Source organism: Dermacentor andersoni, chromosome 2 (assembly GCF_023375885.2).
Source record: "Dermacentor andersoni chromosome 2, qqDerAnde1_hic_scaffold, whole genome shotgun sequence".
In the NCBI taxonomy this organism is placed as follows: domain Eukaryota; kingdom Metazoa; phylum Arthropoda; class Arachnida; order Ixodida; family Ixodidae; genus Dermacentor; species Dermacentor andersoni.
In genome coordinates, this window is record NC_092815.1 from 85,940,617 (window position 1) to 86,071,220 (window position 130,604).

General features: G+C 47.4%; 3 protein-coding genes across 4 annotated transcripts in view; 1 reads left to right on the top strand and 2 right to left on the bottom strand.

The window, feature by feature from the left end:
- Positions 1 to 5,074, top strand: part of LOC126541700 (inter-alpha-trypsin inhibitor-like) — a 5,863-nt gene extending 789 nt beyond the window's left edge. Inside the window, exons 2-4 of one of the 2 annotated variants that reach the window (XM_055076861.2) lie at positions 1 to 3; positions 3,343 to 3,372; positions 4,838 to 5,074. The exon at positions 1 to 3 is cut by the window's left edge and continues 177 nt beyond it. In XM_055076861.2, the coding sequence (XP_054932836.1) occupies positions 1 to 3; positions 3,343 to 3,372; positions 4,838 to 5,067 (263 nt within the window). In that variant the 3' untranslated portion in view covers positions 5,068 to 5,074. The remainder of the gene's footprint in view (positions 4 to 3,342; positions 3,373 to 4,837) is intronic. The other variant, XM_050188588.3, reaches the window with a different exon arrangement.
- Positions 5,075 to 8,511: 3,437 nt separating this feature from the next.
- Positions 8,512 to 17,473, bottom strand: LOC126541982 (uncharacterized). Its single transcript, XM_050188950.3, has 2 exons — positions 17,470 to 17,473; positions 8,512 to 11,597 (listed from the first exon to the last, which is right to left on the bottom strand). The coding sequence occupies exons 1-2, from the start codon at positions 17,471 to 17,473 to the stop codon at positions 8,617 to 8,619; spliced, it is 2,985 nt and encodes a 994-aa protein (XP_050044907.2). The 3' UTR covers positions 8,512 to 8,616.
- Positions 17,474 to 22,135: 4,662 nt separating this feature from the next.
- Positions 22,136 to 118,964, bottom strand: LOC126541696 (venom factor-like). The gene is made up of 39 exons (XM_050188583.3): positions 118,791 to 118,964; positions 117,369 to 117,526; positions 110,584 to 110,784; positions 107,188 to 107,258; positions 103,419 to 103,550; positions 103,261 to 103,303; positions 96,812 to 96,896; positions 96,500 to 96,605; positions 90,427 to 90,675; positions 86,127 to 86,288; positions 84,492 to 84,620; positions 84,037 to 84,105; positions 83,100 to 83,297; positions 81,578 to 81,733; positions 73,914 to 74,037; positions 73,337 to 73,381; positions 72,804 to 72,983; positions 71,742 to 71,868; positions 71,284 to 71,512; positions 69,747 to 69,959; positions 66,162 to 66,264; positions 62,463 to 62,567; positions 61,897 to 62,085; positions 59,806 to 59,881; positions 55,614 to 55,770; positions 53,815 to 53,892; positions 49,195 to 49,369; positions 46,370 to 46,536; positions 43,562 to 43,720; positions 42,791 to 42,901; positions 41,820 to 41,877; positions 32,699 to 32,744; positions 31,746 to 31,833; positions 30,744 to 30,918; positions 30,260 to 30,361; positions 25,047 to 25,163; positions 24,363 to 24,446; positions 23,367 to 23,517; positions 22,136 to 22,435 (listed from the first exon to the last, which is right to left on the bottom strand). Exons 1-39 carry the CDS (start codon positions 118,859 to 118,861, stop codon positions 22,213 to 22,215), a joined length of 5,112 nt encoding a protein of 1,703 aa, XP_050044540.1. The 5' UTR covers positions 118,862 to 118,964; the 3' UTR covers positions 22,136 to 22,212.
- Positions 118,965 to 130,604: the final 11,640 nt, after the last annotated feature.

The following is a 130,604-nucleotide window of genomic DNA, read 5'->3' on the forward strand; positions in this document are numbered from 1 at the left end:
AGCGTGAGTACCTCATTATGGCGACCGGGTGCTGCTCCTTACTGGCGCTGCCCTGCTCTGCTGATTCTGATGAAAGGGCATTTGAAGCCAACCGGGAGGTCTGATGCGAATTGGATGCACTGATGTTCCATACTGTGTGCCGGAGAAATCTATACGTGCAGCCCAGGGGCGGGGGGGATTATAGGGCTTATAGGGCTTATAGATACGTAGATTTATTGGAGACTTATACGTATATTTAAATATCTTGTTGCGAGGTTTGTGTATACGTGCAGTGAACTTTCTTTCCAGTGACACTTTTATGCCCTTTATCAAGATGTATCTTCTCATTTGTATATTCTATTGTATCTTCGTATTTCTAGCATACGAGGGCGAGCCAAATGAAAGGGAGCCTACCCAGCCCACGCAATAATGGTTCGCTTAATTATCTGCGAGGCATGCACGTAGCACACAGGCATCTCTCATGTACAAAAGGGGCACGCAGGTGTGATGATAAAGGTTCTTTGATGCTCTCGTAGACTGGGTTGAATATGGCTGCGTGACATAATAGACACTCCAAATGTTGAACAGCATGGTGTCATGATATTTCTGATAGCTGAAGGTGTTTCCCAAAAGGTGTTTCCCGTATGGCTGCTGTGTACGTTGAACATTGCATTTCATTGGCCACTGTGAAGGGTTAGAGCAAACGGTTCAAAGAAGGACGAAGACGATACAAGACCGGGCCAAAGCCACCATGCAATCACCCTTAACACAATTGCAAACGCTGATGAGCTGATAGACACGAACGGAGGATAATCATCGATGAATTGGCAGCGCGTGTGAACATCAGTCACGGTGTGGCTCACACCATAATTCATGAACATATCGGTTATCGGCTCTCGTGTGCGCAATGGATGACCAAGATTTTTGACCACCGCCAGAAGACGGGGAGGTTCGGCGCTGCCTTGACTCATCTAAACCGGTATCGTGATGAGGGTGACGACTTTTTGTCTGCAATTGTGACCCGGGACGAATCATGGTGCCACTACTACGAGCCTGAAACACGACGGAAAAGCTCACAGTGGAAACATTTGAATTCATCCCCCCCCCACCCCTAAAGAAAGCAAAGGCCATCATTTCCGCCGGAAAGGTGTTGTTGACTTGTCTTTTTCGATTGTCAGGAGCCATCACTGATCGAATTTGCTAAACCTGGAGAGACTATCAATCGGTTACGAAAGTATACTGCGAAACGCCGGATTGGCTGCGTGTCGCAATCAAGAACAAACGACGTGGAAAATTGAGGAGTGGGGTCTTCTTAATCCACGACAATGCCCGTCCCCAAGTCACTGATGTGGCTAATAAAAAACTGGCAATGTTCAAGTGGGAAACGTTGAAACATCCGCCATACAGCCCACACCTGTCGCATTGCATCTGAAAAAAAAAAAAAAAAAAAAAAAAGCTCACAGCAGCCAGATTCGTGTCGGACGATGATTTGAAACAGTCAGTTACAGTCTTTTTGAAGCAGCAACCGAAGGAGTTTTACGATACGGGAGTCACGCGACTCGTTAGTCAGTGAGACAAATGTGTAAATGCTCGTGGAGACTACTTTTAAATAAAGTACCCAGTTTGTCATATATTCGCATTGGACTTTCATTTGACTCGCGCTCGCATATTTTGCATTACTCTTGCTTTTTATATGCACTCCCTGTTGCGACTACAATTTCGGTGCAATTACAATACACGACGGTTGACAGCGGCTCCTGCGCAATACATTGTAACAAAGGACAGCGTCATTGAGATTTTCCCCTTGTCACTGCATATGTACAGAAATGTAAACAAAGTTCTTGAATGACAAAGTATCATTAAAATATTTGTCCTCCACTTGTTCATTTCGGTACCTTTACATTTTTCATATCAACGGCATGCGCTACTTTGCTGGTTTCAAACTGATATATTTCTTAAGTTCGTGTGCTATTTTGTTTAGTTACTAAATAGACAAAACATGGAAGAATTGATATAAGTTATTTCGGGCGCAGTCTTTGGGACATACAAGTACATTCTTTTATGAAAAAATACATATTTGACTTGTCTTTACAGTGCGTAGCGTACAAGAATTCGTTTGCAGCGTCTTCGGCAGCGGCAAGGCAGTTGTTATGAATGTATTTGATCCGTCGACAAATTCTAGAAGGAGGAGGCAGAGCTGCAGTGTAAGGGCTACACTATGCTCTCGCTCTCCGGAGGGCTACACTATGGAACACCACTGTATATTTTATCGCCTGTTTGCGGAGGACGGATATAAGAATTTCTGGTGGTGAATGAACATGACTTAATTCATTATTGCTAGGCTTGAATTCTGGAAATGCCGTATGTGCTCTATAGGAAATATTTTTTATTTCTTAAGTTTACTTATTCACAGTAGTTCTAGCATCATTTAGAAACCATATCACGTGGACATGTATTTGTTTGAAATGAAACCAATGCTTGGAAAAAGAAATACAAAAAGTCTCGGTGCACATAAATGTGTAAGAAAATCAATGCGTTCGCTCTGTGATCATAATGGTGCTAAGAACACAATAACAAGTTTGTTGGTTTTTCAAAACAAATGAGTATAAATAACTTTGTAAGTAGCTATAGTTGAATATCTCGATTTGTCTCTTCATATCCTATTCATATCCACTTGGACCAGCGGAACTGCTACGGCACTGCAAATATAGGGGTAAGAATTAGTTCGTAAAAAAATAAAGTTAGGCGATATCATTATCCAAACGTGTTTCAAGAAAAGCGACTAAAGCGATCGTCTATTTAGAAAAACGCCAGCTCTCCCAAAATCCATAAGGTGCAGTGAGTTTCATGAAAAATAATTATAGATGGGTGTTAAAAACATGGCAGCCGTGACGTTCTTCCGGCTTCTGCAATGAATGCCGGCGCATGCAGCCCGTAATAGCATAGCCTTCGAGGCATGTTTCTGTTTCTCCGAGGAAGCGATCGCAGAGGGCTGGATTTGGACACCACCTATTGTAATCCCCGTGGGAGTAGCGTGAAGCTATAATTTGAAGTATACCTTTGTAGTTTCATGCTGCCCTCAGTTGGGTGACAGTTATTCCTATTTTTTTTATTGAGCTCGAAGTTTACAATAGCAGGCGCTCAAAGGTAATCCGGAGTGGGATCCTTCGGCTACGCCGTCTCTCATAACCTAATTTAGATTTGGCACGTGAATCATCTCGGCAACCTAGGCTGCTGTTTGGTGCCAACGAGTCAGATTGCACTTTTGATGATAATTATGCAAGCTTTTATTCGCTGGCCAAAGTTAATTTTCAGTCATTTGCATTTCAAAGCATCCCTCTTTCTCGACCTCTCTTTTTCCAGACTCGGGAATACCTCTGCCAAGACCTAAAGGCAAGTGCAGTCCGCACACCCTGGCTATTATAGAAATCAGTAGCTAGTGCACTGCGACAGGAATAGCAACCTCAAGTGAACACGTCACAGTTAATATGCAAAATACCACATTGCTGACTGATTTGCTGCTCGAATGGCATGTGCAAATGCTGGATGTTTTCATATTCAGAAATCTCGCCATTGATGTATATAAAATTAAGCTGTTCATTGGTCGAAAGGCATTGTACTTTAAATATTTTCTTTTGTTCAGTTCGTAATGCAAAAGCTCAATAAGTTCAACTTAAAAACACAGCGTAAGGTATCGATATACTTCACCACATAAGAGACGCGCATTGAGGCGAAGGGTGGCATAAACCATTTAGACGGTTGTGCAGGCAGGTGCCGCCACCTCTTGGTGCTTTCTTGTACCAAGTTCTGGTACGGTTTTGACTGATCGTCCCTCTGTACAGTTCGAAGCGCCATGTCAACAGTCGGCACGTTTGCAGTTTCTTGCATTCACTATCACTTGCTGTCAGTGGAGAGAGGCAGCGGTTTCGACCCTCGAACCAAATAAAGTTGCATGCAAACAGTAGGAGGGGGTGAACTCGGGGGTGCGTTGCGCCAGCAGCATGCAAGCAGTTCTACGGATGGATACTCCCTGCAGGCGACTTCGCATGCATAAGGTTTATCGTGCATGTGGGCAGTTGGAGGATGCGGTATATAGTGGCAGATTGTTAAAGCTATGCTAAAATATTATTGCGGCAATTACGGGGCTTTCAGTCACATCTTTGAGGCAGTATAACTTAATGATGAACAACAGAGAATAGTTAAATCTTGCGTTCTACTGCGGAATCCTACTCTCTGATATGCCAAAACCAATCAGCTTATTCTTATTGAATACTTGAACGTTCAATACAGAAACGATCGTAATGAGCCTTTCCGTGTTGTTGAGAAATAGCGTTATTTATTATTTTTTGCAGAAGTCGTGTTCTTGCTGAAAGTGGCTTTTTGGTGTTTTTTTTGCAAAAGTAGGGATTCAACGATTGGTTTTAAAGACCCAAAGCTATGAGAGTCTCCATTGGGGAGAGGGCTCGGGATTATAGCACGAGCTCATGGTAAAGTGCCTTGATATTGTTGGAACGTGGGAGTGTTTACATTCCGCAACCTTCCGATCGCTGCCGCCACGGCCGATTACAGAAGTCGGGCGACGTCGTGCTCAAACAACGGTGCACTACAGCTGCTAAAACAACACGGCGGGGGAATCAAGTGTTGTCTTGCGCGATTTAATTTTCGTGCGACAGCCATTATTATTGTACAAAGCGCGCTTCCGAGCAGCCTTACGACACGGACGCCGGCACACGAGGGCAATCAATCAATCAATCAATCAATCAATCAATCAATCAATCAATCAATCAATCAATCAATCAATCAATCAATCAATCAATCAATCAATCAATCAATCAATCAATCAATCAATCACACGCAGACGGGCCTGGCCGGCGCAACGCCATCTGCTATCGGCGCCCTCGACGAGGTAATTGCAAGGCCATCCACCGGCGCTGGTTCTTCAACTACCGCACCCTCATGTGCGACCGCTTCCTCTGGGGAGGCTGCGATACCAACGGCAACAACTTCCACACCCGGCGTGACTGCCGCGTGGCCTGTTCACTCGATTCTCCGCTCACTGAAAACGACAGATTAAACAGTGGCGTATAGACTGCCAGTGCGGGGTTTTTTCAAGTTGATCAAATGAAACAAATGACACATACGCAACTCGCACCTATGAACAAACTAATGGGCTAATGAAGCTGTAATCGAGGCTCCATCATGGGTTCGCCTCGATGTTCCCGCTGGTTGAGTCCAATAGTGTGACTTGCTCATTTAATAACGCACTGGACAGCGTTAGGCCTACTGACAAAAAGGCTGACATTAAAGTGCAGATTTACGGAAATTATAATTTAGAACAATGCAGAGAAATAGAAAAATAAATGTTAATCAAGGCAGCTATATCGCGCAAACAGAATCTGTACTTATAGTGTTCAATACTTTCGGCAAGATCTGCCTTGAAACGTGTTCATCTTAAAAGCAACACAAGTGGGAACTTTCATATTTGTGTTCGAAGATCAGGAAGTGCATACATTAAACTACATTTATATTCATGCAGAAAAATATAGTAACAAATGGAGGAATTAAGTAATCACGTCAGGGTAATAGTTCCTGCCCTTACATACTTTAGAAACCTTATTTCAAGACTGCCAAAAATTGCTAGAAATGGAGCACTCAAGTTAAAAATGCAGTCTTTTAGAAAACGGATTCCACGCGCAGCTCGTGACGTGCCCGAGGTTACGCGTTTAAGCTTTCTCGCTCTAATTGTTTCAACACACTAAGTTATCTATTAAGTTAGTGCAGTTACGTGGCTACTGAAAATGGAAAGTTTGTAGCCATACCGACTATAAGTGACCTCATATCAGTTTTCAAATCGCGCGAGAGGTCCTTCTATTCCCCGCAGCCCAGAAAGTTTTTCAATTTCTCGCTGCAAAACTGCAACTGAGCGCTTGAGAAGCGCAGGCAGCGTGAGCTATCGACGTCTTATCACGTCTCTCTCTCTGCGCCACGCAAGCACAACCACCTTCCTTATTTCGACGTGCTGATTACCACTCGTAGCGTGCGCTTTCCTCGCCACTTCGTCGATGTGCCAAAACGAAGATTAAAGCACACTATATCTGTTTGGCCGCGCTTGTCTAGAGCTTTGCTTGGTGGCGCATGGTTTCGGAGCGTTTCTTTGTTTGGATGGAAATGAACTCTTTTGTTCTCTTTCTTCTTTTGTCTTCCCTTGTGCCTGGCTCTCTTGATAAAACGATGATCGCACCCTTTATCACCGTTTAAGTTAACATCTAGCTTGCTATGACAGGTGATGGCCATGATTCTGGAGTGTCGCCATTGGAATGAAGCCATGGGTGTGCCTCGAGCTGTAATCGCCACGTCGAAAGAGCGAAGATGGTTCAGCTTGAGGGGAGCAGACCGTGAGATGTCGTAAGACGTAAACGGCTGACATTTCTTGTACACGAGGTTTCCTGCGTTCCTCAAGCAATCCCTTCAGCAGTTTTTTAGCAGACAAGTGAGAAAGCTCGTTCTGCTGGGGCTAGGGGAAAGACAGCTGGCGGGGATTGAAAACTGGTATCAGGTCACCTCGTGAGTAGCTAGAAACTTTGTGTTGTCGTAGCCGCGCAGCTGTTCTCTCTCTCTCTCTCTCTCTCTCTCTCTCTCTATATATATATATATATATATATATATATATATATATATATATATATATATATATTGTATTAGTGCGTTTAATCATTTAGCAAGAACAATTAAAACTGTAGTGGGTAATATGCATGTGGCACTGTGCGGACTGCCACCGCTGCGGCGCGAGACACGAGCGCGGGTTGTTGATGCGAAGCGCTAGGACTCGTGATCTAGAGCTACCTGCGATCCCTCGAACGAGCTACAATAAACCCCATTTCATTTGGTGGAGGTGCGGGGTAACCTCGAAAACTGGAACTCCGAAGCCGGACGCTACCGACTGCTGCGACCATGCCTGACGAAACCACCCAGGAAGATGCACCACAGCCTCCGACGATCATCGTTTCCGGTGCATTGCGCCAGCGTGATCCTGCCATCTTTAGCGGCACCGATGATCATGACGTGGAGGATTGGTTGTCATCTTACGAAAGGGTGAGCCAGCATAACAAGTGGGACGACATCACGAAGTTGCACAATGTGCTGTTTTACTTAACCGGCGTCGCGAACCTCTGGTTCCGAAACCACGAACACGATTTCACAACGTGGAGCAGATTCAAGACAAGTTTCACAGAAGTGTTCGGGCGCCCCGCTGTGCGCAAGCTTCGCGCAGAACAACGCTTACGGGGGCGCGCGCAACATCACGGTGAAACGTTCACAAGTTACATCGAAGATGTCATTGACCTGTGTAAGCGCGTGAATCCGTCAATGGCGGAACAGGACAAGATAAAACACATTATGAAAGGCATTGATGAGGACGCATTTCAAATGTTGCTAGCGAAGGATCCGCGTACCGTGGCCGAAGTTATCAACTTGTGCCAAAGTTTTGACGAGCTACGGAAACAACGCATCTTAGCTCGGCGCCCACCGCCTACGGAAGATTCATTAGCAGCATTGGTTATTGGCGACAACCACACAACTTTGCTGACGCAAATAAAAGAATTTGTGCGCGAGGAGGTCGCGCGACAGCTCTCGATTTTGCCGACCACGGAGAAGCCTTCTCAATATTTGGCTCCAGCGATCCGACAGGTAATTCAAGAGCAAGTGACCGAAGCTCTTCCACCTCCGTGTCAGCCGGCTCCTGTGGCCGCGCCTCTGACGCATGCTGAAGCCGCTGCACGGGCGCCTCGTCTGCCGGGATTCTCACCTCCGCCTTCAGCGCCTCTCCAGCCGGTGTTCTCTCATCCGCCCTCGCCTCGCCAGCAGGTCGCTGCCTTTTTCAGCGCACAGCAGCAAGGTACAAATCCTTGGCGCACTCCTGACAACCGCCCAATATGCTATGCCTGCGGTACACCGGGACATGTAGCGCGCTTCTGCCGCCGGCGCTTGCCGGCCTTCGTGGGCACCGCGCGACCACCCAGCTCCGGCTTCCGACCTTTCCGTATGCCTTCACGACCACCACCGGAAGTCTACGCTGCTGATGACATACCAGCACCGCAGTCACAGCTCTACAATACTCGTCGCTCACCTTCCCCTCGTCGGCGCTCACTCTCACCCATGCGTCGTAGGCCCAGTGCCAGTACTACTGAGGCGGAAAACTGATTTCCGCAGTTCCTGAGGCACGAACTGCGTCATCGTCGGAACATCAAAGTCCTCGTTTTTCCCCCGCTAACGTTATTGAAGTGTCTGTTGATGGCATCAAATGTCTTGCGCTCGTCGATACAGGTGCTGCTGTATCTGTGATTAGCGAGAAACTTTGCCGTGAATTACGGAAAGTGACCATGATGCCTTCGGTATTATTGCTTAGAACAGCCAGTGCACAACAAGTTCAGCCAGTCGCTATGTGCACTGCCAGGGTGTTGATTCGAGACATTTTGTATTCGATTGATTTCTTTGTGCTAACTTGTTGCTCCCACGATGTGATTCTCGGTGAGTGAGTGAGGAAACTTTGTTGTGAACGCCTGCAGAACGGTTAGCCTTCCCCTGTTAGGGAGGCGTTACCGTGACGCGGCCATGACGTCTTCACGGCGTGTGGCGCCTCTACTTCGGCCGCGGCCGCACTATTCCCTTTGGTCGACCGCGCCTGCCCCTCTGTTGGGGTGGCAGCCTCCCTCCGGTTTCGCTCGGTCGTTGCCTTTCGAGGGCCGCCGAGATCTGCTGGACGGCCTGGGTTTGGACATCTTGGTCATAGCATCTCGTTGCGGCCTCGAGCCGCGGCGGAATCGTTGTTATTGTTGCAGCTTCATGCGGATTCTTGGCACAGTCCCAAAGGATGTGAGCTGCAGTGGCTCTTTCCTTTCGGCGCACACAACACAGATCACTTTCATAAACACTTGGACACACGTGCCTCATCAGCACCGGGGTGAATAATGACCCCGTTTGAAGTTGTCGATATAAAACCGCCTCCTTACGGTTCAAGCCCGGATGAGGTGGCGGCATAGTCCTTCGCTCTAGTCGGTACCATTTCACAATTTCGTTATAGGAAGTCATTTTGTCCTTGGTTTCCCACCACCACGACGGGTCGGCTGTAGTAGCAGCGGCACGGTTGGTTAGTCCTCGCGCCGCCGCGTTCACCGTCTCGTTGTGGTTAGCGTTGCCGCGATCCGACACATCACTGCCCATGTGGGCCGGAAACCACTTTATCACCACACACCGACTTTCACTCGCGAGATCGACCACACGCAACACACGCGCGGCTTCACCACACACCCTTGCTCTGGCGTAATTTTTCACTGCCGTCCTAGAATCACAGAGCACAGTCGTGCACTCGGGGTCGGCGATGGCCAAAGCAATGGCCACCTCCTCGGCTTGATGCGCGCCTCGAGTCCGCACACTCGCAGCTGTTCTCGTTGCACCGGTCGATGCCCCGACGACTGCAGCGGCGAATGCCTTTCTGTCATGTGGATACTCTGCCGCGTCCACAAACACGGCACCCCTGTCTTTGGCATGGAGATCGATGAGCGCCTTGGCCCTCGCCGCCCGCCGCTCTTTGTGGAACTCAGGGTTCATATTCCTTGGCACCGGACATACCCGTAGCCTTCTCTTAATTGCGTCCGGTACAGGCACCTCTGTATTTTCGGGTCCCATTTCCTTTGGTCCCAGGCCTAGGTCACGCAGCACTTGTCTGCCCGTTCTTGTTTCTGATAGCCGCGCGAGCTGAGCGGTCCTCTGCGCCTCGGCGATTTCCTCCAGGGTGTTATGTACTCCCAAGGCCAGGAACTTGTCGGTGCTTGTGCAGTCGAGAAGTCCGAGTGCAGCTTTGTACGCTTTGCGTATGAGCGCATTGATCTTATTTCGTTCGCACTGCCTCCAGTTGTGAAAAGCAGCAACGTATGTAATGTGGCTTATAGCGAAGGATTCCACTAACCGGGTGAGGCTTTCTTCCTTCATGCCTGCTGTTCTGTGCGACACCCTCTTAATGAGGCGGATGGCCGTGGTGACTTTGGCCGCCAGACGGTTGACCGTCTCGCCGTTGACTCGTTTGCGCTCAATCAGCATCCCCAGCACTCGGATCTTCTCGACAACCGGGATCATGTGACCACCACTCGTCCTGATCTTTATTGTGTCTTGCTCTCTCGCAGGTTCGTTGCCTTTCGTCTTCCTAGCTGTCCTTTTCGGAGGAATCACCAACAGCTCAGACTTGCTTGGGGAGCAGACGAGCCCAGACCCGTCCAGCTGCTCCTCGATAGCGTCAACCGCCTCTTGCAATGTATCCTCGATGTGTCCGTCGCTTCCTCCTGGGACCCAGAGCGTTATGTCGTCGGCATAGATGGTGTGTCGGACCCGCGCCACTCGTGAGAGGCGCTCGGCCACCCCTATCATTACAAGGTTGAAAAGCAATGGCGAGATGACTGAGCCCTGGGGGGTCCCGACACTGCCGAGCTTCTTCTTTTGGAGCCGCAGGTCACCGGCGATGATTTCGGTAGTCCGCTCCGTCAAAAAATCCTTGATGTACGCATAAGTTCTCTTGCCCATGTTTAGCCGTGACACCTGGGCGAGAATCGCTGAGTGTCTCACTTTGTCAAAAGCACTCAGCAGGTCCCAACCCAAGATGGCTCGCTTGTCTTTCGTGTTGGTAGTGTCATCGAGGATTTCATTTTTCAGTTGTATCATGGCGTCCTGAGTTCCGAGCTTGTTTCGGAACCCGATGACGGTGTTTGGGTAGAGCCCCGAATCTTCCAGATACCTCTGCCACCTGTTCATGAGTACATGCTCCAACGCTTTGCCCACACAGGACGTAAGCGAGATCGGCCGGAGGTTCTCAATGTTGGGTGGCTTGCCCGGCTTGGGAATCAAGATGGTCTTGGCTGCTTTCCACTGCCGGGGTAATGATCCGGCTCGCCAGCAAGTGTTGAAGTATGCCGTGAGGTTCTCGATGGCCGCTTCGTTAAGATTTTTTAGCGCTCTGTTCGTAACGCGGTCGGGACCAGCGGCGGAGTTGCTGTTGAGATCGTGCAGGGCAACCCTTACTTCCCATACTTCAATGTCTCGATCTAGCCACTCGTTTGCTTCGCCTAGGTAGTCCGGGTGCGTCTCTGTGGGAGTGACCGGGAGGTACTTGTCGTCGAGGCGTTTCTCCACTTCGTCTTCCCCGTGCTCGGTCAGCGCCCTGTGGATGATCTTGGCCAAGTTATGGTGCTGGTGAGACTTGGTCGTGGTCGCATCCAAAAGATGCCTCAGCATGCTCCACGTCTTGCCGCAGTGCATCTGGCCGTCCGCTGCGTTACAAACCTCATTCCATTGCTGTGTGCATAGCACTCGGCTGTGGGACTCGATCTCGCGGTTGAGTTCGGCGACCTTCTTGCGTAGCTTTCTGTTTGTCCTCTGCGTCTTCCACCTTGACAGGATGGACTGCTTGGCTTCGATGAGGTGGGCGAGGCGGCTGTAGACCCTGTGGACACGCTCGTCCGTCTCGATTTCCTTGGTGGCCTTTTCTACCTTGTTTACAATCTCGGCGGACCACTGCTCAATGTCCGTAATTTCGGTTTGCTCCTCGGGTAACAATCCTCGGTTGGGATTTTCTGTCGCGCCATCACGCGGTCATTGACTGTGCACGTGCTGAGGTTCAGTTCTCCGTTCTGTGCGATCTGCCATCTCACGACTTTCAAGTTCATGATGTTACCAGGATCTGTGTAGCTTCAGATACTGACCTTCCCCCTCACAGCGCGGTATTTGTCCCTCTTTCATGCGCATCGCTTGCCGAAGCGACGGTCATGTTTTCACCCGCTGCCGTCTTCATTCGCCGCCAGCCTATATTGTTGCCTTTCGCCCTCCTCACGGTTCACCATGGGGCTGCAGAAATACTGATTTCTAACCCAAATTCGTACACTTTGGCTTTGCACTGTGGCGAGACTATTGGTACCATCCAGACTGTGGACGCTGACGTTATTGTGCAGTTCCCTGTTCCCGACGACGTGGATACTGCCAACGTAACAGCACTGGCACCCCATGTGCCATCTAACCGAGTACCACCGGATGTTTTTTGTCGCTCTATTGCCGATGACCTCGAGCCGACACAACGTCAGCGGCTTATTACTCTTTTAAATGATTTTCACGCCTCTTTTGACTGCAACCAAGCATCATTAGGCCGCACGAGTACCGTCTCTCACCACATTGATACGGGACACCACGCACCATTACGCCAGCGTCCGTACCGCGTGTCATCCACCGAGCGTCGTGTCATCGCCGAGCAAGTTGAAGACATGCTTGAACGTGGTGTTATCAAGCCATCCTGCAGCCCTTGGTCATCTCCTGTAGTACTCATTAAGAAAAAAGATGGCTCGATTCGTTTCTGTGTGGACTATCGTCGCCTCAACAAGATTACACGAAAAGATGTCTATCCTCTACCGCGCATAGATGACGCCCTGGATTGTCTTCATGGTGCCGAATTCTTTTCTTCTTTGGACTTGCGATCGGGCTATTGGCAAGTGCCAGTGGATGAATCCGACCGCTCGAAGACAGCTTTTATTACGCCTGATGGCCTGTATGAGTTTACTGTAATGCCATTCGGCCTCTGCAATGCACCCGCGACATTCGAAAGGATGATGGACAATCTTCTACGAGGCCTCAAATGGAAGACGTGCTTGTGTTATTTAGACGACGTGGTAGTTTTCTCCCCTGATTTCACCACTCACCTCTCTCGTCTACGCGAAGTCCTTACTTGCCTTACCACCGCCGGCCTTCAACTTAACTTGAAAAAGTGCCGCTTCGGAGCCCGCCAGCTGACCATACTTGGCCATGTCGTGTCCAAAGACGGCGTCCTTCCCGACCCTGACAAACTTCGTGCTGTCGCAGAATTTCCGCGGCCGACTACAGTGAAAGAGCTCCGCAGTTTCGTCGGTCTTTGCTCTTATTTTCGCCGCTTTGTGCGCAATTTTGCCTGCATCATCGCTCCCCTGACGAAGCTCCTGGCTGGCTCTGGTGACCTTCGTGACTGGACTCCGGCATGTGACCAAGCCTTCACCACTTTGCGTCGTCGGCTTACCTCACCGCCTGTTCTACGCCACTACGACCCGAGTGCACCCACTGAAGTTCATACCGACGCCAGCGGCGTTGGTCTTGGGGCCGTCCTTGCACAACGGAAGCCTGGCTTTCCAGAATATGTGGTTGCATATGCGAGTCGTGCTCTCACGAAGGCAGAATCCAATTATTCTGTCACGGAAAAAGAATGTTTAGCTATAGTTTGGGCCTTAAACAAATTTCGCCCTTACTTGTATGGCCGTCCGTTCGACGTTGTGACAGACCACCACGCGCTCTGCTGGCTTGCGTCACTGAAAGACCCGTCGGGGCGTCTTGGACGTTGGGCTCTTCGGATCCAAGAATTTGACATTCGCGTCATTTATCGATCCGGGCGCCAACATTCTGATGCAGATGCGCTCTCCCGTGCGCCCATGCGATCCGACGAAAGGCCACCTTCATCCATAGAGTGCCCGGTTGCTACGCTTGCTGTTACTGACATGCCGTCTGAACAGAGAAAAGATCCGTGGATTCTGTCTCTCATTGACATTCTTAGCAGTCCTTCAACGTCTACATGCCCTCGAGCCATTCGTCGCCAAGCCACCCACTTCGTGCTACGGGACGCCATCTTGTACCGCCGAAACTACCAGCCCGACGGTCGCAAATGGCTGCTAGTCCTCCCTCGCCATTTGCGTTCCGACGTATGCACGTATTTCCATGCAGACCCACAACAAGCTCATGCTGGCGTCCTGAAAACCTACGAGCGGCTCCGCCAGCGGTACTACTGGCGCGGCATGTATTCTTATGTCCGCAAATACATTCGGTCATGTGCAGCCTGTCAGCGACGCAAGACATCTTCTCATCCGACAGGCCCTCTGCAACCTTTACCGTGTCCTGCACGTCCTTTTGATCGGGTTGGCATCGACCTTTATGGGCCTCTTCCGTGCAGTGCTGCCGGAAATCGTTGGATAATTGTCGCAGTAGACCACCTGACAAGATATGCTGAAACTGCTGCACTTGCTTCGGCTGCTGCTCGCGACGTCGCCGCATTCATCTTACGGCATTTCGTCTTACGGCACGGCGCACCGCGAGAACTACTCAGTGACCGAGGCCGTGTCTTCTTGTCCGAAGTTATTAATGAGCTACTCGCCGCGTGCCGCACTATTCACCGCACCACTACGGCGTATCACCCACAAACTAACGGTCTAACGGAACGATTCAACCGCACCCTTGGGGACATGCTCACCATGTATGTTGCGTCGGATCATTCAAATTGGGACGATGTCCTCCCTTTTGTGACGTACGCATACAATACCGCCGTTCAGGCTACCACAGGCTTCTCACCATTTTTCCTTCTTTATGGGCGTGAACCATCCACTACCCTCGACACCGTACTACCATATCACCCGGATGCCTCTGAATTCACCCCTCTTTCCGAAGTTGCTCGCCATGCTGAAGAGTGCCGCCAACTGGCTCGCTCGTTCACGTCGGATACCCAAGGAATCCACAAAGATCGCCACGACAACGATCAGCCCACACAGTCCTTCGCCGTGGACTCTCACGTCTGGCTTCGGCTGCCCTTCCAAGCTCCAGGCCTTAGCCCAAAGCTTGCTCCGAAATATCAAGGTCCGTACCGGGTCGTCGCGTGTACTTCGCCTGTAAATTATGTGGTCGAACCGGTGACACCATCTTCGGACAAACGCCGCCGTGGCCGCGAGACTGTTCACGTCAGCCGCCTGAAGCCGTACCACGACCCCCTTATCGTATCATCGCCTTAGGTCGCCAGGATGGCTCCTCTTCGCCCCGGGGGTAGTTGTAGTGGGTAATATGCATGTGGCACTGTGCGGACTGCCACCGCTGCGGCGCGAGACACGAGCGCGGGTTGTTGATGCGAAGCGCTAGGACTCGTGATCTAGAGCTACCTGCGATCCCTCGAACGAGCTACAATAAACCCCATTTCAAAACAAATATCCCGTTTCCCGAAGGCCTCCGATTGGCGTAGTCTGGTTTCGAAAGAAAGGCATTTTCGTCTTGAGTGCTCTATTTTTAGGTATTTTGGGCAGTCTTCTCAAGAACACCCGGTATATTGATTATCGCAGAATACGAGATTGTTCAAATCTGCAAGTGATGAATAAATGACTTAAGACTCAATAAATGACAGCCGTAAGGCCACACTTTTATGTTTTAAATCTATAGCACATTCTTTGACTCATTGCTTTTATTTTTCAGATATTAAGGGTCTCTAAAGTTCAGATTAATATTAGAAACGTGGTTACTACGTATTACTGCTTTTAGGGCTCAATACATCTTCGTTTATCATCATGCACCATATTGAAGCTTTCAGGTCTCGAAGCACCGCTGCTATATTCCAAACACTGTTAATGATAAAAAAAAATGAGGATGAAGTACGTTAATGTGGCTAACACTGGTCGACGTTTTGACGAGTAGACGTTATGTTCAACAAACATAGGTCCACCGATAGAAACAGCGGCCCAGCTGACCGCCAGACCATTGATATTACGGCGAGCTTGGTCGAGAAACTTGGATGTTTAATCCCTGTTTATTCACAGTGTGTTTTCACCTATCGACTCCTACATCATGACTAGGGATTTTTATAAATACTAATGGCGACCTTTCACGTAAACGTGGCGGTGCTGTCCTCGCGCGCCACCGTAATTAATGCTGGTCAGACACTAATGGCAGATGATGGGAAGCAAACTGGCCAGCAAAACTTTGGATACCACGCACCGACACCAGCAAAAATAAACCTAGCAGTTCCGCCCGAACGCTGAAGCATTGCCAGCGATGGTATAACCAAGGCTTAGCACGGCGCTTGGACTCTTCAGACGGTGTTCTACTCGCAGTCGGGTGCGACGTGCTGCAGCGTGACGCAGCACGCAACGAAACTCCCGCTGGGCCACGACCACGTGGCCGCGACCGAGGGCTTCGGAGCGCGCGTCTCAGACGTGCGCTTCAGAAGGAATAGCGCTCTGGCAGCTGCCAGGCGTCTCACAACGCTAGCGTGATGTGCGCCGCCAGGGGCGTTGCAGGCGTCGCACCTATACTTACGTTAAATAAACCTATACTTACGTCATGTATACTTGCAATGATATCTCCAAGTGCGAGTAAGAAGATGAGCGGTTTTGCTGACGGACTAACTTTTGTGACAATGAAGCTAAAGTTACGGAGGCGAAGCACACGTGACAGCGTTCCTGAAAATTGTCCCCCAGTGTCTTTCGCTTTCGTTTTAGCTTGGGAGTAGAAAGCATAAGCATCTTGACAGCGCTTAGATTAAAACAAGACGTGAAATACACCACTAAGGGTTAAATACAGATGACAGTTTTTTTTTTCGCTTTGCTTTCTTTCGTCCTGGCAGATGCAAGACCGTCGCGAGCGAAAGCTACGTCGATTCAACGTCTGCTTCAAGAAACACAAACAGAAAGCGCTGCCAAACTGCGAGACCACTTGATGCAGTAAGGCATGTGTGCAGAAGCTCGGCCCCCGTAGCCTTTGCTTCAGTGCCACAGTAAGTTGTCCGTGAGCAACAGCAATAGGAACAAGTTCCGTGGCCTTCACTGCATCCACGGCGATGCAATAGTTTTTCTTTTATGCTGTTTCGTAGCGTGGGCCACGCATAATGGTATAATGCGCAAGCGAGCAGCAGCCCATCTCTACCGCCATCGCTCTCTTTCTCTTCCTTCTTTTTATTCCCTTCTCCCTTCCCCAGTGCAGGGTAGCCAGCCGGACTTTGGACTGATTAACACCTCATGCCTTTCTTTTATCCCTCTCTCTCCAGCAGCAGCAAAGAAAGCTTTGCTTTAAAACAGGTTCCGGCAGAACCCATCTGACGATTGAATGCCGGTGTTAATGCGATTAGCATTGAAGCAATGTAGTGACACACCGCATTGCCATATTGCTCACTTTTTTGTAGCCGACTTTTCAATTTTGTGTTACCGACGTTTCATTCACATCTCTGTAGCTCAGCGCTCCTCGCTTACCGCACGTTCTGGCCCCGTTCTGTTCTTTCTTTTCCCACACTCGACCGTTTCCGTGTGTACGGTCTGAACAATTCCTTGGAATTGTGATAGACAGATATCTCTCTTGGTCACCTCAGGTAACAACAAAAAAAAAAAACAAACTACGTGCGAGGACTGCTGGAGCATCGCAAATTTTCAAACTCGTGGAGGGAACACGATGGAGCTGCAACTGCCGCTCAATGGTACTACTTGAAAAAGCCTATATTGAAGGCACACTGCGCTATTGCCTACCGGTTCTTCCGAGATTATCCTCAGCCAACAAGAGGACTCTGAAAGCCGCGCGGATCAACTGCCTGCGGATGTGCTTGGGCTTCACGAAGGGCTCTTCAACTTTGGGAACAGTAGCGGAAGCAGGGTGTCTACCGCTAGATGTCGTCGCTTCCCAAGAAGCAATGCGTACCCATGTTCGGCATGTGCTCCAAGGGAAGAAGCACTTCATGTACCGCGTCCATCTAACCGACAGTAAGTCTAGCTTTGGCCAAGCTGTGCAAATCCTGCACCTTCCTCAGATTATTCAGCCACAGAAATTACGGCCTCCGACATTTCTTGCCTGGACACTTTCGCCTCTAGATATAAACCAATATGTACCCGGTGTAAATGGGACAAAGAGTCGCATGCCACAAGCCGCGCTGCTACAGACCACTCTTCTCTACTTAGCCGAGAAATATACTCAGCACACCCACATCTACACTGATGCCTCAACAACTCTGGAGTCTTCCCCCTTTAGCCTTTATGTGTCCTCAAGACAAATGGTTTCTCATCGGCTGCAGCGAAGGCCATGCTCAACGGCAGCAGAGCTTCACGGCATCGAAGAAGCGGTGCTCTATATACTGCGTCGAGCGCCTGACCAATGGGGGATTTTCACTGACTCTAAAGGAGCAGTGTAAACATTGTGCAGTCTGTTAAAAAAAATCACCAGCCCGTTTCTTTCGACATCGCGTACTTAGATCACTTGGCCATTGCATCAGGCCTCTGTATCACATTTCAGTGGATAGCGGCTCATTGTGGTATTCTGGCCAACGAAAAAGCAGATGAAGCAAAGGTCTTCAAGACCAAAACTATAAGGGGATTTATGTCACTAGATCTGATGCTTCCCAACTAGCTAAAAGATTTGCTTCTGAAGAAAAGGGTCGGCTCTGGAGCTTACCGACCCACCATTACCCTTTCCTTTACTCACTCAACCCACGTATCAGATCCAGACTCCCATCCAGCATTCTTCGCCATCTGGAAGCTCTATATCATCGCCTTCGCCTGAACACCGCCTATGCAAATGGCTGACGGTACCATTTCGGTCAAGTGACAAGTCCACACTGCAACAACTGTGGCTCAGTTCAAACCGTGGAGCATATCCTGTTTGAGTGTCGAGCGTATGCCGACGAGCGTGCGTTCTATGAACATCGCATGCATTTACTTACACAGGGACCTTTATCATTTGACTGTTTCTTAGGCCCTTTAGCCTGACTCACGTAACTGAGGCTTGCGATGAACTTTTTATTTACAGAGTTAGAAAACATTGGTCAACTCGATAAACTGTTTCTACTCTGTCACCCTCATGCACCTGTCACGTGGCGAATTCTGCACTCTAAGAAAAATCCCGGGGAAAACGGGAGTAACTGCGCCGTTAGTCCTAAAAAGGGCGCTTTCGTCCCTCAAGGGACTAACTGCATGAATGTGCGTGCCGTGTGCAAATTTCGGAGAGTAAGTGTTTAGTCCCTGGTCGGAAAGAGAGCAATGGGAGGACGAACGGCAACAGTTACTCCCCAGGCACTTCGCTGTTTTCGTCCGTGTCATGGAGCGATGCGGCGAAAACGGTATTGTCTATAAATCGTGAATGGCCCGAAGTTCCTGCATTGTCTATTGAACTACATGCAAAGCAGCACCTTGCCTCTTCTTGAGAAAATTACGTGAAACTTAAAATTGGAATGTGAAGAGCCATGCCCTTCGTGCGCACCCCATAATTGAGCGATACACATTAAACGCGCAAGTCATTGATAGACGGCTATAATGACTATAGTACCTAAGTTCCTTCCGTTCCAAGGAGGTTGCGAACTGAAGCGATGTGTAGCTCAAACGGCACACGCTAAGCAAAAGAGAAATTAGCCCTCTCTGTTGTCTTCGGTGGCCCGTTTGAGCTCGCTACACGTATACATGGCGTAGTGCCTCAGTTTAAATCACGCTAAGAATACTCGAGCTGATTTCTTTTCGCAGTCGCTTATGGTTGCAAGTACACTCAACGTTAGACTCTCATTGCATAGCTTGCACAAAATACGGAGTCTCTTTTACATTGCCGCACTTGCGTTACCATGCTTAACCTTGTCTAAATGTCAGGTTAGAGTACCTGACTTGAGGGGGAGGAGAGGTGAGTTCGAATCCTTTCTCGGGCACTTTTTTTACAGCTCATTATTTTTTTTATTAGGGTATAAATGCCTAATTTCATTAATTCCGCCTTTGCGGAGCATCGGAACGAATTACCGTTACGCCCTTGAGGAGCATCGGGTAAGGGCAACTGTTAGTCCCCGAAGGAGTAAGCGCATGGGGAGTAACAGTTCATCCCATGTCAGTTCGTCCCCAAAAGGACTAATGGTTGTGGCAAATCAGTTAGTCCCCAAAAGGACTAACCTCCCTACCCCTTTTAGTCCTTTTTGGCACCTCATTGTAGGACGGTGCATACACTGATGGACTCTACCATTGCACGTCGTTGCCCACGAGTTAGAAAACTCAGTGCCCAATATTTTTAACTTATTCCTTTTTTTGCACCTCTCTCTTTGTGTCTTTCTCTCCCCAATATCCTTCGCCACGCAGAGTATATAGCATGTCAGCGATGTCTATGCGCCGGCTAAAATCTGTGCCTTTCATCAAAGGGTTCTCTCTCTGTCTCCGCACACTCGGCTGCTTTTGATGCCGACTTCTTCACTTCTTGACTCTTGTTCTGCTTGCCTGTTGCCCTAAAGCAACTATATCAAAAGTAATTAGTGATATTTTGATAATTAGTCAATTATGCACAATTTTTAATGTGATTACCGTTCTTAGGAAACCACACATTTTCAGGTATCTATCTATGCAAGTCCACGCCTGTCCTTAACCGTTTTCCCGGCCAGTGACCCAAGTTGTCTACTAGCCTGGACCGCTATAGTGCGTGCCCATGGTTGTCATGCCGTCGCTGTCTTTCCATTGACGTTACTCCAGCGCCGTCGTCCGACTCTCCTCATGCATGCCGTGAGCATCGCGCCGTCGTCGTCATACAGTAGTCGTCATCGAAATGTCGTCAAGCCATCGTCGTCCCGCTGTCCTCGTGCATGGTCATCAGTGAAAAAAAGCTGTTGTTGTCAGGTGGTGGTCTTCATATCACTTTCGTCAACGTCATTCCTTCTTAGTCATTCTATCGTAATCTTGTTTTTGTTAATGAATCGGGTTTATTCCGCCGTTGTCACCTCATCGGGTCGTCATAATGCCGTCGGGCTCGTTCCATCGTCGTCGCGTTGTCGCCGTCACTTCGTCGCCGTCCCGCCTTCGTTTGTCATGCACTCGTTGCCATCTCATTGTCTTCGTGCCGTCGTTTTCACGCTGTCAACGTTGTACTATCGTCATGATTTCAGAATCGTCATTGAATACCCGTCATGCCGTTGCAGTCATAACACCTTCGTCGTTCTATCGTCGGCATTCGTCGTCATGCCGTCATGATCATGGGCGACTCTCATGAGTGAGTGTCAGTAAAGTATAGCCGATTCCGGAGACATTAATGTCGCATTAGCCTAAGCAGCGGGAATCTCAGAACGACCACTAGATTCTAAATAAAGGCGTTTTCAACAACACGGCATGTCGCTACATTGCTTGAATGCTCGCATTAACGTCGAGAGTAATTGTGAGATGGGTTCCGTAGGAATTCTTTTTGTGCATGTGCACCTCTTCGAGGAATCCAGATTAAAGGAAACATAACCGCGTCATCCAACTAAACCCAGCTTATCGTTGTAACTGAGAGTAGCGGGGCGAATACGCTCATACACGCAAGAAAACTTGGTTGCTGGCGCACATTTTAACCGGAAATTTCAATTTGAGATCAATTCTTCTAAGCCCGTCCTGCCATCAGCGACCGCAATTTGGCGTGGCCCTTGTCACGTCAAGAAGTACAGGGCCACCTCTCTGTAATCTGCTTCAGAAGATTATGTAACCGCCTGCACACGTTCCTAGAGGATGCATGCCCACATGCTTGAACGCATTCGGTGTGCATCTATAGGGCTGAGTGTCTCGATGCACATGCGAAAACGCAACCACGCAGGTGCCGCAGATTGACCACACCAGCTTCCAGAGTGCTGTGCGGTTCAACTGTGATATAAAAAATTTCAAATAGAAATTTTCTAACACACCGAATGCGTTCAACCATAAGAAGCCAACAAACACTGACACCAAGGACAACATAGGGAAAATTACTTGTGCTTAATAAATGAAATAAAGAAATGATAAATTAATGGAAAGTGAATGAAAAAGCAACTTGTCGCAGGTGGGGAACGATCCCACAGCATGCGAAGGTTGTGGGATCGTTCCCCACCTGCGGCAAGTTGCTTTTTCATCCACTTTCATTTCCATTGATTTATCGTTTCTTTACTCCATTTATTAAGCACAAGTAATTCACCCTATGTTGTCCTTGGTGTCAGTGTTCGTTGGCTTCTTATGATATGACTAATAAAAATCGGGCCCCTCGATTAACCCCCTTTCTTCTTGAGTGCGTTCAAGTATATTTAGCTTGCTATGGGACTCGCACGATTTAACATGCAGTGAAATACTCCAGTAGAAAACGTCATGTCCCCTTTAAGGGTGAGACTTGTGCTACCTGTAACATGCACTTTTGAAAAACTATGTTAGCTTTAAAACAAAACACATTCTAAATGGCCGCTATATGTTCTTAATGTATTGATGAACATTTGTCTTATATGCGGCACCGTTAAGCTACACACACAGCGGGTAATGCTGACGCTCGGCTTAGTGGCTTAATTGTTCCCGAATAAGGTCAGCAAGATCCTGAGAAGATGCATGTGGGCTTTGTCGAAATACAAGAAGTCGAATTTGAATAAAGTGTTACTAGTGTTTATTCTCCTTTGACTGCACCCAACAGGTCAAAGAAAAGTAGTGCTAAACCAGTAAGTGTTCAGGTGAAGCAGCGCGTCGTCTCGTTGGAGAATTCGTTCTTGAACCAGAGGACAAGCTTATCCCAGTCGCACGGCTCGTTTGCCGGATTTTGACCCGTCTTTCTACCGCGTCGCTTTCCTGACTTATTAGTGTTCTTCGCCCTTCCGCGCGCTCCCACTATCTTGTTCTCCTTCGAGGGCATTTCGATCACAATGGTGTCGCTGTCCATCAGGTACTCGTATCTTTAAAGGAAGAGAGAAAGAAAGAGCGAAGTGAGAAATGAAAAATAATGAAAGCGCTTTCTAGGGTAAATAAAATATCTTTAGTAGAGGACAAAAAAAGGACGCATAATCACAGAGACCTCAGCTATAACTTCCCTAAATCCTAAACCTGACGCAACAACAGCGAGTCCGTGGTATTAAGTGACCTTTTATTGCTTTACAACGACTATGCCAATGTTAGCCTAATTCTCACATATAGTTGCAACCTTTTGAAGCAGATAAAAGGTTCTTTGAATTATGTGAAAATGACTTCAAGTGCACCCTTCAGTTACCATCGGGGTCGTTTCAGTTTGCTCCAAAATTTACTAAAAGGAAAGAGCAAGTGTGGTGCGGTAAATGAATAATGATGACTTCAAGGAAGACATTTGAGAGGTTTGGGGATTTCTCAGATTATTCAACGTACAAAGAAATAGCGCAGCAGCAGTTGAAATACTTCCTTCTGAATTTATAACAACTGTTTACGGCTAAGAAATACCTATAAATCTTAGGTAGATCTCTTTAGGTGTGTCTGCCTGGCCACTCTTGCAACAGAGGTGCTGGGTTAAGGTTGTACTCGATGTTCTTTGCTAGCTGGGAAGCGCGAAAAGATCTGCCGTTGAAAGGCCGGTCATATCAGAGTACTTTAAATGGAAGCGTTGTCGAAAGAACTGTGCAACAACAACACTGAAGACAGTGTCAAAATACCAGATATTCAAGTTTACAAACTAAGCAAACAAATCCTAGAGGGAAAGAAATCGAAAACAAAGAGGGTACGTAGGCACTCGAGGCGCAAGCACGTAAGTCACGCTAACTACATAAACCCAAAGACTGCTGAGGGGTAAATGCATACAAAACCCCAGAAGTGTCCAGCATGTACAGACACAATGGGCACTAATCAGTAGTGAACACTCACTGTTCATCGCCGAAGAGATCCTCCACCTTATACTTGGCGTCCATGCCCATGATGATATACTCGCTACCTTCCTTTATCTGGAACGACTCACAGTGGTCGCGAGCCTTGATCACACGTGTATAGTTGGCGAGGTCTTCCTCTGTCTCGATGCCTGCGATCACCGCAGAAGGGACAGGAGTATTAATGCACACTAAAACAAGATGTTCAGTTAATTGCACATTTCGTACGTCACATTTCTGAAGTCGCAGATGAATCACTCACTGCGACACCGCAGGTTTACTGAGCCAGAAATAGGACAATAAAATTTGAACAATGGTGGCGACGCCACCTTTAAATTCCAGAAGTAGCTCAATGTGACATCACGATTCGTATAAAACTATTGGTTGTTGTTGGTTAGGCATTAATTCTCAGGGGGTGAGCGGTGCTGCAACCGGTAAAAAAGAAAAAGAAAACGCGGCAGCTGCTGTAGGCTCGCGATGCAGAAAAAAACTTGGTTTGGTTCTTCAGTTTACGACAATATCATCCAGTGCTTCGAGGTAGGGGACGTACAGAGAGGGACGTTCTTCCCTCAATTGGTTTTGGCTCGCAATTGTCCCTTTGTAACGTGGCAAGTACAAGGAATGCACTTCTGATGCAAGCCGTATAATCAGCAGTACATCCGCCCGGTGTCGAGGCATTTTACGCTGAGCGATCATCGCCTTGAGATTCTATATGAAATGGGCTGTATTATTTTTCTCATAGATAATGAAATCGCAATAAATGTGGCCTCCAGAATATTGATCATTCTAGTACCGAATTATGCAATTTTCAGCGGCGATTGCAGAATAGCTATGGCGTGGTTTAGATGAGGCGCAGAGATGAAGAAGCTACGCCGTAGGTGAGCCAGGACTGCGTCTCGTATACATGATTTAGAGTACGCACAGTTGAATAAACAAATAATGCCTACCGACGTATTCATATAGGTTAGTGAAGAGGTGCGTCATTTTTCTAGCTTACCCGGTTTGAGCACTTTCGTGATGAAGAACCGAACCTCGAGAAAACCGTCTTTGTATGTTTTGGTCTGCGCTGTGCCGAGCCACGCTGAAAAAAAGAATCACAACTAGCGTAAGAACTTTTCATTTTGTCTTACATATGCAAAACCTCCGTTCCTTTCTGCGCTAGAAATTGCTGCATCAAACCAACGAGCATTCCCATCATCCCTAAAGTCAATTATGTCAATAAAGCACGGGACAGCAACCTCCGAGCAGTCCAGCGGAATATAATTGCAAAGGCGCTTCATGAGTCAAAAGAATATGAAAATTTCGTTTCATCTGCACGGAAGGCAAAGCATCGATAAAAAGTTCGCTATCGTAACCTTTTTCAGAGCCCTATGGCATATCAGCTATATTACAGATTTTCACCGATGTGGCGCCTGTCATGCTTTGGCGGATATGGCGCCTGTCTTCAAACTCACTGATGGCCTCCGTTGCCAGGATAGTGCAGACATTTGCCACATCTGTATGCCCTCATGCACGAGCAGCGCTGTATTGTGTAAAGCGCAATAGTAAGCAGGTATAGGAGTTATGGTTTGACAAGTGTAAGGCAAGCGGACAGTATCTGTAATCAAAGGCATGAAGAATACATAAACTATCGTTGGTTGAAGGGGAAATTGAGGAGAGGAACGTTTCAAATTATGCGCACCGAAATCTACTTCGTCGCACGCGTGTTCTCTCAGGGCTTCTCGGCACTCAGCTGTCATGACAACTTCGTTCCCGTTTTTTGTGAACATCTCCCGCAAGTTCTCGGGTGGGCAACCGCCTGTGGGAAAAAAAAAAAATATGCCCGTCACTCAGTGAAGGACTTAAGGCATCATGTAGCTTATCTTTTTTTGCTAAAATCGAAAAAACGCTCCATAGAAGATCACTTTATTCTAGCTTAAGTAAAGAACACATTAAAGAATATTAATTAAAACAAAGCATCACAGATAGTAAATGCTTGACTTCACTTTTGCCTTATCTCGTGCTTAACTATTACCAGCCGAAAGAACAAGCGCAAAACGATTGAGCAGTCGACGACTATGGCACGCAGCTGGGCACTGTCAGGAAATCTACAACGCATGTGGAGCAAAAGCCTTCTGAGAGATGTTATTGCAAATACAGACGCAAGCCATTGAACTGTTTGCTATTTGTAATTTCAACGACTGGCAAGCGCTTCAGCGGCGGGAAAGTCGCAGAAAAGTGATGTACGTTCACTCAGGAAACGCAGAAAGATCGTAAGGTCAATGACCATATCGTCATCAAGAAATATTTCTGGGTGCATGCATATAAGAAAAGTGCACCCGCTGCAGTGGCTTTGCAGCTATGGGCTTTCGCTTGTGAGCACGAGGCCACGGGTTCGATTTCCATGCTGGGGCTGATGCACTTATATATGGGGTTACGTGCACGTTTCGTAGCCCCACGTTGTCAAAATGAATCCAAAGCCTTCCACGACGGCATCTCTCATAGCGCAGTGTGCAGCTTTAAGATGTCGTAACTCATCGGATCGATTCCATATAACTTAGTAAAACGCGGTCGTTGGCTATCGAAGCCATCTTGTCTGCATGCGCGAACTGGTCTTGGCACGACATGGTAATACATTTACTGGCAGTCTACCTTTTGTGACCCCGCTCGAGAAACCAGATTTCATATCTTTCTATTCCCTCTTTCCCCTCTCCCAGAGTAGGGTAGCCAACCAGACGCATTTCTGGTTAACATTCCGGCCTTCTCTCTTTATTTCCTCATCCTCCGTCTCCTCCCATACATACTTCGGCAATATGGAGGCGTATTGTTTGTTGTGAGATGCGGACGAGCGCGTTCGTGCCGTTACGCCGAGGGACACCGACGTTCAACGCTGGTAGAAGGTAGTCGCATGAAAATAGCGTTGATTCATACAAACACGCCCGTTTTCGAAAGTCGCGAGCACTAGGGTGCTTGCTGCACGTGTCCTGAATATCTGCGCTATATATATATATATATATATATATATATATATATATATATATATATATATATATATATATATATATATATTACAACGGGGGTGTTCGCCTAGCAGCACTAGTTCTAGGTTGTAGCGGCAGGCTTAAGCAGGTGGGCGCTATATCGAAACGGGAAAGCAAAACACTTCTCATCGTCTTCGTCTCTTTCACCAGCACCATGCCCACTGCCCAGAGCCTTCAGTACAATCACTGCCCACCTAAAGAGTAGCCATCCTGGCGACCTAAGGACAGGAGAACACAGGGGGATCATGGCACTGCTTGAGCCGGGAGGCGGGGACAATTTCCTGGCCGTGACGACACTGGTCGGAAGGCGCTTCCACTGGCTCGATGAGGTAGTTGACCGCGGATGTTTGTTTCAGTACCCGATAAGGACCGTAGTACTTAGAGAGCAGCTTGGAGGAAAGGCCTGAAGAAGTAGAGGGCACCCACAATCAGATCAGCGAGCCAGGAGCAAAGTACTTAGCCGTAGTGGATGAATCGCGGCAATGTTTTTGGCGCCACGTACTGGTCCTACGATGTGAACGAACGAGCGACGTGGCGACATTCTTCGGCGTAAGCAGCAGCTCTAGAAACAGTCGTCCACACCGAAGCATCTGGCCGGCAAGGTAGAATCGTGTCCATGGTTCATGAAGGTTCGTGTCCGTAAAGAAGAAAGAAAGCGGAGAACCCAGTGGTGCTTTGCGTGGCGGTATTGTAAGCGTAGGTGACGAAAGGCAGAATGCGATCCCAGATCGAGTGGTCAGATGAAACACACATAGCCAATATGTCGCCAAGGGTGCGGTTGAAACGTTCTGCAATACCATTAGCTTGAGGATGATATGCCGTAGTAGCGCGGTGAATGATGCGACACTCCTTTAGCAATGCTGAAATGACGTCTGAGAGGAAAACGCGACTGCGGTCGCTCAGTAATGCTCGAGGTGCTCCATGGCGTAAAATCAGGTTTTGAAGGATAAAACTGGCGACGTCTTTTGCTGTAGCAGATGCTAGGGCTGAAGTTTCAGCGTACAGCTTGAGGTGGTCAATAGCAACAATAACCCAGCGGTTGCCGCTTGCAGTGTTGGGAAGCAGGCCGTATAGGTCAATGCCTACGCGGTCGAATGCGTGCGCGGGGCATGGTAAAGGTTGCAAGGAGCCGGTGGCATGTTGAGGTGGCGTTTTGCGTCGTTGGCATTTGTGGCATGACTGGACATACTGGCGAACGAAACGGTACATACCGCGCCAGTAGTACCGAAGCTGGAGGCGAGAGTATGTCTTTAATACACCAGCGTGGCCGCGTTGTGGGTCGTCGTGGAACGTGGCGCAGATGTCGGAGCGGAGGTGTTGGGGTATAACAAGCAACCACTTGAGCCGCTCGAATTGTAGTTGCGGCGGTACAGCAGGTTTTCGCGAACGATGAAGTGCGCGGCTTGGCGACGGAGCGTCCGAGAGATAGGCGCTGGCGACTGGCTTGACAGGAAGTCAGTAAGCAAAGAGATCCATAGGTCTTTGCGCTGCTCTGAAGGCATGTCGGAAATGTTGAGGGCGAAGGCTCCGCACGTGGAAATAGACGAGTGGACAGGACCAGAAGGCAGGGTTGACCGGAATAGAGCGTCTGCGTCTGAATGTTTTCGGTCTGAGCGATAAACAACGTGGATGTCGTACTCTTGTAGGCGCAGTGTCCAACGGGCGAGCCGAGCAGTTGGATCCTTTAGTGAAGATAACCAGCATCGGGCATGATGGTCGGTCACGATGTCAAATGGACGACATAAGGGCGAAATTTTCCGATAGCCCAAATGATGGCCAGACATTCCTTCTCAGTAACCGAGTAGTTCGCCTCTGCTTTGGTAAGGGTGCGGCTGGCATACGCGACGACGTACTCTTCGAAGCCATCCTTGCGTTGTGGAAGAACAGCGCCGAGCCCGACACCACTAGCGTCCGTATGGATCTCAGTTGGAGCAGAGGGATCGAAGTGTCGCAGTACTGGAGGAGAGGCGAGAACGCGTCGCAGTTCTTGGAATGCGCCGTCGCACGCCGGGGACCACGCAGATAGGTCAGAACTGCCGGTGAGAAGCTGCATCAAGGGGGCGATGATAGAGGCAAAGTTACGGATGGGTAAGGTAAGGATGAAGGAAGTAAGGAACGACAATCGGACGCGAAGGTGGCGGCGGCACATGGAAGGTGCCGGAGGCCCGGTAGGCATCAGGAGCCGGAGGAGCGTAAGGCCGGGCGACAACGTCAGCGTAAGCTAGCGGTCCATTTGCACTTTGTGGAGGAGGGGCAGATGGCAGCGCCGCGGCAGCTTGCGTCTGAATGACATGACGAAGCAAAAGAACCAAGGTTGCCGACGGCTCGGGTGTGCTATTCGCCAGAGTGAGTTGGCGTGCGACTTCCTGACGGATGAACTGCTTTATCTCCAGCATTAAAGCAGGGATGTCGACAGCGTCGCGGCCGAAATACAACGGAAATAGATCCGCGGTGTCCTGCTGAGCAGCGCGTGTTGATGCACGCTGCTTGCGCAGCTCGTCGTACTGCTGACAAAGTTGCATGACCTCGGCGATCGTCTGGGGACTGTTCGCGACGAGCATCTGGAAGGCATGGTCATCGAGGCCTTTCATGACGTGCTTGATCTTGTCAGCTTCGTTCATAGATGAGTTGACGCACTTGCAGAGCGAGAACACGTCTTCAATATAACTGATGAAGGTCTCCTGGCGTTGAGCAGCTCGACCACGCAAGCGTTGCTCAGCGCGAAGCCGGCGAACAGCGGGACGGCCGAAGACCTCAGCCAAAGTTGTCGTGAAAGCCGACCAGGTGGTAAAATCGGCTTCATGATTGCAGAACCATAGGTTTGCCACGTTAGTCAAGTAAAAGATGATATTTGTGAGCTTGGCGCGCTCGTCCCACTTATAGGGGCTTACACGGTCATATTCGGCGAGCGAGTCTTCCACGTCGTGGTCGTCTATGCCGCTAAATATAGCCGGATCGCGCTGCCTGAATGCGCCAGAGCAGACGATGGCCGGGGGCACGGAAGCAGCAGCCTGGGACGGTCCCGGTTCATCCATTGCAATAGCTGGTGGTAGCGGTAGGCTTAAACAGGTCGGCGCTATATCGAAACGGGGAAGCAAAACACTTCTTGTCGTCTTCGTCTCTTTCACCAGCACCATGCCCATTGCCCAGTGCCTTCAGCACTATATATATATATATATATATATATATATATATATATATATATATATATATATATAATAGATATCTATTGCGAGAAAAAACGACGTGTTTGGCGAAATTTGTCCAACCGGAAACGCTTTTTGATCATTAACGCGCCAGTCTCTGCAGAACAGTCTGTATAAACATGCAACGCTTGGCGGTGCTTTTTGTGAGCTGTTAAACGTGTGTTACTCTTGCTGACTCCGTGCTCAGCCGCGTCACCCTAGGTCTATGGCCAAAACCGCCTATTTAGGCGTTCCGGTGAATACACCTCTACTGGAAGTGGTTGCTGATATCCGGCAGCTTACAGAACATCGTGGCCCGTATTCACAAAAATGCTTTTAGGGCTTGAATTGTTCTCGTAAGCGCAAATTTCAGCTAATCCTGAAGCTGTGGGTATTATTAGCGGAGCTGGCCGGCCAGCGGCAAACAGCGCTGACGAACGAAAAGCTTTGTGAATACGGCCCCGTATTTCTTTGCTTTATAATCACACGAAGCACATAAATTTGATCAAAGTGCTTACTCTCACAGCATCAGACTGTATTGCTGCAAGTTAGACATACAACTCTCTATCCGAATGCAAAGGAGTTGTTCTACCTACGCAATCCCTCCAAAACCGGCACGTACGTCAATATATACAATCTCTGCGAGGAGTCATACCCATACGTATGCGGCAAAGGGACGAGTGTCTCACCTTCCAAGCACATGCACACATCAGAGTGGCCCGGATCCTTGCACTCCATCTTCAGCAAAGGGCTTGAACGGTTCGGTGCGTAGAACTTGGTGCACGATATATCTAGAAAGTAAATTGCATGTGAAGGAAGTCTGAACGAGCCGCTTTAAAAATAAGGCGAAAAAGTTTGATCAACCTCACAATAATGCTCAAAATGAAGATCGCTGTGGATGCGTTGCAACGGCCTTTCAGAACATCGATATCGAAGGACTGAAAGCGATGACCTGTCTGCCCAGATATTTTGGTGCCAGAGCGAGGTGTTGCGTTCGCGTAAACATTCATTCGCAGAGCCATAGAAAGCACGTAATTTTTGCTGCAGAGACGCCAGCACGCTTCACTTTGCACAGACCACCAGTATACATATTTTAGGAACAACCATCCGCCGTTTCTATATAAGTGAATCGCTATGAAGGCTGTTCCAGGTGCATCGATACGCGCAGCTTACCGGGATTGTAGTATGCGTAGGCCTTAACGGAGCTCGACTGCAGCTTGCCCACGGTGAATTCTTGATCTAGACCGAACTCGACGCACACATCCTTGTCTGCCGGAATGGTTGGGAGGTAAAACACCACGCTCCTCTGGCTCAACTCATAGTGGTCCACAATTTTTTTGTTCACGAGCTGACAAAAAAAAAAAAAAAAGGACATTGAGCGGCTCAGGGTGCAGTTCACATAGTTTCACGGTAGATAATTCACTGATACCAAAATCAACGTTGCAACGTTCATTCACCGTCATCTAAATCCCAGTACATAAGCGCTTTACACTCTATCCCTATCAGAATGCGACAGCCCCACAGCTGATGATCGAACCCACGACCTCTTCCTTGCTAAGCAGCAGTGCTTCATAGCAACTCTGTCACTGAAGTAATCAATTATTAACATTCAACGAGCATACTGTTTGCATGGATTGGTCCATTTGCATCAACAACATATTTCGCGTACAGGAACAAGATAGATTCTTTAAGAATTTGTCGTCTATCGAAATTACGGTTTCATATACGTGCACCGTCCGATCTAGGTTAGTCTACGAAACAGTACGCACCATGGCTATTTCCTTTCGTTTTCTGCATGATGTGTTGTATCCGAGTGGTAAACTTTATCCTAGAACCACCGAACCCTCTCCCCTCCCCACCACTGCGTCATCCGTTGCAGCCTCAGTAAGGCTTCGATACATAAAACCACATCAACTAAATAAATTAGGGCAGCACAAAAACAAACAAACAAACAAACAAACAAACAATAAACACAAGTCATAAGTACGTTTCAGCTCTGTCGACGGCGAAGCCAAGTAAGATAGATTAGCTTTCAAATATTTTCATGGCATTTGAACGATTAGAGCGTGAATCTTCTTTCTTAGAAGAACTGCGTGGTAGAGAAAACTAAAGAAATGGCGCACATTCCCATCTTCACTTTACTAGGTGGTAGTCACATGGCAAGGCAATTCTTACCTCTTGCAAGTCGGCTGCAACAGGCTTAAAGCCTGACATTAGTCCAACGTCTAGTATGGCCATGCCTCTCACATCTTCCTCCAGGGACCTTCGAAGAGAAGAGGTAACCTGTGTATTGCATCTGATGATAGAAGCACTCTATGAAGGTTTTAGTATAAGAAAGCACATTTGGGGTAGCAGTTTCAAGAAATACAACTTTATAAGTCTTGCGGACATCAGAGTGACTGCAATGGCCGGGACACGTGCTGAGTTGGATGAAGACTACATCGGTTCAAGCAATAAGACTGAACACTACGGGAATGCGCAGCACGGCCAAGTAAAAACAAAATCGAACTTTTACAAACAGTAAAAAAGATAACGTGCGATAAGAGCGACCTAGTGAGAAAATGGGACACGAATTTCGTGATTGAAGCTGGTATGGGGACGACTGCAATGCTCTGCTATAGTTGCCGCTAACAAGAAGAAAGTTTTTAAAAAGTTTCTTGACGTATTGTAATCGCTAGCTCAACAGTTTCTTTGTTGCGTCTAATTACTCATGTGATGTTACTTTGGCGTACAACAGCAGTACTTATGCGATCCAAAACAAGGATTTGCGCAAAATTTACGGCTTCTATCCGTCGTACACTTGGGGATGACTTCTTCTTTGTGTTTTTTTTTTTTTTGCTACTTGAATGCACAACTCCTATTACACTAACAATTAAACCAGGTTACCAAGACATTGCAGAAGAAAGCCCGTGTTTTTACCATAAAAATAGTTTTTGCTTTTCAAGAGAAGCTTTCTCGAAAAATCGCAGACAGAAATAAAGGATTTCCTTTGTTTCAGAGTAACTAATGCGCGATACTGACACTAGAAGGCTAACGTCCGGTCTGGTGGCTGCATTTTGGTTTCATGCGCCCATTTAATTCTCCGGAGTCAGAAATGACCTCTTTCTACCAGATGTTCCCAACCTTACCTCGCACAAACTTTCATTGCGTACGTCTCCTTGAAGCCCTTGCCATCTGCACACAAATACAACAAGAACGAAGTAGGCATCAGAAACTGCAAGGTTTTGTCTTTGAATGAGTGCTCGGGTTCTTTCATAAGGTGTATACTTCCCTTTTACGGTGCAGAATTTGTGAGGGGCCCCTTGTAGGGCCGTTAGGGGTTTTACGCAAATGCCAGCAGCACAAACATAATACAGTCTACTGTAATTTTAGTGCTTGAAGTTATATGCGGGGTCTGGCGGAATGATGCAGTTTGCTTTGCTCCCGAGTACGAAGTTGTATCGAATCCTAACAAACTTCTTAGGAACATAAGCACAGTGTGCTTAGGTCGACCAGGAAAATTATGTAGTGAAGAGAATAAGGCTTATTGTATTGTGGTGCAATCCTGGCCGTGGGCGGTGGTCGCAATTAATAGAGGCAGGCTTCGAAACCCCTATTTTACATTAATGAGATGAACACAAAGGTTAAAAGAAATTTTGGGGTTTTATGTGCCAAAACCACTCTCTGATTATGAGGCACGCCGTAGTGGAGGACTCCGGAAATTGCGACCACCTAGGGTTCTTTAACGTGCACCTAAATCTAAGTACACGGGTGTTTTCGCATTTCGCCCCCATCGAAATGCGGCCGCTATGGCCGGGATTCGATCCCGCGACCTCGTGCACACTAAAGTGTTCGGTGGTAGGCCATCATCGGACGTGTTGGGATCGCCTGGTTCACGCTAAGTTTCGTGTAAAGTATGCACAAACTAGCTTACCTAGAAGTTCTAATGGCGTGAACCTTTCGTTCACTTATTAGGTTTATGTCGGTGTTAAAGAAGCGGTAGGAAGCCAAAATTAATCACGAGTCTTCCACAGCAGTTTTCTTTCAATCCTACTAACATTTGAAACGTTAAACCCCACAGATTGTCCTTAAAATAGTTGCTGCATATGTAAGAGCTAGTAGATACTAAGTTAAATGTTGCTGCTGCTTTGAACTCGATGTGCTAGCCTCCCCGGCGACGCATTACATCAAGATATTTGTGGGCTAGCCATAAAAACGTCTAAGTGAGCTGATTGTAGACTGGATACTGGGTATAGAGAGACTGTCGTGCGAGTGTAGAAGATGTGAAACTGTTAAAAGATTTTGGATTTCATGTGCACATTTGAACTATTGATGAATGATAAACTCCGCGGGCACGTGATTCCTGATACTAATAAAGCCGTACATAGCAAGACGGACATTTACTGGTTTACCTTCCTGCCTTTTCTTTATTTCTCTCTTTCTTCCCTTCTCTATCTGTTGGCAAAACAACTATAAACCGCTAAAACCCATTCTTTTTTGATTTCAGGGAACTCTAACGCACCACAATTGCGATAAAAGGGGACATTGTGAATTCATGCCTTCATTTTGTGATTAAAAGGCATGTACACAATTTTACAGATTTTCTCTCTTTTATTGTCCCATGTAGATTGGTTGTAAGCGGCATGTTTCTGGGAACATAATATATCAGCGGTGTCTCAAAATTGAGTGAGGACCGAAATTTAAACTCCAAAATCGTCTTGGACCTCCTGTCTGAACGTAGCACCTGTCTGCAATGTTACCAAATGTGCGCAAGCTTTCACACTACCGGAAAAAATATTACCAGAAAACTAAATGGAAAATGCAAAGGTGACGTTTACCGTACAAATTAGCTTGTTAAGAAATCTCAACAGTCCAAAGACGTGCGGGTTGTAAGAGTTGGGGTCGGGCATGAATTAAGCGGTAGTTGACGCATGCCGTCGTCCGACTCATCCACGCTAAGGACGTTGTTGAAGAGAGGGACTTGTCCTCATCGGGAACGAGGAATACGGGATTTATTTACAATATTTACATGAAGGGTGGAGAACGTTACATTTCAGCATTCTAGCATGACTGAAAAAGAAAGCACACCGAACAGCAGGAAACGGCTGCTTAACAACCCGCTGTCCTCCCTAGATTCAAAGGTGAGAGAAAACTGCCGTTCAACCTTCGTCCAATGGGAGCGTCCAAAGTCATCGTAGTCAACCCGCCTTTGAGGGAGAGGGATCACACATTCACTTCCGCACTTTGGTTTCACTGAACACACCGAAGTGAGAGGGTTCTCGTAGACTGGGGTTGATACGCTTGACCCAAGCAGGCGCCTCTTGATCACAGAGCTGACCCCGCAGCTAGCCGCCGCGTCTGTCCATTGACTTTGACGATTTCTGGGGCCCAGCACCGCAAAACACCCTTTTGCAGGAGTTCCCTTGCTCCAAGCAAACCGTGAAGGCGACTGCGAATCAACTAACAATACTCGGTCCGCCGAACGTGGCTAGACATGCCGGCGCTGTTGGGCTGTCGAGGAGGCGCATTGTTGTCTTTACAAAGCGAGTCGTCGCAGCGGGCCGGGAAGGGTTCGACGGTCGCTTCTCCGAAGATCGCTACTCACGCAGGTCGATTGAAACAACTGCAGCGGGCGGTGGAAGGTTTGCAGTTCGGTACCCCTGCAGGCCGATCGTAACAGGGTACGTTTACCTTGGCATTCTATGGTGCATTTGTAGATTGTACGTCAGGTCGCCCGCTTTAAAGTAAGCGTATTGTACAGAGCTCTATATTGTCACGTGGTAGTGACGTATAGACAACACAGTAGCAATACTGTGAAAGCCGAAAATAACTTTTATTGCGCAAATCTGTGCCCACAAAACAGGCTACACTTTAAGAACGGCGACAGCGGCGAACACTGTTGGCGATCGTCAAAATCTGATCAGCGGGTAAAGCGCGTCGGCTTTTATCCATCAGTCGTCGAATGTTCCAGAGTAATCGCTATGACCCGCGTATCTTCCACAAAGTTCTATATTATTCGCGTGGTGCATACATGCAATCAGATTACGCACGGTTACGTCACAGACAGCGGATGGAACCATCGATAACATTCCAGAAACTTCCGATACATGCAGGCGCGTCTTGCGCTGTGCGATAACATTTGTTCGGCGGTGAAACGTGGTTGCCCGATAAATATAAACAAGTACACGTGTCCATACCCCCCCCCCCCCCCCCCCCCGTCTTAAAAGCATCGACGCGATGCTGCAAACAAACGAAAGTAATAAACAAAAACACCCGTAGCAAAGAAACAACAAAATAAGGAAGTTTGTCAGCGTGCGTAAAAGGGCTTCAGACGCACCACGTGGATCACTTCAGATCGTGCGCGGCGCCGCTGTGAATGCGAAATGCCGTCTGGCACGACCTCATAGACCAATGCGCCAATACGTCGGATTATCTTGTAGGGTCCGAAATAGCGTCGCAATAGTTTCTCACTGAGACCTCGTCGGCATGTCGGGGTCCAAACCCAAACACGGTCGCCGGGCTGGTACTCGACGTAGCGCCGTCGGAGCATGTAGTGTCGGCTGTTGGTACGCTGCTAGTTCATGATCCGTAGGCGGGCGAGCTGTCGGGCTTCTCCGGCGCGCTGGAGATAGGTGGCGATGTCAAGATTCTCTTCGTCGGTGACGTGCGGAAGCATGGCGTCGAGAGTCGTCGTCGGTTTCCTGCCATAAACCAGCTTGAACGGCGTGATCTGTGTTGTTTCTTGCACCGCCGTGTTGTAAGCAAATGTTACGTACGGCAGGACCGCGTCCCACGTCTTGTGCTCGACGTCGATGTACATTGCTAGCATGTCGGCGAGGGTCTTGTTCAGGCGCTCCGTGAGACCATTCGTCGGCGGGTCGTAGGCAGTTGTCCTCCTGTGGCTTGTCTGGCTGTATTGCAGACTGGCTTGGGTGAGCTCTGCTGTAAAGGCCGTTCCTCTATCGGTGATGGGAACTTCTGGGGCACCATGTGGCAGCAGGATGTTCTCGACGAAACATTTCGCCATTTCGGCTGCGCTGCCTTTCGGTAGAGCTTTAGTTTCAGCGAAGCGGGTGAGATAGTCCGTCGCCACGACGATCCATTTATTTCCGGATGTTGACGTCGGAAACGGTCCCAACAAATCCATCCTGATCTGCTGAAATGGTCGGCAAGGAGGTTCGATTGGCTGTAGCAATCCTGCTGGCCTTGGCGGTGTCTTGCGTCGCCGACAGTCCCGGCAAGTCTTGACGTAGTGGGCGACGTCGGCGGTCAGACGCGGCCAGTAATACCGTTCCTGTATCCTCGATAGCGTCCGGGAGAATCCGAGGCGCCCAGCGGTCGGATCGTCATGTAGGGCGTGCCGTACTTTTGGACGCAGCGCTGAGGGAACAATATGAAGGTAGTTGGCGCGGACTGGTGAGAAGTTTTTCACAAGCAGTTTGTTTTGTAGCGTGAACGAAGACAATCCGCGCTTAAATGCCCTAGGGACAACGTGAGTGTTCCCTTCCAAATACTCGACAATGCCTTTTAGCTCTGAGTCTGCTGGTTGCTGTTTAGTGAAGTCCTCGCGCTTATTATTCCAATGAAGGCGTCGTCGTCCTCGTAGTCGTGATCGATGGGGGCGCGTGATAGACTGTCGGAATCAGAGTGTTTTCGTCCGGACTTGTAGATTGCAGTGATGTCATATTCTTGCAGTCTGAGGCTCCACTGAGTCAGTCGTCCTGAAGGGTCCTTTAAGTTAGCTAGCCAACACAACGCGTGATGATCGCTGACGACTTTGAATGGCCTGCCATATGGGTAAAGGCGGAATTTTCTGTAGCTCAAATGATGGCGAGGCATTCCTTTTCTGTCGTAGAATAATTGCCTGCCGCTTTTGACAGCGACCGGCTAGCATAAGATATCACCCGTTCAAGTTCGTCTTCTGGACTAGGACGGCACCGAGGCCTAGGCTACTGGTGTCAGTGTGGATTCCGGTATCGGCGTCCTGGTCTAATTGCGGAAGTACCGGCGGCGCCTGCATGCGTCGTTTGAGTTCTAGAAATGCGTCGGTCTGCGCCATTTCCCCCTTGAACTCGACATCACATTTGGTTAGGTCTGTTAGCAGCTCAGCGATGCGTGAAAAGTCCTTGACAAAGCACCTGTAGTAGGCACACATGCCAAGGAATCTACGCACTGCCTTCTTGTCGATGGGCTGCGGCAACTTTGCGATGGCAGCTATCTTCTGCGTGTCGGGGCGTACTGCAGATTTGATGATGACGTGGCCTAGGAACAGAAGCTCATTGTAAGCGAAGCGGCGCTTTTCCGGCTTCAGAGAGCCCTAATACAGTCGCAAGCCGTCTAAGGTGATCGTCAAATTTCCGGCGAAGACAACGAGGTCGACCAAATAAAGAAAACACGTCTACCACTTCAACCCTGCTAACACCTTGTCCATGACGCGCTGAAACGTTGCAGGCGCCGGGCGCAGTCCGAATGGCATGACCTTGAACTCTCGTAGATGCCGTCTGGCGTTATGAAGGCGGTCTTTTGGCGAGATCTTTGGTCGACTTATATTTGCCAGTATAGGCAGACTCATCGACGAGAAGTATTTAGCGTTGCACAGCCGATCCAATGCGTCGTCTATCCGTGGAAAGGGGTATACGTCCTTCTTCGTGATCTTGTTCAGTTGACGATAATCGACGCAGAAACGTAGGGTCCTGTCCTTTTCTTCACCAGGACTACAAGAGATGCCCATGGGTTTTTCGACGGCTAGATGATGTCGTCGCGCAGCATTTTGTCGACTTGTTGCCTAATGGCTTCACGTTCTCGCGTCGAAACTCGGTAAGGGCTCTGGCGGAGTGGTCGAGCGCACTCTTCGGTTATTATGCGATGCTTTGCGACTGGTGTTTGTCGAATCCTCGATGACTTCGAAAAGCAGTCTTTGTATCGTCGAAGACTTATGAGCTGTTGCTGCTTACTCATGGGGAGACTTGAAATTATATCGAAGTCTGGTTCGGGAACTATGGTCGTCGGGGTAGATGCGGCAGAATCCGAGAGGAGAAAGACATTGCTAGTTTCTACAATTTCCTCGACGTACGCGAATGTCGTGCCCTCGCTGATGTGCTTGAACTCTTGCCTGAAGTTGGTTAGCATCACTTCCCCTTTCCCTCCTTGGAGTCGAGCGATCCCTCTTGCGAAGCAAATTTCACGGTCGAGCAATGGATGTTGGTCGCCCTGGATGACGCCTTCCACGTCAGCGGGTGTTTCGGTGCCGACAGAAATAACAATGCTGGAGCGAGGCGGGATGCTCACTTGATCTTCGAGCAAACTCAAGGCGTGAGGACTACGAGAGCTCTCCGATGGTATCGCTTGACCTTCTGACAGCGTTATCGACATCGACTTCAGGTCGATGCTTGCGCCGTGTTGGTTCAGGAAGTCCATGCCGAGAATGACGTCTCATGAACACTGCCGGAGGCTAACGAAGGTGGCAGGGTAAGTCCGGTAATGAACGGTAATTCTTACTGTGCAGATTCCAGGCGGCGTTATTAGGTGTCCTCCAGCTGTCCGAATTTGAGGGCCTTCCCATACAGTCTTAACTTTCTTCAATTTGGCGGCGATCGGTACACTTATGACGGAGTAATCGGCTAATGTGTCTACTAAGGCGGTGAGTGCGTGGCTATCGAGAAGCACGTCGAGTTCGTTGGTTCTTTGTCTTGCGTTACAGTTAGGTCTTGGCGTAGGATCACGGCTGCGTCGCGCTGACCTGTGGCTGGTACATGGCGTCGTCAGGTAGTCTTTTATCAGCGTATTCTTTGCTTCGAGACTTCGTCGGGACGGCGGTGTGTCGTTGTTATGTCGTCGAGGTAGTCTCTTCGGCGTCTTCGACGGCGGCGGAGGATCTTCGTCAGTTCGACGAACAGCAAGCGCACCTCCATCGGTTGCTGGTTTTAGTTTTCCGGATATGGGCTGACGGACCGGCCCCAGTTGGTGCGGCGACAGGTAGCGGCCTGGTGACGGCGAACGGGACGGTCGTCGAGATTGGTTTGGATTGGAGCCAACTTTATTTATGCCTGCAGTTGGGCGCTCGCGCGCCACGACGAGGGCCTACGTCATCTACGAGAGTTCCACTGAGTGGCGGCTAGGTAATCGGCGATGTCACGTGGCGCTTTCCAAGCTGTGGACGCGACGCATAGACGGCAAACCCTCTCAGTCCCAAGTCGCGGTATGGGCAACGGCGGTATACATGGCCGGCTTCTCCGCACTGATAGCGAGCGGGTGGTGTTCGGGGGCTCGCCGAATGTCCGTCTTCCTCGCGTATGTGCGCTGGGCGACGGGTTGGCGAGGTGGCGGCGGCGGCGGTGGACGACGGAATTGCGGCGTTACAGGGCACTGGCGTGGTCACAGAGGGGTACCTCGACGGCGTGCGACGGTGGCGTAGGTTATCGCTTCCGGCTGGGGCTGCGGTAATTGTGGTTGCACCTCAAAACTCCAAGCGATCGCTGAACCTCTTCTTTCACGATGTCGGCGATCGAGGCCACTTGAAGCTGCGATGGAGGCAAGAGCTTGCGCAGTTCTACGCGTACAATGGCCCTGATGGTCTCTTGAAGATCGTCGGAACCCAGTCTTTGGATGGCGCACTGCGGCGTGAACCCTTGTCGGTCATACTGCCGAGTGCGCATTTCCAGAGTTTTCTAGATCGTCGATGCCTCTGTACAAAACTCGGCTACGGTCTTGGGCGGGTTGCGAATCAGTCCGGCGAAAAGTTCTTGCTTGACGCCCCGCATCAGGAAGCGGACTTTTTTCTCCTCCGACATTTCCGGGCCATCTCCTCCGTGAAGATCGCTATGGTCTCATTGGGAAGCTGTACTCGAGTTTCTGGTCTCTTTACGCACGGCGCTTGTGAATGTTTGCATGAAGCCGCTTCGGAACAGGTCCCACGTCGTTATGGTGGCTTCTCAATTCTCGAACCACGTCCTTGCGGCGTCTTCCAATGTGAAATAGACATGTCGCAGCTTGTCGTCGCTGTTCCGGCTGTTAAATGTAGCGGCCCTTTCATACGCCTCCAGCCAGCTTTCCGGGACCTCGAATGTGGAACCGCGTAACGTCGGTGACTCCCTGGGCTGCTGCAGAACTCTTAAGGACGCTGCGGCTGCCATTGGGGCTGTCTTGGCCGCGATCTTCTTAGTCGTTTCTTGTAGAAGTCCGTGTTCCGGAGGCAGCTGCTGTAGTCGGCGGCTTGCTCGATGTTCCGAGATGACTTTGGTGTTGTCTCTGCGGTCCGGGCTTGGATCCCAGCTTGTTGGGGGCGTCCGGTACATGAACGTAAAGCGCCTCCACCAGATGTCACGTGGTAGTGACGTATAAAGAAGACAGTAGCAATACTGTGAAAGACGAAACTAACTTTTATTGGGCGAACCTGTGCCCACAAAAACAGGCGACACTTAAAGAACCGCGACAGCGGCGAACACAGTCGGCGATCGTCAAAATCTGATCAGCGGGTCAAAAGCGTCGGCTTTTATACATCAGTCGTCGAATGTTCAAGAGTAATCACTGGGACCCGCGTGCCCCCCACAAAGTTCTACATCATTCGCGTCGCGCATAGAGGCAATCAGATTACACAAGGTTCTTTGACCGACAGCGGATAGCACCATCGATAACATTCCAGAAACTTCCGATACATGCAGACGCGTCTTGCGCTGTGCGATAACATTTGTTAGGCGGTGAAACGTGATCGCACGATAACGATAAACAAGTACACGTGTCAGTATTGTATCTTGATGGTGTTTGTTGCCCAGGGAGCGTTCTGAAGTCTGGATGAAGCAACACGCGCCAAGTTAGTGTCAAATTAAGGGTTCAGTTACATTTGCTCGAAAAAGAGAGAATTTCAATCTGTGGGACAAACGTAGCTGATTAAAAAAAATAGTGAAAATGGACAATGAAAGGCTCTTGGCATACGGCGCCTGTTCCTTCAAATATTCTTACGTAAAGGAACGACAAGTTCTTCGTGGCATGTGTTACCAAGATATGTTTGCAAACAAGTCTTAAATTGTAAACTTCAAATTGCGAAATTGTGCACAAGGTTCATGCGCACCATTTATTTAAGCAGTTCTTGTATTCTTTGTCTGCGGCCCTATATTGAACAACACTAAAAATGCTTTGAAACTGCATGTGCCTGTAGGAAGGCTCGAAGCCGAAAGACATATTACCGGGGAGCTAGTGCACACAGTGGCAAGGACATCACGTGGTTATCCCCGTGCAGGAATGTGACCAAAATAAATATCTTCATAAACTCACCTTTCAACGCTTCTTTAATAGACACTTTGTTTTGCCGGAAGTCGATGTCTAGCTTGAACTGGAATTAAAGTGAAATAAAGATTTAAAGAAATTCAGATGATTGCCTCTAAACGCAACAGCTGTTGATTCAACGAAGCGCGCCGTATGTTCACGCCGCGATAAGGGCGCCTGTACTGCACGGTTCGTTCAACGCCTCCAAATCGCGAAATGAATGGGAATGCGAAGTACTGATCGCACGGTGACGATAGTGTACCTTTGTAGGAAATTTTAACAACACACTCTGATGATATTGCGGTTTCTTACGGTAGACAGACATCAAGACGCACGTTCACGTTTGCGTACCACATTTTGATGAGGTGTCGTACTCTGGCGGACAAATAACGAGTTATGCAAACTCTCAACCCCATGCAAACTTTCAACCCCGGCCTCCGAGATTTGCGCGCGCCGGCTGGTTTAACCAGCGCGCAAATCAAGGAGGCCGTGACTAAACCAGAGACTACAGTAGTGCTACAGGTGGCAAGCAGTCCCTACACCTCGAAACAGGTCCTGTGGCATTGGCTTGTCTACAGGGCGGACAAACCTGAGACTTAATTACAGATTTTTTATAAAGATGCCATACATGGGCGCGCAGCGGGGAGAGCTTGTCGTCGTGCTCAATTGCTGACAAAGACACGAAACTCTAATGGATTATAAACACGACGTTGATGTATGTACATGCGGCTGCAAAGTTTCGTACAAGTGAAAAAGAACTTTCTGGACCATAAGCTGAGCAAGTGAACGTGAATCACCACACGACGCGAACGTCTCACGAACAGTATACATTCGTGCCCTTAGAGCGTTAACTTTGATCACTGCCTAAAGTAAGCAGTTGCGGCACGTCACACTTTCCGGGCACAAAATCGGCCACTATAATGCTGTGCCGTATCACCTTAGCGGAAGAGGTGCTATAAAAATAAAAGAAACTAATGTACCTTGCACAAGAATTCGGCACCGACAGGCTCGTCGTGGCTTGTAACAAAGTACATGGTCGCCGTTCCAGACCCTTTAACGTTCAGGAAAATCTTGTCTTCGAATTGCGGGATCTGCGCAACGAGAGTGAACGATGTGTTTGGAGAAAATAATGCGAGAAATGCCAAAGTTGTGAATGTCATAGATAAATTGATGAGCGGCAGCACTGCAGGAAAGTGAGTCCGTTTTATTTCATCTAAGCATGCGCCTTTAGTGCACCGATGAGCCCCTGAGCATGATGATGAGCAGGAGCCCCCTTAGGACTATACTCGCAGTACGCGAGCGTCTGTTAATCTGCGCACGATATCAATGACAGGAGAGGAAAGGAAACATCTGGTGTTACAGTAAGCCGACAATAAATCATAATGCGGTTTATCGCTCACATTTAGAGGTGTGCTTTTAGGGCAGACGTACTTTAAAGCAAGCAATATTTCGAACGAGACGTGATGTGGGAATTAACTTCACTATCGTAGCAACAGAAAAACAAATTAAGCATGACTTCCCCTCAATAGTATACCCATACAATATTACGATTCCTCGAAAGCTTCAATGGTTAACTGAACATCACCCCCAGAAAATGCTGTAATATACACGCTTAACAGCTGTCACAGACAACGCACGCGGTTCTCAAATATAGATACCCCACGTTAGTTCAGAATGCCGTATTTGCTCTTGCATTGAGATTGCGCAGTAAAGCAATTCGCAGTGTGTCAAAAAACTGATGCCTCGCATACCTCTATCCTGTTGCGCACTTGGGCGTTGTCTCGCTTGATGCGCACGGTGCGGTTAAACGCCTTGTCACCGCTGAGCGTCACCTCGCAGGTCAAGTCGATGCCTGCGTTCCGGGCGTAGATGGCGTACTTGGACAGCGCTTGCAGCGCCACTACAGTGTCCTGCAAGTATCGCATAAGCGAAACAGCGTGAATCCACTGTCCGGCAGAACAACAGGCGCCGAATTCACATAACGTTTCGTTCGTAAGGGCTCTTTGCCATTGACAAGCTGCTTGCGCTCACAATATGCCTGAGCTCACGATATGCTGACGTGCGGCCTTGCGAACAGGTCTAGCCTAATATATTTCTCTTGCGGGAATAAAGGCCCAGATGTGACACGTTGTCTTTTACATTTATTGTCGTTACTGAGGGGTCTTGGTCTAGCATAGATGTAAAAACATTGTGGCAAAGTCATCATCAGCATCATCATCAGCCTGGCTAGGCCCACTGCAGGGCAAAGGTCTCTCCCATACTTCTCTAACTACCCCGGTCATGTACTAATTGTGGCCATGTTGTCCCTGCTAACTTCTTAATCTCATCCGCTATACATTGACATTGTACAAGTGATAAAAAGAAAGTCCAGTGATCGCGGCCAGTGTTTACGCCTTACTACAACTATATCGATGCTAATATTCACGCTAGAAGTTTAGAACTGTCAGAACAAATTGAAGGTATGCATGTTTCGCTGGAACTGAGAACCGCAGCTTCACTACGCGGGACCCTCCTGGACGGCTGTGATCATTTCTGCCAAAGTCCCTCTGTGCTAAAGAAAGAACGAGAGAGGTAGAAACCAAGGAGAAGGAAGGCAGGGACGAGACGAGTCGACCGTCTAGCTTGCTTCTCTACACAGAATGTAGAGGAAAAAAGGAATCGAAAGAGGAAAAGTGGGAGAGAGTGGGCATTGCGCGCACACAGTATAGGACGCACGGCCTCACTACAAATGGTCACTCGTGCTGGTGCACCTCGAGAACTGCACTGGTGCGCGAAGAACGTTTGTGTTTTTGCTATAGCGATGGTTGGGAGGAAACTATAAACCACTGAGCGCGTGTCGTGCACCTGTCCTCTATACGAGGTCGGGCGTCTCTCTCCGGAGGGCGTTATACCATTTTCCAGAAAGGGAAACGACTATAATATAGGGAGGATAACCGGGCTCAGCTTACCAAAGCTACCCTACACCGGAAAAGGATAAAAAGGGAACGAGAAGGAAGATTACAAGTAAAGGCCTTAGTTAGGTCATCTTACGAGCTGTTTCGTTTGGAACATAAGCAGTCTTGCTTCGTCACCGACTTCTAGCAACGAGTGCATGTGCGACTAGTATTGGCGGCGAGGAGTTACGGAGTCGCCATCTATCGGAAGCGCCTCGCTGGCGTAGTATGAGGGATCACGCGGCGCGCTCCTCATAGGTTTTGCTGTCAGCGCTCAATGAAAACACCACGCGCGAGCTCTCCCGGACATTTCTGTAAGTACTTTCGAAACGAGAGAAGTTTTTTATTGTCTAAATAATAATCTTGGGCAAACTGAAAGCACAGAATCGTTTACAGACGCTATCTCTTTACCGAATGCGTACAGTGAACGCCACTGCGCGCGGTCGCCGCGATGGAGTCTCCCGAACCGGCTTCTTGCGGGAAAGGTAGGTAAACGCTGAGAGCAAACTATGTGAAATATGCTCTTATAGTATTTGTATAACTAAATGGAGCGTAATAGAATGAAGCCTCAATGCAGCGATCGCACAGATTCGCAGCGACCGACTGCGCGTCTGCATGCTTGTCCGCGCACTGTTTCGCTTTCGCCGCGTGCGCGTTTTCGCACCGTGCCGTGAGCTTTAGGCGGCAGAATATGAGCATTTTACAGTATACAAGCAACCATTGTTGCGTCGGCGCTATCAGAGCTGTTAAAAAATAATTTCATTGTAGAGACTTCGACGCCTACGGGGCTGTGATGTGCCGTCGCGACGATTCAATCTTTTTTTCTTCTAAACTCTTTGACGTTTCAATATTATTTCTCGAGTTGCGCCGCACTGTATGTTTATCGGTGTTCTCAGCGTGGGATTTCCCGCTGCTTCTTATTTGTAATCCAGTGTGTTAATTCATAACACAAACATGACCATATGCCATGCTTTTTTTAATGTGCTTCTTACCGCTCCCTTTCCACTCCACTAAACTTGCCAGTATCTATAGCATCGACAAGTTCATAGACCAAACTGTCATGACATTAGTCGGGCAGCTGACTCGGGCGAGCGTCTCAGTGCGCGTTTTCCGAACAACGCAGACCCGGCGCCGTAGCAGAAATCTTCCTCGCGTGTGTGCTTTCTGCATACCCGAGTTGTAGCCGATGACTGTTTGCCGGTTTTATGTTTCGCGAGCCAAGCTTCACGCAGCTTCTTGTCCTGCGGCTACGTGTGAATAAGGCTGACACCGGGCTCCGTTGCGTACGTCCGGCACTGCGGCACCGAACAGTAGCCTACCATGTTGCGCGCCTTCAAACGAAGCCACTACCTATTGTAGTACTTTGAAGCGTTGTAAAGGATACACTCGAAGCGGGAAAATCTCGCCACTAAACGAGGACCGCAGCGTACGAGGGAATTTAAACTCTCGTTTTCAGCTCGCTTAGGCGCTCCCGAAGCAGCCGACGCGGCCGCTATGTCCACGTGATCCCTAATAGCACGTCACGGCGACGGTGGCGCCAGCTTTTCCAGTGGTGGAGCTCGAGGCCAATATGGGCGTTGAATCGAGCAGCACAATATTGAATTCAGTAGCTCGTGTAGTGCTTACCTGACTGGTGCTAAGCGACCCGCTGGGGTTCATGCGTAGGTTGAGCCATTGCACAAGGGCGGTGACGGTGTCTCTGCTCTCACCAACCTTGAGGAGCGCCATGAGTGCGTACGACGTGGCCTGCACCGACAAGGGATCGCTGCCAGCGGACACGTACTGACCACCGCCTGCGCATGTTCAGTGAACAGGAAGTGGACGTTTAGCACACATTCTCGGTGTAGTGATTGAACGGCGTAGCATCAAAACACGGAATAGTAAAGCACCATTAGCCATGCATAGAGAAAAAGAAACCAGCCTACACAAGGCGTTGCTAAAAGCCGATTCATCGAAGGAATGCAGAACCTATATGCTTAAAAATGCAGTACAGCCATTCCTGCAATTGCTTTGCATATGCATTCGAGAACCGCGTTTCCGTGGATGACTAAATATATAGGGGTGTACTGATATTGAAAACTTTCGAAGGATGAATTGAACATTGTAGCTGCTCACACACACACACACACACACGTGTGTGTGTGTGTGTGAGCAGCTAGTACTACACGAAGGCGCCAAGAGCTCCTTAATACCGTGTGTAAAAAAATAATAATATGAAAACGGGATGCACAATGCGGTGCTAAATATGGAATTATTGTAGGGATGGTAGAACCTGTATTTAAAGGGGCCGCCATGAACCGCCCCTCAGGCTTGGTGAAACAACGTAGTCCACGGGTAGCGCACGCTGCTGTGAACATCTCGGCCAAGTTTTGCTGTCGTATACGCGGTGCGTGGAGCTCGCAAGTGGATCACGAAGTCAGCTTTCTCTCAAACGCTCTCTTTCAGCAGAAGACCCTGTCCTCACCATCTTCTAGACGCATTATTTCATCATCGGACGCACTATTCCGTCCTTCCCTGTGGCTGATAGCCGACATCAAGCTGCGGTCGGCTACGTGGCGTAGTTACTGCGGTCGCCGCGGGGTGCCGCCACGAGTCCACTGGCTAAGCGCGTTGCGGCTCGCTGAGGTCAACCGCGTTTGGCCAACACCACCTAGATAGCACAAGGCCTGTTCACTCCTATCCATGACGTCATGCTACCTGGCCCGACTGCCATAGAATCTAATGGGGATGCTCCCGAGTAAGCAACAGTGACTTTGACGTCGCCCCTTTCGTCACGCCAGCCTTGGCAATGAAAATTTTGGGCCAAGTAGCATGACGTCATGGAGCGTAGTGAACAGGCCTTGTGCTATCTAGGTGGTGTTGGTTTGGCTCATGTTTAGGGCGTCGTGGGCACCGAAGGCGGAAGTCGTGGCGTCTCCAGAATGAAATTTGAACTGCGCGCCGCGGTGACACTGAGACGGCGGAGCATTGTGGGCATGCCCCACTGCGCTGGAGAATTCGCAGTGGGGGGCAATGAAGCAGGAACGGGAGCACAGCGGAGGCCGTGTTTGACTGCCGATTACTCAGCTTCTGCTCAATGCATTGGAGTATTTTTTTGCGGCAAAGTATTTTTGAAACAGGCTATTTTCACCTCAAATGCCTTTCTCCACTTCGATAAGAAGTGGCTCAGGGCCACTTAAAGAGGCATTGTAGCCATCCCCGTATATACTCTGCATTTGCATCCGAGAACAACAGTTCCGTTGATGACTACATAATAGGGTCTCCGACTTAGTCTCCGAATCGAAAAGTCACTATTCGCAACTATAGTTTTCGAGTATTTCAGAATAATCAACTGTGCTTAATCATACATAAGATAACAGCAAAGGTGGAATAAGCTTAATCTCTTAGGGATACAGTAAGCATGAATCATCAGAAATTACGCCGTGGAGCAGACTGCGTCGCTCAGGGAGTCAGCCTTTACAAGTGAACCACGATCATTCATGTTCTCCGAAGAGCCGTGGCTATGAGAACAACGCGTATGTTACGATTGCTCCATTAGTATCTAATAAGCGAGGCTTCAGAACGTGAAACGTAATGTCAGAGACTTATTAATGTTACGAATACTAGGATGTGACATTGTTTTGTAATAATAGGGAAAACTGCTGGTTATTATTCAAGAACTATATATATATATATATATATATATATATATATATATATATATATATTCAATCCGTTTTGATTCGCTTCCAACACAAGTCGGTACGTGCTCAATTGGCTCTAAAATTTACTATTCCCTTAACCCTACTGTATAGTGCGTTATATGGATGCTTGAATTACTATGTATTCATTACAGAGTTCAGTGCATAAATGAAGATATTGGTTTTAACTAGCACGGCAGTAATCATGGTAGTTATCATGGCAGTGAACCATCTGGCTCAGCTATGGATATCTACAGTATATCAGGTTGGATTCGTGAGCTCAGCAATTGAATTTGTCTTCGAAGTAACTGTAGTACCACCTTTACGTTTGCAGACCATGCAATTTTCACCTCTGCGGACTCGTATTTTTTTTAAACGCCGCGGGATTAACTCGAACGCTTTGTCTCTAGAACAGTGCCTCTCGGTAAACAGTCACGAATCATCCGATGCGCATGTGCACCTGCATTTCTGCTGGTAGATCGCTCATGCAAACCCGCATTCTTAGTAGAGTTGCCAATATTTTCGCAATAAGAGCCAAAGATGGTCTCGCAAGCAGAAGTATATGAAGCTGGTGTTCCGACAGACTTTAAAAGAGTGGCGCTATAACAGAACCGTCATAAGTCAAGCCTTGTTCAAAATTGCTGCGATGGTTTTGGATGTAGGGATCTTGAAAGGTTTCCTCCCTCTATGCTTTCTTTAATTTACATGAGGTTGGGACCGCAAAATATCGTGACAGCAGTCTGCCCAGGGTGTTTATGTAGAGGTTCTTACGTTGGCCTGGTTGCAGAATGCTGCGAAGCTTGCGGATGGCGTTGTTCTTGGCGGGGCTGTCACCGAGAGAGAGAGCGTAGGCTGCCAGAGATGTTTCGTAAGCCGGCTGGTCCCGCTCCAGTTCTTTCCCAATGAAAGCGGTAGCTTTCTCATAGGACTCTTTTAGCCCTGGCACCTGTAGAGGCACGGTTCATTTCGATGTGAGCACTGGTTACATGATGGCATCTGCACAACAACTCACTGCCCGCAATGGCTCAAAGCTCACGTGGCTCAAGAAGACAAGTGCTTGTGTTCAGAAAATTGTTCCACTGAAAATGGCACTGAACAGACATCATTGTATTTAGTGAGAACTTGTGGAAGGTTAGCAGCCGTGGCGTACCAAGTATTTCTAGAATGGGGGGCAAACCGCAGATGATCTGACCACCCCCCCTCTCTCTCTCTGTATATATATATATATATATATATATATATAAATATATATATATATATATATATATATATTCAGAAAGCATAATTTTTGTTCAATAAGCGAAATATAGCCTGGAACTGCTTCTGTTAGTTGCGAGAGATAAATGGAAATTTAGATCATTTTTTGGGCCCTCGTGGTTCACCATGTGTGAATGACAAATTGGTTTCTATCTGTTAAAAAAAATATGCTGACAGAAGCATTCCCAGGCTATTTCACTTATTGAACAAAAGTTATGCTTTCTGTATATATTCAATGAACATTAAGCGTTCAGTAAATTGAACATCCTGTTTTCTTAAAGAGCGCCCATTTCACTTCTGAGTGATATCTATCGGCGCACACGATTGCTTTAATGAAGGCATTGCCGTCATTGACGGGACATTTGAAGTACAGCGTTTCGGTAATACTCGCGAAAGGTTATTCATTCCCTTGTTGTAATGCTTGTGCCCTGTAATTAACCTAGTGCATGCCATTGGAGCGGGTGTTTCAGTATATTTAATGAAGAAACCTAGCATGACTGACTGTACAGTAAACGAATATTTAATTACTATATAATTATGATGGGCCCCCATAATATACACAGGCACATTTTCCCACATTGACTTGCTTTCGAAGTGGAGTCTTCAGCTCCTTGGGATAAAATCATGTAAATTTTACACATTTATCGACAGTCGATCGTAATTCGTGACTCAAGGTATTGTACGAAAATGCATGAAAAAAAACGAGGGTTTAGTAATTATCCGCGACACTTGCATTTAAAGTAGGAATGTGAAAGTTTCGCAACGCATTGCGCTTCAATTCTTTCTGGTTTGAAGGAAAATCACGTCCATATCTCGTGCGTTGTTTTAGGAATCTGGAAAACATCTAGATTAGCGGCAGTATGACACCGTGGAACGCGTTAATGAGTTAGTTTCTACAAAGGCTGTAATGAACCTACACAGAATGAACAAATATCGCTCGTCGCTTCGAACATTATTTCGTATGTCGAATAAATATGAACACCGCGCCCCGTGTATCTTACCGAGAATACCGGAAGAAAACAGCCTAACGCCGTGTATAACGAAAAAAAATAAAGGGATAAAACTACCATTCAGTTACTGTTTTAACAATACATAAGCAATACATAAGCTTGCACAGCGCAAATTTTCAGTACAGGTCACTAAAATTGGCCCTCATTTCTTTTAAATTACGAAATATCTGCTGTTTGCTCCTGCCGGGAAACAAGTATTAGCTCTTGTTTAGAAACAGCCTAAAGAGGAAGTCGTGCGTCACAAGTGACACATGTCTTTAGAACGAGAAGAGAGCGGGTTAAGAGTGAGGCCAGATTTTTTTTAATCATATCATGAGAAGCCAACAAACAGACACCAAGGAAAACATGGGAATGAAAGTGGATGAAAAAAAAAGAACTTGCCCCCCAGGTGGGGAACGATTACATGTCTTCGCATTCCGCGTGCGATGCTCTGGATGAACGTGGGATTGTTCCCCACCTGCGGCAAGTTGTTCTTTTTATGACCTGTCTTTGCCATTAATTTATCATTTTTGTTTCCATTGGTAAGCACAAGTAATTTCCCCTATGTTTTCCTCGGTGTCTTTTTTTGTTGACTTCTCATGACATGTCTTTAGAAAAGCCGGTGTTTTATCGGTATTGATATGGCTCTGCGAGTTCGACCAAAGTCATTTTCACGAGCACATCCATGCTAAAGTCGTGATTACGCAATGAAATTCGACGGTGATACTTGTAAGAGGTTTGATAAGATTGCTGATGATGATAAGATACTGAGACTGCAACGCTGCAGCGGACAGGGATTGAATAGTTCCAGCATTCGATAATACAACGATTTCAGGCCGTAAGGCACACCTGCCGTTCGGCGTGGCTGATTGTAAAACTTTACCCGGCCTTCCCCCTCACCCGCAGATTAAATGTAACAGCTGATTGTGTTTTAGAATACGGATATAGCGGTGCCAAAAAACTGGGCACGATGCAAGTTGCGCAAGCTGACAGTTTCTTAGGGCGGGAACTGCCCAGTGCCACGCGCTGTCCGCAACGCGAGCGTGCACGGCGAATCGCGCGCGTCGTCCGCGACAGGGCGTCCCGAGAAGGCGCGAGAGACAATCGTCGTTGTCCGAGCAGGGATATGCGTAGTAAGAAAAAAAAAGCATTAGTTATGTGGTCACTCTACTAAGAAAGAAAATTTTGCTTCAGCTGTAGTTTTAGTGGACTTTCCAGCGTGCAGCGGAAAGTACCACAGCCCACTTTCAAAAGTGAGTGTGTGCGTGGGGGGGGGGGGGGGGGGGGAATTACTTGCTTTGACTGCCCGAGCTTTTGACAGTGGGGGGCAAGTGCCCGCCCCCACTGTCAATCATCGTCACCCATCCGAGCGCTTTCATTCCCCTTCCCTCTTGCCCAGTGCAGAGTAACAGACTAGAGCGCACTCAGGTCGACCTCTCCGTCTTTCCCGTCAATAAATTCCATCTTCGGCAGGGAAGACGAGGTGATGTAATAACAATAACTCAAGTTTAATACATAATTACGGGTTAGCGGTGCGCTCCAAGTCAAAAAAAAAAAAATACAGAAACGTTCGGCATGCGTGATCCTGCACGTAAGGGCAGGATATGTCTCCACGTAGCGTCTCACTGCCCTTACTTTACCCGGCACCAACCGGGCAACCCTATTCTCTCTTGCTGTCATGTTGGACATGTTGGGTCAACCCACACAGAGGAACACGGGGAGAAATCGCTCTTCGGCGCAGAATAGTTCAACGTAGGTCACGTAGGGTCAACCCACATAAAACACGGAGAGAAACCGCTGTTTGGTGTAGAAAACCACTCTTTGGCGTAGAAAGGTTGAGCGTAGGCCAAATGAGAATAGCATATGTACTGGTGCATAATCCCGTCGCATACATCCGACGGACAAGTCTTTTCATGTTGACGAGCGTGATGATTAGGTGCTTTGTGTTTCAGGCATTTGGCATCCGTTCCATTCATTGCCGCACAAAGTGACCCGTAACACCCCATACCCAGCGAATTCATAAGCGTGGCCTCCGAAGTGATACAGTCTCAGAGGCCAGGTGGCCGAAACAACCATAAAGCTTGCATATAGTGTAATCGCAGCTTGAGCGCATAGAACGTGCTCGCAAAGCACAGTTTACATCGCGCACTTGCACTTCGTGCCCCTTAACCGTTGTATTTAAGCTAGCTCATTGCCAACGAAATTTCAAGCGGAATTCCCACACGGAGATAAGCAATATCGTGGTCGTGCCATGTCACTGTTCATGCAGAAAGCACCCACCGATATCCTCAAAGCTCGTGAGACCGTCTACTAATTAAAGCCAGACGTGTGTCTAGGACACAGCGCATGCACACCGTCTACTAATCCTGCACGTCATAAAGCAAACGCTAGAGCTTGGAAACAGAAGGGATCAACATATATGTCAACGCTAAGAAGCGAAGCTCCGATTGGTACCGTGGTGAAATAGCCACGTGCAATATGGTATGCTTCCTCACACACCAGTTTCACTCACCTGAAATGCGAAACCCATCTGTTTACTACTCATATGGCAATGCGCGTGACAGATTTCGCGAAACACATCAAGAAAAGCAAGCCTGTGCATCTGATCGCTGTGCTTCTTTCTTAAAAAAACACAAACTAATTCTGCAGCAACTAGGCCGCTCGTGAAAAACTTGCGTGATTTCACACAAAGCACCGATGTAACGGGTTCAATAGTGAGCGCACAATATTTGCCGTCCGGAACGCGCGAAGTGCGCAAAAGCACACGGCATCTTTCACAAGATGGTGTCAAACGCTGCGCGCATCTTTTTAAGACAGACGTCGTCTGCTAGCTGCTTGCGCTTGTACGAGCAAAAATCTGCTGACAGCTGCGAGAGTCCGCGTACAATCCATCAGGGTCCGTGAAAAACGAACGCAATTCTGGCAGCTCTCGGATTGGTGGGCCAAGCTTCCGAAGCTGTTCAAGAAAACCGAATGCGGGACAGGAGTCCCAAGCAGTCTGGGTGTGTCAGGGACTGATAATCGAAGAGGCACACTGTGGGTAAGTGACCGAATTGGCAAAGTCAACCCTTCTCTGACGCCCTCGTAGCTTTAGCGACAAAAAACAAACAAACCGAGTAGGTGTAAGGATCAGTTTTGAACTCACCTTAATGCCATCTTTGGCACATTCTTGAAGGGTAAGCAGAGTATACGCCGTAAGTGGAAGTGGTCCAGTCACGCCGCCCTGAGAAAGAGGAGGGAAGATGTGATTTATGAAAAGAGTTGTCGCTCGAATACAAGACCGGACATTTGAACCCAAACGACGGAGCTCACTCTGACTAGACGTGCGGATGCGATATAGCAGGGAGAATTTAGTTGTGCGAATCGCCTTGTGGCAGTTCTTGTCAATGTGTCGTGCACTTTTGAAGGAGTGTAAGTGAAAGGTGCGCTCACTGCCTTCGCGTTTCGGCGAAAATTCAGTCCGCTATGAACCGGGCCATCCGCTGACAGAAGGGACAACCGTATAGAAGAAGGGGTTTAACAAATATTAGAAATTTAGGAAAATGAACAAGATGTTGAGTATCTTGCGCTATTCATTTAGGAGGTTTGTGTCTGTGAAGTTAGGATATACCAATGAGCCGGCATTATAGTGACAGATATTATGTCGCGATTTATTGTTTCATTACTTAGAACAGACGTGCGCTCACTGGCGCTATGCGGTTAGGCAACCTTCAGTGCTACATAGACCGGTTAGCCGCTGCAGGCGCCCAGCGCGCAAGTAAGGATGGCTCGTTCAACAAACTCTACGAAACTGACTATTACGAAAATTTGCTATAAGCTTCCTTAATGTGGCATACACTGCAGTACAGCCCATAAACTGAAGTTGGCGTGCTCCTGTCCCGCGCAAGCAACTCTTTATCACGTCGTTCGCTGCGTGCGGCGTTAAAGCTTTGCGCTTTCTCTGCCTAGCATTGGTCGCAAGTAGCGTGTCGAAAATTGGGCGCAGAAACGAGCAAAGATGTAAGCAGTGGACGCAACAGAAACTCTCGGTGTTGACGTATATATGAGTTCGAAATCAACCTTAAGTTGACAGCGCTCGTGTTGTACAAGGTTTTCGTTTAAATGCTTGAGCATTTCTATGCTTACCTGACGGAAAAACCGTCTCTCCGTCCGTCGATCGCTTTTAACATAGTGCCCGAAGCAGCGAGCGAATTTACTACGACCTGCCTCTCACTTCAAAGCTAAGTAAGCGGCGAGGACACATGGCGCGCGAACCTGTGGGCAGTCGGCCCTCTGTTCGGGCATGGCGCATCGCTTTCAAGACACGGGCCGCACCACCGCGCCGGACGTAGCCATTGCCGTAGCAAGGTTGAACACGGTTCGTAATTGTTTAGAGTAACTAATAAATGTTGCACGCATTTCCTAATGTCGCTGCATCTCCCTCGTCATTCCATCCCACGTCCATATCGGCAGCGGGATGTATCTATAACACGAGTGAACGTTGCTTCCAACTCACCCCCTGCTGCGTCGTCTCGTGCAGGTCTCAATTAACAGCTCGGCGTTGCAGCCGCGCTTCCCCGTTTGACGGTTCCTTCGCGGTCGTTCTCGCCGTTATACGAAGCACATCAGCATACTGCCACGAAGCGCCACGCCCAGTACTACGAAATGCTTACAATATATATGCTAAAGAATACGCAGACGCATGTAGAAAAGCAACAACAAACATTTAATTACGTCGTCGGAATCGGGGGTCCGGTTTTCATCTTGATAAGGCTGGACCCCGGCCGTAACGTCGAAATTAAATGTTTGTTATTGCTTTTCTACGCTCGCCTTCATGTTCCTTCAAATCATTATACACCGGATCAGAAGCCACGCCAAACCACGGCGTCGGGTTTAGACAAAGAAATGTTTGCTTTAACACTGGCGAATAAATGTCTGAGGGTTAAACGATGAGACCCCACTGACCAGTAGGTCGCCGTGGATTAATTTCGAAATGTCGTGGAACCGTCCGTCTTGTTGCTGTTGGGTTAGTATGTAGTGGAGGCCGCTGGTGAGGACGTTCTCGTCGATGAGGACGGACTTGCGCGCTTCGCACAGACTTCGCACCACGAAGGCTGTAAGCCTGCGTTGCAGAAGGGAAAATTAGTTTCCGGCTTAGATGTCGCAAAATAATGTTAGAACGGGGGGGAAAAAAGCTTCAGAACCGCGTTTTGCCGGCGCGATTCTTTGGATAAGAACTGCGTATATGGGCCAGAGCTATGAGCTATGAGCCAGGTATCGAGCTATGAGCCCGATATCTCATGGCCCATACGACTCGCCAAGCGCTCTGGAGCGCTCTGACTAGGAAATTATTTGAGCGCTTAGAAAATATTTGCCTGGTTTTTGTTTGTTTAACATTGAATTTTGTAGTGTCAGAGGCTTTAACTGCTTAAAACGCAATAAATATAATAAGAAGTGAAGAACAGCAAAGCAAAGAACAAACAAAAACAACAAAAGGAATTGATCTACGAGGAGAAAATGAGCTTTGAATCGTTACGGACCTAATTAGAGATTTGTCACTTGTTAACAAACCTCTAAAGCATGGATTACGTAGCCCACGTTTACCCTAGCATATGTATATATATATATGGAGAGAGAGAGAGAGAGAGAGATAGATAGATAGATAGAGAGAGAGAGAGAGAGAGAGAGAGAGAGGGAGAGAGAGAGAGAGAGAGAGAGAGAGAGAGAGAGAGAGAGAGAGAGAGAGAGAGAGAGAGAGAGAGAGAGAGAGAGAGAGAGAGAGAGAGAGAGAGAGAGAGAGAGAGAGAGAGAGAGAGAGAGAGAGAGAGAGAGAGAGAGATTTATTACGAAGGAAAAGCTGAGAGGTCGGTCTGAATCACTGTGTTCTAGCCTGCTACTCAGCGCTTAGGTAAGAGGGAAAGTGAATAAAATAGAGAAAAAGTGAAGATGACAATAATATGAAAAAAAAAGGCGTGAATAGAAAATAACGACTAACCAGAAACCACTTATTACAATCTTATAACCGGGTCGGCGTCCTCTCAAAAAGCTCACAATGTCCTGGTTAAAGCGAAAAGCTTAATGCACCCTTTCCAAATAGCTCCCGCCACGTCATCTCTTAAAAGCCAGCACAGGAAACGAATACAGGAATAACAGTGGTAGTACAGGTGTAGGAGTGGCGATTATTTTTGGACAGTAGCTACAGATATAGAAAAATGCCGGATATTTTTAACGTTGAAGCTATATTGTGTAAAGCTTACTACGAAACGATGAGTTATGTCATCGGGGCTATTTACCGGTCACCCACCGCTTCCATTGCTGTTCTTTATGAATTAAATAACTTTGTTGAGGTACATGTAAAGCCAGGAGATCAGTTTGATTGGGCCAGAGATTTTAGTTAGATACATATTAATTGGCCCTTTTTCGCTTTGAACCACCCTAACGACAGGATCGGTGAAAAAAGAATCGATATCGGATTTTCTTTTGGCTTATTTCAAGTTGTCAATAAGTTCACCAGAATTCAGGGAAACTCTTGTTCAATACTAGATATTTTTTTTGTAAGCGGGGCACTTGCTGCTCTGGCTAGCTGGGATGTTTTCGCCGGAATATCTGATCATCAGGCTGCGATGATAACCCCCTCTGATGTTGTTTTAAACAAAAATTCCAAGAGGGTTTCTTTCCCCAACTTTTCACATGCAGATGATACTTTATTATTGGACTTGCTTTTATTTGAATGTGATTCTTTAGTAGTACTGCTGATATTCATTGTTTATGGAATGGTATTAAGGACCTCATAAATGAGTGCATTGAACGATTTGTTCCACGGATTGTAAAAAGATCGAAAGGAAATAACCCCTGGATATCTTGGGACACGTTGCAGTTGCAAAGACGACTAAAACGGTTGGAAAATAAAGAACGCAGTTCTAATGACGTTCTTTCATCTCAAGAACTTTCATCTCAATGAGTTCTTTCATCTCTAGCCAAGACAAATGTTTTGGCTGACAGGGAACGCTATTTCGGCGAGCAGCTTCCCAACTTCATATCGTCATCTCCTGAGAGGGTCTGGAGTCTGATTTCGCCACTGCGACCAGTGATGTTATTTAAATTAAAGGTGTAGAAACTAGTGACTGTTTTTCTATTTCTAATGCTTTCAATTCTCATTTTAAATCTGTTTTCACTAAGGTAACGCAGTCCTCGACCGTTTTTTTGTGTCGTGTCCACCTATATCTGACATTATGATTAGTGAGTAGTTTTTTTTTAAATTACTTCTGCCACTTGATGTAAAAAAAAAATCTGCTGGACCGGATGGAATGCCGAATGAGTTCTCAAACGTTATACAGAGTAGGTTGCAAAGTATCTGACAATTCTATTCTCTAAATGTTTGAGTGAGAGAAGAGTTCCAGATGATTGGATAAGTGCCAGAGTCAAGCCCCTTCATAAGAGTAGAAGCACATATTGCGTTTCTAATTATCGCCCAATTTCCTTAATTGCAACTTCATGTGAAATTCTTGAACATATAACACATAAGCATATTTCGGAATTTTTGGATAAGTACAATATCTCGTCAAGTTATCAACATGACTTCAGGAAAGGGTTCTTGCACTCAGTAACTACCGTACATGATTTCGCTCAAGCTATAAATTCCGGAAAACAGACTGATGCAATTTTTATGGATTTTGCTGAAGCTTTTGATAAAGTCTCTCACAATAAACTACACCTTAAATTAGATATAATGTTTAAAAACTCTCAGCTTGTAAATAGGATTTTTGCTTATCTCTCAAATCGAAAACAGTATGTCTCCTTTAATGATCAATGTTCTAACACAGTACCAGTTGACTGTGGTGTCCATCACGGCTCTGTGCTGAGTCCCCTTTTGTTTCTTTATTTATAAATAATATAAAGCAAGACACACCTGTAAAAGTTAAGTTACATGCAGATGATTGCATCCTTTACTCGGAAATCGCAAGCCAGCAAGGTCAAACACTCTTGAACGAGGCACTTTAATGGTTTATTCGTTGTTGTGATGAATGGCAAATGTCTGTTAATTTTGAAGAGACAGCTTTCATGAAAATTTCCCATAAACGTAATCCTCTTCATTTCACATATTCAGCATGTAGTGTCTTTCTGTTAGAAGTGGATCACTACAAGTATCGTAGTCTTCGGATTTCACCTGACCTTAGCTGGACGAAACGCATAAACGCCGTAATTAGCTCCTCAAACTATGAACTATTTTATCTAAGCCGAGCTCTCGAACTTTTTCTGCTCCCGCTGTTTGAATTATTGCGTTTAAGGCAATTTTTCAACCAAGTTTAGATTACGCATCTACAATTTGGTACCCGTACACTCAGAAACACGTTCACCAAATTGAAGAAATGCAAAAGAGAGCGGTAAGATTTATTTATGGCAGCTTTGGGCGAATTCCGATCACATGTTTGTTAGAAAATGCCAATCTTCCAATGCTAACGCAATGAAATCGTGTTTCGAGATTGAAATATTTCTTTCAGTTAGTTAAGGGCAGAAATATCGCATATAATTTCTTTTTCTACTGGATAGGCCACAAGGCAGAGACACGCCTTGAACATAACTACTTTCCACACGAAATAACACCTTTGAGTATTCGTATTTTCCTAGGACAATAACTGAATGGAATAAACTTCCTGATGAATTCGTTTCACAAAAATCCTTAAACCTTTTTCCTGTACACCTACAGCAATGACTTGTCTCGCATGGCGCTCTAAGCTTATTCTGTGCTCTTGTGATTTGTTCCGATATAACATTGTGTTTATATTGCCAAATTATGTACTTCCTTTCCGTGTACTTCGTTTATTGTTACGGTTGTTTGCCCATTTGCAAAACCCTACAAATGTAGCTCCACTCTGTTAAAACCCCAAATCGGGGTTGCAGTATTGATAAATATATAAAAATTAAATCAATTTTTATTCTTGTGCTTAAAATAGAGTTACCAACGGACCGTCCGCCTCCTCGCCCGCCTCACGAAGGCTACTCTTGGACACGCGGCATATTAATTGGGATCCCGTGACCACGGCGCTGGTATAAAAAAGTTGTGGCTTTTAAATTCATTTGCACGCGCATTCTTTACCTATGTTCTCAATGGAGGGAGGGGTGTCGCATGTCGGTGGTAGTTAAAGCACGTACTCACCACAGACTGGATGTGTAAGTATTCCAGACCGAGAACGATCCATCCAATTTTCGGAAAGTGAGCATGCGTTGATACCCTAGTGTAGAAATAGCGATTAATTCATTTCAGTGGAGATAGGCACAGGTAAAGTATTATCTTTTTTTACGCGTGCTGTGATCGCAAGAGCTGCAAATATTATAGGCGCGACACTTTGTTTCCAAACATGTACTTACCAGGTTATTGATAGCAGTGGTACACAATTTACGAGGTATTCCTGCGTTAAAGATGTACTCGCCGGCGCCTAGGGACCATCCCGTTCTCTCTCCCTATGGCGCCGCGACTTGAATACTGGACTGCGCACGCGGACCTGTGCTTTGATCCTGAGGAGCCAAGTGGCTTTGTGCAGAGTAACTGTCGCCTGAAAGTCTCCTACTGTATTCTTACGCTTGTGGCACTGCTCTTCAATAACGTAAGGCAAGCAGGCGAGTGCGTGATGTGCGATGTCCGTAGCACTGCAGTGTGACAGTAGCCGTCGTTGTCTGCGTGGATGCCCGCTAGACAATGCGTGCCAGGTTTAGCATGCGTAAGCAATGATCTTGAACTCGCCGGCGGCTGCATTTATGCTGGCTGGTCGGAGTAGAAAGCATAAAAGCATGACTTTATTATCACTGACCAGGCGCGTACCCAGGATTTCTTTTCGAAAGGGGGGGGGGGGGGGGGGGGGGGGGAGGGTGCCCAGCTTAAGGCAAACTTTTCTGTGCAAATGAAGGGGGGGTAGCTTTACTAGTACAAATGTGAATGCCCACCGTTCGCCATAAAGACGTGTAAACCCGCAAATGAGAAATAAGGTGTATGTCACATGCATACGCCTGTGAGATACACCTCTCCTTTGCTTGACAAACAAGGAACCAGATCAAATGTACTAGCGAAGGAAAGAAGCGCAGGAAGAACACTTCCAAGAAGAGGTAAACAAGCGAAAGTGTAAAATAAAGAGTTGTAGTAGCAATTTTTTAAGGAGATATGGTAGAGTTATAGAGAAATATATATTTGCGGAACCATCACAGTTCTTTCGGATCCCTCGTTTACTGCTCTACCAGGTGCCAGAACCGACAGGTATTGTTATTTGAGAAGTTGCGTAACGATGCGTGGTCTCCAACCACGTAGAACGCAGGACACTGCGGTTCTAGGCGGACTGCGCCTACTGCAGAAGGTTAGAAAAACATCCACATTAGCACAGCAGAGAAGTGGCAACGCCAGGAGGCTCGAATGATAACTTTAGAAGAGTCATTCAAAACACACGGAAATATTCTCCACTTCCGGCGGCGTTTTCTCTACTTCCTTTTTGAATAAAAAGATATTGATCGATGAATATTTTCACAAACAGCGGTTAAATTTGCTAATTTTCGCTTTTCCCTCCTGTTTGGCTGTTGCCTTGGCTCTCTCCCTTAGTATATCGCTTAATTTCTCAATTCCTTGCGACTCTTGTTTCCAGTGACCAAATTTGCCCGAAAAGTCCCGTAAAATTAGAGAAAAGCCGGATGACGTAACGTGTGAGAGTCATATTTCTTATAGGTTTAACGGTTGTCGTAGGGTTTGATGATGGACGCTGTTTCCGCATTATTTTATTTTCCACCCTATCTAACCCCTATCCCGGGTATATGGTTCCGAGGATCTGCCAGCGTCGCGGCGAGCCGTCATGCGAGGAAATAATGAAGCAAAAGGAAAAGTTTAACGCAACTGGCGTTGTCTCCGCCCGCAACTCGTTCCCCGAGCATACAGACCAGCTGACTACGAATTGAATCCTTATCCTGGTCCCTGGATCAGTCGAAACGAAGGAGGCTGCACTAACAAAGCAACAGCGATGCGCGTGACCGTTGAATAGACGGTGATAACTGAACCCACTTCGAGTTAATTGTGCGGTCACCGAATCGGTGAGAAAACTGGCCTTCACACCCCAGGAGATGCCGATAACTACCGCCATTCAAAAGGAGTGAAAAATGCAGCAAGATATTGACCGCCGAATAGCTGTTAAGTCTCGACATTGATTTGGCGGCGCTTTAGGAATGTGTGTGAGGAGTGGTGGCGCGTGTGGACAAGCCAATTGATACGTACCGCTTCGAATGAAGCCAAGCGCCCTGTCTTCGTCCTGGGAAGAAATGAGATCTGCGGTCTTCAGATATTCGTAGGCGTACAGCGTTGGTGCCAATGTGATCATGGTCTGCTCACCGCACCCTGACGGCATCCGAAGTAGACTTTCCGGGCTCTTGACTGACGCCTCTAGCGCGACACCCATGTCGTCGCCTGCAACATGAATCGCGGCAAACAAAATGAGCCTCAAGTAACAAGCACAATACAGCGCGGGAGCCGCTAAACTGGGAGTGGAAAGGAATGAAGACTAAAGTAGCACATCAAGGTTTCAATAGTGTACTAGCGATTATCGGCAATATAGTGCACTCTAAAACGAGACGAGTTATGATATACAGCACCTGCACTCGTGACAAGCGCTTCCGTTCAGAAATACTGGTTAGTGCGCTGACGGTCGACGAAACGGTTAGTACAACAGGCAGCTCAAAGATGTCAGACTTCTTACGACCAGTTGAATAACATAATCGTGGGTTTCCATCAGCGAAGCACAGAAGAGAATTTGTTATAACAAAGAGAAAGCAGTGCGGCCTCACCGATGATGTCGATTTCGCAGCGTTCGGATCCAGGGATGACCTCTTGGGGAGATCTGCGAGGCCGCTGAATTTGGATGAGCTGTTTGCCTCCGACAGCAAACGTTTCTGTGAAGAGTTCGGTGCACAAGAACAATGAGAATGAGGTTCTGCAGGTAATATCAAGTTTTTACTATCGATAGCAAGCTACAGTTAGCTTGTTTGAAGGCAAAGGAGATAGGTCGGCTTGAACTAGCGAGCTCTAGTCTGGTACTCTACATCAGAAAAGAGGGAAAGGAAAGGTAAAGGTGCGACTAGGGTTAAGATGATATAGATGAAGAATGTACAACGCTAATAGGAAGTTCAGTACTCTGCTGATCATCTGAAACTACACAATTTGCAGTGGTTTGCACTGGTTCCTTTCGTCCTCGTTAATGTCTCTTGTATGACATCACGCAAAAAAAGAAAAAAAAATAAGTGGCAGCAAAATACCGAACTTTGTGCACCTAAATGCCGGAGGCAATAGCCATAATTTATCGAGGTGTGTAGTAGCTGCAGCTTGCTAAAGGAAGTGCGACGACGTGCTTATGAAGCGACGACTGATCAAGGTGGGAGGGAAAACAAGAGGTGAAAGGCCGAGAGATTAACCTATTTATGTTTCTGGTTGTTCACTCTGCACGTGGGGAAAAGTAAACAAGAGAAGATTGCAAAAAAAAAAGAGAAGGAACGCAGCAGTTCGCACGTTATATAATTTTTCAACGAGTTCCGTTTCTGTTAAAAAAACACACTAGCGCTTTTAAAGAAGTTCGGGTCGACGTCGGCTGAGACCGGTGTCTACGAATTCTGGCTTCCGTAAGGGTGCCGTTGTCAATCTTGTCGAGCGTGGTGCTGAGGACTTTGTGCGTTGAAACGACGACAATCACACAGAAAGTGTGCTATCGTCTCTTTGCACTCGCCAACTTCACATTCTGGACTTGTGGCCATTCCGGGGAGGTAGGAGTAGGCATTACTAAAGACTACTCCAAGTCATAGGCGACAAATGAGAGTTACGTCCGCTAACTTCAGGCGGAGCTTCAGGTGAAGGCCCATGGAACAAACGCGCTGGTTTTTAGAATGTGCCGAATTCCATTCGGCCAACGTAAGCACGCGAGCAAGCACATGGAGCTTTGCCGCGGCGTCTGTTTCTGACATCGGGATAGCGACGCAATCGCCACTGTCATGTGAAGATTGTGTGGATGCGTTTGGTTGCTCGTTTCCAAGGATACCACAATGACCATGGCAACCATTGAAATACGACGTCATGCGCTTTTTCAATTGCCCGATGGTAAATTTCTCGTGTGTCCGCGACAAGTCTCTCGTGGGGTTCACGGCATAATGTAGAGAGGCAGCTTTGCCGGAGCTAGGCCAGCCTGGGAAATGACATGTCCCAAGTACTCAACACTGGGGGCCAGGAAAATGCACTTTTCTAGCTTGAGCTTGAGATCGATGTCCTGCAGTCGTGCCAGGACATTGTGCAGGTTCTGCAGGTGGTCTCCGTCGTCGCTGCCAGTGACCAGGATGTCCTCCAAGTACACCGCCACGTGCCTCATGCCTCTGAAGAGGTTGTCCATCTCCCTCTGAAATATGGCTGGGGCTGAGGCCACGCCAAGCGGTAAGCGCGTGTTGGAAGAGCCCCAAAGTTGTCGATATTGTGACATACTTCCGGGAGGCATCCTGGAGCACTAGCTGCTGGTAAGCATCTCTGAGGTCGAGCTTGGTAGCGATGGGGTTGATGGTAACCTTAAAATCCCCGCAGATCCTGACACTGCCGTCTCGCTTGAGGACTGGTACGATGGGAGCGGCCCATTCAGACGTCTCGACGGGCACCAGGATGCCCTCTCGCTGTAACCGTTGCAGCTCCTGGGTGACCCCGTCCTTCAGGACGAACGGCAGTGGGCGAGGCTTGAAAAAACGTGGCCGGGCTCCCTGAGGTACATAGATGCCAGCCGTCGTGCCGGCGAATGTGCCCACCCCTGGCTGGAACAGGGTCTTGAACTCGGTTAGAAGCTGGGGACGTCTTTCACCGCGTGCAGGTTGGCTTGCTCATACTCTGGCAGACGAACGCCCAGTGCCTGAATCCAGTTTTGGCCCAGCAGCGTCGCCGACAACCCCTTGGTTAAGTAAAGGGGAAGGGTTGCCTCCCTGTCGCCAAAGCCAACGCTGACCAGGGCCTGACCCTGGACCTGGGAGAGATGCCCGGAGTAGCTGCGCGGCATCACGCTCGAAGCCTCGACGCACTCGCCGGGGAAGGTACGCTTGAAGAGTTTCCCGGCCATTACTGACACGGTGGCCCCTGTGTCCAGCTCCACGGTAATAGGGTGCCCACAGATTTCGACAGTCAGCATGTATGGCGGCCCAGACGACGGAACAAAGGCTGTGTGCCACATGTCAAAAATCGGTGGGTTCTCGGCCACGACGTGGAGCCTGGCCGCGGAAGAACTCCAGCCTGCTGCCGCACGCCCTCGCCGCGTACCCTTGCGACGGCTACCCTGGCCGCGGGCTTGTGTGGTACCTAGGCTTGAGACAGGCTGCTGCTGGTGTCCGTTGTTCGTCCTCCCCCTTTGGCATACCCGTGCCAGGTGCCCAATTTTCACCCACGTGAAGCATTGTGCTTGAGAGAACTGGCACTGTGAGGGGGAATGGGCACCCCCACAGCGATCGCAGGTACTGCCCTTTGTCGCCAACCTATTGACCGCCGCTCCTGCCGACGGTGAGCCAGTCACACGGGCAATCTCGCCGGCGTCCTAGGCGCCAGCTTCAACTGCCAGCGCTGCCTTCACGGCGTCGTTCAGCGAGGGGTCGGGAAGCTCCAGGAGTCGCGTCTGCAAGACGGGTTTGTTGATGCCGCAGACGAAACGGTCCCGGAGCAGCGAGTCCAGCTGGTCCCCGAAAACGCAACCGCTCGCTAACCCTCGTAGCGCAGCAACGAACTGCCCGAGGGTCTCTCCTTTCCGGCGGCTCCGGTTGTTGAAGCGGAAACGCTCCATTAGTGTGGATGGTGCTGGGTTGAAATGCGAGCGCAGTATGGCGAGCAGCTCACCCAGCGCCTTAACATGCGGCGTGGCTGGCTTAAGAAGGTCGAGCAGGAGACTGAAGACGCGTGTCCCGCAGCTGGCCAGGAAAATGTTCCGCTGTTTGGCCTTGGGTGTGTCGTTTGCCTGGAAGAACACGTGGACTAGTTCCTCGTAAATTGGCCAGGCGGACCCATCTCCCTCGAACGGCCCGAGCCCTCCGTACAGCGGCATGGCGGCAGCAACGGGGGTCGGTGTTTCGCCGCTCGCGGCGGCGTGGGACGATCCGTGGGTACTCGTCACCAGTGTCAGGATCCGCCCGGGTTCGTGAACAAGGGAGGGCTCAAGGCACTTTCCGTTAGACAGATGCTCCGCAGCGTGGTGGTGATGAACGATGACTGACCGCCGAGCAGCTGTGCTCGTCGGCGTTTATTGGGTGCGGTGACCAATGTTGCCTACCGAGCCTGGCGGACCAGTGAAAATTATGCCCGAGGGAGCGTCACATGCTTGTTACAACAGAGTTCATGGATTCTTCAGCAATGCTTGAGTGTCGCGAGCTGACGAGCACGGTCGAAGGGTGTTGTTCCAGAACTACAATTGCGACCAGATTAACCTTAGTATTTCTAAATGTTGCCTCTACGCCAGTTTTTCCCCTCGAAACAATATAACTTACCTGTGTACCCGTGTGTAGTATTGACGTCTCGCTCTTTCCGTTTCTGTGTGTTTTCTGGGTCGAGGATGAGGTTGAAGCTTTCCTCCTTGCGCACACCGGGCGGCTGCAAAGAAAGGCGGTTACGTGAGGTATCTGGTGCAGTAGATACAAGCATAGAATATTCCCGAGTGGTGAAAGTATCACTCAGCGCCTGCGCTGCTCTCTCAAAAACATTTTCTGATACCGCGCCTAGCTTTCCCGCAGGCATTTCTTAACATAATGACGTCCCACCCAATTTTCAAATCCCAGTATACATGCAAAGATGGCGGGTTCTGTTAGGTACAAAATGAAGCAGTGGCTCCAGGGATATTGTTACGGGGAAGTGTAAAGTTTCAGTGTGCTTGAATATTTCGTCTTGGTTTCAGCAAAGGCTTGGGCTGTAGTTAGTTGCAGAGGGAGAGAGAAAGAGAGATGCAAATGAGAGAAAGGCAGGGAGGTTAACCAGAGTTAAAGCCTCCGGTTTGCTACCCTGCACTAGGGGAAGGGAAAGGTGAAGTAAAGACGGAAAGATGAGCATGACAAAAATAAAAGCGTGAGAAAAGAAAATATGAAAAAGGACGGAATGGCGTCATTATAGTCTTTCTAATAGGCCACTGTCACGTAAAAAGGCCAACAAAGCCTTGACCGACTTTCGCTGCGACGACAGTTCCTGTCGGCATTGCAAAACTGACTGTTCTGAAAGTGGCCTGTCGTTAAGGCGCACCAACGCGGTCGCTAGTGACAGCCGGTGCGCGCTGTATTGAGGACAGTGGCAAAGTACGTGTTCGATAGTCTCCTCGCCGCCGCAGTGACTGCAATCCACGCTGTCATCCATACCGACTCGGAAGGCGAAAGGTCTTGTGTAGGCGACACCAAGCCACAGTCGGCAAAGTACTGCTGTTTCAGGTCGAGAGAGTCCAGATGGGGATCGAAGTCGAAGGGATGGGTCCAGTCGGTAAATACGTGTATGCTTCAAGCTTGGTGTGTTCCATGAAGTTTTGATGCCTTCATTTGCAAGCACACGAATTTTCATTGCGGCGTCTGTTCTTGAGAATGGAATGGAGTCTTGCAAGCCCTCCTCATGTGCAGATTGTGCTGCTGCGTCGGCATGTTCATTGCCCATTATGCCACAGTGGCTTGGAATCCACTGTAACGTGATGTCGTGTCCTTGCTCGACGAGGTGGTGAAGCAGCAGTCTGATTTCTAGAACTAGTTGTTCGTGGGGTCCTCGGCGTAAGGCAGAAACCAAACAATGAAGAGCAGCCTTGGAGTCACTGAACACGCTCCATTTCTTGGGTAGTTCTTCAGAAATTACACGAAGTGTACAACGAATAGCAGCAAGCTCCGCGGCAGTCGATGTAGTCTGGTGAGATAATCGATTCTTTATGGTGGAGGGTTTTGCAGGAAAGATCACCGATTCTGCAGACCCATTCACCGGGGTTGAAGCGTCAGTATATAGGTGATGATGCTCGTTGTACGTCTCGTACAGCAAGAGCAGTGAAAGCTGCTTGAGTGCTGGAGACGAGAGTTGGGCTTTTCTTCGTATTTCTGGTACCATTAGTCGAACCTTTGCTTGAGCCAAGCACCATGGTGGACACGGAACTTTCGCTGGAGCTGTATAACCTGATGGAAGGTGTGCACGATAGGGCAGGACTGTTTCACAAAAGGAAGCACGTGGTCGATCCTCTGGCAGTGAGGCTAGATGAGGGGCAGGGGCTCGAGGAAGGTGTCTTACGTGTGCTCTGAGCGCTTGCATGACTATATGGGTCTTGGCTGGAAATCGTGTGCAATGGCAATTGTTGCAGCCGTTGACGAGCACCGCGGCAATCGAAGACACACTCTAAGTGCCTGGTCCTGGACGCTTTCGAGTGTACGGATATTACTTCTGCAGGTGTTGGTCAGCACAGGCAAGCTGTATCGTAAATACCCAAGAAAGAGCGTCCTGTACAGTTGCATCAATGCATGTACTGAAGTACCCCAGACTTTTTCTCCAAGAAACGTAAACACATTAGAAATATACGTCAGGCGCTTCTTTAGGTAGGCCACAAGAGGACTCCAGCAGAGGTCACGATCAATGATTACACCTAAGAATCGGTGCGTCCTCACATAAGGTATGCTTTGACCGTCGATGGAGACCTCGTATGATCTCATTGGCTTTCCGCTAAACGCGACCAATGCTCATTTTTCTGGCGAGATCTTTAGGCCTTGTTCATTTAAGTACGCCGATGTTGACGTGGCAGCTTTTTGAAGCCTGGCGCGTACTTGCGGCCGTGTCAGACCAGATGCCCAGACGCAGATGTCGTCGGCATACATTGATATTTTTTGAACCCGCCGTGGTTGCTCAGTGGCTATGGTGTTGGGCTGCTGTGCACGAGGTCGCAGGATCGAATCCCGGCCACGCGGCCGCATTTCGATGGGGGCGAAAACACCCGTGTGCTTAGATTTAGGTGCACGTTAAAGAACCCCACGTGGCCGAAATTTCCGGAGTCCTCCACTACGGCGTGCCTCATAATCAGAAAGTGGTTTTATCCCGTAAGACCCCATAATTTAATTTTTTTACATTGATATTTTAACTGTGTTCCGTGCACTGGGGAAGCACCCTGCACTTGGGGAAGGGAAAGGGGAAAGGGAAAGGAAAGGGAAGGGAAAGGAAAAGGAAGGGAAAGGAAAGTTGCAAATCAGTGCAGCGGGTGCTGAAAAACAAAATCATGAAGAAACAACGAATATTTCTCACTTTCCATGTATTTAGATGATAGCTCACGATGGTAGCTCACGAAGAATTTATTTTTATTCGGGAGGATTTGCTGCAATGAGTATGGGAGAATAAAGCAAACGTCAACTAAAGGCTTCCAACTCTGCATCATGCCGGAACTGCAGCAATGTGTCTGGAAATTATTGTCCATCCCCCTGCGGTTGTAGTTTTCAGGTGGGTTTGACTTCAGTCCAGCCTGTTTCAACATCTTACATCTGATCTCCCTCATCCTAGGGCACATGCAAAGCAACGGTCAAACATCTGACATTGCCAGAGTAGCCGAGCACTTGGGGCGCGTGGTGCATACTACAGTCAATAGTACTTGGCTTCAGTCTAATTTTTATGTCAACGCAGTTTTCAATAGCGTGAAGAAGAAGGCGGCACTGTGATCATGACAAGTAATGAAGTCTTGACTCAATTAAGAAAAAAAAAACATTCAAATACACGAAGTCATTTTCACCGGAGTGATAGTTCACAAATGCCGACAGAGACAATTAGCTTAGTGACCAAAACGCAAAATGAACCACCGTTGATCTCGAGCGCGGATTAGCCAAAATTAACTTTTTCTGAGAATGTCGTATTACGATCGTTTTAAACATATTCAACCTTCTACGCCGGTGGAGGTCCTTCTACGCCGGTGGAGGTCGAATTACCTGACGCTGTATGCTTTCGCATTCGAAGAAAAGAAGTTTTCATTTCATAGTCAGTTCGTGATTTCGCACCAGTACTTTCAGGTGCGTTTGACTTAAGCGAAATGTCAAACTAACCGAGGTCGAATTAACGGGAGTGAATAAATTAAGGTACGCGTGGCTCACCTCTACCCTGAGCGTCACTTTAGCAGCGTCCTTGGCTGACGAGTCGCTGACGGCTACCACGTGGATCTCTCTTTCACCGGCAGCCAGTGGCACCACGGGGAACATCACCGTGCGACCCTGTCCCTTGGGCACTGTGAGCTTGCGTACCGCGGAGGGCTTGCCTTCCTTGGCGCCCGAGCACACGTCCCTCGTTCCAAGCATCACCACTCGCACCTGGGATGCCGGTCGATCTTCTTGCTTTACGTGCGCACTCATCTCTGAGGCGAGTATTAGCTGCCGTGTTGCAAGACACCGACTGCTGTTTGTCTTTCACTCGTATTGCACATAATACCTCCTTACATAGCATGCAGCCTTCTCCGTCCTGGTATCCTGTTGCAAATTGTTGTCTTTACGAAAATGGAGATTAATGCCGAGCTTGATAGCAGGGCTTGAGATCACAAGAAATCTGCGCCAGTCGGTGCTTATCAAGTTTATTTTTTTTTTTTCTCGTGGCCAGAATTTGCAGAACGCGGACGGCGAAGTGCCTGACATGGAGGCTTTCATCCTTATTCGCACCAGGTATGTTCTAATTGCGGGAATCTGGTCAATCTCTCCTTCCGTGGTTTCATTGTGTACTATTCGTTCATGCTTGACCATGATCAAAGAGTTGTCTGTGTGATTCGTTAATTGATTAACTGATTTACTGGCTGTATGGCACCCTCGTGCTCAACAACATGTAACACTTATAGAATATGTGGAATAGATAAGCGTAATCGGCGGTAGCTGTCAAGAAACCCTAGCGCGGCTCCGCTCTTGCACGCAGAAACAGAACACGGTATACTTTGACTTTCACGGCACACTTTCAAAGCAAAAAATTACGTGTCGACAAACTTAATTTTTTGATTTGCTAAATAAACATGGATAAATTTGGTAAGATATTTTAAGAAAACACCGTTAAAGGAAATGTTTCCATATTTGAACATTAACTAAGGAGGTTTCATACATTCATGCAACTGCGTACTATGTAGGAATGGTTCGCTAAACTTTCTGTAGACGTCTGCAAGACAGCTTGTTTCCTCAATTAAAGAGCCACGTTGGTATTTTTGCACGTTCACGTTTTTTTACTGTTCTTATTGTTTTTAGTTTTTAAAAGGGAGTGCAGACCGACGACTTCGTCAAGGAAAAGACGAGCTTAAATAAAGGAATACGACGCTAAGATCACCTTTTCTTAAACATATGGCGCACCAATTTAAATCTAGGTGCACCTGACGGTCAAAGGCGGATGTCGAGTTAGCAAACAATGCTTTAAGCACAAGCTTCTAGATGGTAGGAGGTAAACTCCGGCTGGCTGGATGACATTCGTATGGGTGGAATGTGCACATGTCATACAAGGCCAAAGCAGCATACACTTACACGAGCTACGAGTACCCTACTTCGCCCTTGTCTGCTTTCGCGCTGTTCGTCCGATATGTGAACTCAAGGCGTAACCAGGAAACTGATCCGCCAATGAGAGTCGTGCCATAACGTACAAATTGAAGAGCACGCAAAAGATACATACCACCTGTTCACTCCTGTCGTAGTTATACACCGTCACCGGAATTTCGACCTGCTCGTTCTTAATGACAGAGTACGGCAGGTTGACTTCGACGAATAACTTCTTGAAGACGCGAATCTCCAGCGGGTCGTGAACGCAGATGCCGCCGGATGGCGCCACACTCACGGCACTCAGCTCCCAGGTTGTGATGGTATCAGGCAGGGACACCTCGTAGGTTGTCTTCTGACCCTCACTGAAATTCGTTGAACGCCACACACAGTGATAATCAGAAGCATTGTAGAAATCTGGAGCCACGTCAACAGTTCAGTTACGCTAGGCTTTCTTACACCAATGCATCGCTCACAGTATAGCCAAGATATTTTGTGTGTCAAAATCTCAGTCTTGTTATGTGGCTCTACGTGAGCTCGAAGCCAAAAATAAGTGCGACTAGCAATAGTGCAGATCTCGATGGCGTGACATACCCAATTGTCAATTCTTGAAATAGCCACGTCTCCCTAAAGTCCCGCCGTTCTTTGCCACTGAAGTCGAAACCACTGTTTCCGAGCACGTCGGCGACTTCGTCGTTCGATCTTCCGACGGGTTGATTGTCTGACATAAAGTGGGAAAAGCGGAAGAAGCCGTAAGGTGAGCTAGGTAAGCGCTCCATAATGTGGGTAGGACAACAAATAAATGGGTGAACCGAAGCTAACTAGCCTTTCACGCTTGCTGAGAGCAATATTATTTACGCCAGCTTTGTGCGTAACCTTGTGTACATTCCATCGTTTTAGTCGCTTTTTAGTTGAGCTATGCATTTTTGTCTTCATTTTAGCAAGTGTTACAACGCATCCACTACTGGGAATTGTTTTGAACAATTCAACATTAAAGCACTGGGACTTGTTTTAAAAGGGGTTGCGTATTTCCATATTCGGTCGGTTGGCTGAGCTGGCGTCACAAAATGCAGTCGAGCGCAAGAAAGAGTCTTCCTCCCCGGGCGGGGTTCGAACTAACGATTATTCCATCGCGGGTTCAGTGTTGTTACCACCGCACCTGGCTGTTTTCTGATTTAAATTATCTGCACGGGCCAAAAGAATCCCAAGAAAAAAAGAAGTAGGTAAACCTCACGTTTAGAAATCAAAAGCCATTGCTATAGGCTGGCGGCACTGCGTTAAAATTCAATCACCGTGGTTAATTCTTTGACAGGCGGCAACCACTTCGACGTGTAGCACTTATGTACATGGTACCTATTGTGAAAAGAAATGCTTACATAGAAAGAGTGGCATAGAAATCAACCGCAGTCACGCCTACAAAAAAAAAAGAAAAAGAAAGAAGGCGCACAATGCGCACAGGACAGTGAACGGCGGAAATGCTTCCTTCACTCAAGAAGCTCCATAGAACTGACGCAGTAGTAGAGGCCTGTTTGCAACGTTCCATTTAGCACTTGATCGCTAATAAACTCCATGGTTGAAAGAATTGGAGTGCAATGACGTCGCAAAGTGAAAAGGGAATTGCCGCAAGGCGCACCACTTCGCGCATACTGTCCGTACCTTCGACTTGCTTGCAGCACGTGAAGAATGCTTCGACGCACTTGTCCGAGTAGAGAGCGCTGCCGGCAATCAAGTAGCTGCGCAGGGCTTCCTCGCGCTCCGAGCAGCTGCGCAGGAAGGGGTCCTTCTGGAGGCCACTCGAGCAGCAGTTGCGGAGCGTCTCGTCCTGGAATCCTTCCACTGGAGCAGCACGAGGCGAGAATACAAGCACGTGTAGAACCGTGCATGGAGTAATGTTGTTTTAAATGGGGCGCAATCGTTCTGGACAGTAATGACCATTTCCTTTTCAACAACAACAACAACAACAACAACAACAACAACAACAACAACAACAACAACAACAACAACAACAACAACAACAACAACAACAACAACAACAACAACAACAACAACAACAACAACAACAACAACAACAACAACAACAACAACGACGACGACGACGACGACGACGACGACGACGACGACGACGACGACGACGACGACGACAACGACAACGACAGTGACGACAACGACGGCAACAATATATTACTCACAAATGTTGGAGGTAACGTCCCGCTTTGCGCGTCGTCGATCATCCCCTGGAAAAAAAAAGAACATACTCGTTCTCATCCATTTTCATCATATATCGTTAACGTATAAAGCTCAGCGCAAGTAGCGCTTTAAAAGGAGCTATAAAAAAGATAAAATATTTGAATTAATTGCCGCAACTTACATTTAATGTAGGCGGCGCTTTATGTGCAAAGCTTGTGGCACGGAGGAAAAAAAAAACGGCATCCACTCAGAGTTTTCATTTTTCCGCATGATTATCAGCCGCAGTGTTTCCGTGAGTTACCTGCCGTGGTTGATTAGTGGCTATGGTGTTGTGCTTTAAGCGCGAGGCTTCGGGATAGAATCCCAGTTATGGCGGCCACATTTCGATGGGAGCGAAGTGCGAAAACACCTGTCTACTTAGATTTAGGTGCACGTTAAAGAATCCCAGGTGATCCAAATGACTCCGGAGCCCCACACTACGTCGTGCCTCGTACTCAAATTGTGGTTTTGGCATGTAAAACCCCATTACTTTTTTTTCATGAGCTCAGAAACGAAACGTTGCGAAGTTATGTGGCTTGCCTGCTCCGCCGTACGCTCCCTGGGCAGCAAGCACTGCGACACCCGAGTTTGCCAGTGCATGCAGCGCTGCTGTGCCAGCATCCAGTCCGCGGCCGAGGTCCTTCGCTTCCATGGACTGGAACACCTGTGTTGCACCAACAGAAACAGTGGGCAGCCACTCTTACGGGTCGGTAATGTTTTCTAGTTGAAAGTGGCAGACACAGGGTACATGACAGCTTTACTTCGATACGTTATCGCGCGCTGATTTTTATAAACCTTTACTTGCACACTCGTTCGTTTCTATCGGTTGTTTACGCTTTTGTCGCGTTCGTTTCCAAAAATAATGAATCTGCACGTACCAAACCAAGCTTACGTTTTGTTGGAGGGCGACTGTCAAACAGCGAGCTGTCATGTTGTGTTTTTGCTGTGGAGTACATTTTTGATTGCAAGCGATAAAAAATGCATCTGCTGCCGAGGGCCGAGGGCCATCCGTTACGAGTTTTGAAATAATAAAACTCACAAACTCTCTGTGCGCTTGTGCGTTGTGTGTTATATGTGTGTGTGTGTGTGGGAGGCGGGTCAGAGATGGTCAAAAAGTCGCGTAGTCACAGCCAATCGACGGGACGCGCGCCCCGCGCGTGTGTGTGTGGTTCCTTGAAACACCCCCGCCACCAGACGGTGCTCACCTCCGCGCATCAGGATGCGCGGCGGTAGGGACATTTCCTGGGCGGACGCTGGGCTCTGTCCTGGAGCGAGCAAAAGCAAAGCTCGCGGAAAAGGCCCACATGCGCAACCTTGTCATGAAAGCAGGTGGGCTAAAAGGGCCAGGACTAGCCCAGCGCTTGGCGAAGGTGGTGGACGACTTGCACAGCTGTCCCCTCAGATGCAGATCGTGGTGTGCCAGTCACGTACAAAGAGCCGTAGTGGATGCTAATGAGGCGATATGGAAAATGAGCCGAGAGAAAGGCTTCGAGGTTGTCGAAGTAAACAGGGAAGTGAGAAGGCGTGGTGGTTTTAAACGAGATGGCATACACTTCAGTTACAGGCTTGCAAGCGGGCTGGCGACTTGCTGGTCGGGCTGTTGCTTTTTTAGGGGGCGCATGGGCGCCCAGGAGGCCAGAGTAGGAAGTAATGAAGAAGGTCCCCTAAGGGACCTCAGAATAGCATCGCCGTCAATAATAGAAAAAAATAGGAAAGCAAGAAAGAGAGATCGCCACGCAATAGGCTATATGAACTAGGGCGGCAGAAGAAAGGAAAAGAAGGTTGGCAGAGAATGAGGAGCAGTTAAATAGAGAACAAATAGGGATGTATGCAATCACAGAAACGCACCTTAGAGACTCGGGAGAGCCGCCAGTGATTGAGAATTATGTTTGGGAAGGGTGCAACCGAACTAAGTCGGAAAGAAAGGGAGGGGGAGTCGGAATGCTCATCCATCAGGGAGCCAAATGGAAAAGAGTAAATTCAGTATGTCAAGAGCATCTTTGGTTATCAGGTACAATGAGTGGGAAAAAAAAACTTTGCTGGGCGTTACGTATTTGTGGACCGGAAATAATTGCACAGAGAAGAATAAAGAGTTAGTGGAATGCATAAGTGCTGATATTAAGGGTTTCGGGAATCATGCTGAAATTATCCTATTAGGTGACATGAATGCCCACATACAGGATTTAGATGGCTATACTGACAACAACGGGAACTCAATGCTAGATCTTTGTGAGCAACATAACCTCGTTATCGTGAATACAGGGCCAAAGTGTGAAGTGCAGATCATGTGGGAAGTGGGAAACCGGCAATCAACCATTGATTACTGTCTGATGGCAGAAGGAATTCATGATAAGTTGAAAGAAATGGTCATTGATGAGGAACAGTATAGCACCATAGGGCACTCCATAAACACATCATTTTGAAAATGGGATATGTAGTTGGGAAAGTGAGCAAGGAGTGCAAAATGGTCAGTCCAAATTTGAACGCTTAACAAATAACAAATATAGTCACTAGAGTCGAGGAAGAACTTGCCAAATGGCCAAGTAAAGAGCGGGAATATAGTGAGCTTCTACGTGTAATAACGACAGAAATACGGAAAGAGAAACAACCTGTTCGTTGGAAAGGAAAAAAAGAAACCGAAAAGCTGGTGGAACAGGGAGATACGAGAAGCGATCGCCGAACGACAGAAAGCATCTCGAGAGCACAGGCAGGCAAAGAAGGCGCAGTTGCACCAGGATGATGTAGCCAGTAAATGGGAAATATACCGGGAGAAAAAGTCTATGGTTCAAATACTGGTGCAAGCAGAGATAAAAGGTAAAGTGAACGTTGCTTGTCAGAAATACGTGAGAAAAAGAAGGCCGCACCTAGAATATTTTGTAACCACATAAAACTATTAGGCAGGAAGTCAACAACAATACAACAACATATCCTAGACGAAGATGAAAACAGACTGGAAGGAGAAGCGGCAATAAATTACATCCGGAAAATAACAGCCGAATCTTTCCAAGCCAATGACGAGGTTGTATTTGAAGAAAAAAAGAGCATGAAAGAGACCCAAGCGGAAAAGGAGTTGGTGATGACAAATTTCAACTGGAAGAAAGCAGAAGAGAAAATTCCTAAGCGCACAGCCACAGGGCTAGACGAGGTTCCCGTTAGGCTGATTAATGAACTAGGACCAAAAAGTAAGGAAGCTCTGGTGAAAGCAGTGGAAAAAGCTTTAAAAGATAGACGAATACCAGAAAGTTGGCCACAAAGTAGAATGAATTTAATTTATAAAGGTAAGGGGGAGAAAGATAGAATTGACTCGTATAGGCCATTGACCATTACATCGGTAATATGCAAGCTAGCAATCCAGGCAATCAAATTAAAGCTGCAAGCATGGGCAGAGAATAATGGAATTTTGGGAGAACTTCAGAATGGCTTCAGAATAAGTAGGATGTTGGGTGATAACTTATTTGTTCTTACTCAGTGTATTGCAATATCAAAAATAGAAGGCAGACCGTTATATGTGGCCTTTTCAGACATTACAAGAGCCTATGAAAACGTATACCGCAACTTAATGTGGGATATTCTGGAAGGCGAGGGATTAGGTGACGATTGCTTACAGCTTTTGAGAGAGATTTACCAAGAATATACCGTTTGCGTTGAATGGGAAGGAATGAGGAGCGAGGAGAAAGTTGATATCAACATGGGACTGCTGAAGGGGTACCCTTTATCCCCCACTGCTGTTTATGATGTACATGGTGAGGATGGAGAGGGCGCTAGAAGGAAGGAATATCGAGTTTAGTCTATCATACAAACAGCGGGTACAGTAGTAGAGCAGCAGGTTCCAGGTTTATTTTATGCGGACGACATTGTTTTGCTAGCTAACAAGCAAAGTGATTTCCAACCTCTGGCTAATATCTGTGGACAGGAAGGTGAGAATTTAGGTTTGAAATTTAGCGTAAGAAGTCAGGTGCTATGGTATTCAATGAGAACAGCGAACAGACAATGGCAATACAAGGCCAGGAAATACCTCGGATAACAGAATATAAATACTTTGGTATATGGATAAGCGAAGGTAATAGATATATGGAAACAGAGGAAAAAACAATAACAGTAAAGGGAAATAGAAATGCAGTCATAATGCAACACAGAGCGCTATGGGGATACAATAGGCACGAAGTACTCCCGGGTACGTGAAAAGGTCTAATGGTTCCAGGACTTACATTTGGAAATGAAGTTGTTTGCTTGAAATTAGGGATACAATCAAGACTCTATGGCAACCAAAGGTCATTGGGACGCCTCGCATTGGGTGCTCACGGGAAGTCTACAAATGAAGGTGTGCAGGCCGCTATGGGCTGCAAAAGTTGTGAAGTGAGCGAAACTCAGAGCAAAATTGATTAAGAACGATTGAGGAATACGGAAGAACGTAAATGGGCTTGGAGAGTGTTGAGGTATTTGTACAGGAAAAATATTGATTCAGCGTGGAGGAAAAAGAACTAGGAAGCTTACCAGCAAGTATGCCGCCTGTATGATGAGCAACACAGCAACAAAGAACGTCAAGCGGAAAGTCAGAGAGGCTGAGATGACCTCATGGGTGGCGGTAATGGAAAAGAAATCTGCCATGAGTAACTACTTAAGAGTAGGAAAGAAAATCAGGAAAGAAAGAATGTATGATAACTCAAAGGGAAGCTCATTACTTTTCGAAGCGAGACTAGGATGCCTTAGAACGCGCACTTATAAAGCGAGATATAAGAAGGAAGAAGAAGCATGTGCTTGCTGCGCTAAATCAAAATTCTTACCAATACTTTCATTGCAAGTCTAAATTACAGTTCTATCGTCCCACGCTCCACTATTCACATCTAGTTTCTCTACACTTCTAACCTTACGGAAAACCGCCTGCTTCTTGGCCAATCCCCCATAGTGGGTACGCGCCACTGTCTGGGACACAAGACAAGACAAGACAAGACAAGCTAGGGAAACGATGGAGCATGTTTTATTAGAATGTGATGTTATCTGCCCAGCGGTCGATTTAGGCACCACTCATCTCCTTGAAGCCCTTGGGTTCAGCGAGAGCAAGGGGAAGGGAAAACATGTCCGCAATAGAGATTAGTAGGAGGCGATTAGAAGATTGGTGGAAGAAAAGTAGAGAAACGACAAAAACCAAGACGCAAAAAAACTTCGCAATAGGGGGTCCCAAAATTGGTAATGAAATTAGTGTTTTTTCCTTTTCTTTTTTCTTCTTTAACCTAGGTAGAACATTAGGCAGTGTAATAGCGTGAGTCTGGTGGCGAAACCCGCCACCCAGTTTCAAAGGAGATGCTAATAATAATAATAATAATAATAATAATAATAATAATAATAATAATAATAATAATAATAATAATAATAATAATAATAATAATAGCTCTCATCGACGCGCACGCCAACGACGAGCGCGCGCGGTACGCGGACGCGGCCGAATACCAACGGAACGCCTTCGCAGCGGTCGTCATAGAGGCGTCAACCGGCGCGACGAGGATGGCAGCGAGCGTGAGAAGCGCCGGAGCGCAACAAGCGGAGGAGGTAGCCATCGCCCTGGCCATTACCGACGCAGACTGCCACACGGTGCTGAGTGACTCGAGACAGGCGGTGAGAAACTTCGCCAAAGGCCAAATCTGCAGGGAGGCCGAGCGCATACTGCGAGCGACCATACTGCAAAACAGAAAAGTAAGGATCAAATCGTTCCCGGCGCACGCAGGCGACGCATCGGAACGCAACGAGAACAACAATGAGACGGCACACGCAGCCACGCGAGCGCTAACCAACCGCGCCCCGGCGATAGACCGTCCGACGTGGTTCGGAACCAAGGACCGCATGGCGGACTACAACGACATCACTAAGGCGAACCGGCTGGCTCACTGGACACTCCCACACCCTCACCCGAGGCTGAGTCGGGCGGAGGCGGCACTACTGAGAAAGCTCTAGATCGGATCGCTACCGAGCCCGGGACTGATGCATTGCATGTACCCCGAGACATACCCGACCGATAAGTGCAGAGTCTACTGGAGGGAGACGGCAGATCGGCAGATTACACGTACATCTTGTGCCACTGCATCAAAAAACCAGAAGAAGCAAGATCAAGAACGATCCCACCGCGGCTCGAGGCAGCCGCGAAGAGCTACTACCAAGACCAACAGCTCTGGGCCGTCCAGCAGGTCTTCGGGGCGCTCGAAAGGCGGGGACCCAGCGAGCCGGCAACGGCGAGCAGAGACCCGCGCCGAGTAACGGCAATCTCGTAGATGACGGAGGCCCTCGTCGGGGCGCGCGAGCGCCCAACTGCAGGCACAAATAAAGTTTGCTCCAATCCAGTCCAATCAGTGTAATTTTGATTGCGACTTGTTTTGTTTTTGAACTCTTTTTATTTGTCAGATTTGGTGATTTATTCTGTTCCCGTTGCGTCGTATTATGCGAAGGTATATCTGCTCTGAATGAGCGTAGACTTATAGTAGCAGAATTTAGAAGTGCGCTAGAAGGAAGACGGAATAAGTCAGGCCTTCCGCGAGCCAGTTTAGGAACGGGATAAGGGTTGTAGATGGTTTTCCCTTTTGTCTATTTCGCAAGTTTGCATTATGCAGTGATCATGCAGCTATCTTGCGCTAAGTATTACAGACTGTGAATTATTGAAGGCCAGTTCTCCCTTCGCCTTCCTGATCTGTGGAAGCTCTAATTCATGATTGCTTAGCTTCAATACACAAATCGCATTCGTGTCTATTTACGCGGACACGTCGTTGAAAGTTTCTTGGTACTTGTCCGGATTAACATGAATCTTGTGTTGCAGGGTTTTCCTTTAGACAGGGGGTTGGCAGATTTCTTGAAATAATACTTTCTGGCGATGAGAGTGGCTTGTATGTGGCTCTTGCGGCACTGTGTGTGGCCGACAAAGGTCGTTCCTTGCAGCTTGTCACATTGCATTTATCCAGTCCAGTCAGAGCCCACCTATAAAGAGGCCTTCAGACAGAAGATCTTCATTCTTGGGAGCTGCAGCTCCATAGCTTTGAGCTATGGAGGCATCAAGCTCACCGAGCTGTTCAAGAAACTCGACCTCCCGATGCACCATCTGTTTTTTGAAGTTCTGTTATGCCTGGTGATCCCTCGGAGCAAAGGATGCTTCTCCGGCAGACGTGCAGCTGTCACGGGTGCTGTTCACGCATCTTCGTTCACTCAAGGCGACTAAATCATCATCACCTGAGTTTTAAGAACAAGTAGTCATGTTCCAGATTTTGGGCTTTTCGAACGCCCTGAAATGACAGCTCACTTCAAAGCAACAACGCCGCCTTCCGACTTCCGCGAAGGCCGGTCTCCCGATCCTGGCAGATTGACCGTCATGAATAGGCCACTAATTGATGACAAGGTCATTGTCAATGACTCCCGAGAGAAGGACGTCAAGGGCGGGTTCACAGTTTGCCACGTGGTTGCCTCGTATTATACAACGTTGCAGACAAGACAGCCGGCAAAGCGGTGGGACGTTGGGGGCAGGAGGTAGTGAACGGTTCGGTGTTTGTGATCGGCCATTGAATTCCCTCGACGAGTGAAAGAGGGAAATAAGCAGCATAAATATCTGATCTGAACTGCTGTGAGACAGAGCCTTGGACATGCAAAGACTCTAGCATGTAGTGTGCTGCGAGAGTTGGAGCCGTGTTTGTAAAATTCAACCACGTACGTTTGAATATAAACCTTGTTTTCTCTTAAACATCACTCGGGACCGTTCTTTTTGCCGGCACCTGGTCCGGCACCATCCACGAAACCTTCGTGAGCGCACTGACCCCCGACTTGACAAAAGCGGCAGCTTTCTTCTAGCTGTAAAAGCTCTGCTCGGAGAAGGTTTAAAGCGTTCACTAAAATCGTTATGAAATTTCTGTTGCACATTTATGTTGAATTTCTATGGGATTGAAGATATTTTCTGTTGACATTCAGTTGCTATACATGCATGACTTTTGCTAGGGGGAAGAGATAACGGGTGCCGTAAATGCTGCAGTTCGAGAACTTCACAAAAGAAAAGCGCCAGAAATATTTCCGCGACGCGCTGCTGTGCCTGCTTCGGCGATGTCATCAACAAACTCTGGTAACTTCTCACCGATTATTTATTAATAATTTACACCTCTGGATACCTCCGTATTGGGACATCAGCATGCCGTTTCACGTCAACGTGTACGTGCATACAGAATAGGTTATAGTCTCACCTTTCTTCGCGTGAGTAGGTCTTTTCGTCTCAGCAGGTACACTGCCTGGTCCACACCCAGCAGGCCGACTCGCGTCCCGGCCTTGCCCTTCAGTACCAGCGTCTCCGAGGCGCCAGGCTCCAGCATTTCGTTACGGTGCTCCCTCTCCAACGTAAACTGCACCGGTGGTCCAAATGCCGAGAACAGAGAGCAGTCGGTGGGGAAACACATAGTAGACAAGGACAAGCAGGCCTAAAGGGCACACCATCGTCCCTAGAAATTATCTTGCTTATGGATACTCGGACGGTAAACCACCAGAGATTACTGTGTGGTTGCTGGCCACACAGTGTAGTATTTAGAGCTGGTGCTACACGTATTTGAAGCTGTAACTGTCATGTTGGAGGGGCTATTAAGAACGTTTGCTGTACATTGAACTACCAGCCACCGGGCACGTACCACTGTAGCGAAAGGCCTTATTTTTCCTTGATGAGTATAGTTAACACGATTAATAAACTAAATAGCTTATTTGTTAGCCAAGCCATTGTCCCAGACACACACAGCCCCGACGTGGAAGGGACGTTTTTATTTTTAAGTGCAGTTGACGGAGCATGGATATCCACTGGGATGATTTGGTGCAGGAATCCGCCAACGAGGTGAACTTATTCAAAGGTTTCATATACACATCCGCAAGGTGACATATGCGAGGAGCCTTAGGCAACTGAAAATTATATTTCTTATGATACCGGCTATGCTGTTCATGAAGCAAAATAAGATAAAGAAAGATTAAAGACTTACATTTTTGGCTATGGATAAAAAATGGCCTCGCATAAAACTTCCGTGAACGTGTCATTGAACGGTAGATTACACTCCGTCCTTAGTCGCACGCTGCCATTTGAAATGCAAATCCTCGGCGAAGCATGTTGAGCAGTAACCCTTCAGATATTCGTCAAAACGTTAAAGAACAAGCAGAAAACATGACAAGTGGCTACCTGTGCAGCGCTGTATCCCAGTAGTGCTAATCTGCGCTGTATTCTCACTGAGCAGGTCTGTTACGATTGGTAATAGTAAGGACGGGCAGCAAGCAAAATTATAGACCGGAAGATTAGTAAAGAGCCACTAACGTATTAAATTTTGTTGCTCGAACCTACAAATCTTTAACACAGCAACATGCAGAACAAGAAAAGGAATAAATAAATAAATAAATAAATAAATAAATAAATAAATAAATAAATAAATAAATAATGAAAGAAATGGAAATGAATACAGCGTCTCTGTAATTGGAATTCTTTGGAGCTGTATGACTGTTGCATATGACGCAAGGGGGAAAAAATTCATCTCATCGACTGTGATAATGCTATTTCTGATAGTTTTCAGTTCTTGGCAGGCCATCGGAAGGAATTACTGCCGAAAAGCTTTGAAGCTTTAAAAGAATTCATGCTGTTGGACTGCCTGTACGCAACTTTCGGTTATCCGTCTTTGAATTACCTAAAGCGTTTTGTCTACTATTGCGCCCAATATTGTTCGCCAGCTCTCTCTCACTCACGTGCGAGCCCTTGGTGCAGGTTGGTTCGGCGTTGACGTAAATGGCGTCTGTGGCGAGCTGTCCATCCAGGAAACCGACCACAAGGACCCGGAAGCTGGGTGACATTTCCGGTGTCACGATGAAAGTCACCCTGTGCTCGAGCACGTTGGGTCCCGTGGCGACTTTGCCTGCTTTCAGCACACGACCTCGGGACAAAACCTGTCAAGAGAAAAAAAATCCTGCTGATTTGATTCATTCACGGAGTTTAACGTCCGGAAGCAATGCTGGGACTATGGAAGATGCCGTAGAGGGGGGTTCCGGATTGATTCTGCGCATCTGCGGTTCCTTAAGACGCTCCTAAGTCTAAGTACACGAGTGTTTTTTGGATTCCCATAAAACCATAGCTCTAAGCGCCGCCTCAGAATAGAGCTGATGGCTCGTAGGTTTATGTAGCTCGTAGTTTGTGTTATTCCGCCCAGTGAAATTTAAACAAGCTTAATTGAAGTTCAGGAAACTAGACCCGCGTTAGCACACGGCTAGCCCAAGACGAGACCGGTGTCTTGCACTACCTATTTATGGCTGCAGCTTAAATGAGTTAAGGTACGTCTAATAGAATTTTGTGCTCTGAAACATTTGTTCAAGTAACGTGAACTGGGTAAGTTGGAATACGTTCAGTGTGTAGGAGTGCAACGAAGGCACGCGGACGAGAAGAGAGGACACAAGCGCTGTTCGCCACATTTGTTCTCACTATATCATGGCTTCAGTATGCGTATACGCATGCAATAACGTATCCGCTTTGCTTATCTAGTGTCAGTGGTATAGCTTTCCAAGGGTATGTTTGCGTATTTACAGGCTTTTTCTCAGTGGTTAAAGTCGTACTAGGTATTCTCTTTCAAAGCCTTGGAAATAGAACTGTAATGTCGATATTATTTGTTTTCAACATCTTGAAAATGCTTACCACGTAGTAGGCTGACATCACTTGGATTTTCTGAGATGTGAACAGTATTGCCTCAAATGTTGAGTAAACCTGTAAAGAAGAATAAGTAAGAGCTATTCGGATAAAACTGGTGCAGCAAGAAGGAAAAAAAGAAACTGCAAGAACACAAGCGAATTTGCGGACTTCACTGGCAAAAAAGCGACAGGAAGTGGTTGAGTGGCCAAAAGTCAATGAATAGAGATAAAGAAAGAGAAAGAGAGAAGGCCGTGACATTAAAAGCACAATTATTAATTAGCGCAGATTGTTTTAGACGCCAGCAAAATCCGAGCTTTTGGCCTCAAGCTGCCAGTACTTATCCGCGACAGAATATACTCGTTAAATCGTTAAAACGACCACAGTTAAATTCAATGACAATAGGATTAAGTAAATGTCTTGGGAGTATCAGACTGAGCAGTGGCGATCACACGGGGTCTCACCTTGAACAGCGTCTTGGGGTCCTTCCTCTGGATGAACATATATTTACCAGAGTTGTCCCGGTACAAGTTCATCGAGAATTCGTTTCGAGCTTGCTGCTTGGCTCTATACTTTGGATCAGCGGTTTCCACCTGTGCACGACAGCATGTTACACTGTGTACCAGGTCCAAACAACGAAGGTTCACAAGAAGAGGGTGGTTTGAAAAGAGATACAGTAGTCGAAATGTGGTCGGAGAGCGGTCGAACAAGGTTTTTTATGGCTATAAGACCCAACACTTTGACAAGAGAAATTGCCTGCGTCAAAACGATGATTCCAGCGGGATGTATGCCTTGTTGGACCACTGTGGATCGTAGCTTACTAGGGAAGTGTGCTCATAATTGAGAAAGGAAAAGACGTCAGAAGCTTACTGTGGGAGTTCCTCATTTTCTCTTTCCTTCGTGGCAGAACAGAGGGGACGTATTCTGGTACCAAGCCTTTCTTAACTGTCTTCCTTTGCTCAATTATGTTATAAAAGACAGTACCAGAAAGCCGACTGCCCCGGGACAAAGTTTAGGAACAAGATCTACCACTGGCTTAAAAAAAAGACTACAAGATAATGGAAAACAAACGTGTTACGCATACTACGGACGTACAAATATGCTGACCGACGCCCAGTAAATGGGGGCACATACCGAAGCATACGGCTTTAAGTTCAAGTTGTGACTCTTGAGACCAGATAAAGACCCGTAATAAAATATCTTGCTTTCAGTTTTTACTACCCACTGTTATGTTGTTTCAAACAACAACAACAACAACAACAACAACAACAACGACGACGACGACGACGACGACGACGACAACACAAACAAAATCGACGACGACGGCGACGACTACAACGACTACAACAACGACGACGACAACGACGACTACAACAACAACAACATTATTTGCTCAAATAACCATGGTTAGGTGCGCAAAGCAGCACATTCATGTACGAGGACAAATTTACCACTTCTAGTTTTTTATCATAAAAAGTGCTTATTTACTTATGCGCATTATAGGTGTAACGTTTCTCGGTGGCATTTTGTGCTGATACTGCATCCTAGAGTGCTACGTCCTCTCGCGGGATATGCGATATACTTCGTGGTCGGTAATTGTTTTCGGTGTCGACGCAGTAGTCTCGCACAATGTAGTGTTAAAATTAAAATTAAATTATGGCGTTTTACGTGCCAAAACCACTTTCTGATTATGAGGCACGCCGTAGTGGAGGACTCCGGAAATTTCGACCACCTGGGGTTCTTTAACGTGCACCTAAATCTATATACACGGGTGTTATCGCATTTCGCCCCCAACAAAATGCGGCCGCCGTGGCCGGGATTCGATCCCGCGACCTCGTGCTCAGCTGCACAACACCATAGAATGTAGTGTCAACTTCCCCCAAAGTTAGAGGGAAGAAGGGTGGCAAAAGAGCTTTTTTTTGGTCTCGGTTAGCTCTCGTAATTTATTTATGAAAACGTCCGAGGGTATATGCAAGGAGTCTCAGGCAGGTAGCACTTAGCCGGTACAATAATTCAGCTGCACAGCGCAAGGAAATCAAAGTATAGGGTATACAATAAGATGCGTCTATATATATATATATATACGTGCAGGTTCCTACCATGAATTTGAATCCCGTGTCGTTAGTCCTGGAGGCGACGAAGAAAGTCACAACACCGTTTTCATTGGTGCTGTAGGTCGTAGACGAGACGTGGCAGTTTTCGCACGTCAGCTTAGTCGGCACATTCGCTGCGGGCTCACCGTTGGCGTACGTCACATCCGCCTGCGAGCGTTGAAGAGGCGGAGTAGAGAAATCGGCGAAAACACGAATTGATTGAAAACAGCTCGACAAAACAGAAATAACCGGACGCGAAAAGACGGTGCAAAGACAAAGCATAGGTTGATATAGACACTACAAACTAACTGTCATTTCCAGAGACCATAGTTCACGCAATTCAGACGAGGGGCTCAGTGGAGTAGAGAGATAGATAGATAGATAGATAGATAGATAGATAGATAGATAGATAGATAGATAGATAGAGAGACAGAGAGAGAGGGAGAGGGAGAGTGAGGGAGAGAGCATAGAATGACCGGTAGTTTAACCAGAGGTAGTTCCGGTTGGCTACCCTGCTCGGGGGAAGGAATAGTGGAATAAGAAGAGAAAGATAGTGGAAAGGAGAGAGAGAGAAAGAAAGACGAGCACAAACAAACCGAGCACCCTATAGAGCGGTAGGGGACGTCGTTCTTAAAGTATATCTTGAAGGCCCGTAGACCGCAGGACTCTTAGTAACGCGACTAAAGCCTTCGGTGCTGATGTTATTTGAAAGCACTGGCCTAGTTCTTTTAGTGCTGATAGCGGACGAGTGTGCAATTGGTCCATCACTCTGCATATCACTTGCCTCTCGGCATTGTGGCGCGGGCAGGCACAGATAATGTGTGCGAGCGTCTCTTCACAGCGGGATGTGTCACACGTGGGCATATTGGCGTTTCCAATAAGGAACACATAAGAGTTGGAGTAGGAGGAGGAGGAAAAGAAGGAAGGAAAGGTAAGGAGAAAGGTAAGGAGGTTAACCAGGTGCAAGTCCGGTTTGCTACGCTTCACGGGGGAAGGGGTTTAAGGAAAGAAAAGAAAGGAGAGGGAGGGAAGAAGGTGCTATCCGTGTGAATACATGTGGTTGCCGATAACTTCACGCCTATAATGGGTCACTGAGGCCAGTCGATTTCATGAAACGTAGGGGTACCCACGTCGCTTTGTAAGCCTGCGACGCGTGCCGCCATGGTCTGAGAATCTTAGTCTCTGAAAATGGTCTGCTGTCTAATGGGTTTAACACACTCTGAAGAACGTCGCGTTCGATGTCACAGAGATTACAGACACACAACACGTGCTCTTTCGTCTCTTGAGCCACAGGTAGGTGTGTCGGACATTCCAAAAAATAATGGGTAGCCTTTCGCAAAAGCCACTCCCAACCAGAGGCGGCACAGTAAAGTTGCATCGCGGTGGGAGAAGTTCGATTGAATATGCAGCTTCAATGTAGGATCCAACCGGTGGAGATAGCAGTTGGAGAAAATCAGGGTGTTCCACAGAGTATCAGTCTTGGTTTAAGTAAACGATGACCACTCGCAGCGTCTGTCCATGATAAGGGTATAGAAAGTGTCAGGGTTTCTTTACGGGCTGATCGGGTGGCATCATCAGCAAGGTCATTTTCAACGATGCCACAGTGCCCCGAAAGCCATTGGAAGGTGATGTCATGTACGTTTATGAGGGCTTGATGGATAATCTCGCTGATCTCAAGCACCAGTTATTCATAAGTCTTGCATCGTAAGGCTGTTTGCAAACTCCGAAGGGCTGCCCTGGAGCCACAAAACACGAGCCACATTCGATATTTTGCTTGTGCGATGTAATTAACCGCGGCACGTAGGGCGGCAAGTTCTGTTGCCGTAGAGGTCGTTATATGGGACACCTTTAATGTAATTGTGACTTGTAAGGCCGGGATGATAACAGCGCCTGTGTAGCTGGTGGCTGAGACAGATCCATCGGTGTAAATGTGGGTTCTTTGTTCATATGCCACGTTCAGTAATGACAGTGTGAACTGACGTAGAGCCACTGTTTAATGACGGGCCCTCTTCGCAATTCGCGGAATCGTGGGGCGTACTTGTGGCCGTCGTGGGCGCCACAGTGGTAACAGTGCTGTTGTAAGTAACAGCTGCTGGCTTAAAGCCCGACGGAAGGTAGCCTTGATGCGTCCAAACAAGTTTGGAAAATGTGGCGTGAGGTGTTTGTGCTAGCAAAGCAGCAAGGTAGTGACTAGGTGACCTAATGTTGTCAATTGATATATATGCTGGAACGAAGTAGTCTTTAGCAATCATGATTGTTGCGTGAGTCGAGGCGCATCGTGGTAGCCCAAGACAAGTTCGTAGAGCCTGGCCTTGCAAACTTTCGAGGGGACGAATATTTGTTTTACTTGTGTTCGCCAAAACCGGCAAGCTGTACCGTAAGAAACCCCAAAACAGTGTTCTGTACAGCTGCAGCATGGCCCGTACCGACATGGTCCAGGATTTTCTGCACAGGAACTTTACTATATGTACAATCGAAATTAGTCTCCATTCAGGCACATGGAGTGGAGGCTCCATGAAGGTCGCTCCTATAATCACACCTAAGAAGCGATGATACTTCTGGTATGTGACAGCCCGGCCATAGAGAGAAACAGGGTACGGCAACATGGGTTTGCGCGTAAACGCGATTGACGGGCATTTTTCGATGGACACACTATGGCCTTTTTTTCCGATATATGAACAAGTTAAGGTGGCTGCCCGCTAAATTCTTGCGCGCACTTGAAGACGAATAAGCGCAGAAGACCAAAGACAAATATAATCAGCGCACATTGATAGCTGAATTCTCTTGGGTAATATTTCAGCAAGGCTAACCATAGTTAGGTTAAAGAGAATATGGCTCAATACCCCGGCCTGTGGGACGTGAACGTATGTATAATAGTTCGCAGTTGGGCCATCTTTGATCTTTCACGAAGAAGGACGTTCTGGTGAAAAAGTCGTGGATCCACTGAAACATTCGGCCACTAATTCCAACAACCTGCCTTCACTTGAGGATCCCTTCATGTGTGACATTATCGTAGGCCCCTTACATATCAAGAAAGAGCGCCACTGATATGCGCTTGAGGCATTTTTCTTGTTCTATGAACGTTGTTTATTAATGCACCTGCCTCGCTGAAAACCTGTCATGGAGTCAGGGTACACATTGTGACGTTCAAGATACCATTCTAGGCGTGTAAGTATGATCTTTTTCATTACTTTCCCTGTCCAGCTTGCCAGGGCAATGACATCAAGTCGACAAGCGACTTTCCTTGTTTGAGGAGCGGTACGAGCCTATTAATCTTCCATTACTGAGGAACAATGATGACGATGATCGGAGTTTATTGGTGCAACAGGAACAATGCCTTCATGCCATGAGTGGTCGTAGTAATTCAACAGTCCTTGCCTGGCCTCTTGTCCAAGATAGGAAATAGCTGCATAGGTGAGGCCGTCGCGCCCTGGTGAAGATAACGTCGAGAAGCAGCAAAGGGACGTCCAGTTCTTTCATAGTAAATGGAATGTCCATTTCTGGGACGCGAGACACAAGGACGACACTCAGGTATTCGGCGTTGGGGCTGACACACACACCAGCGATCCGCACACAAAAATCATTCGCCGCGTCAAGTTGTGTCTGGCAGTGGTGTAGCGCTAACGTCATGAAAGGATGTCGCAGTTTCGGAGATGAGCGCAGAACAGTTGGAGTAAATAAGAATAACAGTTTAGGGAGCAACAATAAGCGAACCAGGGAAGCATTAGCCCCGAGCGAACTATTCGGCAAGGAGACACGTCCGCATCAATTCCTGATGAAGGTGAGTCTCCTGGTCCTATCGGTGGCTGCAGATTAGAGACTCAGGGTTCATGTTGTCTTATTCGATTACTGTTGATTGATACATGTATGGTAGTTACCTGCAAGTATCTCTACATATTGGCCAAACTTATGATATGCATGCAGGTTTCCTGTTAACAGTACTCCATCTAATCATCGGCCACGGTCGACTTCCATTTGCTTGTTACCGGTTAGGTTGTGTTGATAAACAACTTATCACTTCTGCGCGTTACACTGCCTGCAAAAATCTAGTTCTTGTTCCCTAATGCCAGCAATTTCAGAATGCAAGTACGTTTAACCATCACTATCATCGCGTTCATGACCACTGCAGGACAAATGCCTCTTCCAGCGAATCTGCCATTTACCCCTGTCTTGCGCCAGATGATTCCATCTGATGCCAGCGAATTTCTTGATTTCATCACACGCTAACTGCATCACAAGCTAAGAGCGTTTGCACCTGGCTTTGCTTTGATCAATGGTTAAGCCAGCGACGTTGGTCTGCTCTCACCGTTACGTAGAACTTTGCTCCCGGCTTGAAGCTCTTCTCGCTCCGTGCCGTCGACACCAGGAACGGTGACGTGGAGAAGACGGCCTGCTCGCTGCGCGAAGTCTCCCGTATTCCCGTCGCCTCCTCGATGACCGTCGCCTCGACCACGAGACGAGCGCGCGCCTCGAAGAGGGCGCCTAGCCTTCGCTCGCCCAGCCTGTCGACTACTTCGCCCCGTGCCAGCGTGTACACGGCGTCGCCGGATTGCAGCTGCAAGAGGTGCGTCGACGTTGTAGCACGACGTAGGCACAAGTGATTATCGCTGCTTCTGAATGCATCAATTCTACGCAGCGATGTATTTCTCGATCAAACTCCGCAGTGACATGCTTTACAAAGTTTCGGTGGTGGACTCTTACTGCCGGTTGTGTGCGTCGAATTAGGGTAAAGGGGGAGTGTGCGAGTTTTCAACATTTTCTGATAACGAATCGAATAACGTACTATTCGATTAAGTCCTCGAATCAAATTGTCCTTATTCGCCCTCCTCCCCCAAATACGGATATTTTTAAATAGTTTTCGAATACCTCACATCACGAACTGTGCATGATCAACCGAAAGATTGTACCAAATATACGACACCTTTCGTTGCGGCTATAGTGTATGCAGGGTGTCCCACCTAACTTGAGCCATACATTGAATGCATGCAAATGCCACTCAGCTGGACAGAACAAAAGTAATGTTGTTTGCCGTCACTTGGAGATACTCGCATTATTTTTGCAATATGGTTAACTACATAATTAGTCCTAATTAATTATCAACATCCCAAATATTATACTTAAATGAAAAGTGCCAATGAGAAAATTGCTGAGTGACATGTAAAACTCCCGATAGTGCTTTCTGTTGCTCAATACGTGCTACATAAAAATGTATTGGCGAGCGTGAAAGAGGCCCGGAAATGCACGCAATATTGCCGCGCGACTGGCCGCTCGAGGCACATTGCGCGTATTCGCGGTCCACGAAGGCAGGCTTTCCGGCTAAACCGCGATCATTCGCTTTTAAATGTTGCTCATACAAAACATTGGACAGGGCGTGTTGCTCAAGTTGTAGTGTTTACGAATGTCGGAGCTACTTGCTTTCTTCGCATTAAATGTGACTACCCTTTGTTGCATTGTTGTTTCGTAATATTGTACCACCGCCTGCAGCGGCCACTCAGAGTAGAAAAAAAAGCAACACTCTTTTTTTTCTCTCACCCCGTCGTAATATACGACGGCAATCTTAGGTTTAGTCAAGATGGTATAAACAGGGGCTAACTGGTCCGCACGGTATGGCTTATAAACTTCATCTGACTATACATGACGGCCTGTGCTTCGAAGAGCCCTCAGTATGCGAAGGAACTGCTTATTTGCTCCTAATGTTGCATTTTTGTGCTTCTAAGAAACCAAGCTTCAGAATGTGCAGGGTAATAAAAGACACTTGTCAGCGTTTGAAGACTAGGATGTAACATTGTTTTATATTAGTGGCGCAAACGGACTGTTTAATATTTCATTCAAAAATTATTCGAAAAGCATTTCATTCGATTCGCTTCCTCCAGTATACCATTCGTAGTCGATTCGTTCTTAAAACATACAAATACTTGCTCTGCCGTAGTTCCTAAATTGTTTTATGCATTACTCAACATCTTCAGTAGCGCACCAGGCAAGCTTGTCCAGTTAAAATATAAGGCAGCTTTTTACAGCGAAGCTCTATAAGGCTAGCCGATTCGTCCGTCCGTCTGTCGCCTATACGCTGAAAGTTTTTGGGCGCAACTCCATGCGCGAAAAAAAAAATAGATAGAGGGGGGCGCGATTGGCCTGCGCCTGTAGTGACGTCGTTGCTCCCCGTCGCAGCCGAGCGCACGCGCAGCAGTTTCTCTCCGTCTCCGAAATGGGTAAGCCTCGCGTCATAGATACTCCTGAGGAGCAGGCAGCTTTTGAACAGCAACGCCACGAGCAGAACCGGGAACGAGCTCGTCTGCGCCGGGTCGATGCTGCAGCCCAGGTACAACAACAAGCTCGTGCAGCCGAACGCAAGCAGCAACTGCATACTGAGTATCCGGCAGCCTACAAAGCCATCGTTTAATGAACCGTCGGGATTAACCCAGTGTAAAATAGTTTCAGCTAAGAGAGAGAGAGAGAGAAAACAAGGGTAGGAAAGGCAGGGAGGTCAACCAGAACAGCATCCGGTTTGCTGCCCTACACTGGGGGTGGGGGAAAGGGGAATAGAAAGAGGAAGAAAGGGAGAGAGTAAGCACTGAGTACGTGTGGGATTGACACCATACACAAGGACACTATAAACTGTCTGTTAAGCCCGTGCACTTCAAGTACCGCACTAGTGCACGAATCGCTTTTCGACCCAGTGACGGGTGTGGCCACGGTCCGAGTATCTTTGACTCGGTGAACGGTCTCGAGTCCAGTCTGCGTAAAGTTGCCCGCAGAGAGAGGCGTTGGACACCGTAGCGAGGGCAGGTACACAATAGGTGCTCGATGGTCTCCTCGCACCCACAGGAGTCGCACATCGGGCTCTCGGCCATTGCCATACGGTAGGAGTATGCGTTCGTGAACGCCACTCCCAGTTACAAGCGACACAACAAGGTTGCTTCGCCGCGGCAAAGGCTAGATGGCAGTTGTAGCCGTAGCGTAGGGTCCGGTTTACGTGATCTGCAATTGAAGCCACTTGAAATCCAGAGATCTTGGGACTTCTTGTGCGCAAGTAGGCGAAGTTCTCTGGCAGCGTCCGAACTCGCCAAAGGTGTTGGACGCGTCTTGGTATTTTCGTGGGCACACCGGGCAGCCTTTTCAGCTAGGTTGTTGCCGACGATGCCACAGTGAGCAGGAATCCACTGAAATATAATGTGGTGTCCTTTTTCCAAAGCATGGTGGTGCAGTTCCCTGATTTCAGATGTCATTTGCTCGTAAGTTCTGTGACGTAATGCGGACTTGATGCTGTGAAGGGCTGCCTTAGAGTCACAAAATACGACCCATTTCTCTGTTGGCTCTTCGGTGATGTACATCATAGCGGCATGGAGAGCTGCAAGTTCTGCCGATGTAGATGTAGTCGTGTGCGACAATTTGAATTTAACTGTAACGTTCTTGGCTGGAACGACGAATGCGGCAGTTGAGCTGGTAGGTGAGGTCGAACCATCGGTATATATATGTATGCGGTCATGATACGTCTGGTGCAGTAATAGGAGCGTAAGTTGCTTCAGAGCCGGCGATGGATGATTGGACTTTTTTGTAATTCCAGGAATAGCAAAATTCACTTGAGGCTGTCGCAGGCACCACAGGGGAGAGGAAGGCTTCGCCGCCTGTGTAAAAGATGCCGGTATGTACTCTTGATGAGCGCTAATCACTCGTGAAAAGGTCGCTTGAGGTCTCTCGGCTGGTAGGGAGGCCAAATGATGGTCGGGGATCCTTGACAGATGGCGAATGTGCGCTCTGAGAGAGTCGACAGCTACATGTGTCTGGATTGTATGGTCTCCTGCGATGGCGATTGTTGCTGCTGTTGAGGTGCACCGAGGCAGCCCTAAACACGTGCGTAGGGCTTGACCTTGTATGCTCTCCAAGGCGCGAAAGTTCGTCTTGCATGCATTTGACAACACTGGTAGGCTGTAACGTAGGAGTCCGAGAAACAAAACCCTGTACAGCTGCAACATAGAATGGACTGGTGTACCCCAGCTTTTCCCGCATAGAAATTTGAAGACCTGAGCAATGGCGACTAGCTTCTTCTTCAGATAGACGCAGTGAGGGCTCCACGAGAGGTTGCGGTCAATGATGACGCCCAGAAAGCGATGCGTCTTAACAGAGAATACAGCTTGACCATTGATGGTAACAGGATACGACATTTGTTTCCGCTTAAAACCAAGTAATGCGCACTTTTCAGTAGACACACTGAGGCCTTGTTCTCGGAGATAATAAGCCATCATGGTTGCCGCCCGCTGAAGCCTGGCTCTTAGCTGAGGGCGAGTCACCGCAGAGGCCCAGATGCAAATGTCGTCGGCGTATATTGAGACATGTACTGTCTGTGGTAGGTAATCCGCTAGTCCTACCAGGACGAGGTTGAACAAAATAGGGCTCAACACTCCACCCTGCGGCACACCACGGCAGATGTAATGGTCTGAATTTGGGCCGTCTTCGGTCTGTAAGAAAAAACGCCTCTCAGTCGAATAGTCCCGAATCCATTGATACATCCGGCCGCCAACTCCAACAGCCTCAAGTGAGTTTAGTATGGCCTCATGGGCGACGTTGTCGTATGCTCCTTTTATATCCAGAAAGAGTGCCACAGATAGGCGCTTGAGGCTTTTTTGAGTTTGGACCCATGTTACGATGTCAATGACGTTGTCGATGGACGTGCGACCTTGAAGAAAGCCTGTCATGGTGTCCGGATAGATGTTGAATCGTTCTAGGTACCATTCCAATCGAGCAAGAATCATTCTTTCCATCACTTTGCCGACGCAGCTCGAAAGCGCAATCGGACGATATGATGAGATCTCAAGCGGCGACTTTCCAGGTTTCAGAATGGGGACCAAGCGGCTCGATTTCCATTGTTTAGGAACGGCGCCGTTCTGCCAAGACTCATTGTAGTAGTTGAGCAGCTCATCACGTGCGTCATGTCCAAGGTGGCATAGGGCAGCATACGTGATGCCATCAGGTCCTGGTGACGAAGAACGCCTGCAGGTCGCCAACGCAGCATCGAGCTCTTCGAGTGAAAATAGCACGTTCATTTCTGGTACACGTGCCTCAGAGATGTCATTCCATGCTGCGTCAGTAATTATGGCCACGGACCCAGCAACCCGTGCACAGAACTCTTCAGCCACTTGAAGTTCCGAGCGGAGTTGGTAGAGGGCCAGAGCAGCGAAGGGCTTCCTTTGATGCGGAGATGAGCGAAGACCCCTAACCGTTCTCCATATGTGCGAGAGCGATTTTCGGGGATCAAGCGACTGACAGAATGTTTTCCATCGCTTATCTTCCAATTTATCCATGCGACGCTGGACTTTCTTTTGTATGCGTTGTGAAGGCCACAGATCTAAGACGGACTTCGTGCGCCGATACCTCCTCTCCGCCTGTCGGCGTGCCGCACGCAGCCTCACCAGTTCCATGTCCAAGTCTGTTCGCCTTGTTGACCTTGTAAGCGAGCAGATGGATGTTTTCAATGCCTCTGCGATTGCTTCTTCGACAGTGTGTGAGAGGCCTTCCCGACATGTGTCATACATATCCTTCTTAAATTTTGACAAATCAACTGTACGCAAGACAGTAGAGGAGCGTTGCTCAACTCCTCTAATCTTTATGTATGTTGGAATATGGTCGCTTCCATGTGTTTCTATGTCTGTAAACCATTGGACGCTCGAGGCAAAGCGCCGTGACACCAAAGTTAAGTCCAAGCAGCTACTGTAGGTCGTGCCTCGCAGAAATGTAGGGCTGCCGTCATTCACACAGCACAAATCATGGTCGGCAGCAAAGGAGGCAAGGCTCCTGCCTTTGGAGTCAATTTTAGTGCTTCCCCATAGCTGGTGATGCGCGTTGAAGTCACTTGTGATAACTATCTATACGGACTCCTGTGGCGGTGATTTTTTTATATCACATCGCAGATGAGCTCACAACAATGGTAAGTTCATGGCTAATGTCCCACGTACAGAAGGAAACTGGCTTACCTTCTACTAATTTACAATTCAGTGCTATAAAACGAAATGATATGAAATTTAGTAGGCAGTAACGAATATTCCTTCTTCGGGAAGCAAAAACGAGGGTTCGCTGCAAGTGCTGAGCTAAGAGGAGAGTTCTGGGTATCTAACCAAACCTGGCGCCATCAAACTCCACAAATCTCCTTTTGATTTGAGGATTTCTGTAGATCACAATTATCGTCATCATATTCCATGGCCAATGGAAGACGAAGGCCTCTCACAGCCCTACCAGCGGTCTTCAATTACACCTGTTCCGCGGCAGCTGATTCCATCCGACGCCTGCAAGTTTCCCGATTTCTGCAGGTGTTCTTTCGACCAATCACCAAAGCAAATGTCTATGCATCGTCTACGACGCTGAGCCCTGCCAACTGAGGTACGTACCGTCTTAGGCATGCCACTGGTGCCGATCTCCTCCACGGGGCCCAGCTCGTTCTTGACAGAAAATCGGAAGGAAACAACGCCCCGGACGTATTGTTTGTTGACGAACCTGCAGAAATAGTTGTATGTTGATCGCCCTCTTCTGAATCGCACATTTCCACGGCAATGCCACCAAACACAAAACGAATCTAAGCATGAATGGGCTCAGTTGCAATGAGCTACAGGTAAGCTTTTGTGTCGTTACAGAAGGAGTTTCGGCGGCACTCAGTTGCATATTTCCTCTTTTACAACTGGAGGAGAAATCTGCGAACTTACTTTGCTCGAACATTAATAGTGATGTTGTTGAAGTCTGGCAGGATGTAGTCAACTGTTTTCAAGGTCACTGAAAACCGCGGGAGCACTGGAACAAAGCAAGAACAAAAGAACAAAGTATGTAATGTGAGAGCTTAAAGAGCTTACAGAGCTATGTAAGAGCTTAAAGGAACAAAAATTTATTTAGGAAATGACGGATAGGTCGGTCTGAGGTTGACTGCTCTAGCCTGCTACTATGGACCGGGATAAGATGAAAGGGAGAAAAAGAGGGTGAAGGATAGGGATTAATTGGAGAACTGAGAAGAATAGCTGCAGGTTTTAGGGCTCTATAACGTAAAGCTATTTCAAACTTTTCTAGTCCAATTCTGCAATCAGCCCTCCGCGATTGGTCAAAAACTTTTTTGAACTACCCCCACCTCGTCTGTCTATCACAAGACGTTACGAAAACCGCGATAGCTCCCCATCTGATATAACGCTTACGCACTGATTATGCATCTTTGGACCAAAATAAGAAAGTAGTTATTTCTGATTCGACGCCTTTTAGCCATTAACCCTCGGCTGTTCGTCAAAAGGCTTCGGGTTGCACCCACTTGACCTGCCTGTCACGCGGCCTCACAAAACAGCGAAAACTCACTACATCAAAGTGACGTGTACGCGTTAAAGATGCATTAATATGCCGAACAAAACAGATTTTTGTTTCTGAATAGGTGCAGGCTGCCCCAATCCGAAAGGAATAAGAGATGGCTGCCGCCGATCGCTCAGGCACTGGCTACTGTTGTGCCATTACCACCAGCCCGGATTCCGAATCTGCAAGACGCAAAAGTATCCTTCGAGCGTTCAAATTCTCCCTTGAAAAGTCAAGATGCTGAGCCGTCAGGCATCGGTGTCCCGCGGGAGAAGCATCGGCGAGCAACTTGTTCGGACGTGTCGCCAAGTGCCAGACAGCCCGGCGCCGTAGACATCCACTAGGTGACCTCCGGCCCTTGCCTGGAGGTCACCGCGCCCGCCACAATTGAACCAGGTGGCCAGCGCGGTCGCTGGTTGGACCTCTCGGACGACCGTCGAGTGCTCGCTTTGTATTGGGCCGTTTGGGTGACAATGGTTTTGGGGGCTTATAAGCGGAGGCGCGCCGCCTGAAAAACCGGATCCGCCGACCCACCGGGAGCCAGTGCCGCTCTCGACTGGAGCGAGATGTGTCACGCGTTTTCGCCGGACGTTGCCGTGCGGGAACAGTCGCGTTTGCTGTGAGCTCTCGGCCCCAGTGCCGATCCCTTCATGTCCTGTATAATGACCTGTATATAGTGTATAAAGTCCCTTTTGTTATTCTCATCGACGCCTGGCTCGGAGTCTTCGCTACCAACGCTCTGTCACGAAACGGGTGACGAGCGCTACGGGACCACAAAGTCGTAATAGTGGTGCAGCGGTGCAAAGTCGTAACAGTGGATGGCAGCTACGGGATTGACCGGCATCAGCTACCTCGGCGCGGTGAGTGCCTGAAGTTTACCTCAAACACCAGACTTTCTCTGACACAGGTTATAGTAGCTCAGGGAAGGATTTGGTGTTGCATTGTGTTAACCTTGTGTGTTTCAAGCCTAGTTAGAGTGTTTTGAAAACCAGGGGATGCTGAGGGGGTAAACAGGGCAGTGTGTGAAATACTTGCATATGTCTTACTAGTAGCATTATAGTAGCGTACGGCAGGTATATTCAAAAAGGGCAAACAGCAGGAGGACAGTGTGAACGATGGAGAAGTACAAGGTCAAGGAACTTCTCCAAATTTGTGAGGAGTTGGGCATTGAGTTGGGCTCAACTAAAAGAAAGAATGCGATCCTTGAGGTCATGAGGACTGGGGACGTAACGGCTGAGGAAGCCGCAGAGGCCTGGGCGGATATAAATGAACGTCGGGAAGAGGAGGAAAAGAAGGAGAGGGAACGTTGCGAGGAGGAAAAGGAGGAAAGGAGAGAACGTCGTGAGCACGAGCTTAAAATGAAAGAGTTGGAGACCCGAAATAGCTCGCCGGCGCCTAGTCTAACTTCTAACGTTCCAAGAATACGCGATCAACTTCCACCCTTTGTCGTCGGAGAGGATATGGCCAAATACCTCGTGAAATTTGAGCACGTGTGCGAACGGAATAGCATTGAGCGATCCCTCTGGGCACAGAATCTGTTAGCCTTGCTTCCTGGGGAGGCATCAGACGTAATAACTTGCTTATCGAAAGAGGCGTTTGAAAGCTACAGTGATGTGAAGGAAGCGCTACTGCGGAAGTACAAATTGTCGCCCGAAGCTTTCCGGCAGAGGTTCCGGTATGCAAAAAAGGGCAAGGAGTCGAATGTTGACTTCGCGTTTCGTCTAAAAGCCGACCTGGTGGAATGGCTGAAGGGCGAAGAGGTTTACGACGACCGCGACAAAATCGTCGAATGCATCGCGTTGGAGCAGTTCTACCGTTGCATTGATGAGGATGTCAGGCTCTGGCTGCAAGATAGGCTAAAGGAGGTTAAGCTAAACAAGGCAGCAGAGTTAGCGGAAGAGTATTACACCCGCCGCAGCTTGCACAGCAAGGCAGTGCGCGTAGAAAAAGCAGATAGGAGAGATGGGTTTTCCGGGAAGCCCGACGAACGGAAGCAAATCACGCGTCGCGAGTTTCGGGAAGACGAGTCCCTTCCCAAAGAAACTGTAAGGGAAGGACAGAATGCATCTCAGAATGATGACGATGGTCCGAAACAGCGAAACGATACGACGCGTTCTTTTGAAAAACGGAAACCGTTAACCTGCTACAATTGCAAAAAGCAAGGGCACATCGCTGCAAGCTGCCCAGAGAGAATTGCTTTTGCAACAATACAGGAAACTCACAAAAACATACGTCTATTGGAGCCCTATGTGCAGGAAATTAAGATAAACGGTAAGAAGTGCCGTGCACTTCGGGACTCTGCAGCAACTATGGACGTTGTTCACCCGTCTTTCGTCTCCTCGAGTGATTTTACGGGAGAGTGTGCTAGGATACGGCAAGTGGCCGAGGAGGAGAGTGTCTGTTTACCGATCGCAACGGTTATCATTGAAGGAGAGTTTGGGAAACTTAACACCGAAGCCGCTGTGTCAGCCGCCCTCCCGGAGCACTTTCCCTACCTCTTCTCAAATAGCTCGGAGCAGCTGCTGAAGGATCAGGGCGAATCGTTCTTTGCCGACGGGGCGTACATGGCCCTCACGCGATCCAAAGCGCGCCCGCTGTCGAGGGAACTTGACTTTGAGTCGGTGAGCGAACAGAGGTGCGGCACACGGACTGATCAAGGTAACTTGAGTGGCGAGCAGGCACGGGAGACGCAGAGCGCGGAGGCTAGCCTGGTCGAGCGTGTCCTGGAAGTGACTGGGAGTGACGCGTCCCGTGCTAGCCGCGATATGGACACGACGCCGCAGTTAGGCGACGCAGGCTCCATACTCGCTCCGGTTTCCGCCAGCTGGCAGGAGCTAGCTGCAGTTGAAAGAGAAACTCTGATTCGCGAGCATCAGGAAGACTGTTCACTAGCCGATCTGAGGAAGAGCGTCAAACGGGGAGTGAAAAAAAAAAGGGTTTCATTTGGTAAGGAATCTGGCTTATTGTACCGCCGCTACACGGATAAGCAGGGTCGCAAATATAAGCAGCTTCGGATTCCGCGAAAATATCGCCGGGAAAAATGAATGACCTCATTTGCTTCCTCAGTAGTATGTTTTCGGTCCAAGTGATTTCAAGGGGACCATTCTATTTGTCATTATTATTGTTGATTATTAATTATTTCTGATATTTTGGTGTGTTGTTAAGTTGAAAACTGGTTGTTTGAGCCTTGTGTACTAGATCGTACACCTGCCTCTTGTCGCAGCGGGAGCAAAAAGGGGGATAGCAATTCAGTTAGGTTGATTTGAATTATAGCCTTGTCTGGTGTTTGACGGGAGACAGAGGGCACTTGTTCGTGTTGGGTGTTGCCTTTTGCCGGTCGGTTTTGCAAGCTGCAGAACGACCAACCGGGACCAGTGGCGAGAAGCAAGGGCTTAGGAACGACCCGAGCGGAGCTGGTCGAGGTGCCTTGGCGACAACGCGGTGAGCAGAGCTCCTGTCCTGGCAAGTCGGACCTGGGCACGTGAAGTTACCTGGCGTCCCGACACTGGACGTGAACTTGGACGAGCCTGACGAACGTGCGCGCCTGGCATCCGAGCCACGTGGAGGCAGCTCGTCTTCCCGGCGCCTTATCTGAGGGCGGGCATGCTGTTGTGCCATTACCACCAGCCCGGATTCCGAATCTGCAAGACGCAAAAGTATCCTTCGAGCGTTCAAATTCTCCCTTGAAAAGTCAAGATGCTGAGCCGTCAGGCAGCGGTGTCCCGCGGGAGAAGCATCGGCGAGCAACTTGTTCGGACGTGTCGCCAAGTGCCAGACAGCCCGGCGCCGTAGACATCCACTAGGTGACCTCCGGCCCTTGCCTGGAGGTCACTGCGCCCGCCACAATTGAACCAGGTGGCCAGCGCGGTCGCTGGTTGGACCTCTCGGACGACCGTCGAGTGCTCGCTTTGTATTGGGCCGTTTGGGTGACAATGGTTTTGGGGGCTTATAAGCGGAGGCGCGCCGCCTGAAAAACCGGATCCGCCGACCCACCGGGAGCCAGTGCCGCTCTCGACTGGAGCGAGATGTGTCACGCGTTTTCGCCGGACGTTGCCGTGCGGGAACAGTCGCGTTTGCTGTGAGCTCTCGGCCCCAGTGCCGATCCCTTCATGTCCTGTATAATGACCTGTATATAGTGTATAAAGTCCCTTTTGTTATTCTCATCGACGCCTGGCTCGGAGTCTTCGCTACCAACGCTCTGTCACGAAACGGGTGACGAGCGCTACGGGACCACAAAGTCGTAATAGTGGTGCAGCGGTGCAAAGTCGTAACACTACTCGCACCTTCCGGAGAGTATGGGTTTATTTGCGTACAATAAACTTTTTTGCGTGGTCGTGTAACGTTTTCAAGCACTTTCGGCACGTTTACGACCTCGCTCAGCCAACTTTTCTTTGCTGAGGATCCTTTTTAGCGGCATTCTTAACCTTCCGTTGCATGCCGCCGCGATTTTCGACCAGCCACCTCAAGCCAAGTAAGGGAAAGCGGACCAATCGCAGACGCCGGCACCACCCTCTTCATCCGGTTATCGATTTTCAGTGCACTGGCTCGGCCCCATCGAATCCCTCTCCCCTTGAGCCTGCTCCTCGCCTGTTGTCAGCCAATTAGATAAGACAAGCCGCTCACTGTAGGAAATGTTATTCGTTTTTAGAGCAAACAAAAGTGACCCCTATAAGCGAAGAATGCGTTTGATTGGTCTGTTCAGGCAACGCTGCTGGTCACCGCCCGATGCTTGCGTCGGCGGTTAAGCAAATTTGACGTCAGGAGATTGGAATAGTTTTACGTTATAGGGCCCTTAGTTTGCCGAAGTTAGATTTTCAAATGTTTCTCCTTTTTGCCTAGTTAATGACAATTCCTACCAACAAAAGTCTTTCTAGCATTGCTTCAATATAAACAATTATAATCCAGTAGCCTGAACCAAGAGGTATATTTTCAGTTCAATTCCTGAAGTTTGGTCTTGGTCGCAATTAGTCATGTATCATTCTGTATACGAGCACCTTCAATACAAGAAACACTCATTCAACTTTGGTTACCTAAAGGGAGGAACTTAGGTTCAGAGTAACTCTGTGCGACTAATTCCGCAGTTTTCGACATCAAAGCAAATTCGGGGTCGATATTCCGCTAACGAATGCCAGCGGAGTGTTCGTCATTTAAGGTTCCGAAGGATATCAATTTTATCAGGAAACACGGGGTCCGATGATAGCGCGTCTGTGTATTTTGATGAGCATGATTAAAGGGACAGCAGCAAACAGCAAGATAATTTCACCGATTTTTTAGCCATTAGTCTTACGCCGTGAGCTACAGAAACTTTAGCTGAGTTCATCATTGCTGCACTGGAGGCAATGGGATGTGAAGTTGCATTTTGAGGAAAACTTGCTGACCTTTCCACGCGATAGTGTAAGTTTGGATTCTAGTCTCAATTTCACTTCGCACCGCTCTCAAACCAAAGCGATACGACCGTTGTTGCATACCAAGTACAAGTAGTCGAATAAATGGGCTAGAACTGTTCGCATGAGCAGATGCTAGCCAGTCGTGGCATTAGACATATTATCAAAGCCAGCAGGGCATCGGGAACTAGCACTTAGGAACGAAAACCCCTTTAAACTCCGGTGCTCAGTTATGTCAAATAAAGGGGTCGTGAAGCGTTTAGTAGGTACGAAAGCACGGCTCTCCCCTCCCCGCACTCAGAAACTAAACCAATGTGCTGGGGCTTCTCTTGGAGCCGCAGAAGGCAGCTAGTGGAAAGACTAACGGTCTGATTCCTGCTTTCTTTAAATTTTGCGCTGCTAAATGTTGTTAGCGTTGAAATGCTGTGTGTGATTTCACTCACCATATTTTTCCACGGCGAATGTAGCAGTCGTGTTTTGCTGAAGCTGCTCGCGAAAAGGAAAGGTGAAAAAAAAAACAGTATGTTACATACGCCGCTACAGTAAGATGACACAAGCCAGGTGACTGCGTCGAAAGCAGTCGCGTTGAGAACAAACCTACCTTGTGTCCGTAACGCATGACCAGCTTCCATTCCCCGAGGACAGTGTGTTTCGGCACTATGAACTGGTGGCTGAGCATAAGTTCTCGGTCAGGAACGAAGTTCTTCTCCTCCAATACCACATTTTGTGGATTCTGAGGAAACATTATCGGACGGGAAGGAAAAGAAGAAACAACACGCTTTGAAAAGATTCCACCTAGTGGAGTTGAAACGAAGTAAACGATTGGCTGGCCCCGGAAAAGCATGACACAAACCTAGGGCACAAAAGAAAAGAAGTTAGGAAGCTTTCATTTATTCCTTTTTCTTTCTCCTCTGGTGCTTCGTGAAGGGTCCTGTATAGCGATAAAATATGTCCAATGTCGTAAGAGTGTAAGAGTGGAGTTGAAGATTAATATGCAGAAGACAAAGATAATCATCAATAGCATGGCAAGAGGAGAAGAGTTCAGAATCGCCAGTCAGCCTCCATAGTAAGTGAAGAAGTACTTCTATCTAGGTCAATTACTCGCTGTGGACCCTGATCATGAGAAGAAATTTACAGAAGAAAGAAGTGGGTTGGAGCGCATAAGGCAGACTTCGTAAGATCCTGACTGGAAGCTTACCATTATTGAAAAGAAAGGTGTTCAACCAGTCCATTCTCCCGTGCTCACATTGTAAGATTCGTCGGACGATCTCGCCGCTGCCACCATTTTTTAGAGTTTTCGGACGATATACGAGCTGTAGGCCGATCTCACCGCTGCCATTCAGATGTAAGATTTGGCAGTCGTAGCTTTAGGAAGGAGCTTGACTCTTCGTCGGGACTTAGGAGAGCAGGATTTATTTACATGTTATTTACAGTTGAACATGAGATACATCGGCAGTCTAGCGTGACTCCCAAATGGTTCCCGCAAGACGAGCATACAGCAAACAGCTTACGAGCACACAGCTCACGAGTACATTTCGAGCACGACAACGAGCACCCTCTAGCAGCCGACAATCGCTGCTTATAAGCACTCCGCTCGACGTCATAGTTCGACGTCATTGGAGGAGGCGTCATTGGAGCCCTTTTGGAGGAGGCGGGCTCTCGACTTGGAGGAGGATGAGGGCTCACACACACACACACACACACACACACACACACACACACGCACACGCACACGCACACGCACACGCACACGCACACACACACGCACACGCACGCACGCGCACACACAAACACACACACACACACACACACACACACACGCACGCACACACACACACACACACACACACACACACATAGGTGCAATGGTCCGGAGCCGACGTCAGAGGGGCTTCGTAGAACTCTGAGCCGAACCGGGTAGTGCATCCGGGTAGTACATTGTCTTGCGTCTTGGTCGGCGCGTGGGAAGGAGCCCTCGTCGGCGTTCCCGCGGCAACTCCCCCACTTAAAGCAGAATAGGGCGGCGTTGTCGTGTTGCGCACAAAGCCTGCTTCGTCGAACTCGGATCCGTCCCGGTGGCGCGCCCGAGTAGCATATTGTCTGGCGTCTCGAAAAGTGCATGGGGAGGTTCCGCCAATTACCTCCCCTCGAGAACTCCCCTGAGCTGACCCCTCGCCACGTGGCTGCCGGTTATCCGCAGTTCTCTGAAGTGCGCCACCGTCCCGGTTGGATCGGAACACGTGCAGCGGGCTGAAATAGCGTCAGGCCGATCCTAACAACATGTGGCGCAGAAACATGGAGACTGACAAAGAAGCTAGAAAACAAGTTAAGTTCCGCGTAAGGAGCGATGGAACGAAGAATATTAGGCGTAACGTTAGAGAAGAGAGCGGTGTGGATCAGAGACCAAACGGGGATAGCCGATATTCTAATTGACATTAAGAGAAAAATAATTGAGCTTGGCAGGTCATGTAATGCGCAGGTTATATAACCGTTGGACCATTAGGCTTACAGAATGGGTGCCAAGAGAATCGAAGCGCACTCGAGGATGGCAGTAAACTAGGTGGGGTGATGAAATTAGGAAATTCGCAGGCTCTAGTTAGAATTGGTTGGTGTAGGAAAGGGTAAATTGGAGATCGCAGGCAGAGGCGTTCGTCCTGAAGTGGACATAAAATAGGCTGATGATAATGATGATTATAACTATGTTGATGATGATGTCCTATGTTCCGCCCTTTTCGTTGCAAATATCGAATGTTTGCTTATATTTACCTTGACGCAATCGGTGGTTTAAATCGTATGAAATGAAGAAAGGAATTACGGCAGAACCCATCTCACAATAACTGTCGACATTAATGCGATCAGAATATAAGCATTGCAGCGACACACCCTATTTCTTAGGTCACATTTATGTAATATCTGTAATTGTGCTTCTCAGACTGTCCTTGCATCGGCTGTACACGGCATATACCGTCTCCGGTATCAGTCGATGTTGCAGTGGCGCTCGCTTGCCAAAGTACGACGGCGTGACGGCGATTGTACGACGACACAGTGTCGACGATGGAAAGACGAAGACACAATGACGCCGGTGTAGTGTCAAAGGCGATAAGACGATGACGGCGTGACAAGACGACGATTATGAAATGTCGAGGATGTTAAAACGAGGACAGGGTGACAATAGGATGACGTCGAGTGTATGACGATGATGGCGGGCTGACGACGGCATGACGGCAACCGGATGACAACGCATGAATGACATCGATGGCATAATCACGACGGAAATACTACAACACTGTGACAAGACTACAACAACGGGTGCTTGAGAGCGACTGTCTCACGATGATGCAATGGTATGGCATCCCGATGATGGTATGAAAACGAATACATTAATACTGTGATAACGATGGCCTGACGACGACAGCATGACGATAGTCTGATAGCACATCTAGAATGATGTCGATGTAAAGACTACGATGGCATCAGGACTACAAGCAAGCACAGTGGCCCAAACTATTAGACAATTTAAGCCACTTGGCCGGCATTGTAGGGGTGACGACGAATGCAGGACGAGAGTCAGACGGCTACGCTGAAATGACGACCATGATCAGACACCCAGTCGCCCTAGCTGAAAGACATCTTGGTCTGCTGTGGGGGCATAAGAGGATAGATAGATAGATAGATAGATAGATAGACAGATAGATAGATAGATAGAAAAATAGAATATAGATAGATAGATAGATAGAAGATAGAAGTCCTCAAAACGCCTGAATTTTCAAAAAATTCCAATCGCATTGTTAAGGTAGGATGAGAGAAGATAGAGGAAGAAGAAGATCAGAGACGCTGCCTGCTGCGTGTTGGTGGTCAGCCATCTTAGTTATTCTGACTCATCCTGTATATATATTGTAAATATAGTTCTTATCTACCCGTAATATCCCCGTAACATATTGGTGGAGGGGCGGAGTATGGATCCCCGTACCTCTCGCAACAGTATTAAAAGAAAGCCTTCGAGTCTCGTTTTTTGCTTATTAGCCTGTCAGCATGAATTGTTGCTTCATTGGAATAAACCCAATCGTGGTTTTCATTTTGTGCCCAATTGTGGCTTTCACTTGCTGGATGCATTTGAGCGCGTACTCGTTCAAATGAACTTGGGAAAAATCACAATCACAGGAAACGAAAGCACGAATAGCGGTTTGTGAGTAGACTGGCGTCAAACATATATTTCACACCAAAGATATTTTCGCATCTTCACTTCACCGCCACAACACTTCGTCACTTTCTACCTTGGGTCAGACGCAGCCCGCTTAGAAAATCATTGCTTTCTCTTTATACTTCTAAACGTGTACAGAAAACAATATGCAGTGCAGACCAATACGTACCCTGACTTCAAGCTTGAACGGCGTTGACGCTGGGAGCAGTGATCCATTTAGGGCGATGAACCTGATGTGGACTAGACCAGTCAAACATACCGGAGCAATTATTAGTTAATGAAAGAGAAACTGCGCTTTTACGCAAAATAAGCAGCGATTCAAACTGAACACTTGGCGTGAAGTAAGTCTAAAGACAAAGCGAGGGTCACATTAGTATTCACTTCTAATGCAGCACAAATAGCTCGATAGACGTGGCAAGATAGACGCGCCTGGTCTTTCCCTACCCTGCTAACGACAAAGCACTGTTATACATCGAGGCCATCTAATTTGCGCATTTTGCACGCATATCGTGGGCTTGCCCTACCTCCACATCCCTTGAGAAGCTCCCCTCCATCACACTACATAACGCTGGCCGACATCCGGGCAAGCAATGCGAGTCTTTTTTTTTTTTTATTGAGAAGGCCTTTTTGCACGTTATTCGGGACAACGTCAACTGAACGTGTCTCATGCGACTGGGTCGCAAAGGACGATGCCCTAAGAGTAGAAGCAGGGATGTCGTGGACTAAAGGCGTCTTACTCTGAAATTAAAGTATGCTCTGTACTTCTTTCTCTACTGAGGTATTTTTGCGACGGATAACTGCTTCCAACATCGATAGCCGACTGACACGCATTAAGTGGTTGCATATAAAGTGCTTGCAGTGACTATTAGCCAAGGTCGCGCACATAATACCGGCAATGCACAAAGGACAGATGAGATCACTGTGTATGGTAATGTTGTCATTGTAAAGCTGTACAGCCATGGATTTGTGGTGACATATTGCACACATAGATAACTAGAAAGAAAATGTTGGACAGGCTTAAGGGTTAGCGTGACAGATAAGTATACGTTATCCGCTGTAAACTGCCCCAAAGCTGCTCGTTTCACACTGCTACAGAAACCTTGAAATATTTCCATTTTGCATGGTGTATGGATTCGCATGCTCAAGTGCAATCCGGTAAAGTTTTATGTTTATTTATACGAGGAACGGTCCTTACTTAGCACGGTTGAAGTCGTAAAATTTACTGATCACAAGTATACCTTAGAAGCCTGTATTTCAGTGGTCATCAAGCATCCGTGACGCGAGTCGAAGGCGACGAGGAGGAACACGTGTGTGCCCGAGGCGTGTACAGCTAACGCCCCTCCTACCCCTCCGTGACTTTTTCGTGGATAACTTTCACTTATTATTTGTCCTTGTTAAAAAGTTAACTTTCCTAGTTTCCATTCAGTTGGCCCACAGTGCAGCGCGTGCGTTGTTGAACTCAGCATTTGGCACTTCGTTTCAATGCCCACAGGTGGCATGCAGAATGCATGCTTAGATTTTTAAAGTCTCGAATATAAGCCAATACTTTCATGCGCGCAGACAGCATACCTTCCTGAGATAACAGAAGCTGAGCTATGGAATATAATAGGTAGAATGAAGATGTTCAAACCACCAGGTTTTGATAAGATCCGCGTACGAGATCTGTACTTCAACTTTAACAAACTAAAAGGTGCGATGCTCAAAATACTAAGCGGAATCTTAGAAACCGGAATGATTCCCAAAGAATTGAAAATTTCGATAGTGAGACCTGTGTACAAAAGTGGAAAGAAAAATGACTGCAGAAACTACAGACCGATTTCTGTCATACCTGGCCTGGTTCATATCTTGGAAAAACACGGGGCATACGTCATGCAGTCTTTCTGCCATAAATGTTCATTAAACAACTCGGCACAATATTGGTTCACAAAGGACCGGAGCACAACTACGCTTTTAGAAGAATTCTCGGATTACGTTAACGCCGCAATTGAAAAGAATCACCTTATGCTAGCATTGTTTTTAGACCTATCAAATGCATTTGATACTATTGATCACGCCATATTGTTGCAAAAGCTGGACAACGTAGGTTTCAGGGGCCGATTTCATAAATTCCTTGAGGGATATTTTACAGACAGATCATAGTGTGTTAGAATTTAAAACAAATACAGTGAACTTAAAGCAATAAAATTCGGTGTTCCGCAAGGAAGTACTCTGGCCCTATTACTGTTTAATATCTATGTCTGTGAAATGGGTTTTTTGAATTTAAGATCAAGAATCTTCCAATATGTAGACGATACAGCATTAGCACTAGAATTCACTGATTTAGATCCTGGGTGCAATATGTTTCAACAGGATGTGTCCAGGGTAATAGACTGGCTGACGCAAAATTCAATATGCTTAAATCGGCAAAAAAACAAAACTTATCTCTTTTAGAAACCCACACAAACGAATGGCCCTGAGTCTCTCTTTTTACATAACTCACATTGCGATTCGTACGCATGTAATGCAATACCATTTTAACATGCGATCAGGTATGTCGGAATAATATTTGATGAGCATATAACATGGAATGATCATGTGCTGTATATATGTAACAGGCTTAGAGCTGTGTCTGCGATGATGTACAACCTATGAGGTAAAGCTTCAATGTACTTGAGGCGCACCATATACATGGCACTGGCTGAATCTATTATAACCTACGGTATTACATTGTATGGAATTTGTTCTGATCGCAAAATGGGAGCTATAAACCGCATAATTAAAAAAAATAGTAAACAGTGTAGCCTACGGAACTATGGTGCAACAGGATGATAAGGAGGAACAATACAATAGGCTTGGCATACTGGAAATGCGTGAAGTATTTTATTACACTGTGCTCACACGTCATTACCATATGCAAAGGATTTCAAAGTACCTGCCAAGAAAACCGTTGCCCTCAGAAAGACAGAAATATGCATTAAGCCACGATGCTTTTCACATTACGGGAAGAAAATAGGGCTATAATTCGTGCCACAAATATTTAATGAACTTGTAGAAGCGTTTGGAAATTTCAAAACTAAAGGAAAAATGACGAAATCAATAAGGAAATGGTGCTCATCTTTGACGATAGATCACTGATGGCCTCTTGCATGTAGAAAGTTGCTTTCCTGGGTTTGCTCCAAAGATGTTCCGCGAGTTGTGATATGGCTCATTGTCAAACTATTATGATGTGCTTTATTTATTTATTTACTTAGTTTAATTTTTGCTCGAGTTGTACTCATAAATACTCATTATGTCTCTATAATTTGTATAATATGCATAGTATGTGCTTGTATGCCTTACTTCATTGCTTTGTGGTACACATTCGATGACTCGCCATGCTGCCTGAAGAACCAACAAGCACGCTGTGCTTAGGTTGGACAGGGAATGAAAACCTATGTGCCAAATGAAGATGAATAAATTTTGATTTGATTTGATCATCGAGTGCCCTTCGTGGTAGCGCAGCTTCGGTTTCGAGATAACCCAACGATGAAGTACTGGAAACACTGATTCCTCCACAATATAATTCTAACATCTCCGTGACACTCACCGTTGGAGCCTGGATGGTAGATTGGCTTGTCCGTCTGCAGGAAAAGGAGATCGGCCGAAGATCCACTCACGGCGAGGAGCACCTGGCGCGTCCAGAGTGTCCCGCACTGCACCGTCAGGGTCACCTGCACCTCTTCCTTAGACAGCTGCAACTCGGACAGATCGTCGGGCTTTACGGACACCTCCGCAGTGGTCGGTTTGCCTGCGAGCACAACCTTTAATGCTCTTAAGGGCACCCGGTAGCTGAAAGACTGTATTATCTACCAGTACAGATAATTTTTTCATGTCGTCGTAAGTTGCATTATCGTGATAACACATGTACCGTGAGCACTGTTGTTAATACCACCGGCATGAGCGCTACCCCAGTTCATGTCCCTATTATCAGCGGCTACAGTGATACGTGTTTCGTTGAGCAGGCTTATGCGAACATAGGGGCGGGATAACGTAAAACGATTCCAACTCATTTTATTCCAAATCCGCGATTAGCCCTCCGTGATAAGTCTAAACAGCTAGAGCCCAGCCCACATTGGCGGGCGCCGCATTCATGAGGGTGGAGCCCGAGCCATTTTGACCTATCACAGATGGATAATGGCAGATGGGAAATAAAAAACTGATTCGAATTGTTTTTACGTTATCCCGGCTCAGGTCTCTTGAAGTTCGTCCAACCGCAGCACATGTTCACATATGAGCGTTTTTTTTTCAAGCGAAGCTTGTATTGGCTGACAAGTATCGTTGTCGTGGTCGCGGAAAAAAAGCCCACTTGCTTCCACAGCAGAGCAGCTGCGGGAAAGAGCGGTTTGGTTGGTCGACAGCTACGCCGGCTCTGGAGCGTGAGTCATAAGCAAGGATTACAGCTGCATAGGCGCGCGCTCACGCCATGCGCGCGATACCAATCAGAGCTGTTTCGCTTCCGCCGGGGAGAGAAAAAGCAGGAAAGGGTGTCGCGCGCGCTGCACCGACTTCGTTTCCGTTCAGTTCAGTCTCGGAAAAAGTATGGGACGGCCACCTGTTGGTGCATTCTCCCGAGGAAAGGGCTACCTTCGGCAAGTAGCGGCGCAAGCTCGCTCGTGAAAGGGCTCGCCGTCTGCGCGCTGATCCAGTCGTTAGAGTCGCCCGTGCCCAGGCAATCCGACAGCAACGAGAAGAAGATCCCGAGCTAAGGAAGTGGGAGGCCGAAGCAATCCGGCACCGTTACCTGAGGGTTTAACCGTGGCCAAGGTCAGGTGCACGCCGGACAAGCTTCACTTAACCCCATTTTCCGGTAGGGGAAGAGTTGGTCTTTCTTTCTTTTTTGAAGGATACCTGCGAGGTGACCCATGTACAGACTTGCGCGCTAACCTAAACTTCTATTCGGACATCATTGCCCGGTAAGGACATATTTGCCCGGTAAGGACATATCGCTTACAATGTGCTTTGAGTGGTTCAGATCAAGCATGGTCGAGTGGGTTTTAAGAAATTCTGCAGGCAAACAGTCGGCAAGTTTTTCAATAGTGGCTGCCTGTAATTGGATACTATCATTGTTCCTCAAATGGGGTAAGTCGTCTTGCCATACGAAACACTTCATAAGTGGAAGAAACGCTTATTGGATTATGTTCTGCGAATGGCTTCTGCTCGAGCAATCCGCCGCGTTGGCTAAGTGGAGATTACGTTTTGGTGCTCAGTACCAGTTGGCTCCGGACAGGCCGCCATTGGAATCTGAACCTGGCAACGTTTAACGTTGGAACGTTATCTAGTGAGGCGAGTCTAGCAGTGTTATTGGAGGAATTAGAGGGTAGTAAATGGGATATAATAGGGCTCAGTGAGGTTAGGAGGACAAAAGAAGCATATACAGTGCTAAAAAGCGTGCACGTACTGTGCTACCGGGGCTTAGCGGAGAGACGAGAACTAGGAGTCGGATTCCTGATTAATAAGGAAATAGCTGGTAACATACAGGAATTCTATAGCATTAACGAGAGGGCGGCAGGTCTTGTTGTGAAACTTAATAAGAGGTACAAATTGAAGGTGGTACAAGTCTATGCCCCTACATGCAGTCATGATGACCAGGAAGTCGAAAGCTTTTATGAAGACGTGGAATCGGCGATGGGTAAAGTCAAAACAAAATACACTATACTGATGGGCGACTTCAATGCCAGGGTAGGCAAGAAGCAGGCTGGAGACAAGTCAGTGGGGGAATATGGCATAGGCTCTAGGAATAGCAGAGGAGAGTTATTAGTAGAGTTTGCAGAACAGAATAGTATGCGGATAATGAATACCTTTTTCCGCAAGCGGGTTAGCCGAAAGTGGACGTGGAGGAGCCCAAATGGTGAGACTAGAAATGAAATCGACTTCATACTCTGCGCGAACCCTGGCATCATACAAGATGTAGACGTGCTCGGCAAGGTACGCTGCAGTGACCATAGGATGGTAAGAACTCGAATTAGCCTAGACTTGAGGAGGGAACGGAAGAAACTGGTACACAAGAAGCCAATCAATGAGTTAGCGGTAAGAGGGAAACTAGAGGAATTCCGGATCAAGCTACAGAACAGGTATTCGGCTTTAACTCAGGAAGAGGACCTTAGTGTTGAAGCAATGAACGACAATCTCATGGGCATCATTAAGGAGTGCGCAATAGAAGTCGGTGGTAACGCCGTTAGACAGGAAACCAGTAAGCTATCGCAGGAGGCGAAAGGTCTGATCAAGAAACGCCAATGTATGAGAGCCTCTAACCCTACAGCTAGAATAGAACTGGCAGAACTTTCTAAGTTAATCAACAAGCGTAAGACAGCGGACATCAGGAGCTATAATATGGATAGAATTGAACAGGCTCTCAGGAACGGAGGAAGCCTAAAAACAGTGAAGAAGAAACTAGGAATAGGCAAGAATCAGAAGTGTGCATTAAGAGACAAAGCAGGCAATATCGTTACTGATATGGATGAGATAGTTCAAGTGGCTGAGGAGTTCTATAGAGATTTATACAGTACCAGTGGCACCCACGACGATAGTGGAAGAGAGAATAGCCTAGAGGAATTCGAAATCCCACAGGTAACGCCGGAAGAAGTAAAGAAAGCCTTAGGAGCTATGCAAAGGGGAAAGGCAGCTGGGGAGGATCAGGTAACAGCAGATTTGTTGAATGATGGTGGTCAGATTGTTCTAGAGAAACTGGCCACCCTGCATACGCAATGCCTCATAACCTCGAGCGTACCGGAATCTTGGAAGAACGCTAACATAATCCTAATCCGTAAAAAAGGGGACGCCAAAGACTTGAAAAATTATAGACCGATCAGCTTACTGTCCGTTGCCTAAAAAGCATTTACTAAGGTAATCGCAAATAGAATCAGGAACACCTTAAACTTCTGTCAACCAAAGGACCAGGCAGGATTCCGTAAAGGCTACTCAACAATAGACCATATTCACACTACCAATCAAGTGATAGAGAAATGTGCAGAATATAACCAACCCTTATATATAGCTTTCATTGATTACGAGAAAGCGTTTGATTCAGTCGAAACCTCAGCAGTCATGGAGGCATTACGGAATCAGGGTGTAGATGAGCCATATGTAAAAATACTGGAAGATATCTATAGCGGCTTCACAGCCACCGTAGTCCTCCACAAAGAAAGCAACAAAATCCCAATAAAGAAAGGCGTCAGACAGGGAGATACGATCTCTCCAATGCTATTCATAGCATGTTTACAGGAGGTATTCAGAGACCTGGAGTGGGAAGAATTGGGGATAAAAGTTGATGAAAATACCTTAGCAACTTGCGATTCGCTGATGATATTGCCTTGCTTAGTAACTCAGAAGACCAATTGCAATGCATGCTCACTGACCTGGAGAGGCAAAGGCGAAGGGTGGATGGATGGATGGATGAAAAACTTTATTAGGGTCCTTTAGGGCGCGCACTAGCGCGCAGCGGGCCGCTCCCACGTCGGGACAGAGAGGCCGAGTCTCTCCGCCGCGTCGCGGGCCCGTTGGACAGCCCATAACTGTTCTTCGAGGTTGGGGCTGTGTAGGACCGCATCCCAACGTGAAGAAGTGTTGTTTTCATCGCTGTGTAACGCGGGACATCGCCAGAGCATGTGAGGTTGGGTCTGAAAATTAATCTGCAGAAAACTAAAGCAATGTTTAACAGTCTCGGAAGAGAACAGCAGTTTACGATAGGTAGCGAGGCACTGGAAGTGGTAAGGGAATACATCTACTTAGGGCAGGTAGTGACCACGGATCCGGATCATGAGACTGAAATAACCAGAAGGATAAGAATGGGCTGGGGTGCGTTTGACAGGCATTCTCAAATCATGAACAGCAGGTTGCCACTATCCCTCAAAAGGAAAGTGTATAACAGCTGTGTGTTACCAGTACTCACATGTGGGGCAGAAACCTGGAGGCTTACGAAAAGGGTTCTGCTGAAATTGAGGATGACGCAACGAGCTATGGAAAGAATGATGGGTATAACGTTAAGGGATAAGAAAAGAGCAGATTGGGTGAGGCAACAAACGCGGGTAAATGACATCTTAGTTGGAATCAAGAAAAAGAAATGGGCATGGGCCGGACATGTAATGAGGAGGGAAGATAACCGATGGTCATTAAGGGTTACGGACTGGATTCCAAGGGAAGGGAAGCGTAGCAGAGGGCGGCAGAAAGTTAGCTGGGCGGATGACATTATGACGTTTGCAGGGACAACATGGCCACAATTAGTACATGACCGAAGTAGTTGGAGAAGTATGGGAGAGGCCTTTGCCCTGCAGTGGGCGTAACTAGGCTGATGATGATGATGACCAGTTGGCGGGTCTGACTCGCAGGTACAGAAGCTGCGCGTCCTGGATGGCCGACGAAACGCAAGATCGCTTGTGTACGGTTTAGGCAGTATTCTAAATATACCCAGGTGCTCAAAATTAATCCGGAGAACTGCGCTACAGCGTTTCTGAATGCTGTCGTGTTCTAGGCAGTGAAACCGTAATTAACGAATAAACATTCTCGGTTTACCGATAATCATATATTACGAATCCTGAGAAGACATTGTCAAAATCCACGAGGCTAGTGCAAAAGTACTGACGTGGTGTCAGAACTGTTCTCTTAGTTTTCGTGGCCCCATCCTGTTACATCACATTTGCGATCTCAGTGAAGCTAACGTATCTGCAATCCCAGAATTGTAGTTTGGTTGTAGCTATAGAAACTTAATGTTTATATTAAATGTCCCCTGGATCTCTAACGCAGCCTGAATTTAAGTTTCACATTTCTTTATTAGTAATCGACATTTTAATTAAGAAAAAGCTGTAGCTCTTCTATTGTGTTCCTTTGCGGGTATACCAATTGGTTTTATAGGGTAACTACCGAGTATCGACGTCGATCAACTGTCCATATACAGGGCGTTCTTTAGGCTATATAGGATTTAAGAAAAAGATACAGCAGAAAGCATCCTCAATGATTACTTTGCGAAGCATTGTCGCCATGCACGTGGTTTAAAGTCCTAACGAAGTGAGATCCTCCCGGTGAGACGTTCACTCGAGGAACTCATGCGCTGTCACCGACGCCCTGATGACACGAGCGGAAGCACAGGTGGTTGCAGACGCCACTTGCCGTACCAACTTTGTCTCCGCGAGAGTGCCTTTGAAAGTATGCGTCTGCGTCTTGCAAGTGGCGGTCCTCCAATCGGCGCAGCTTGGTCTTGGCGGCCCATTCAGTGGCTGTTCGCTTGGCGTGCCGCTGTTCTTCGGCCACGCGTCGCTGCTCTTGCTCGCGCTCCACGGCCGCGCGTAATCTCGTAGGCCCGTGACTTCGCCTCCTGCCTCGCCACTTCGGTAGGCATCGCACACCGCTGTAGTCTCTGCGGTGTCTTTGCGCCCTTCCGCTTCCTCTTGATACTTTTGAGGTCCCATCGTTGCACCTGCAAGTAGGGGCCTACGCGCGACCTTGCTCAGCTAGCGCAACCGAGCCACATCTACTCGTGGTGAGCACACCCGTAACCGCGAGTGGAGCAAAGGGAGGAGGCGCCCAGCCAGTAGCGGTGTGCGTGCGGGCACGAGGAGCAAGGAAGGACCGTGCCAAAAGGCGGCCAGTGAGCCGGGGTGCACGCGCAGCGGCGACATGCTCTGCGACCTTAAGCGGCCTTGCGTTAGACCTTGGCTCCGACTAAGCAACAACAACGACAAAAAAAAATTACTTCGCATTTAAAATCGCCTGTCGCAGATAACACAATTCTCGTCCTTGAGCTGGATTACTCGAAGATGCAAGCATTATTTGCACGATGAAGATGTGCATCATCGACTGATTAGCATCGTTTTACTAACTGTGTCTTTCACTTATTACCTTAGGGTGTATATTTAATTTTACGAATTGTAGCTGGTGAGTTCGCGCTTGGAAAGAGTTATGAGGATGACACCAGTTCCTAGATATTCCTTCGTAAAGTGTGCGATGAAATACACTGGTGCTTTAGTGAATTTTTGTGCTTCAATCCACAAAACTGTATTTTGCTAAAAAAAGTAAGTGGAACAAGTGCGCACTTCTACAGCAAGTTTGGTGCGTATATCTCGAAACCGATGACATCCTCAGAATTGCATCGCAGTGGATCCGTCTAGCAAGCTCACCAGCTACAGACGCATCCGACGAATGTGTACCATTAAGTAATTAGTGAAAAGCATAATTAGCTGGAATCCAGTAGCAGGATCAGTACTGTGGAATCTATCGCAGCCAATTTTTCTTATTCCGTAGTGTACGCAGAAAAGCAGCTGGTATGCCAGAATTCCAGCCTCGAAATGGGTTGCCATTAACCACGTGTCTACCGCAATCGGCTTAGGTTAACCTACGAACCTGGAGCCACGTCGAACGTCGTCTCGAAGAAAGCGGCGCGTCCCACCGGGTGACTCTGAAGCGACACGCGCACCCGCTGCCGTTGGCCGCTCACGATGGCCACCACGGTTTCGCTGGCTCCGAGTCGCAGCGCATTTGGTGTCACGACGACACACTCGCTGCGAACCACAAGCCAAAACAACGTCAATGATGAGGGGTCAGCCAGGTGGTTGTTTTCCTAACTAACGTGATTATTTAGTTTGCAATGCAGTCCTACGAGCATCCCGATTTAAGAAGGATACGGGGCTCCCTCAGGTCCTTTATTAAAGATATCAAGAGTGCGTGAAGGTGCGCTCGGAATTTCTTTCGCGTAGTTATAAGCTCGTCTTTTATGACGCTTACTCGTACAAAAGCGAAGCTCTTTTGACGTGCCACTCGTTACAGGGAAGACGGATGACAATAAATGAAGGTACTGGAGTATAGATAGACTAGTTCTCTGTAGCAACAGAGTCTCTATTAAGCTGTAAAATAAATGAAATACTAAATTTAATATTCTGAGTTTTTACTCAGGAGCATCTTTCATAACGGACAAGTTGAGGTCAGCTGATGCTCAAGGAATATCCATTGTATTGAAGTCCCCAAGAAAGAAGCTTTCGTAGGAACAAATCTTCGAAAAATAGAAAATGAATAGTGTTCTGCAGCAGAATTAATGAAACAATATATAATATATTGGGCATAGTGTAAGTTTACCTTGTACCTGGGTGTTTAGACAGCAGCTCTCACCCAGAATAATTTCGGCGGCAGCTGTGCTTGCTGGCACCTATGCCAGTTAAAGCCTAAGCAAAAGCGTGTGATTGAAAACTTTCTTTAACCCCCCTGCCTTTCTATGCATCATTCTTTTTCTTGAAAACATTCCCTAAACAGTGTTCTCGGGACATTTTAGGTCTGAAGAAGAAATTTATAAAGGGTTTACATCAAGAGCGTAGTTACCATCAAAAACTGCCCCTGGGCTGTCTGTAGCGTGGCACCTTGACGTGCTATATGGTTTCGTTTCCTTCCTAAACGTGCGACATCTTTCCCACATAACATCTTGAACTTCAGACATTAGCTATATATTTGCTAGTAGCGACAGAATGCAGACTGTCACACAGAACATGAAACTGGACATGGTAGTTTTTTTCTTTTACATTTGATTACAGGGGCATGGAGGTGATTTCGAATTAGTTCTGTTAGTGAAAAGAAACGACGACGCTTTTACGGCCTTAGGCGGAGCGTCGCACATCAGGTGATGAGTAATATTGTCCTGCTGCAACTTACCGCAGGTTGTTGAATAATAATAATAATAAAGGGTAGACTTTGGCTATTCTGGTCCCGTAACTTTTTTGCAAAGCGGTAAAGCCTACTACAATCTATCCGACTATAGCATCCAAAGGTGTCACTCACTCTTTAGCATGTGCCCATTGTACCGACGTGACGACTGCGGTAAGGAGCCACAGTACTTGGAACACGTTCATCGTGACGACCAAGTCAATACTGACTTGCAGGGGTCCTGTGGACCCAGCGAGGACAGCTTTGTAGACCAGGAACTTGAGTGCGTCTTCTCGTCTCCGCCGAGCGTGCTTGCCTCACGAAGGAGCAATAGGGATGCAGACTCTAGGGGCGCGGTATCGCCACGAGATAGTAGTCGGCGCGCTGAGTTTAGGTTACACTGATTTCAAGCGCTGGCTGCGAAATACCGCTTGCGTAGGCCGGCTTCGGGTACGAGCCACCCAACAAGCTAGCTTTGCTAGTCGCGCTAGTTTGCGCGTGAAACCGTTCAAGGCAATGCTCCAATTCAACCGACGCAAGGGCACTTAGAAAAAAATATATATATACCCAGATCCAACGGATGTGGTTGGATTCTATGAGAAGCGAAGCTTAAACAAAGCAGTAAATAAATGCTTTATAGCTAACGGCGATGCGTAGATTTTGGTCAGGACGGGCCGGTGTATGTTCAAAAAGGTACGACACCTATCAAGCAACATTTGGGGGTTCTGTGCCTCTTGTGTTCCATTGAAACATACCCAGTCTGGAGGACTGGGCAGGAACGATTGCTCCTCCAAAGGCACATACCGAATGGCCAAATAAAAGAAAGGAAAGTAAGTAAAACGACTTGACAAATATCAATAACCATTCTATTTAGAGATTGGCGTGGTCAACAGGTATCTGTGAGCCAACATTTAAATTCATAGTTCTCCTAAGACAGCGCGCTCAATTCTGCGTGCATTCGTAAAAACACTTTTAAGGCTTCAAAGCATTTTCACACGTAATTTAATGCAAAGGCTGTAGTTAATCCACAAGGTTCTCGTTTTAATTGTCTCCGCTTTACTCATAACCAGCCTCTTACTTTATTAAAAGTGATGCCGCATTTTGGAAAGAAGGGAAACTTACGACGTGCCTCTTATGACTGCGCATGAATATACGAAAAAAAAAGCAAGTAAGTGTTCAGTAATTACTCGCAATGCCCGTGATTAGATCTTAAACGTCAAACTTTCTCCAAACTTCATACGGAACATGGCCCCAATTTTTATCGCATATGAACTATAGTTCTTTAGGGACATTAGAAAGCATGGCCGTTAGCGGCTGTATAATGCTTTCGAGCCCTTCATAAATAGTTTTCTTTTTACTAAGGCCATAATTTATCCACACACGTAGAACTTCGCATACGCATCAGCTTTGACATTTCTATCGTTTACACCAATGTTAATCTTGGCGGCAGTTATATTTCTTCCAGAACAGTGGACTAAGCATTTCCCATATCGTAAAACATGCTTGAAACATTCCGGTGCCCATGCATACCTAATTTACTGCAAATGTCCTAGTTAACAGACACCCTTTCAACTTTGTCTGCGCATTACTCATAGCATTATCCTTATTTGCATCATTTTACAAACCAGGTGCACGTTTTAGTTCACCGAGGGCACTGAATCAACCTACGACGTGCCTCTTATTAGGCACGTAAATATGAAAACAAAAGACGGCTATGCGTTATCTATAGTTCTCGTTTCTACTTCTACAGTTCTATAGTTCTTCTAGGACCATGAAAAACATTGTGGATAGTGACCGTATAACGCTTTCAAGTATTTGATTGAATAATTTTTCGCAAAGCCTGTAATAAACTGAACCTTTTGAAACATTGCCTTCAAGTTACCTTTAAGATGCCTCTTATTATCTTTGAGTATAAGCTTTACGCCCCGTTGAAGTCTTTCAGGATACCCAGGATACAGCTTGTAAATCTGCGAAACGCCCGAATGAGTTATTTTCTACAAAGGCTGCAATTGACGTGCGCAGTTACAACATTTTCGATGTATTAAGAACATCATCTTTCCTACGTCGGCAAAATATAAACAACATTCCTCGTTTAGTTCAACAAGGAGAAGTGGGGAAGTAACTCTGTGGAGTGCATGGCGCATGCTGGGTAGAAAATGTGTATTCAGTAATGATTTTCAATGCATACAATTACCATCTGCATTTTAAAGTTTCACTACACGTCAGCGGCAGTGCTGGTGTCATCCATTCTCCACAAATATAATGCAGCTTCCCTTTTGGTTCTCTTAGGGAAATAGGGAAATTTTGTTTCATTTGTAACGCCTGCAAACAGGGACAGAGCGAGGGTTTAGTAACTTTCGTTTAGCCCGTAATTACATCATATATATATATATAAAATTTACAAGCACAACACCACTATATGGCGCGTATCTTATCTAAGTACAAACTCGGCGAGTGTTCTAATTCTTCCAGGGAACCTGGAAATAAAGGTGCCAAACCAAACCGACTTCGAACCAAACTGGGGTGCTATGCAGGATGCGCCGAGTATTTTGTTCACCCGAGTTTTACCCGAGTTTGCTCGACGGCAGTCAGTGAACGGAGCAAAAGCTAAACACAAAAAAGATGTAGAAAGCCGCGTATGACAACATGAGCGCACCTTGCGCTACACGCTGCTTCCACGTTTCAAGCGCAGAAGGCTGCACGACGAAACGCGCCAGCGCCGCGTATTTTTATCAACGGATTATCGCAACTCAACAATACCGTGACCGGTTCCGCTGTCTATCTGAACACTTGCCATGAGCCGCTTGCCACGTCTTTCCCGGGCGCGTCAAGAGCGTGCCTCCTCTTTCGGGCACTATCTTTCTATCCTCCATCGAATGCGAACAGGGTACATGCGGCGCATTCTTGCACCTACATTTTCACTCAAACGAATATGTTAAAATACAACAAATAAAATAACGAACACTTTTATTTCTTTAGGTATCTATTTTTCGTTTTGAATGCTAGAAATTTCTGATGACAAACGGAGATGGAGCAAATTAATAAATTTTGCACTTCTTGCCGTGAGTGGCGACAGTGAGGCGAAAGATTAGAAGGGGATACATTCTATGGATACACTGAAAAGAGTCACAGGCACGAGGGAGTTCATGCGGTGAGAAGTCGCCTAGGGGTGCTGCAGTGCTATTCTCAATAAAGTCACTCATCACCCATGGAGGGTCATGATCACTCTTTCTCTAATAGGGGAATAGAAACGTAGTGCCGCGGTACGGCTGTTCATCGCAGGCGTTTCACTAGGCTATTAAGGCCCCCGCTTTACCAACTAAAAACGACACATAGTCATAGATACGGGAGCAACGGCTGCCGCTGCAAAATGCCGGTACGTTATTTTAGGGTTCGTAGTGAGGCAGTTCAGTGAAAATGTGCCAGTTTATCTTTGTGCGCGAAGCCTCTGCGATACATTGCGAAGAAGTGCGTGCTTCCCAGCGACACAATTCATCGCTTGTCATCGCTTGCGCAGTGAAGGTGCCTCTGAGCGCATGTACGCAGTATTTGAGTCTGTTGTGCAGTCCAAGGTGCTTGCGGATTACCTCTGCTGGAGCCAGCAGCGATCGCAGATGGATATCGTAACGACACCGCAGCAATCGCATTTTGGCAGGTGAGGGCTCTTGTGTGCAGTTACGAAATGAGACTTCGAACGGAGAAAGGTGTTGGAACTGTTGTGTGCGCAGTGCTTGTGAGGAGGAAATCCATTGCACTGGGTCTAGAAGAGCGAGCGATTCTCGGACGCTGATCGTGTTTACGACGCTGTGGCTCCGATACATCACCGATGACAGAGCAGCCATCTCAAACGACTGCTGCAATACGCACTCCTCAGCATCGTCGTCCCCCTCGGCGCATCGACGCCTTGCGAGCAGCTACAGTGACGTGCCGATAATTATTTACTGTGCGCTACGTCGCCACAATGCAGGCAATGAAACCGTGTTGTGGTGCCATCGCAGCCCGAGATGCATGCATAAGCCAGCGACAATCAACGCTTTGTTTTTGATAGTGGTGCTCAGTATATCACCGATGACAGTGCGTTGTGCGTGTTTATGTCGGCGGTGAAGATTTTTGATGTCTCTCAGCTCGTCACCGCGTCGCTGTTGCCGAAAGATAAGTTGGGCGTGGCCCAACTGTGGTGGGTGCGCGCACAAGAGTTACATGCCTCGCGCGGGGCGTGACCTCTGGTTTTGATTGACAGGCGAACTCGTGCTAAATTCGTACATCGCGAAACCCCCTCCGAGTTCAACTCGGGAAGATGGCGGCGGCAGCAGCAGCCTGTGTCATTGCATCCAGCGGCAGCAAGCGGCAGTATGACCGTCTGCACCCGTTCACCTACATGACCGACGTGGAGTTTCAGCGTCATTTTCGCCTGTCGAAGAGATCAGTGCGCTGGCTGCGTGACGAGCTAGGCGCAGATTCTCGTCTGCGGAGACAGCGTGGCGGGGTTCATTCGCTCACCGTCGTAGAGCAAGTCCTCTGCGCCCTACGGGACTGGGAGTTTTCAGGGAAGCATCGGCGCCGAGCGTTACATTGGACGTTATCAAACTACGGTCAGCCGCTGTGTCAGAGATGTCTGACGCGCTTATCGATGCGGCAGTGCGCAAGTGGTGGCTAGCTTTTCCGAAAACTTCGGCTGAGCGGGCATATATAAAAGAATGCTTCCTACTTCGCGAGAACATTACGAACGTAGTCGGGTGTGTCGACGGAAAGTACGTAGGAATTAAAGCGCCTTGAGTGTCAGCGTTACTGTGATTAACATTGAAACAACGTCTAGACATGCCATATTGCCAGATTTGTCACTTCTGTGTAGTCAGCTTAAATTTTGTGTTACCGACATCTCACATGCGGCCGCCTATGATACTGACTTTTTCGCTGGTTGCTGACTTTTTTGCCGATTGTTCTACTTGTCTGTCAGGGTGCCTTCAATATGGCTCACTTTCTTGGGAAAGACGTTAATTAAGTATAAATGGATAAATGGATATCACAAATCGTGTGTAGTAGCCTATGAATGCTAATCTCATAAAGAACTTGGGGTTCTTCATTGGTGAAGTTACTTAGTATGCATAATGCTGAATTTTGGTCATGCGTCATCTATCGGCCACACTATGAAACTGCGAGGCATCGCAAAATTTGTTGCAGCGCGATATGTGGATGTTGCGCCAAGCCGGTTGTGCCTATGCATTTGTGGCGAAATGCATTGAGAATCTTAGTGTGCTGGCTTGCATGAAGAAAATACTTCAGATTGTTTGCTCTGTTCACTGTTGATGCATGTGCCAGAGGTTCAGTGTATATCTTTTGGGGGGTGGGGCAGCGTTATTCTGGATGGATAAATCATATATTTTCGTCTCATAATGGGGCTCTAATTCTTAAGCAGTAGAACAATGCAGACCGAATGCTCTGCAGAAATCGGTGTGCGTGAAGATGTCATGAACCACCAAGGCAAAATTACATATCAGGAGAAATGTGGTGAAAATGCCAATGAAAAGTGGATATTTAACCCGCCGTGCTAAAAATAAAAATTGCAGAGCAAATAGATCTTTTGTACAGCTTTAGAGCAATAATTACACAAAACATGATAAGCTCAAACGAGTAAAAGCTTGCCACAATGCCAAAGTAGCATATTTTGGCATTGAACATGTCTTGTAACCGCTATTTTTATTGTAAGCCTCGCTGTCACACCTTTCCCTCCGGCATTCCATTTACTGAAATGTGGCACTGTCTTTCCATTGGTGTCATGATGATGATGGTAATGGCCGCAGTAAGGCTGGTTAATGTTTGCCCCTTTGCTTCCTGTGAGTTTAGCGGTAAAGAATCTGGCACGTGCATACACCTGTGCTGCAAAATTTAACGCTTGTGAATTTTTGGAGAGCTAATTTATGTTGGGACATTTCCAAGATGTGCGCCATTGTGGCCTAATAACTAGAGCATTGGTGAGGTTGAAGACTGGGTGTATTGGTATAGAAGCTTGAAGGTGAATTGGACAACAATTCGACGGGACCCAAAGAAGAAAAATGCACACAGCAGAACGCTCTGCTGTGTGTGCTACTCTTCTTTGTGTGCCATCGAATTGTTGTGCGATCGAACTTCAAATAGAGCATTGGGCTTCTTTGGTGCAGGACCGAGGAAGTGTGAGCTATTCGACAGCATGCCAGTGCCTTGCCACACAATTATGGAAGTCTGAAGGTTTGCAAACAAATCTTTGCTTTCAAATCCACCTGCCCATGTAATACAAGCACTGATTGAAAGAACCGTCATACAAAAATAACGGTGAAATCAATGGCCTGTGAAAAGTGTAATTTGTATATTGACACTGTGACATAATAGGTGCCATACTGGCCTCAAAATTGTACTGGACAGAGCAGTCTGTTTTCTATGTGAAACGCAAGCTTCCATTACATGCTGTACAGATAACCAAGCTCAGTTTGTTTTGACGTGGTACACAACATTCACTGTAATCTGTTTTTGATTCTAAAAAAAGTGCCAAACACCAGCTCTTTTTCAAGGACGTCACGGGAATATTTGGCGAGACTTTTTTACAGCCCCTCATAATGAAAGTGTGGCCAGCCAGTTTTGCTTTGATGCCTTTATAGATTTCTGTTCCTGATCATTGTGTGCTACCAAGTTGCTAAAGTCTATGCAACTGGTGCAAGGCATTATGTGATTCTATAGTCGGATACAACTTTAGGAGGCTGTGGAATCTGCACTTTAAAGGCAGGTGAACACAATCCTGCACCAATGGCCACGCACTCTAGACTGACGTCGTGCCGCCGGACGCACTAATACGCGCTCGTTGGAGAGGGACTATTTCTTTAGACGTGGAGGCAATCGACTGCTGCGCTTTGGTCATCTGGGCGGGGCCTAGCTCTCCTTATTCCTGAAGTTGTAGCCTACTCAAGAGGATGCCTCTTTTCATACAACACAAAAGGACAAAGTGTACAATTATTTGGCCTATGAAATGGATACATCACAAGTTAAAATTAGTACATGCAAATATATGACATTGTTAAAGAATATGTGGTATTGAACATGCATGTAATGACACGTTTGAATCGGGGAGTGTTGCAGTCATATGCACAGTCTATAGGTGATAGCATCAAGCTCCTGCTGTTTCCTGTCTTTTCATTGTGAAATACACACACCGTTCATCTTGTGGCTAATCAACACGTACTGTATTCTTGCACATAGAAAGAACAAACAGCACAATGATGTGTATGCTGCATTAGTGTATTTCTTGCTTACATGGGGTCCAAGAGTGGCACAGGTTGTCTTACGTTTTTGCCCATTTTGAAGAGACACCAAGTGCATGTTTCAAGTGTCCTAATATGCACAGCACAATGTTCACTGCAATAATTTTATTCATGCTCTTGAATAATAAACAAAATAATAAACTGAAAGCTCCTTTATAAGGTGTTTTCTGGAGGCTTGACTGGAGAGCAGTGAGGGCACCGGTACTACTGCTGCAGAGCAGCCCTCTGGACCTCTGCCACACACTCAAGAGCATGTGCCTGGCACTCGTCTACTGCCACCAGGCGGTTGAGTGCCTCCAGCAGCATAATGTCTTGCTGCAAAAAAAAGTGGATTATTGGAATGAATCAACCGCATATAAACCATTATTTCCAAAGAAAAAAAAATGCCCGTTCCACTATTGGTACTAAGTGCCCTTAACTGTGGAAGCCTTTACTGTAGTATGCATAATAAAACAATGGTGTTAAGCTGCTGAGCACGAGGTCGTGGGATTGAATCCCGGCCACGGCGGCCACAGTTCGATGGGGGCGAAATGCGAAAACACCCGTGTACTTAGATTTAGGCGCTCGTTAAAGAACCCCAGGTGGTCGAAATTACGGCGGGCCTCATACTACGGCGTGCCTCATAGTCAGAAACTGGTTTTGGCACGTAAAACCCCATAATTTAATTTTTTAAGATAAAAGAATGTGTTGGGACAAGGTTGCTTTATTTTTCATAACTGGGGTTGTCTTTTTCAGAGCCGATTGTCGTGTTGATTAGTGTGCCAGCAGCTGAGGTGTCCCCGCACCTTCCCGAGTCTCTACTGTCAGCACCACAAACTTATTTTTGTTCACTGCAAAACAAATGTCTCTCCCTACGATCCCGTCTTATACGAGCTTATTGCATCCTATGTCTACAAACGTCATATTTTTGTCCCATTACGCAATTTTCTACCATCCTCGGCTGTATTTCTCTCTCCTTGACATCCATTCGGTCATGCTTATGTACTCACCTGTTATGAATTGGCAACAAGTGATTGAAGACGTGCATGGCCTGCCTGCCGATTCCATTTTTTTTCTTAACTTCAACTAGCATATCAGTTGCCACGGTTTACTACGCCACTGTCTTCCTGCCTTAATGCTATCTCCAACAATTTTCGTTACGTCGCTCTCTGCACAGTCCTCGACTTCTCAAGTTTTGTTGTTAACCTCCAGGTTTATGTCCCATATTGCATAACCGGTAGAATGCAATGATTCTAAATTTTTTTCAAGGATACCGGTAATGTGGCGATCACGATTCGGTAATGCCTTCCATGTGCCGTTCCACCCATGAAATTTTTATATAAGTTTCCTGCTTTATATCAGTACCTGCTATTGATATTTCACATGGATAAAGATACTCTTCCATAGGTTCTGCGAGCTTAATGTCACTCATGAATTTCTGTTCTCTCACGAAGTTAGTGAACATTACCTTCATCTTTTCCATATTTTCGCTGGCTCACTTGCATGTAAAAGCACGAACACTCATTGGATCTCAATGCCTTTTTTAAACTGCTGGACATTCAGTACGTTACTACGAAAGTGGCTTAATCCGTGCACTATTATTATGCTAAATACGAAACAGTAGAAATATATTTATCTGCAGTTTGTCGATGTCTCCTTCACTGTGTTGGTAGCGAGAAACATCGTAGGCACCACCTCCTTGTCGCATCGTAGCTATATAGGCTGTCTTCCTTTTGCAAACACTATGTAATATTCGTGACGCTCGCAGTAACGCAGAGTGGAGGAACTCAGCGCAATCGCAGAAGCAGCACCGGACAAGTTGTTTCTTCAGCATTGCGCCGTGAACAGTAGGTACGCGTTGCGATCTGTAAAATCGCCGAAGCTATTGGCAGTCTTACGGGGTGCACGGAAAGATTGCTCACGGAGGAACAGAACTATCCAAGAACTGGTGGTCATCGTCGAGCCTGATCACTACGTCGCGCTCTGCGAGCTCGTTGTACGAGTTTGTTTACACTGGGCCTCTTCGATGTTTAGTCGCCATGCTCGCCCGGTGAATGGATGTGATGACGCCACCACAGCGTTCCCTCGTGGTATAATGCGAAGTGTACTAAATTACAAATTAGTCTAATACACATTCAGTGTACATATTGTAAGCTTTAAAATGCTTCTAAACCACGTTAAAGTAACTAATAATATTGTACTAAATGCATTTGTTTTATAACTTGCTTGTGCATGTAATGCACTCGGTGGAACCACAAACAAGAGAAAGAAGGCACGACCATGCACCGACGGTATGATCACGTGAGCCCCACTTTGTCAACGGCCCAGAAGGCAACGCCCAAGGAATGATAGCCACCCAGAGGGACTCTAGAGAAACCAATGAAACTGGAGGCTCGTCGAAAAATAAACTGTGTCTCGGTACCATCTGTGCTTTGATCTTGGGGTGTCGCCAGAGCTCGCGAAGATACCGAGTTTCGCCAAACTCGGCGCATCCTGCATAGCACCCCTGATATCTTTTCCGCAATCTTGAAACTGAACCGAAACAGGAACTTTTTGGAGGAATAGTGCCAGACTGGTCGCTTTTGCTAAAATTCTACGACCGTGCAGGCAGCTGCGTGACGAGAGTCGACGACGTCTCTTGCGTCAAGTCGTTGCAGCGCGCGGAATGTTACATCGATCCTCGTCAAAGCGATTGCATCGGCTGACGCAACTGTGCGCATTCTCGGCGAGTGCTATATAGACCTATTAGTACCCACTGATGCGTATGAGGTATTTATATTTCGGAAATGAAAATTGGAAGCCGCAGCAGTCTGTGTGACTGTCGCATTTACACTTGCCACCATCGCAGTTTATGACCTCTACATGATGCACTCAGCAACTCCTCGACGAAATTCAAATTCGCATCATTCACAGGATGCGCTGACTTGTAATTATTGCGAGGCACTTCAAAGGGAATCACTTGCTCTGGGGTCTGCTTGACGGAGGTAGACGCGGCGTACAATTATCACAATTCGCGAATGCCAATGATCTCGTAGTACTCAATAACCCTCTATCTCAACCTGTATATTTCAATCGCACGGTGCTCACAGCAGAACTGATGGCGTGTTAGCATGTCTTGCTCTCTCTTCCTATGGCTACGACTGGTTTGTTAGTGATTCCGAAACTCTGACAAAGAAAACATACAGTTGTCCTTTCTTTCTGTTAAAACATGCCTCAACTTAAACACCTTCCAAAATTTGGAACAGAAGTAATTTTAGAATCGCCCTCTATTTCTAATTGTGTCGAATATGTTGAACAGACTACCACATTATTCAAAAGAAGCTCTAGAATACGTCATTGTTATTATATTTACACCCGTGCGTAAAGTTCAATCACGACTAGTTGTTCTGCTACCAGACGGGAGTGAAACCCCAGTCCCTACATTATCCAGTTGACATACGTATGCCTTTTCTGTAATATGCATACCTTACAACTCTTTAAATTTTCCCTAAAGTTTACGAATTTGTCTTCGTTCTACGATTTCACGAATTATCCGTCGAATTTTACGGAAAAATGCTTTTTGCAATAAAGTTTCGCTCATCTGTCTCCAAACATAATCTTTGAAATATTCTCTCGATAAAAGTAAACCAGAGGGATACTTGTTTCAAGGAAGTTTATTCTGACATGGTCGCTGCGAGAGTCACTGCTGTTATCTCAGAACAATCTGCTGCCTGTCAGACTCAGTTCTTTCTAGTTTGTAGCTGCTTGCGTGCTGCATCTAAAGGTAGATCATCTTTAATAAAGGGCGTATGTATCCCACAAACAAAAGTGTGTGCTTACGACAAACAAGAAAAAAATTAATCCGTAACGTGTACGTTTTACTATGATTTTACGCGATCTCTTAAATCTGGGTGACTTCTTTCATTAAAATCACATGAACGCATAATGTTTAGGTAGTTAACGTTAGATTAGACATCTCACTTCATTTGGTACAGTATAGACCACAAGCTTGGGAAACTTCAAGGATCCAATGAAGCAGAACATTTCAGGGATGCACAGTTAGGGTGCCACGAAGCCCACTGAATTTATGTAAAACGCCCGCTAGATAACAGCAGTATATGGCGCAACATTTTTCTGATAATTGTCTTTAAACTAATGTCCACGAAAGAAAAATTGAAGATTGGTCTGGCATAGTTTTACACAGCTTGAAACCAAGGTAACTTGTATGTTTCTCTAAAACGGGGCACTGCGCGTTTTTCAACGGAAGGCACGTGAATGATTTTTTTCATCGCACAGCCAACACACGAAGGTGTGCGATTTACCTCAGCGATGTGCTTCCCTCGCGGCAGTTCATGATGGCGATAAGCGGAGGCAGCGGCAGCACGCCCTGCTGGATGCTATCTTCGCTTGTGCGCGGAACGCTTGGGAGCGGTGGAATCACGACGCGCAAGCCGGAATGTCACGTAGCGTTCTTTTGTTTTTTGTATTTCGCGGGCATCCTCAGTAAGCTGAAAAACATTAATACCTAACAGACAGAAAGACAGAATCTGCAAGACGTCCGAATACGGACGTTTTGCTAAGCGATCCACAACTTTCTAATTAGAATTTTTCGCTTAACTTCGTAGCTTCAGAAATTCCTTAACAAATGTAGACTAATTATCTAATTAAGCAGAATAAAAAGAAATAGCGTGACACACTACAT

Bases quoted from the DNA above. Each gene is read 5' to 3' on its own strand.
- LOC126541696 (XM_050188583.3), bottom strand. From the start codon at position 118,861: ATGAACGTGTTCCAAGTACTGTGGCTCCTTACCGCAGTCGTCACGTCG. The intron at 96,606-96,811 runs GTAAGTTCGCAG...CTATTTCTGCAG, and splicing joins ACTATTAATGTTCGAGCAAA to GTTCGTCAACAAACAATACG. The intron at 42,902-43,561 runs GTATGCGAGGCA...CTCGTTGCGCAG, and splicing joins AAGTGCGCAACAGGATAGAG to ATCCCGCAATTCGAAGACAA.